The following is a 108,379-nucleotide window of genomic DNA, read 5'->3' as shown; positions in this document are numbered from 1 at the left end:
CTCAACTAGTGTATGAAATAGAACACCCCAAAAGAAACCCAACATGTGTTAAAAAGAACAACAAAAAAAAACCCCGAGTAGGAAGTGACTTGTCAAAAGGAATATAAAGCCGTTAAGACTACTTAGTTTCCAGGGGCACCTGGGTGGTTCAGTGGGTTAAAGCCTCCGCCTTTGGCTCAGGTCATGATCCCAGTGTCCTGGGATCGAGCTCCATGGATTAAGCCCCACATTGGGCTCTCTGCTCAGCAGGGAGACTGCTTCTCCCTCTCTCTCTGCCTGCCTCTCTGTCTAATAAATAAATAAAATCTTTAAAAAAAAAAAAAGAAAAAGACTGTTTAGTTTCCAAAACTCCTTGTGTCACGTGTAACCTTTCAAAAGAGTACTTTACACTGTAGTTTTTTAAGGCCATTCATTCTTGAGATAGAACTATAATAATACGGAAAGATCTCTAAGGAATATTAAGTGAAAAAAACAGATTGTAGAACAGTATTTTTAGTATGATCTGATTACATATATCACTTAGAACAACCTTACTAATTAGGTTGCTTAGATCTCCCATATCCTTATTTATTATTATCTGCTTGCTCTATTTTTTAAGATCTGTCAGTCAATTCATAGAAAGACTAAACTCATTTTACAGAAGGTAGAGAGGGGAGGAGTGTAGTCCACGTTACACAGGCTGGTACTGCCTCTTAATCTTTAAAGCCCTTTCCTTTCTTTTCACTTTGCTCAGATTTTTCATTTATAGCCTCTACTCTATATTCAGCAATGTCTGTTTTCCTTCATGTTCCTTCCAATATAGCTTAATTTCAATCCTAGGGGGGTTTTTGCTTTTTTATAAAATTCTGGGCTCTGTGCTTCTTGAAGATAGATGTTTGGCAGCTTTCTCTATTTCTTTTAATATAATTGGTCTATATTGATATTCTATCTTCCCTTAAAACTTACTTCATAATTTTTATTATACCTGCTCACATTTCAGCAACTTTTGTTATTACAATCTATCAACCTATCCTTTGTATCTCTGTTTTGGGCTTTTGCTTTGATTACTTTTGAAATTATTGCAAAGTATTTGACATCTTTTTTTTAAGATTTTATTTATTTGAGAGAGAGAGAGCAAGAGAGAAAGCATGAGCAGTGGGGGGAGGGGTGCAGAAAGGCAGAGGGAGAGAGAGAAGCAGATTCCTGACTGACCAGGGATCCCAATGTGGGGCTCGATCCCAGGACCCTGGGATCGTGACCTGGGCCAAAGGCGGACACTTAACTGACTGAGCCACCCAGGCGCCCCAATTTAGTCATATTTTTAAACTTTATTTTTTAAGGAATTTTTGTTCTGTTTTGTTTTGTTTCGTTTTAATACTTATTTATTTATTTGACAGACAGAGATCACAAGTAGGCAGAGAGGCAGGCAGAGAGGCAGGCAGAGAGAGAGGAGGAAGCAGGCTCCCTACTGAGCAGAGAGCCCAATGCGGGGCTCGATCCCAGGACCCCAGGAACATGACCCGTGGGTTTTTAAGTCCATAGCAAAATCAAGTGGAGAGTACAGAGCGTTCCACACACTTCCTCTCCCCCCGCCCCATGTTTGGCCTCCCCCACTATCAACATCCCACACCAGAACTGGTACATTTGTTACAACTGATGAACCTACACTGACATATCATTATCACCCAAACTCCATAGTTTAAACAGAGTTTACTCTTGACAGTGTACATTGTATGGGTTTTGACAAAGGAATGAGGACATATACCCACCATTATGGTATATAGAATAGTTTCATTGTCCTAAAAATCCTCTGTGCTTCACCTATTTATCCCTCCCACCCCACTAGCCTCTGGCAACCACTCATCTTTTTACTGTCCATAATTTTGCCTTTTCCAAAATGTCATATAGTTGGAGTCATACAGTATGTAGCCTGTTCAGATTAATGAATATAAATAATATGGATTTCAGGTTCTTCCAAGCCTTATAATGGCTTATAGTCTTTTTTTTTTTAAGATTTTATTTATTTGACAGAGAGAGAGACAGTATAAGTAGGCACAGTGGCAGAGAGAGAAGGAGAAGCAGGCTCCCCGCTGAGCAGAGAGTCCTACATGGGGCTCAATCCCAGGAACCTGAGATCATGACCTGAGCTGAAGGAACACGCTTAATAGACTGAGCCACCCACGCCCTAGTCCTTTTCTTTTTATCACTGAGTAATATTCCATTGTCAGGGTACACCATAGTTTATTTATCCATTCACCTACCGACAGCCATCTTGGTTCCTTCCAAGTTCTGGCAATTATGAATAAAGTTGCTATAAACATCTAGGTGTTTATAGCACTGTGTCTAGGTGTTTGTGTAGACATAAATTTTCAGCTTGTGTGGGTGAATAGCAAGGAGTGGGATTGCTGGATCATATGGTAAGAGTACATTTAGCTTTCTGAGAAACCACCAAACTGTCTCCCAAAATGGATGTACCATTTTGCATTCCCACCAGCAATAAATGAGAGTTCTTGTTGCTCCACACCCTCTCCAATATTTGGTGTTGTCAGTGTTTTGGATTTTGGGCATTCTAATAAGTGTAGTGTTGTTTTATTGTCATCATTTTTATGAGCAAGACTGCAACATTTGTTTTGGAGTGTGTACTTTGCTAGATCTTTTTACTTTTCCTTTCCTTTTTTTCTCTTATAACATCTTTGTATAGTACATCCTTTTTTATTACCTTTTATAGAAATAGGTGATATTTTCCTGTATCAGCTTTCTGCTTTCTTATTTATGTTACTTCCCTACCTAAGTCAACCATTTAAACTGAAAATGACAGCATAGAAGGAAAGGAAAAAATGAGCCCCCCAACGTTCCTCTTCTTCTCAGGCCCTCCTTACTCATCAGAAAGCCAAAGGTTGAGAGCATAGATAGAATGTGTACCTATCAAGAAGTAAAGTGTAAACAGCTAATTTAGCTGTGTGCAGCGCTTCTACTGTTCTGGTTAAAACAAAATAATATACGTGCATGTGCAAGCTAGAAAATGTGAACTGTATGATTTCAGTGATTGTGCCTGTAATTTCAATGCTCTCATAGTTAATAACTTATTTTTTTAAGATTTTATTTATTTGACAGAGACAGACACAGTGGGACAGAGAATACAAGCAAGGGGAGTAGGAGAGGGAGAGGGAAAAGCAGGCTTCCCACCGAGCAGGGAGCCTGATTTGGGGGTTGATCCCAGGATCCTGAGATCATGACCTGAGCCAAAGGCAGATGCTTAATGAGAGTCACTCAGGCGTCCCAATAATTTATAATTGACATTGCACAATATAAAGATGAATGGTAAAATTCATGCTAATAATATTAAATTTTAATTTTTCTTTACTTAGAATAACATTAAATAGTAATGAAAAAGATCACGACTGGTTGAGAGAACACAGGAAAAAGTTAGCACTTCATATTTTAGGACCTTGAAGAGTACTTTTCCCCTGATTTTTGAACAAGGGCCTTACATTTTCATTTGGCAGTGGGCCCAAAAATTTATGTAGCCAGCCCTGCTCAGGAACTTAGTGCTAAAAAAAGGCCTTAGAGATGATCTAGTGCAATCTCTTCATCAGACAAGGAAGATGAGGCCCACAGAAGTGAAGTAACATCTTGCTTAGGAAACTGAAAGGGGGGTAGAATGAGAGGAACTTCTTCCATCCTCAGACCTTGAGGAATGAACTGGGGCTTCACTGAAATGTGCTAAATCCCCAGGGACTCACCCCTCTCTCCCTGTGTAGGTTCTCTGGAACCCAACCCCACCCAAGATGATCCTGGCTTCCCCAGAGCCAGCCTTGTCTTCAGGGTTGGAGGACAGGGGAGCCAAATCCCACATTCCATGTGCTGCTGTATATTCTGGCCACATTCCCACCATCCTGGATTACTCCCTAAGCATCATCACTTACATTCAACAGCCAGACCAGACCTTATGCCACCCACTGAATGCCTCCTGCCTGCTCTGGACACCTGGGGACTTTCAGTGGACCAGTTTTCTATTCTCAAGAATATTTGGCTTGTGGACCTGTTTTCTATTCTCAAGAATATTTGGCTTCTAATAAGTCCACAAAACCTGTACAGTTTGCGAAATAAACTATTAGAGGTGGAGTTTAGGGGAGCATGGGGTGTGATGTAGTGTCCTGAACCTTCCTGCCTTAGACCAATTTCTTCCTTCCTGCAACATAGAGGGGAGAAAAAGAGAGCACTAGGAGAACGGAACTGGGAAAGATGTGATGTGTTTTCCTACTGCCTCAGTGACATTCTTGCTGTAAGGCTTGGAAATGTTGACTTTGAAAGAACAATTTCTTCCCAAGGCAACTGATTAAGTCATATAACATTAGTCTTTTTTCAGATGTCCTATCTTCTGATAGTCCAGCCAGCAGCCCCCCACCCCCACACACACACTTAATTTTCACTTCTTCAAGGAATAAGAAAATAGGCATTTTTTCTCAAATTACAGTGAGATAATTTCACCCTCCCTTACAGTCCTAGAGCCAAGGCACTCCCAAAACACAGCAGAGCAATGTTTGAAAGGACACCATGTACCAGTTCATTGTTTTGGGTGTAAACACGATTTTTGAACTCCACCCTGCCTGCCTTCCACCTAAATTAAAACCCTAGAAGGATATTTTCTTCGAATGTTGTGTTTCCTGGGACTTCTTCGTGCTCCCTGAAAAGTATTCCTCTCTAACCAAAACATTTCCGCACAGACCACTGCGAGTGGTCCGCGGCAGAAGCAGACTGGGCCCCTGGCTGCACAGCAGGAAAGAACGGCCTCCCACCCCAGGCCCAACATTCCCTCCACTCGCTTTCCAGCCCTTCGTGCTTTCTCAAGGATCTTCCTTCCCCTGCCACCAGCCACAAGGTTTCACAAAGAAAGACCACAGCCTCCACTCCTGGGCTGTTGGGAGGGGGGTGCTTCTGGCTCCACTTCCTGACCCTCTGGCCCTTTGGCGGCCCCATCTCTTCACTCATGGGCCCTCCTAACAGACCCTTTGCTTTGGTCTGATTGGGTCTTTCTCCACTGACTCCTGAGCGCTGCACTTCGTGTTTTCGCTCCTTGCTGAGCCTTCTCTCCGCTGGGAACTCAGTCCTCCCGCCCTGCCCGGTTCTCTGACTGCTGGTCAGAACCTGTGCCACACGGCTGGCCCCACACAGCTTTCTCTTTGCTCTGAGGAATGCTTTAGAGCATTTGAGCAAGGCCTGTATTCTAGCACATCACCTTCCTCTGCCGCTTGCTTCGTCCAGACTGGAACTCGGGATTAACCACTTGTCTCCTCCGCCACTTCCGCCCAAACGCCTTGTGTGGGACCTGCATGCAGGCCCTGGGGCTGGGACCGAGGTGGGGGGAGGAGGGGTGTTGCCGTGTCAGGGACAGCTTCCCACCGCCAGCCCAGCACTCTCTGTCAACACACCTGCACGAAGGCCCAGGACACACACGTGCTGGGAACTTGGATTTCAGTTCGGTGCCTGTCTTCCAGTGCGTTCCCAGCGCCCCTCCTCCATCCCTGGAAAGGCCACCAGGAGGCTGTCACACCCCAGTGAGATCTAAGAAGCCACGTGGGCCACTCTGCCCAGCTGCAGAGCACCAGGGTCTGCTGGGGAGCTTTGAACAAATCCTGGGATTATTTATAATTGAAAGTCGGACTTCAAGCGCCTGCTGAGCCACGAAAGGCTTTATTATTCTCCGTGCCCGTGTGCATCTTCGGGGTTGGGGGCGGGGGGGGGGGCGGAGCTGGAGAGGGGCCTAGCCCTCGCTCCCCTGTGGCGCTCACAGCCGCTTCCCATTGGCCTCAGAGCACGGGTGCCAGCGGGGGGAACCCGGGCTCAGGGACTGGAGAACCCCCTGCACCGCCCGGACACTCCTGATCTGGATGGGCATCTCAGAGCGGAAGGGCCGGCTGGACTGGCTTCCCCCTGGCTTATCTCAGCGGAGGCCTGAAGCCGTCTGTCCCCGCAGGGCTGGAGGCCACTGGGAGAGCCCTGGGGGTAGCCTGTGGTGGGGGTGGGGGTGTTCCTGTTTCCCTGTCCTATGCCCTTGACCTCTAACGCCACCCACAACTACCTGAGCTGCAGAGCCCTTTCTTCCAAAGACCTTACCAGAAAGCCAGCGAGGACAGCCCACCCTTGTGCCCTCAGGTTTCCCTCCCACAAGGCCATGGTGTTTCCATGTTAGTCTCCTCCCTCCGCTCCCTTCCACTCGGGACCAGCAGAGGTACCTGGCACCTCGGCGCCCAGCGTCAGGGAGCAAGCCAGCAGGCAGCCCACACTTGCCCAGGCAGGAATGGTGTTTATGGAAAGCGGGAGAAGACAGGCCCATGGATGGCGTGCGTTAGTCAGTCCTCGTCCCTGCCAGTGGTAGAAGCCCAGTGCAAACAAGCTTCATTAAAGGGGGCTTTACTGGAAGGCTCCTGGGGCGTCCGCACACGTATCCCCGGTCTCGGTGACAGAACTGGGCCTCACCGCCATGAGGACCCCTCCCTCTGTCTCTCCTTACCTCCACATGGCTTTTATTCTCTCCAGGGGACGTAAGTTTCCTCAGCGTGACTGAAAACACAGCCTCTGGAACCCTAGGCTCGCAGCCTCCGGATAAAGATGCTGCCACCCTTAGCTCTTCTCGGAAAACCATCCTCAAAAGGGCCTCTGATTGGCCCAAATTCTGTCATGTGCCCAGCCCTGAACCAATCACCATAGCCGGAGGGATGGACGCATGCTTACTTGGTAGCCAAGAGCGGGGAATGCTGGGATTGACAACCGCTAGGAACCCCAGGAGGGGGCACCCGGAGAGGTTTGCCCTAGAAAGAGGGGCACCTGTTAGGTTAAGGATGGTCAATAGCATAGGTTCTTTTTCTTCTTCTTCTTCTTCTTCTTCTTCTTCTTTTTTACACTTTTATGTTTTATTTACTTATTTATTTGACAGAGATCACAAGTAGGCCTAGAGGCAGGCAGAGAGAGAGGAAGGGAAGCAGGCTCCCTGGTGAGCAAAGAGCCTGACTCAGGGCTCAATCCCAGGACCCTGGGATCAGGACCAGAGCAGAAGGCAGAGGCTTTAACCCACTGAACTACCCAGTTGCCCCGAACAGCATAAGTTCTTAACATTTTGACAAAGACTTTTTTGGAAACAGTGCCTTAACCAAAAGAAATGTTCCGAATGAGTTCAACCTCAAGCAGTGGGCCCAAAAAATTAGAGATTGGGGCAAGCAGAGTCTTGCCGAGGCTCTCAGACCACCCACAGAAGGAGCCATCCACACTGGTCCCTACACAACCCGAGCTAAACCCAGGCATTAGCTGGGAGCATGTGTGTTGCTTTTCCTTTTAAATTTAATTCAACTTGAAAGGGCTCTTCATCTTATCTTGTGCAAGAGAGCAAGGGAGAGTGTGTTGGTTCAGTGGTGCAATAAATAACCTCTCATTATGAGAAATGTGATGCCTCAGTCCACTAAGCCATTTGGTAACCATAATCTGACATTACAGAAGCTTTTCTTGTGAGACCAGAGATATCTGAGCCACTTCCCTTTTCAAACAACCACAGCTAATGGCTTTGCGTGCTGTTAGTGGAATGAGTCCAAGCTATCTTTGATTTGTGGCCACTTGATTGGGTCCTGAAAGCAGAGGCTCAGCTCTGTGAGGAGGGATAATTGCCTGGGAACACTGCAGAAAGATACAATTCCTGTGGAGTCAGAGGGACCACAAATTTAGAGAAACTTAACTCCCCTGGAAAGATGAAAACATTTGTAAAGTTTTCTCACTCCCATGCTGACCCCTTCCTCACTCTGATAGCTCACTTCAGCCCTCTCTGCCTCTCCAATTTTCCTGACTGGGGGAATGTTTTCTTAGAAAGGAGGGGTTCTTCTTGGATCCTACTATACCAAGCCAGAAGGCATTTAGAAAATGAGCCAGCTGTCCAGTCTGGCGAAGGGGGTCAAACCTCCATATCCTTAGGCAAAATGTTAGCCCTCACGGTGCACCTAAGCCTCTGCCTATGCATTTCAAACTGACTCCAGCTGCTACAGGGCAGTTAAGAGTGGGAGGACAACAGTGTGTGTGGCCGCAAAGTAGAGCTTCTCTTACTAATAGGAAGAGAGTCGCCATTTTGCACAGCAAAGTTGCATGACTCCCCGCATGTGTCTGGGCTCACTTGCATACCCATTTTAGAAGCCTTGGTGCTCTGTGTTCTAGAAGAAAATAACAATAAAGCTCAACACTGTGCTAAGCATGCTTCCCAGGTTGAAAGAAGGACTACCAATGGGACAGCATTTGAGCTGGAAACCCAGCTTCATTTGCAGAACCAAAACAACCAAAGGTTATCTTGTGCTTAGAAGGGACTTTTTCTTTTGAATAAACTTTTGACTTTGGAATAATCTTAGATTTACAGAAAAGTTACAAATACAGCACAAGGAGTTGCCACATACCTTTCACCCACTTTCCAATAATATTAACATCTTCCATTATGCTTCATTTCTCAAAATTAAGAAACTAATGTACCATCAACTGAACTCCAGACATTATTCAGATTTTCACCAATTTTTCCACTAATATTCCAAGATATCACATTGCATTTAGTCATCATGTGTCCCTAGCCTGCCTGATCTGTGACAGTTTTTTGGTCTTCTTTTCCTTGTTTATTAAGACCTTGAAATTTTTGAGGAACACTGGCCAGATATTTCACAGAATTCACTCCATTTGGGTCGTCTGATACTGTCTCATGAGTAGAGTAAGGTTATGGGTTTTGAGGAACATTACTCAGACGTGAAATGTCCAGGAAACAGATTACTCAGAAGTTACAACCTGAGCTTCTGTCAAACCAAATCATAGATTGTTTGTTCTATCTGTATTTTTAAGAGATTGTGTGCCAATTTGTGCTGACTTTTTTCTTTTTTTTTTTTTTAAAGATTTTATTTATTTATTTGACAGACAGAGATCACAAGTAGGCAGAGAGGCAGGCCGAGAGAGAGAGAGAGAAAGAGGGAAACAGGCTTCCTGCGGAGCAGAGAGCCCGATGCGGGGCTCGATCCCAGGACCCTGAGATCATGACCCCAGCCGAAGGCAGCAGCCCAAACCACTGAGCCACCCAGGCGCCCCTGTGCTGACTTTTTTCAATTCAGATTTCTAGCTGCTCTTAAAAACTAGAAAGAGCTGATGACTGGGGGCTCCCACAGCATTCAGTGGGCACTGAGAAGCCATGACCCCTCCCATGGCATGTCTCCTTTTTGGGCCCTACCTGTCCCGTGGTCTCCCCAGCTCTACGGCCCAGTATCTGCTGCTGTTGGTTATCAAATCCCCAGTGTTGATCTTCTACACTAAAGAGGTGCTTTCTATATTTCTATAACAACAGAAGTGGACCCAGATGGCTCCACACTTCAAGAAAAAGAAAGCAGGGATGCCTGGGTGGATCAGTTGGTTGGGCCACTGCCTTCAGCTCAGGTCATGATCCTGGAGTTCTGGGATCGAGTCCCACATCAGGCTCCCAGCTTCTTGGGGAGTTTGCTTCTCTCTTCTCATGCTCTCTCTCCCTCTTTCAAATAAATAAATAAAAATCTTAAAAAAAAAAAAAAAAGAAAGCAAAAGCAAGAAATGTGGAAAGGGGAATCTCAAGGAAACCGCATTTTTCTGATAATGGAAAAGAGCATGAATGCACACTCTGAAAACTACATGTGATTTTTTTTTTAAGATTTTGTTTATTTATTTGACAGACAGAGATCACCAATAGGCAGAGAGGCAGGCAGAGAGAGAGGAGGAAGCAGGCTCCCCGTTGAGCAGAGAGCCCGATGCGGGATTTGATCCTAGGACCCTGAGATCATGACCTGAGCTGAAGGCAGAGGCTTTAACCCACTGAGCCACCCAGGTGTCCCTACATGTGATTTTTGATGAAAATTTTCTACCTGACATAGATCTCACCATTTCTTTGGCAACAGAAAGGAGTGTGGGTCAAGAAGGAAACCAATTATGAGGAAAGTGGATGAGTTAGGGGAAAGAATGTTGAAACCTCCCCCGTGCTCTGACTTACTCCCAAGACCCTTCTATAGACCAAATTCATATCATTACACAGGGAAGTCCCTGTCATCTAGCCACAGCCATCCAGTACAGTCTGAGCATACAGGTCTAGCCTGGACAGGGATTTCTAGTACCACCAATCCCACCCCAGGACCTGTGAGCAGAGAGAGGGTCTAACCATGTCTTCTCTATCCTTGCTAACATACGATTTGCTAGAGGCAGAGTCAAAGTCTGCCTGATTTTTCCTCTATTGCCCAACCCCGCTGTCCACAAGTCAGTCGTCCTTTACCATAAGAGCTAGAATTCTGAGCCCCAACCTCCCCACCCCAAGCAAAGTGACAACAGGTTCCTCAACTCCTCTTCCTGGTCCCCACCCCATCACCCCAGCCTCGCAGGCTGTAGGATCTGTAGAATGTGACCACACCAGGCATTGAGGTAGTGACCGAGCCAATCTCCAAGTCTCAAACACCCCACTCATGTAATGAGTTCTACCCAGTGTGTTGCCAGAGCAAGCATGAAAGGGGAGAACTCATGTGAAAGGAGTGAGCACTGGAGCAGAAGTCAGAAGATCTGGACCGGGTCTGGATTGCAATGCTGTGTGGTGTTGCAATCACCTGACCCCTCTCAGCCCTAGTTATCTTAGCTATCAAATGATATTTTAACTGCCTTGCCAACCTCCTGATTTCTGTGATGTGGAAAGATGATCGAGCCACAGAATTAGCTTCCTGACTTGCTCCCTTTACTCCCAAGAGCAAATTTTATCCTTCTGTACTGTTCACAGCAGCCCCACTTTCTCTACCAGTGCACTTCCATCACATTCCCAATTTGTTTATGTACCCCTACTCCTAATAGAACTGCCTTGAGAACAACATACACTTATTGGAACTTGGGGCCTGGTACTGTGGTCCCTACTCCTGTTCCTGGTACAGGCCATGTCAATGAATGTTGAGTGAATGAATAAAGCAAGCAAGCAAGCAAATTAACATAGCATATATAAAAAGAACTTTGTAAACTATTGGGCCTTATCTCAACGTGAAGAGCTAGCGATGGCACAGGGCTAGTTCCTGGGTAGCTGACCTGATCAACCAAGTCCCCTTCTTAGAGAACCTCTTCTGACTCCCAGCCAATGGTTATTACCCGACACTGCCTTCTGTTCAAAGCTGATTGGACCAATCTTTTGGCTGACCAGTCTGTCAATCTACTGGCTGAGAAGCTGCCATTCAGACTCTTCCAGTCTTTGAATTATCACAGAGATTTTTAAAATCTTGAAATGAAGGCAGGTGATTGAACAGAAGTGTTGTGTAGAGCCATGACTGGGGCAACCATGTTGGTCCAAGAAGCCATCAGAGGAGATGGAGAAATAGAGGTGAGAGAGAGCAGCTGAACCTTACAACTTACAGAGGGCAATCTCTGTTCCCAACATTCCAGTTGCATTTCCAGTCTGGTTGCAGTTTGTGTCTTATGCTTGAATGTTTAAGAGATTTTCCCTTGATGTTGTATAATAAGTCCCTCGTGAAAATTAGAATATCTGTTCCTTATACCCAAATAATCTTCCATGTAGACACTGAGCAAACAAGACACAGTCTCTTGTTAACAGGTACAGAATTCCCTACAGGGAGAAGGAAAAGGACACAAGGCTAAGAAACAAACAGTTACCTGAGGCATTTACCTCAGCTATTTCCTGTGGCCCAGGACAGACCCTGTATCCCAAAGTTGATAATGGGACCTCCTAAGAAGCCTCAGAGATACTTCTCTCTAATGGCGGGGGAGGCTGAGCCATAAGCCAGTCAAATATATAGAGAGATAGATTCCAAAGAATTAAGCATCAGCCTGGCATGTTATTGTTGGAGCTGAAGGCCAACAGTTAGCAGCCAGACCAGCAAGTCTCCAGGGACACTGTGTGGAGATTGGCTGGCTCTGAAGGGCTGGGAATCCACCAAATCAGGAGATGGTTATGTTCACAATAGGCAAAAGCGCAAACAAATCAGATGAGCAAAGCAACAATACCAGGAGGAGACATAGCCAACTCTGGGCCTGGCCGGTGGATCCTGGTAAGAAAAGATTCCTCATCCAGGAACTCTAAGTAACTCAGATGGTGTTTGTCAGAAGATTATGAAACACTGTGGAACTTTTGTTTCCTGTAATTTGTCTGCCTCAGAAGATTTTCTTCTGTAAGAGGCAGAATCATTGATTTGGTTTGCCTGGATTGAAAATTCTCGGGTTTCCAGAAGTTAAAACCAAAAGAATTGAAATAAGAGTCTCTATATTGGTTTTATTCTTATTCACTGAGAGCACTCTAATCTCACTCTTCACAAACAACCCAAATCTTATGCTTTTCCAAACACTCAGAAGTTGAAAATGTTAGGAAATGAGCATTTATTGAATACTGAACATGTGTCAGGCCCTGAGCTACGTATCTTTCATGAGTCAAGTGTAAATTTAATCCTCCCTGCAGGACCTCCAAAAGTTATTATACCCATTTCAGTATAAAGAGAAAACTAAAAAGTTTTCTTTAAATATTTTATTTATTTGACAGAGAGAGAGAGAGCAAGAGAGGGAACACAAGCAGGGGGAGTGGGAGGGGGGAAGCAGGCTTTTCCATGGAGCAGGGAGCCCCATGCAGGGCTCGATCCCAGTGAGCCAAAAGCAGACGCTTAACCAACTGACGCACCCAGTGCCGTGAGAAAACCGTAACTTAAAGAACCTAAATAGCTTGCCCAAGGTTCCACTTCTAATATGGAGCCAAACTGAAATTCTGACAACGTGTCTGTCTGTCTCAGCTTCCTGATCTTTCTGTGGCACAGACTGCCTCTCTGACTGGCCTCCCCAGGGCTTTAATAATCTAAGTGCTGTAAAGAGAATTTCTTTGGCTGATTATTGAGTCCTTGCTTCTGATCTAGTTTTTTTGGTTTTTTGTTTTGTTTTGTTTTTAAAATTAATTTATTTATTTTCAGAAAAACAGTATTCATTATTTTTTCACCACACCCAGTGCTCCATGCAATCCGTGCCCTCTATAATACCCACCACCTGGTACCCCAACCTCCCACCCCCCCGCCACTTCAAACCCCTCAGATTGTTTTTCAGAGTCCATAGTCTCTCATGATTCACCTCCCCTTCCAATTTACCCCAACTCCCTTCTCCTCTCTAACACCCCTTGTCCTCCATGATATTTGTTACGCTCCACAAATATGTGAAACCATATAATAGTTGACTCTCTCTGCTTGACTTATTTCACTCAGCATAATCTCTTCCAGTCCCGTCCATGTTGCTACAAAATTGGGTATTCGTCCTTTCTGATGGAGTCATAATACTCCATAGTGTATATGGACCACATCTTCCTTATCCATTCGTCCATTGAAGGGCATCTTGGTTCTTTCCATAGTTTGGCAACGGTGGCCATTGCTGCTATAAACATTGGGGTACAGATGGCCCTTCTTTTCACTACATCTGTATCTTTGGGGTAAATACCCAGGAGTGCAATGGCAGGGTCATAGGGAAGCTCTATTTTTAATTTCTTGAGGAATCTCCACACTATTCTCCAAAGAAGCTGCACCAACTTGCATTTCCACCAACAGTGTTAAGAGGGTTCCCCTTTCTCCACATCCTCTCCAACACATGTTGTTTCCTGTTTTGTTAATTTTGGCCTTTCTAACTGGTGTAAGGTGATATCTCAATGTGGTTTTAATTTGAATCTCCCGGAGGGTTAGTGACGATGAACATTTTTTTCATGTGTCTGATAGCCATTTGCATGTCTTGATTGGATAAGTGTCTGTTCATATCTTCTTCCCATTTTTTGATATGTTTGCCTGTTTCGTGTGTGTTGAGTTTGAGGAGTTCATTATAGAACCTGGATATCAACCTTTTGTCTGTACTATCATTTGCAAGTATCTTCTCCCATTCCGTGGGTTGCCTCATACCACCCTGAACGCACCCGATCTCGTCGGATCTAGTTTTTAATGACAATCTTGGGTCAAGAATGTAGGAAAATATCGAAACCCCAAACTTTTATTATCTTTTTTTCTAACATCATTTAAGATTGTGAATCCATCTGGAACTTATTTTTGAGTAAGGTGTGAATTAGAGGTATAGCTTTATTTTGTCTTAACTGACACCCACATACACCTGGTACAGTTGATTTTCTTTTCGAAGCTTCTTTTTCCCACTGAATTGAAATGGTCACCTTTAGCGTTCATTATGTTTCCATATTCACTGGTTCTACTCCTGACTCTCTTCGTCCCACTGATCTATTCCAGCACCATTTTCCAGCTGTCTAGGTCTCGTAGCTTTAAGTTGGACTACCTGGTAATGCAGGGCACCCTTCTTAAATTCCTCTCAGGTGTTTATTCTTCCATAGGAACATTAATATCTTTCTGTCTACATCCCTCCATGAAGGAGGGATTATTATTATTACATTATCTTGTGTCCCAAGATGATGATTTTTATTCCTTTAATTTTGAATTACACTTGTATATTAATATGCATCATTAATAAAGATTGGCATTGCAAATTAAATCATATATTGGTATGTTTCCCCATTTTTCAATCTTGCCTTATGTCCTTTGACATGACTTTATAGGTTTTTTTATTAAGATATGTCTTTTACCCATCTCATCAGATTCATTCCTAAGTATTTTGCCTTTTTTTTCTATCAAGAATGGGATTTAGGGGCGCCTGGGTGGCTCAGTGGGTTAAGCCGCTGCCTTCGGCTCAGGTCATGATCTCGGGGTCCTGGGATCGAGCCCCACATCAGGCTCTCTGCTCAGTGGGGAGCCTGCTTCCCTCTCTCTCTCTGCCTGCCTCTCTGCCTACTTGTGATCTCTACCTGTCAAATAAATAAATAAATAAAATCTTAAAAAAAAAAAAGAATGGGATTTATTTTTATTTCTAACTGGTTATGCTCATTAAGAGAAAAGCTATCGACCTTTTTACATGTTTATCATATCTATACGAAATTCTCTTCATTCTAGTAGGTTATTAACATCACTAAGTTCTGAATGTATGTTTATAGGTCTGCAGAAAAGGATCATTTGATTTTTCTCTAATACTTCACATATTTTATTGCTTTATTGCATCAGTTAAAAGTTTCAAAATAGCGCTAAGTAATGATAAAAGCGTTGGTGGTCTTCGTTCCTGATCTTAAAATGGCTTTACTATTTCAAAGTTTACTATTAATATTACTTGGGAACTACTTCTACCTTTTTTTCATGGCCTCGGATAGTTTAAAAATAACCCACCACGGTCTCATATATGCTGACACAAAACTCCTGGATCAGAGACAAGACAGTTTATTACAGCAATAGCAGCAGTGAGAGATCCCAGTGTTTGTGCCAATCTCTTAAGCCCCGATTCCCACAGGGCGACATGAAGAGGGGAAAAAGACACCTGCATATGAAGTGGTTGGATTAGCAAGGCAAAACCCTGAGTTTAAGGAAACTGATTATTTTACAGTGGGCATGAAGCACTCCTTCTCATGGAGTGGGACATACTCTCTGTTTTCCACTGTTATAAGATAACTGCCCTTTACTCTGAAGGGATCATTTTCCCTTTCATGGTTGTTTACAATACAAACATCTTTGAGAACATAGTCCAGAACAAGGAGCAGTCAGGAGCTCATTCACAGATGTTCAAAAAGGTGAGAGACCCATGGAAAGTTATTTCCCAGTGACGGATAGCTGAGGCAAAACGGACAACACCTTAGTGCTCCTTAATTCTTAGGCAGTGGGCATATGAATACCATTACATTGTTTCTAGCTTTTTTCTATATTTCTATAAACACCTGCTCCCACCCTCCAAAAAAAAAAAAAAAAAGAAAAGAAGCAAGAAGTGTCTAGTAATAGAATAGCTACATCAAAATATGGTGAATGTTCAAAAAATATGAGTGACTTCCCTTTAAGGACACTGTGGAACCCCAAATTGGATGAACAGGGCAGGGCAGGGCCCTTCTAATTCAAAGAATCTAGAATATTAAATGGCCAAGTCTGAAGGCATTTCAGAGTTTATTTACCTACTCCTACTTACAAACCTTCCATTTCCCATCATATTCATAGATAGGCTAGAAGACAGATGATTGGAAATCACACACACAAATTTTGAAAGAACTCATGGCTGGGATTATCCACGTTTCTTAATCTCTTTAGTCTTTCTTTAATGAGGTCAGTGGTGCATATGAAAAATGCCTTGGGCATAGGAAAGTCAATGTGAGCAAGATAAACATGATGCTGTTCCACAGCACTTACTACCTAGTGGGGAAGATTCCACAGAAGATGAGATGTGCCTGGCTCTCAGATCCACCGGAAATTGATTTACCTCCCTGCCCTTCCACATCTACTCACCCACTAGCTCTCTACAAAGCCATACCCAGAGAGAGGTGGTGCTGTTTTCTTGTGTTTGTCCCACCAAGCGTAATTGGAGGGCCAAGGAAACCATAGGTTAATAAAAGATCCAATAAGGCAGTAATTGGGGAGCAGGGGGAGGCTGTCTGCTCAGGTGATTCTAGTCTGACTCAGATTTTCCTTTTCAAAGCAAATTCTACTATCTTCATACCTCATATGAATACTAGTTGCTTTGAAGCACCCACCAAGTCTAACATAGCATTAATAGTCCAAAATTAGAATATTCTCTTGAGATCTTTGCTCAAGATTTAACACCCCACATCCCTAATCCTTTCTTTTCTGATACCTCTGATACCATTCTTGTGGCCGCTACAGTATGTAAAACACACATGCACACACACATTTGCTTTCTCTACATTTCTCAAATCTCCTCTTATTCCCTTTCAAAATCTGTGGATATAGACCTACTGTTGCCGAAATAAGAACAAGATTGGCTAATGGGCATCATGGTTTCTTTACCCACTCTCAATAACAATAAAAAAGCAACTACCGGGGCACCTGGGTGGCTCAGTGGGTTAAAGCCTCTGCCTTCAGCTCGGGTCATGATCCCAGGATCCTGGGATCGAGCCCTGCATCGGGCGGGCTCTCTGCTCATCGGGGAGCCTGCCTCCCCCTCTCTCTGTGCCTGCCTCTCTGCCTACTTGTGATTTCTGTCTGTCAAATAAATAAATAAAATCTTTAAAAAAAAATGCAACTACCGTTCCATTGAGCAAATACCTAAATGAAAATTCATAGAAAAATTAATATCAAATCCATCGAATAATCTTTGATTTTTTTAAAGCATTCAGAGTAGAATTCCTTTAAGTTTCTCTCACAGCTCTTCCAGAAAAATATTTGCTCTGAAAGGTAAAATGCTTGGCTTTTTCTCAAATTTGTTACCAGCGGTACCCCCAGTCAGATAAGCAATGAGCAAAACGCAAAACCAGATTCCAGTTTCCAAAGGTAAACTAAGTAACAATTCTGCTCTGCAATACCAGAAATGCTAGGCTGCCACAGATGATTCTGAAAGACGGACTTCATCTGCCCCCTGCTGTACTCTAAGTGAATGACAGGACTTCCTAACTCCAGGATGGGGCCAAACTAGGCAGGTCCTGGTGTCCCTTGTAGAATACAAAGGCTGTGGCAAAAGGGCCTGTGCCTGGACTTCACCACTGTGCTCCCAGCATGTAGTAGGGTTTGAAAATAGCAAGCACACAATAGATACGTGCCGAATGAGTAAACATACAGGTTAGGAAGATGGGCTTACATACTCTGCATAAGCCTCATACCAAGCACATATTGGCCCAAGGGGGAAAAAATAGTGCAAATGTTTTTGATTCTTTCCTCAGAAGTGTTTGAAATAAATTGGTAGCAATCAGCATGACTATTGTTCTCTAATAATTCCACTGGACTAAACAAGATAATAAAATTGGAATATTCAGGCTTTAAGGGTAAAGGCTTATCAAATCCATTGAACACTAGCTTTTCTAAGTGTTACTGCTAAGAAATGAATCTTTGAGAGCTTAGGATCTAAAAGCCATGAGGTAAGTATAAATATAAATATAAACATAAATATAAATAACTACATTTTTTTCTCCAAGATGGCAGAACAAGTTGAGAGATCATACAGTTCTCTCTTTATCTTTCACCCTTATCTCCAGAGACCCCTGTTTCTAGCAGCTCTCCAATGATCACCATGTATCTTTCCAGTAGGAAAGGCAAGGATGAGACAGTAGGCATCATTTTTAGTTGAAGATAGATTGGATATGAAAGAAGTCATGTTAGGGCTAAGATTTTGACATTCGCTATACCTTTGCATCTACCCTGGAGAAGCCTAGGTTTCACTGAGAAGTCAGCAAGTAAGTATATGCACAACACGTCTACAGGCAATTTAAGTAAGTGCCAATGATGGGACATAGAAAATGTCCATGAAAGAAATGTTTTCACCAGGGAATTATTTTTACCAGTTGAGAAAGGTACTTTACCAGTTCAGGTTCCTAATCTCATATCACTAAATAAGCAAATAAAACAGGGGCTAGGTGGAGGGTGGGGTGAGTGTTTTCAGTTTTAGCTGAGCTCATTGATCCTGGCTACTAAGGGAAAACAGGATTGGTGCTACATGAGACAGGAAGGAATGTTTGGAACCTAGGGGATCCTCCTTGCCCTACCTTGTTTAGGGGTGAAAGTTAATAGAGGCCTAGAGCAACTCTAGAGAAGTACAGGGCCACCAAGGGCGCAGATCTCTCAGAATAAAGGTTTGCGCTGCTCTACCAGGAAAAGCCAGACGAGATAGTGGCTGATGGCAAAAGAAACACAGATTGGACAAATATCAACTATGGCCATTTTTCTCCATCTTCGACGGGCTGTGTGCATACATATGTGTGCTAATTCTTTTCTCTCTCTCCCCAACTCTTCTATATAGTCTCCCCTGATTTATTTCACATTTTATCCACAGGTGATAGGGTATTAAGATGGGATTTTAAATTAAAGAATGAACATCAAACCAAAATCCTGAATTTAGAGTTTAGATGTAATAATTTAAAGTTTAATGCTTCCCCTTTTGAAAAACAAGTAGTACATTTTGTAAAAGAGACAGTTGCTTCGTGGGAAGTAGACTGGAGATTGATTTTTTCCCACAGCAGTTACTACATTCTAACAAACCTTACAACTCACTTCATTACACTTGTTATTGTCTGACTTCCCGACAAAAGCTGTCTCTTTTGTTCATTACTGTTTCCCTCATGCCTTTACCTGGGTCTGACATATAGTACCTGATAAAAATCTGTGGAGTGAATAATTCGAATTCTAGAATGAGTAAATGGGTTATCAAGCGAATGAACGAATATTGCTTCTACAGCTGATGTACTACAACTACTACTACTTCCACAGCCCTCCTTCTTGGCCCTTTCAAGTTCACTGTATTCACCTTGCAAAATTCTGCCTGAGCAAGAAGTGAGAGTAAGAGCAGGAAGTTACTGAGCCAACAGCATAACGTTTCCTTATCAAGTATAAAAGGCTATTAATTCTCAAATGTAATTTTTTGAGGGGGGATGGGAGAAAGGGAGGGTATAAAGAGGGTTCATTTGTTCGTATTCAAAATGCCCTGATCAATGGAACCCAGTGACTCGGCTGAGATGCACAATTCTTGAAGGATCAAGAGACAAGGTAAATGGATCCTTCACTTTTGAGGAATCTGTGAGGTCTATAGAGCCTGTACCAGACAGTGAGGGTAATGCCTATGAAACGTTAGCTCAACTTCCTGTAGCAGGTGGACAGCAGCTTTGGCTGTATGAAGCTGTTTATTCGAATGTTGACTGGATATTTGACACGGAGTAGTATGTTATTCTTTCAGAAAAAATAAAGAGTACTGTGGTTGCTAAAAATCAAAGTCTTAATGTTTTAGAGATTGAGGTATTTATGATTGAAAAATATAGTATCTGAGATGTCCTTCAAACTAACTAAGTCTGGGGGCACCTGGGTGGCTCAGTGGATTAAAGCCTCTGCCTTCAGCTCATGTCAGGTCAGAGTCCTGGGATTAAGCCCTGAGTCGGGCTCTCTGCTCAGCCCGGGGCCTGCTTCCCCCTCTCTTTCTGCCTGCCTCTCCACCTACTTGTGATCTCTATCAAATAAATAAAATCTCTAAAAAAAAACAAAAACAAAAACAAAAAAACGAACTAAGTCTGGGAATGGGGGAGTGGGAGTGCATAGATGGCATCAGACTGTGTGCTGGCAACTAAGCTGGGTGGTGGGTACACGGCAGTTCATTATACTGTTCTACTTTGTGTGTGAAAATCTTCATCATGATATCTTTAAACATCTCTTTATGGACTTTTACATTGACTTCTCATTTGCTCTCCTCCCCCTGGCACCACACCTCCTTAGTCAGGAGAAAGAGTCCATAGGTACACACATTGACACGACAAACAACCCAGAAATGATATCCTGACATTTACTCAACAACAGCTGTTTGCCAACACGCAAGGAGTCAACTTCCCTGGGAAATATTACTGAAGGCAAACCAGTGTGAAGCTTACCCAAATAACCTCCTTAATTTTTTTCTCCTCCCTGGAGCTGCTTCTCCACTATTCTACCTACATTGTTTTTGAAAGATTGAGGGGAGTTTTGCTTAATGTATGTATAGTCTCTTTTTAAGCATGCCAAATATTTTTAGTTAGGTATAGTTGACATAAGACTGTTCTTCTCAGTATTATCCATTTACTTCTCAAGACCCCTCCAAGTCTGTGGTATGAGGGTGTTTACATGACCACTTGCTGTGGCAGAGGGACCTGCAGTTGTTTCGTCTAAGAGCTCTGTTAAACAGCCTCACTCTAGGCTGCCTGGGTGGCTCAGTGGTTTCAAGCCCCTGCCTTCGGCTTGGGTCATGGTCCCAGGGTCCTGGAATTGAGCCCCACATTGGGCTCCCTGCTCAGCAGGGAGCCTGCTTCCTCTCTCTCTCTCTGCCTGCCTCTCCGCCTACTTGTAATTTCTGTCAAATAAATAAATAAAAGTCTTAAAAAAAAAAAAAAAAAACAAGGGGCGCCTGGGTGGCTCAGTGGATTAAGGCCTCTGCCTTCAGCTCGGGTCATGATCCCAGAGTCCTGGGATCGAGCCCCGCATCAGGCTCTCTGCTCAGCGGGGAGTCTGCTTCCTCCTTCTCTCTCTCTGCCTGCCTCTCAGCCTGCTTGTGATCTCTGCCTGTCAAATAAATAAATAAAATCTTTAAAAAAAAAAAAAAACAGCCTCACTCTGTATTTGAAAGGAGTGTTTACAGTTCTGACAATTCAAGTTGTTAATAATACTGTGTTCTGACTCTACCAGGAACACTTCTCAAGTTGACAGTTGGCAGCTGAACAAAGAGAACCTGTATCCTTTGGAAGCCAACATGCTAATATTGGAAGACGTATTATATGCAAACAAATACATTATGTTACTGAGAAGAAAATGCTAAAACAAGAGTGAAGCAATAGAGCTACTGGTATTAACAGTGGTTAGGAGACATCTCTGAGGAGGTAACTAATGTTTGGGTTGAGATATGGATGATAAGAAGGGAGACTGGACAAAAGAATGTTCCTCGTGGAACAAGTATCGAAGCCCCGAGATCGTCTTTGCATGTTTAGGGGAAAAGTCAGTGTGAGTGGAGCACAGCGAATGAGGAAAAGGGACGACGAGCTCACAGAGACATCCATGGGCCAGCTTCTCAGCTAAGGTAAGGACGTGAGCTTTATTTTGGCATTAAGGGGAAATCACTGGAGAATGAAACAGCACAGTATGACCTGATTGGCTTTTTAGAGAAGAGTGGTTCTGACCACTTTGGGGAGAATAGGATCTAACAGGGTGAGGAAACCAATTTGAGCTTATGACAGATGACTGTGTTATCACCGGAGTTGCAGCAGACAAACTGGAAAGAAATCAGATTCAGGGTATGTTCTGAAATAGGACCAAAAACTCAGGGTAGGCTGAATGTGGATATGAGAGAAAGAATAGAATCAAAAAGAGCTCTTAGACTAGTGACTGAACCAAAAATGCTTTAAGCAGACTCAGCTGGGGCTGAAGAGATAGTTATGGTCTTGGCATAAACTGAAACGGACATACAGATGGAGATATGATGTAGTTCAATAGAGTATGGTGGGGAATATAGATTTAATAGCAGAATCACCAGTGTAAAGATGGTGATTATGGGATCCAACAAAGGACAAGGAGTAGGAGAGAGATCAGTGAGGTGAAATAATCACAAATGTATTTGAATGAAGGTATAGTGAACTATGTCAAATGCCGCTAAGACACTGTACTTTAAGACTGACTGCTAGCTTTAAAGATGTCTTGTAACCTTAATCCGAACTGTTTCCATAAACTGGTGGAGGCAAGCCAGCTTGGAGTCAATTTAGATGAGAAAGCAGAGGCACTGTGTGTATATAAATCTTCCAGAAAAATTTGCTGTGAAAACTGAAAAAATAGAACTGTAGCTAGAAGGGACAAGACAGGCTAAGGGAAGGGGGGGAGGTTGTTTTTTGAAGTTGAGTGAGACTAAGGAATGTCTGACAGCCAAAAGAAATGATGCAGTAGCAAAGAATTTGATGATGCGAGACATGCAAAGAAAAAGGCTATTCGCAGGGTCTAAGTCCTCATGAAAATGGATTCCAGAGCGCACGTGAAGTGCAGACCTTTGAATAGAACAGGGACACCAGCCATTGTTTAACAGAGAGAAATACAGAATGATGTGGGTACATTCAGAGTCACACGCATAGGTCAATTGTGGCAAGATAAAAATAATTGTCTTCTTGCATGCATTCTTCTTTATGAGATGTAAGGTGAAGTCATCAGTGCAGAATTAGAGTAGGGAAAGGGTTTTAATAATCTGAAGAGCAAGAAGGTATATAATAGCCCCTCAACATACCAGAGACGTGTGGTCAGGTTATTTGGCCGGACTGAGCACCCATTTCAGAAACGCGGTCATGCCATTTAAGAAACTTTAGCCACCAGGCTTCTGTCATCTTCTGTAGTAACATTCAGCTGCTAGAGAAGAGGTATGAGGAGTACCACAATGGTACAGTACCACAAGAAAGTGTAAAAAGGAACGAGCATAGTGCTGGACCGATGCATCTAAAGAGAGTAAGAAGTAAGGGGGGGTGACATGCACAAAGCAGCAGTGGGGCCAGAGGAGGAGATAGATTTGAAAGAATTTGAGATGTCATGACAGGGAGTAATGGAATAAAGAGGCGGAAAGGATGATGGATGACTGCTGTCAAAAATCTAGCCAGGGCGTGGGGCAAACCAGACTTGAGTTGCACCAGAGACATTCAGGTGGGAAAGTAGGGAAAAAAAGGAAAACAGGTTTCAGTTCAGGAGAGAAAAAAAACCACAGAGATCAAGTTTTAGGAAAATTTGCTAACAACAGACAGTGGATTATTACAAAGCACCAAGAAAGGGGCAAGAGAGTAGGGAAGGGTTAAGGCTGGGGTAGGTGTAGGAATGGTCTGTCCTACCTGCAACAGAACCACCTGCAGAATGTTCAGGATACTGAGGCCTGGGCCCCGACCACCTCACAATCTCCCATGTTGTTGTGTCAATAAGGTATGATCCTGATACAAAATCGAAGTTGAGAACCACTGGCTCAAGTGGTATGTGAAGCAGTGTGGAGATACATTACTTCATTTTCTGAGATTGAAGCGGGGAGTAAGTACTGAGGCATGATGGTGTCGGTCCTAGAAGCACTGGTGACAGGACGGTGTTCTCAAGTACTGCTAGAGAAGCCAGAAGTTGGTACGAGACTCCCCAGAGGGCAGTGATTTTACCTCTGGGAGTTTGTTCCAATCTCCTGGTTATTAAGAGAGGTGCCTAAGATGCAGGTACAAGGTCATCCCTGCTGTATTAACACAGCAAAAATGAAAATGTCAAAAATGCAATGTTATGGAATATGAAAGTGTCACTGTAAACAGTAACAAAATAAAATGTAGCCATTGAAAAAACTTGCAATACGATTTACTGTCATGATAAGATTCAGGATATATTAAACAGAAAATGCTTATGTATATAGCAGGGTATCCAATCAAGAGACAGACTTTTACACACAAAGAGGTAACAAACTGGAAGACCTTTAAGAAAGGTTATCAGTCTTCATCTCTCACAAGTTCAAAGTACTAAGGATGATTTTTTTTTTAATATTTTGAAAATTTCTTGCACACAGTTTACATTGATAGAATATAGGGGTGTTATTTTAAAGGAATGGGTTTATAATCATAATAATACTATTTCCAAGGAGAATTTGGTCTATCTGGTGCAACCTGTTGCTTTTAAGTATTAAAAATTATCCCAGGAGTGCCTGGGTGGCTCAGTGGGTTAAGCCTCTGCCTTCAACTTGGGTCATGATCTCAGGGTCCTGGGATCAAGCCCCGAATCTGGCTCTCTGCTCAGCAGGGAGCCTGCTCTCCCCACCCTCCGCCCGCCTGACTTGCTTCTCTGCCTACTTGTGATCTCTGTCAAATAAATAAATAAAACCTTTTAAAGAGAGAAAAGAAAAATTATCCCAAACTTGGAAATGAAACAAAAGACAGTACACCTGGTCCTTTCAAACTCCTACCAGGGCACTGTTTAACATGCCTACCAATGGAATTTCTTACTCTAGGGCAGTGGTTCTTAAAAGGTAATCCTAGGAGTCCCCAGTAGGCTTTTGGCATTCTGGGAAGATCCTCCTTTTCCAACTGCATAACTGTGTGAGGCCAGATTTTCTTCATATACTTCAACCAAAACAACATATTGCAACATACGAATGTGGAAGCTGATATGAGAATCCAGCTGTCTTCTAAGCCAGTTAAGTGTTCTATTTGCAAACATGTAAAATAATGCCTTTTTTCCCAGAGAGACAGAGGTATAGATGTATTCTCTCCATTTTATAAATGAAGCAGTGGAGGCTAAGCTGTCACGTAGCATTTACCCAAGTTCAAAAGCACGAAGGGGTGGCACTGGGACCAAAGCTCAGTTTTAACTCTAAGGTCCATCTCCTTTTCCTGAAATTAAAATGTAAGTATGCTTCTAAGTTTTTAGGTAGTCTTCACATTTTGTGACTAGAAAGTCTAAACTAATGCTCAAACAGTCCTCATCCCACCCACCTTAGCAATGGTCAAGCTTCCAGAAGTCATTTACCAGACTACTGGCCAAATAAAGGCAGTACATGGAGCATTAAAACAAGATAGATTAGGGGCACCTGGGTGGCTCAGTGGGTTAGGCCTCTGCCTTCAGCTCAGGTCGTGGTCTCGGGGTCCTTGGATCGAGCCCTGTATCCCCTTCTCTGCCTGCCTCTCTGCCTACTTGTAATCTCTGTCAAATAAATAAAACCTTTTTTAAAAATGTAAATAATAGTAATAAAACAAGAAAGATTAAGAGCGTACATTTTCTATTCCTGCTTCCCAAACACCCTTCACATTTTATTATCTGACTCTCTCACCAATACTGTGGTAGGGGAAAACTCAGAAAAAATAATAAAAACTATTAGCAGCAATCCAAGGTCTAATGTTCTCTTCTCAATACCCCATCTACCCTCAGAAGAATCAATGCAATCACATGAGCATGAAGAATTACTGAGCAGCTTAGGAAAATTCCGTTACATGGAGAGAAAAACTTACAGGGTAATTGTTTTTGTATAAAATGAAAATCAGGAGTATGTTTTATGCACATATAGACATGTCAGTAAGCTTAGGAGTCATTTCAATAGCACACCAAATGGTTACCGCTGAGGTGCACTCAAGAACAGGACAATTTCACTTCTTGTTTCATATGAGTAATATAATGGGTGATTTTCACCTTGTTTCTGTATTAATAAAACCGTGTTTCCTCAACCTTTCGGTGCTTTATAGAACGCCATCAAGACAGAGCTTTTGGGGCGCCTGGGTGGCTCAGTGGATTAAAGCCTCTGCCTTCAGCTCAGGTCATGATCTCAGGGTCCTGGGATCGAGCCCCGCATCAGGCTCTCTGCTCAAGTGGGGAGCTTGCTTCCTCCTCTCTACCTACTTGTGATCTCTGTCAAATAAATAAAATCTTTAAAAAAAAAAAAAAAAAAGACAAGACAGAGCTTTCATCTTGAGTTAGGAAGGTTACTCATCTGTGTCTGAAACGTCATACTGACTGAAACGCCCCCCCCCCCAGGTGTGTAGTAGCATCCTCATTTGCAAGCCTGAGCTACACCTGATACTTTCTTTGATAACGTGCTTTCCTGCCAACGTCACAGGGAGGGCTGTCATATGGAACGTTAAGTGGAAGCGCTTTCCTGGGCTATACAAAGGCTGCAATCCCCTCTTCTCAACCTTTCTGTACATACCTTGAGGTACTTCTGACCTGGTCAACTTTGGCTCTGAAGAGCCCAGAAAGTCACGAATCTGAAAGAACAAACAGGAGTTGCACTGCACAGAAGAATGTCAAGAGTTGATCAATTCCTCAACCTAAACTCCAGCAAACCCCAAATCTGAAGGAGAAATCCCTAGGATCTAAGGCTTTTGTAGAGAAAAGTAGCAACCGTTCTCTGTGGAAATACCCTAATTCAGCTTTGGCCAGGAGGCCTATTGGAAGATCCCCCAAAGTTAAGTTCCATGACTGAAGCTCCAAACTGAATCCAAGAAAGTCATTTGGTTAGCAAACCCTGTGAGATCAGTAAACAGTGGCCATGAGAAGATGACTGCCAGAAGCACAACCCACTGCTCTCCAGGCAGATTTTTTATCATCCCACAACTATGTCAGGAAAGGGAAATCAAGTACACAGGCTGACTCTGATCGAGGTTTGGGAATTCAACCACCAATAAAGGCTAACAGTGTTGAGAAGAGACCCAAGCAACCTCCACTAGCAGGTAAGCAGCTAATCAAAAAGCCAATTCCCTAGTTAGTTAAAAGACTAAGCAAGTGCTTACAAAGACTTTGTGAAAGGCCATTTTGAGTATTTATATAGTGCACCACTAACAGCAACAGCCACACCGTTTACTGAAATTTTGTGGTATATATTTTTAATAGGTTCTTAACCAAGTTAAGACCAAACTTTTTAAAATCCCAAATAATGAAACAACGTAACTGATATCAACAGCACTTATATCTTCAGCAAGGATGAAGCCCCTAGACTGTCCAATTCTGGAAATAACTACAGCCAAGTCCAAGTTAGAGTTCTCTGAAAATAAAACCCTCACAAGTGAAATACTGCTGTTCAATTCTACAAGTAGAGTAAGTTCAGTGAAGTGAGGACTAGCTGTCTTCATGAGAAATATATGACAGGAGTGCCTGGGTGGCTAAGCTGATTAAGTGTCCCACATTTTTTTTTTGAGATTTAAAAAAATCTTAAAAAAAAAAAAAGATTAGCGAGAGAGAACACGAGCAGTGAGGGAGGGAGAGGGAGAAGCAGGCTTCCTGCTTGGGGAGCCTGATGCAGGGTCCATCCAAGAACCCCGAAATCATGACCTGAGCTGAAGGCAGATGTTTAACTGACTGAGCCACCCAGGCACCCAAGTGTCCCACTCTTGATTTCGGTTGAGATCATGATCTTGGGGTCGTCAGATCAAGCTCCACACTGGTCTCACTGGGCACAGAGCCTGCTTGGGACTCTCCCTTTCCCCCACCTTCCACCTCCACCCCCCAACCTGCTCATGTACTCACTCACTCCCTCGCAAAATAAATTTCATATATATATATATATATATATATATATCAATTCCTCAACCTAAACTCCAGCAAACCCCAAATCTGAAGGAGAAATCCCTAGGATCTAAGGCTTTTGTAGAGAAAAGTAGCAACATATATATATATATATGACAAACTCAGTAGCAGGGTTGTGAATGACTGTCCCTTCCATAAAAGTAAATTATTTGTGTCTTAATTAGGAAGATAAATCACTTGTCATTAAGTATTTCTTTTAAAAACCTTCCATATTAAAAAAACAAAAACCTTCAATATTATATGGGTTACTACAAAACTGTTCCACAGAGAATATACTAACACCAAAGTTTCATCAGTCAACAGTTTTGAATATGTCTTTAATCCCTTTTATTGCCTCTTACTTAACCATTACTTTCAGAGTCTTCCAGCTGAAACCCAAATGTTTCTCGGAATTCTTTATAGAATTTTATCTTCTTTGCGGAAAACACATTCTCCAACAAGAAATACTAACAAATCCATGGCTGAGATTTCACAACTCTTGTTTTTTACAAAAGGTAAGCTCTGTGTTTTTAACTGCAGAAGAATTGCTATTATACAACAAACTTTTTATTTTTTCATTCATAAAAACAGTCCACAGCATTCATAAAACAGGGTGTTAGAAGAAATAAAAAGACCTTTCAAGTGGATTCTTTATGTTTTAAGAACAGATGAGTTGGTAGCAATTTAATACAGATGGAAACAAATACAATCCATATAAAAACAGGATTTGAAAGGAGGAGGGGAGGAGATTATACCAACCGAAGCAAATTTAGAGCTTTCAGGCATGCAACTCAACATCTGAATTTTCTTCACTTAAAAACCAAACTAGGTGCTTTAGTAATAGGTGTTTATAAAGGCGGCTACAAAAATATTACAAAAATGTTAGCTTTACATATACCACCAAAAAAAAAAAAAAAAAAGAAGAAGAAGAAGAAGAAAGAAAAAGGAAAGGAAAGAGAGAGAGGGACAAAAGAAATTAACAAATCCCCTGCTATACCTAGCCTAATCACAAGTTTTCCCTAACAGAGACAAAGAAAAATAATTTTTACAAGCTTAGCTTTGGGTACAATACCTTAGAGCTCTCACTTGGGTGTTTCCTGCTCATGCTCTTTTCAGTATGAACAAACATGGTTTATGTAATGGAATACATACTTGAAGGATTCCTTAAAAAAGAATCACAAGTTTCATTTTATATATACAACAAATTTTTAATTATGTACTGAAAATAAATTACAGGAAATAACTTTAAAATGCAACAGAGGACAAAGTCACGATAAACATTCCCACTGAATTCCCTTGGGGGTGGGGGTGAGATTGCAGTGCTCAAGGAAGATAAATATCACAAATATATCAAAAACTTCAAATTGTCTATGCATTCACACACTGACATGAGCCACAAACATTCCTTCACAGGGACTGTACTTAGCCTACCACAGAACCAGATTTTGCCATAAACTACAAAACTTTTAATACAAAATCGTATTTATATATTTATAATTCATATACATGCCCTATCTGTGATTTTAGAAAATAAAAGCTACGCACTGTACAGACACTCTTAACTCATAGCTGTAGGCAACATTTTTGGATGGAATTTCTCCCCCAATAAAATTAATGGCATATTTTATGTACATGAAGGCTAAACTGCATAAAGACAGTTCAGTTTCCCAGATATGCATCTCCTTTTAGGGCAGGTTTATAAATTTAAAAAGGCAAGACAAATGTACACCTCAGAATCACTTTCTTAGCTACAAGAGTTGTCATGTAATTTCTGTGAAATTTCTGATACATGCACTTATGTAATACTGGTATTGAAGGCAATAAAGCAATATATACTTTTAATGTAGTGGCTCAATAAAGGCTTCATTGTCATTCTGATCTGATTCTTGATACAGTGATTCATAACTTCACTAAAATTAAAATTTCAATGGGATACTGGTGTTAGACTCTAAATAGATTTCTTAAAATATTTCCCTGAAATATCCTTTTACACAAGACAAATTTCACTAACATTAGATTAAAAGGAAGAAAAAAAATAAAAGAAACATGGCACAAATGTGCATGATAAACTAACGCTCCTCAGCCAATCTCCGTGTCTTAGGAGCCAAGAACAGAATGCTTAAAACCAACAAACAATTTTCACACTCTGTGGCAGCCATCTGTGAAGCCAGTTATACTAAACTACTTCTACAGTTGATTGTAAACTTTGGTTTATTTTTATTTGAGTTCTCATTGTACAGCAAGCATGAAAGAAAGGGAGAGTGGAGTCCATGAGGAGATGAACTGTCAGTCTGTCTTTAATCTGGCATGATGAGACACCTGGTCAGTCAGGCCTGCTTTGATAGAGTTTGTTACAGACTGCCTTATGTTTTCCTCCATCAAATTATCACCCAGGGGCTTCAATACCTGTGGTATGAGAAATGTGCAAAACAAATAAAAACATGAGGTAAAAAAAGAGTTACATATAAAAATAGATATAAAAATTCAATTCAAAGCAATGATGAAAATAACCAGGAATGTGGGAAATAAAAAGATGCTTCTCCCAAAAAAAGTTATGATGCTACAAATAATGCAGTTAGACATTTGATAATGCAACACAAACTACTTTCCTCCTAATCAAACCATTTACAATTCCTAGGAGACGGATGTGCAATTCCATACCCTATATGCAGCATCAAATCTGGTAAGTATACAGCATTTATGCAGACCGGCCCAGACGGTCCTGCTTATTGTCCTACATGTATAAGTGGGAACACTTCAGATAGAGAAAAAAGTTAAAAATACTGTCTAATTTTTCTTCTTGTTATTGTTGGATGACAGTCTCTGTCGCTGTGCTGATGAAAGAGCACGATGGACCATTCGACGTCTAGTAACTTCAAACAGTTTGGAAAACACCTAAAACATGGAGTGATTCGTTAGGACAATGACTGAGAGTGCCTGAAGTTAAAGAGTTTAAGACTACAAGAATCTGAGACTTTGTGGGTTTCTCACCTTCCTGGGACTCCTCTGAAGCAAAAGAAAAGAGAAATGCAAGAAAATTTAGGCAAGGTTTGTTGACACAGCACAGATCTTTTCTGACCAGTGATGAACTTACCGTAACTACATTGAAAATAATTTTACACACTTTACATTCTTCTATTTAATTGTTTTGTAATAATGGAACCTCTAAAGTCCTAGAATCAATGCTATATAGAAGGGGGACTGGCTTTCAAAATAATACACTGTAAAATGATTAAAATTCATGCTGCAAAAAATCAGTAATGGTCAAAAATTTTAAAGTAGGTAATTTTTTTAAAAAGTGAGGTTGTTGATAGCTTTTAATCCATCTTCTAGCAGAAGGTATCAAAAGGATATGAAGAGAGAGATTTTTTTAGATAAAAGGTTAAAGTTAACAAATATCCAAACACAAGCTTCCAAATCAGATCCGAATAAATTGAGCATTTCTCTGACGAAGAATAAATACAAAATCCAAATTAATATAGTGGGTCACTTTATAATAATGACATTATTATAAGAAAGTCAATACCCAATCAACCTTCCTCAAAAAATGATTTTCTTCTTCAGTCTTTACATTTAAAGTCAAACCAACATGAACCTCCATTTCCTAGATCTTCAAATAAGCCCAATACCGCACTTGCCCAGAAATGATATCTGAAAATGCCTATTATACTGTCCATCAAAATATCTGCAGCTTTCATCCGGATCCTCAACATGATGCTCAAGTATTTCACAAATATCATTTTAATGACATCCCTGAATGGAATTTTCTGAACACAGGCAATTCCAGCACACAGTTGGCCAATATGCAACATGGCTTTCCTTAGTAGATTCTTGTCAGGCCCGACTCTGAATTCTCAGAGTTTGAGGTAAAAGATTATGATTAAGAGAAGATGGCTGGGTGCCTTTGGCTCAGGTCATGATCTCAGGGTCATGGGATCGAGTCGCACATCGGGTTCTCTACTCAGTGGAGAGCCTGCTTCCTCCTCTCTCTCTCTGCCTGCCTCTCTGCCTACTTGTGATCTCTGTCAAATAAAACAAATAAAATCTTAAAAAAAAAAAAAGAGAGAGAGAGAGAGAGAGAGAGAAGCTGGTTCTCTCTGTGGCACTTCGCTTTTTGTTCATTAATGTTTCCATAGTAGAGACATCAAAATTCCTTTGGTAAAAGAAATCCCTGAAGGAGTGTTACTTGCGCATCAGTAAATCACCAATATTTTCATGGAAGGCAATAAACACCTCAATGCCATCCACTATCTTGCCAGTATTACTACGAAACTTCTTTTGCTTTCCTAAAGCACTACACTTCCAAATTTCTTTTCCTTACACTGACTAGATTTTCTTTCCTCTAAGAAAATAACCCTTAGATACTCTGGCCCTGCCCATGGTCTGGCGTCATCAGGCCTATGACTAAGAATCTACCCAAAGGATATTACAGATTTCAGCCAATCAAAGCACACTATAATTATGACTTGAAGAAAAAAATTCTCTGGTTCATACTTTATATTCAGATTATACAACCAAACAAAACAGAAAACATCCTTTTGACATTCCTCATGTAAAGAAAAAGTAGGTGTGCAAATACTGCAGGAGAAGGGTGGGAAAGTGTCACGGGGATGATTTAAGTCACTGAAAAACCAAAAGATAGATACCAACCTGTTCCCATAGTGTTTCAGCAATCTGATCAATCATTGTTCCAATTTCTCTGAACTCCCCAGAGTATTTTACATATGCCCAAGTACAAAGAGATGTCAGTGCTAACCCCATGATAAGGTTACACAAGACGGCTATAGAGTTTAGGCCAATGAAGCCAGTCAGTCCTGAGATTATATACATAGCAAACATGACTGCAAACAGTGTGGCAGGAGTACGAGCAGCATAGAAGATATTTTTGCCATCATTGTGCTTTATAAAATTTGCATAGGTTTCTTCAATTTCAGCTTCAAGCTGGTCCTGATAACGATGGCAGAATTCATCTCCACCCATTTTCTTCACTGAACGAAACTGTTTAATCGCCACTTCCTTGAGATCCAGGTGTTTTCGCTCCAGATCTGAAGGTGCAATGTAAGGCTTGTCCCCACCACATACCTGTCCAGACAAGATTACAGAAGGACACATTACAGGCTAGAAATAATTCACACATGAGAGAAGCTCGCTGCTCACAGTTTTTAGTCTCAAAAGTCAAGCCACCTATATAGTTGAGTTTTTAACTTTTTCATAATACCTCACACATAATCATAACTTATTTCTTTTATGTTTAACTGACTCAGGCAAAATAAGCCTTCCAAGTATGACTAATACCAGTAAAGACAAAAACAATTACACTGCAATCTGCAGCTGACTTCACTTGACCCACCAACACACCATGAGAATACAAGAAAGACTGCTGGCAGAGAGCGGGTAAAAGAGAACACAGAAAAAAGGTACTTTAATTTCAAGCTAGCAAGGTTAGCACAGAAGATGCTATTGGCCTTAAACTAGTATTACATGAGAAGCTACTAATAAGAGTGCTCTGAATCATGTGTCAAACTATTTTAGTACAATTTATGTAATAACTTGCCACCTGTACCCTGCACTCTAACCATGTGAATTATTTTCTTAGTTTATTTCCAGCAGAGATGATAAAAGGGGAATCAGTGAATGATGTAACGTGACAATGCATAAGGAACACAAATTAGCTCAATTATTTTAAAAGTAAAGATCCTCTATCTCACTCTAGTGTCAAATTTAAATGTTGGTTACAAACCTGCTCCATACTTTTGCAATAGATCTCTCTTGCTCCTGCTACCGCAGCAAGATTATTAGCTTCAGCTGTTGCCTTAAAAAAAAAAAAAGTGCCAATTTTATGCAAAAGATACTCAAAGGCTCTATAAATTCTGATTAACACAATAAATTATATACGATGAACAAGCCTAAAAATGAACCAGAGAAAACATTATCAACTTCCAGTTTTCCTTTCCAATGGAAGAAACACAAGTATAAAAGATAAACCAATTGCTTCTAACAGGACTTCTAATAGGACTATTTGTTTCACTTAGGTTTATTAAAATGGGTATGCAGGGGCGTCTGGGTGGCTCAGCTGGTTAGGTGTCTGACTCTTGGTTTTCAGCTCAGATTACGATCTCAGTGAGGGTCATTAGATGGAGGCCCACGCTGGGCTCTGGCTCAGCGCAGAGTCTGAGATTCTCTCTCCCTCTCCCCGCCCCTCCGGCTTGTGCTCTCTCTAGAAAAAATGAATCTTTAAAGAAGAAAAAAAAAGAGTTTGTAACAAACACCACACATGCTCAATAAGTAATAGAGAAATAGACACAACCTTAAAATGTGTCAAGCCTCCGGATGCATAAAACCAAGAATTACTGATAAGCTTGACGTCTCGTATCAGTATTACACAAGGACTTTTTAAATCCACAAAACTGCTTACTGCAGGACTTTTAGAAGAAAATACTGTTTAATCTACTATAAAAACGAGAAATTACCTAAAATGGCCAATCTTTAAAAATAGGAACTAAATATGTGTTTGAAAAGGATTAAACATAAATTTGGGTGAAACATTAACAGTATGAACACATTGGTATAAAATTTACTAAGAACAGATCGACATGAATGTAACACTAATTATTCTTGATTTCTTAAATTAAGCTGTTTTATCTTTTTTCAAAAAATGAACTAGGTTGGAGTACCTGGGTGGCTTAGTCAGTTTAAGCATCTGCCTTCAGCTCAGGTCATGATCCCAGGGTGCTAGGATCAAGTCTCACATCTGCCTCCCTGCTCAACGAGGAGCCTGCTTCTCCCTCTCCCTCTGCCACTCCCCCTGCTTGTGCTCTCTTGTTCTCCTTGCCAAGTAAATAAATAATTCTTTAAAAAAAATAAACAAATTTAACTAGGTTAAAATAACACTGTCCCAAAAGAACACCTTAAAAAAAAAAAGATTTATTTGCTTACTTGACATAGAGAGAGAAATAGAGAAAGCACACACATGTGCACACAAGCAGGGGGAGCAGTAGAGGGAAAAGGAAAGGCAGGCTCCTCACTAAACAGGGAGCCCACGTGGGGCTCAATCCCAGGATCCAGGATCCCAAAATGAGCTGAAGGCAGATGCTTAACCAACTGAGTCACCCAGGAGTCTCCAAAAGACACCTTTTAAAAAAGAGGAAGGAAAAAAAAGGGGAAAAAACCTATATGCACTACAAGCAGCTCTAAATCATTAATATCAAGAGGAAAAATAAGCCTTATTTCAAACATTCATTGTCAAAGTCTCCAAAAACTGAATAAGTTTGGTTTAGACAGGCCCATTTTTAGCCATCTCCTGTAAAAGAAATTTTTCTACACTCTTCCAACAACTAAAGAGAAGATACTGAAAACTCTGATTTCTGATAGCCTATATGTATGCAAAGTCTGCAGTCATATAACAACTTCAGGACCCAAGACGTGCATTGCCTTAAATATTTGAAATTTATCTGCATGCAAAGAAGCATGATGCCATTTCCAGTATTTATCTCTAAACCAAAGACTTTTCTCCTTCATTAATAAATTTATGTACAACACACATACTACCTGAAGCATGGACTTTGGATGTGGAAGTTCCTCTCCTTGATAAATTTTAATGTAAGCCTAAAATACAAAAGACATTATGTTGGCAGGGCAAACAAATTGGCTCTACAGAAGGAAAGCCATTAAATATAAAAGTAATTCATACTTTGAAAAGTCTAGGGAAAAAATCCTAAATAAAAAAATAAACTGAAAAATATAAAAGGAAAATGAAGACTTGAAAATCATATGCTCTCATTTCCACAGTTAACCCTATTCTCAACATTATTAAAAACACATGTTGCAGCACCCTGAAATAAGTAATACATTTTATGTTAATAAAAAAATGTTGCAAAAAAATTGCTAAATTATAATGTTTCTAAATGTAATTCTAACAACATTCAAGTTGTCTCCTAGTTAAAAGCTATATATACAATGCCATCTACCTTATGAAAAGAAATCCTTAATTCTCCCCTCCTGCACTGTTTTAATTAGAAAACATTTTTACTCAGTATTTCAGTTTGACCAAGTTATTCAGTTCAAGAAGAAAAATTACCTAATTAATGCTTTAAATGTAAGAAGATTAAAGTTTTTAAATAGTTCATAATAGGAATTGTTCATCTCAACTTTTTACTGCCTCTAAATTAATTCATAACTAAAGAAAACCAGTATGAAAGTTACCATCAACTGTCCAATAAATTAACAAAAACACACTCTTACATCAACTGTTCCCTTCCACCTTCTGTAACTACTATGAGTAAGAACGCTGACAATGGTCTTGCTCTGGTAAGCAAGCAATGATGACTAGAGAAGAGCACAGAGAAAGAAAAAAAAATCTATGTGTAATTTACTTGAACTCAAAAACCAGTTTTGTACTTTCAACTGCTCTTATCAAATCCTCAAGAACTCAAGAGAGAAGGCTTTTAGAGAACTCAAGATACAAAATTGTACTCCCAATATCTATCATCATTCACAAATGATAGAATGATATTACAATTATATGGTGAATGATCTTCTTCTCTCTGTATCAGAGCTGGAGAAAAAGTAGGATAATTCCACAGATTCAAAATCGCTAGGAAATACAAGTTGTCTGCTTTAATTTTAAATATCCTTAAAAGGTGATACAGCCAATTCAAAGCAGAAAAACGAACTATAAATTTCACTTTTTTGCTTTATAAAGATAAATACATATATGAACATACATATGAGTTTTAAGTCAGCTGTATTTCAAAATGAGACAAAGTCATTTAGTGAGAGTTTTCCTACCTTAAAGTATTCTACAAGATCTCTACAAGTGACTTTAGATCCACTTATCTCTTTTTCTACCAAATTCTCAGGGGCAAGCAGCAATGGAACCAGATTTCGAAGCTCTCGTTTAAAGTCTTCATCAATATCTAGCAGACATGAGATAAAAGTCAACATGTTAGTCAAAAAAACGAGGAATTAAAGGAGTCCCTATTGGTACGAGTACATAAAATTCTATTTCATGAAATGAAAATATACAGTTATCTATTACTTAAGTAGATTCATTTAGAGAATCTCATCCAAAAACATCATATCTCATAGAAAAAAAATACACTCTGCTATTCCATTTTCCTCATACCCTAATAATTCTTTAATCTCAAATAAGAAATAGTGGACTACCAAAATAAATTTCATCTCCTTTTCAAAAGGCAAACAATTCAAGAAATTGTACTAAATTTTAATACTAGAGTTTGTTTTTCCAGCTATACTGTAAAACTTTCATTATTCCTCCAGCCTTTTGCCATCACACTCCAATCCTAAAACATATTTAAAAAACTGTATCATCCCTAAAACAGAAATCTGATTACATGAATATGATATACTGGTAAAACATTTTACAGACTGCAAACAGATGAAATACTGAAATACTCTCAGTCTTTGGAATTTTTAGAACAACAGTGCTGAGCAATAAACCACATAATAATAAAATACACTAATCCATACACTAGATGTCTGGGACAAATCAATAGAAAGCGAGACAGACCACACAAAGCATTAAAATCACCTCCTTAACAATGCATCAAAATGTCTTCCAGTAAAAAACGGAAAATTTAAGGAACCATGTACTTCTTTTTTTAAACTCTCAGCCTCTAATATATAAGTTTTGACTTTAGCAAGAATGGGAATTCCCACCTTTCAATCTCCCATCAAAACTAGGATTAGTTGCAACTTTAAGACCAGGATGTGGCAAAAGGAAGCAACCAAGATTTGAGAAACAATTGTGAATGTGCTTCCTTACATTCTGTAGCTCTTCATGTTGATTTTGCTTTACCTGAGGGTAGAAAGAGACAAGGTGAAGGTGCAAACAGGAAAAAGAAGTTTTAAAGAAAATATACACACGCTCACAAGTGGGCACACTTACCTCAGATGCTATTCCAGATTGGAGTTTTTTGACAACAAAAAATTTTACTTAAGACCTATTTCTGACCTCTTAAGTAAGACTCCATTTTGTCTTAAAACTAGAAAAGATGTTTTCCCCAGGTAAGCTCCCAACGAATGAAATAATACAAATAGTAATTAATCATAATACCCAACACCAGACTAACAAGTAGTGGTTGTGGTTAACAAACCATAAATAAATAAAGAATTTGCCTTCCAAGTACTTATAATGGCAAAAAGAAAAACAAAGTACTAATATGCCTACAAATAAAAAGGTTAGCCCCTGAGCAAAGTAACAGCCAAAATGAAAAAGCTCCAGTGCAGTCCAAAGGACTTTGAAACTTGTTGGGATTTCAGTACTTACCCCCAAATAATTATTTTTGATTTACACTAGTTATCAGTGTTTTGGGAAGAGAGACTGCTATGTATTTTCTGGAAGAAAATCTTAAACTTAGATTTTTTTTTAATAACTACTTATCCTAGTGTAACTCACATACCTTCTCAAAGACTCTTCTCAAACACCATTTTAAAAAAACATGTACCATTTATAATCAACAAAACCTGGAAACTACCTAAATCTCCATCAAGAACAGAATGAAGAAACTGTGGTCTACAGCTGAATATGTATACAGTAGAATACGACATAGCAATGAGAATAAATGAATTAAACTACATGCAACAATATCGCAGAAACATAATATTGAGCAAGAAGCTAGACACAAAAGAATACATGTTGTATGAGATTCCTTTCATAAAAAGCACACACAAAGCCTGTTGGCTGTCAGGAGAGAATTGAAGGGTTTAGGAGGTCGTGGATGAAGGTTGGGTACTTCTGGGTGCTATTACATGGCTTTGTTCATTTGCATAAATTCATCAAGCTGCACACTTATGACTTGAGCACTTTGCTGTATCACTTACAATAAAATCTTATCTTTGAAGTATATAATTCTGAGTATGCCTGATATGCTGTGTGTTCATTTCTTCTGAACAAACCAGAGGAAACTGATGACTGAAATTATCTCTGACAAAAGGGTCTGGAAATGCCTTTCAAATATCCAAAAATGAAGAACTGGTTTTAATCTTCTTTTAGTAATAAGAAAATTATATTATACCCTATGTTTCTGAATGTGGTTGAAAAACTACATGCATCATCCTATAGGCAAATAAAATTTTCTTTACCAAAAGAGAAGACCCTACTACTTATGAATTAAGGGATTTTTGCATTAACTTTGGTGTATGTGAGTAGATGGGTATATCTTACCTGAGGGCTTCCCCAAGTACTTCTACAGGAGGATATGTTTAGGAACAAAGGGTCACGCTGGTGAGGTTATTTTCTAGGAATGCTTTAGTGTAGCATGTTGCATGGGCCAGGAGTCTGGGTATTTGGGTCCTAGTCCCAGTTACCAACAATTAGTTAAGAGATCAAAGGCAAGTCACTTTTCTAGGTTCAGTGACATTATATATCTTAAAAAGAAAGCTGAATTAGATGATGTTTAAGATCCCTCTTCTAGCTCTATATGCTGTCACTCTAGAAGACAGTATTTTTTGGAAAAAGGACCTCACGTTGTCTGTGTTCAATGTATGCACATGACATTATCCAGTCTGTCCCAAATGTTCAGAAGGTCAGCTGGGCCAGAAAGACACACGAATGGAAGCAGATCAAAAAAGTTAAGTGTCCTTCAAACATTTTTCCTTTGAATATTGATTTATAGTTGGTTCTAAGGAGAAATACTTGTTCCTTAATTTCTATTCAAAGGCACTGGCCTCTTTGGCAGGATACCAATTTACTGCTCATCAATTCTGTATGGAGCCACCTGGACTAACTTAGGATATGCAATTTATGGTGGTGGCACTTAGAAACTGGAAGTGTAAGAGCACCCCAGACGGCCCACTCCTTTATCTGGCTTGGTGCTTATGCTCTCTTCACTAGGAAATGGGGGCTTACCTGCAATCTCTTTTCAAGGAATTGTTTTCCACCTTCCAAACCATATGAATGTTCATAAGGATAACTCCAATCCCGAATTAAAAACATTAATGTCTACAGATAGAAAAAGGTAGAAATCATTTATTACAAAGTTTGATTTAAAAAAAAATCATTATTTTAACAATTTAATAATCATGCACTCCCCTAAATAATCCTTTACCAGAAATTATAATGACCAAATGGTTAATGCTGCTCACAGTTCTAGCAAGGGCCTTCTTAAGCCTGTAACACTCCCACCCCTACACCAAGCAATTGCTTCCATCTGAGAACTTCATGGTATATGAAAAAGAGTCACCACAGGAAATAATACAGGTTCTTTAAAAAATGAACAAAAGCATACAGATCATAATTTTAAGTCAAGGCTGTATAACTGAAAGACCAAATAATCTATTTCTAGACCAACTGATTCTCTTCACAGAAATTTTTACTCATATATGCTTATGTTTCTCAATCTCAGCGCTACTGATTTTCTGAACCAGATAATTCTTAGATGTGCATGGCTGGATGGTAAATACCATTTCTGGCCTCTATGCACTAATGCCAGTATCATTAACCTCCCTCCAAAACTGTGACAACCAAAATGTCTCTAGATATTGGCAAATGTCCCCTGGGTGACAAAATTAACTCAGTTCAGAAAAACTGACATAAGACAAAGAGAGTTTATTTCATCCATATATACAAATAAAGCCATAACCTGCCCAATATCTCATAAAAGTGATCACTTAAGGGGGACAGGAGGGTAAGGTGGCTGGGTAATGGACACCAGGGAGGGTATGTGTTGTGGCGAGCACTGTAAATTGTGTAAGACTGATGAATCGCAGACCTGTACCCCTGAAACAAATAATACATTATGTTAATTTTTTTAAAAAAGTGATCACTTGAGCCACGTAAGACTGAAGCAGGATCGATGTAAACCCACCAACACTAAGAATCACTAACAATGCTGTCACCCAGAAAGGACTTCACATACTGAGAAGTAAATAGGGCGGAGTCATTCTCACAGACTATAACACATCTGAGTAAATAGTACTAATGCCAACTTATAAATTACACTTACTTCAACAAAGAAACTATCTGAAATTAGCTCTGCTTTTTTTTAATTTAAATCTCTGTCACAACAGGACTCCACAGAAGCAAGCAGAGCATATGTTTCTCACATAACTCTACCCAGGTTTATTTTTGACTTAGTATTCTGTACCTGGCATTTAAAAGGAATAAAAACATACAGGGATTGAGGGGGTAATAGGGGAAAGATATAATAAATTGTGAAACCTCTCTGTATGAAACCAAATAAAGAATAACGGGACTAACCTCAACTTGTAATATACCACACACATACACACACAAAAAAACTAATATTTTGTGATAGTTCCCCATGTAAAAAAGAAATTTACATGACTGTCTCAAGTTTAGGAATTGAGTAAAATCTAATTAAGAGTAACATTAACCTCTCAATCTAAGTATTAGCAATCTAACTATATTCATTTGTTCTATCTCCTACTGTTAGCCTACTAATAATAAGGTGGTAATAGCACTAGTTTCAACTCTACTGAATCTGTTGCTAAACAATGAGTTTATTGTAATATCCTCTTATCTTCAGATAAGATAAGGTGGCTTGGAAGCTTTTTACATGTAAGTTTCTAAAAAACGAGAAAATACTTCTTTACCTGAAATGGTTTCTGGTAGATTTCCTCCATTGCAAGTCTGCCGTACTCTGTAAATAACTATTAAAGCAAGTTATTTAAATTAATGCCCCCAAAGAGACTGAAAGAATTGTAAAGCCATTCTATGTCAGAACAGATAGACAACAGAGCCTTTAAAATCATCTGAAAGTCAAGTATTTAATTTTCTAACAGAATGGATATACCTTAAAATTTCTTCTAGTTAAGAAGTTCTGTATCAGTTTAAAACCATATTAATATTGAATTTTCTTACACTGTAATAGGCTTCTAGATGCAAAGTCACAATTAAGTAAGAATTTTATTTTCCATTCTTTGGCACACATTCTTTGAGAAATACATACTTGCAAGTGTTGAAGGTCATCTTCTTGAATGTTCTGAGACAGATTATATACCTGTTAAAACAAAATTGTGTTTTTATTCATTTTTTTAATACCCACCTGTGTATAACTTTACTTGCAGATATGAAGATTATTTTATATGTCAGCACAAATTAATCACTTAGTCATTAGCTTAACCAGTGGCACAAGAAAAAGGATTTTCTCTTTCTTCCTAATGGGATAAAACATTAACGGGAAAGCAGTGGTAGTAAATTATGTAAAAACTATGAACATGTAACACTGTGGTCTAGAAAGTGGGAGACATTTTTACACTTGATCTTAGCCAAAAGACCCAGAAGCAATAAAGCGGGAGACATTTTTAAAAAGTATATTATGTAGTAAGGTTTTTTTTTCTCCTTCTCAAAGTTTCTTTAATGTTATGACATGACCATTTTGAGTGAAAATTGTTTCCACAATTATTTTTCTAAGTTAACGAATGTGAGGGGCATAATTCTACAAAGATATATTCCTCTCTGGTATAATTAATTGTGTGTGTGTGTCTGGATGGATGAATGGATGGATCAACAGATACAGTTTCTAGTTATTTGAGAGGTGCCTTGTCTACCATCAAGTCTACATGGCTCATCTATCTTAGTAATTTAAATTGAAAATTTTAGGACAGCTGAAAAAAAAAACAGTAGGTGGCACTCTTGCCCTTTCTATACAATGTTTTAGGAGGCTTGCCAGGGCAGAGGGCAGAGCCCAGAGCTGAAGGTCTACGTGCTGTCAAGGAAGGGAAACCAGAGAAAAGACTGAATTGCAGAAAAGGTCCAATCCTTCTGAATCAGGTTAAAAAGTGAAACAGGCAGCTGCAAGAGAAAAGTGGGTGTCCACAGATGTCACTTCTGCTGAGAAATAACTTATGTTTAAGAAAACAGGGTTATTCCAAAGATAGAACAATTTGTTCTAACGGCAAGTAAGTGATAATCTAACTGAACCACTTGGAGGTCAAGAATATAGACAGCCAAAATAGGACAGCAAACCTAAAATGACATTCTCAGCTGACTATTTCCAAACATGGTACTTAAAAAGTAATTAATGACTGAGGTGATTATACTAGAGCTAAACTTAAAATCTGAAAGCATGACTACCTATTCTTACCCACGGGGGCCTTAGCTTTTAGAAAACAGGTCGAGATACTTTCATTTTCAGGGCCAGGTTGCAAATGGCAAAAAGAGAAGATTTACTTAATAGATGTTCAACAATTATTTGTTGAAAGAATAAATGACAAGTGATCTATCAACCAGATAATGTATGTAAGGAAGAGAAATGTAGACTCAAAGATGAGGGGGAAAAAATGAAAATTATTTTCACCTTTGTTATTTATGGTTTACAAGGTGTTTTCTTATCCATACCTCATTTAGATCTTATTTCAACCTCCACACAACCATCGCATGCAAAATGGGTAAAAATCCTCATTTTACAGATTATTAAGTGGCAGAGTGGTTTTAAGTAGTTGTCCAAAACCAGGCCTCCTATACTATTGTAAAGTTGAATAAATAAACAAGAGAACACCAAGGTACAAATTTCAGGACAGAGAATTCCCTCAGTATAATTTAAGGCAAGCCACAGAGGCAGCTAATCTGAAACGCACAATGACTGGCTTCTGCTTGCCTCAGGAAAGCAAATGCGCCACCCTGCAAGATCAGAGGAAAATGGCAGAACAAAAAGGAGAAAAGATACTGTAGGGGTCCCCAAAGCATCACTTAACTGGTAGCACCAGAGCTCCCCAACTCTATAAGAAAACAGAAGTCAAGCTGAAAAGTACTCTTTTTTTTTTATCTCATAGTAATATCCAAAATTTGCTTTCCATTCTGACAGCTAGATACTTCAAATTGAGAAAGGAAGGAAATGGAACTTATACAGACTGGACATAAACTCCAGATATGACCAGAAAGTCATACAAAAATTCCAAGACACTGTGACAGTTTCACCTATGATCTATCATCAATAGGAAACATCATATCAGGAGGAGCACATACTTCTATTATTATTCATGTATATACTTCTGGGCTCATCATCACCAGTTAGAGCTAACCATCATACTCAATAAATTCAACCACAGATGATCTCAGGAAAAAGAAAGTAAAGAGATACAAAATGACATGTGGTAACTTAATTCAGTCTGTCAGCCTCAATTATACAGAGAAGAGATGGACTAGCTTCAAAAAGACTAGAACTTGATATAATACCAAATACAATTAAAAGTACAGACTTAAGGGAAAACAGAAGGGATTTTACTAAATTAAACAGTTCCTATAAGTCCTTAGTGTATTACAGAAACAGCACATACACTTCCTAAGTTAGATATGAATTAATTCTTCCACCCTTACCACCATTAGTTCAAATAATCAAGTATTAGTTGTCATACATACCAAGTAGAAAACTAAGTTAGTAAACTTGAGTTTTTTTCTTTATTGGTTTAGCGAAAACATAAAAGATACAGATATACTCTACACCTTAATGTATCTGGGAACCATACGACTGTATTCAATTAAAGACAGCATGCAGTATCTTTTCCTTTAAAAATAAAAAAAATTTTTAAAAGCATAGGAGTGCTTGGATGGCTCAGTAGGGTTAAGCCTCCAACTCTTGGTATCGGCTCGGATCATGGATTTCGGGGCTGTGAGATCGAGCCCCATGTCAGGCTCTGCGCTCAGTGCAGACTGCTTGAGGTTCTGTCTCTACCTCTACCCTACCCCCTTTTCATTTGCTCGTTCTCAAATAAATGAACAAATCTTAAAAAAAAAAAAAAATATATATATATATATATATATATATATATATATATATATATATATCCAGGAACTGGCTATTACTTCCAAACCAGTCAAAAAGTATGAAATTTCACACTGTGAACCAGAAAAGCATGGAATATAAATGACCAATAAGAAATATAAATAACTCTAATTTTAATCCTTTCTTTAATCAAAAACTTTTCTTTCAATGTGGATTTTTTTCAAATTTTTAAATTCTAGTTAGTTAACATATAGTGTAATACTGATTTCAAGAGCAGAAATTTAGTGATTCATCACTTATATGTAACACCCAGTGCTCAAAAAAACAAGTGCACTCCTTAATCTCCATCACCCATTTAGCCCATCCCCCACCCTCCCCTCTAGCAACCCTCAGTTCTCTCTAGTTGAGTCTTCTACAGTTCAGTTTGCTTCCCTCTCTTCCCGCCCCCCCTTGACCTATGTTCATCTGTTTTGTTTTCAAAAAACATTTTAAGAAAGAGCAAAGGTATTAGGATTATCTGAACTGATCATACCACAGCATTTCATGTCTCACCTGGACAGAGCTAGTCATGGTGCTCAGAGCGAACACCGTTGCACAGTCTTTGATAGTTGACTGGCTATCAAAGGCACCCTGGGTATCCATTAGCAGCACAGCCACCTAGGAATTTAAAAGTTTAAAACACTAAGTAAAATACTCACCAATAGTGACTATTAAAACCAAATTTAAAATGATAAATCCCAAAATCAGTAAGTAAGAAAAGTAAGCTAAATATCTCACACATTTTGACATAATAATCCATATATGTTATGTTAAAGTTATCAGACATTAATAGTTCTGTGTTGTTTTGATCTTTAATACCATGAAAAAGCTCAAAAAAATAATATTAAAGAAAAAAAAAAGCAAGAAATATGAACAGTATTTTACTTTTGTTCCATTAGGTCTGTCGATCACAAATACTTCATTCCAAACTTGTATGCCTGTTGTTTCTCTCTCACAACCACCTCGCCATGTAAAGCCAGTCAATGGTTCATTGTTTCCACCAATCCAACTTTGGGAATCCTGTCAAAGTCAAGCATAAGTGTAAAATAAAACACAAAAAATTAAGAACTAAGGAGAAGTATAAGAAATCACCCATTCTTTATTTTACAGATGAGGCATGTAAGTACATCAAGATAAAATACACCATAACATTACACATGTAGTTACAAAAGTGATCACAAATCTCATCTGAGGCTTTTTGTCCTAAAGTTGTAGTCTCCTACAAACTGAACCTTCTCAAATCTCGTATTTTTCACTCTTTACTTTTCTAGGTTCAGTGAGGTCATACCCACTTTTCCCCATTTTGAAGATTTGCTATGTTTAAAAATCATAAAAAGTAGCTACCAGCTATTGTGACATCTCCTCATACATAGAAGCAAAACTAAGTTCCAGAAAGAATAGCTGTCAGAAAAGCACTGCTCTCTTAGAATAGCTTATACTAAAATGTTTTCACACTGCCTTAATTTTCTCTTTAAAATATATCAAGTTTAAAAATAACCACAATACTTGCTTGGAACCTGATTCAAACAATCCAATTGGTTTTGGGGTTTTTTTGTTGTTGTTTTGTTTTTTTTTAAAAAAAGGAAAGAAAGAAAGAAAGATAAGCCTTTTTCAAAACCAAAAGGAAAATCTGATCCCAGACATGGTGTTTTACTAGGCAGTACTTGATTGCTTGGTGTGGTAACAGTATTGTAAGTAATACTAACAATAGCAAAGTTCAAAAAAATATACCTGGCATTTGCTTTAAAATATTCCAGCAAAAACTGAAAGGGCAGGGAAGTATACAGATGAAGTAAGACCAACAAAATGTTGACACATATACTGCGGTTCATTATACTTTCCTATCTTTGGGTTAAGTTTAAAATTTCCCACAATAAAATGTCCTAACTAAAACCACAGGGTCAACAGCTATAATTAAACACTGTGAAATAATATAAAAGTTCATATACTCTAAGATAATTATCTGGAAAATTAATTCTGGAACATAATAAATGAGTAAGTTCACCAAGTATCAAGACCCCTATACTTTAGCCCACATACCCTTTACTCAAAGAACCCCACAGGAAAAATTCCTATTTCAGAAATACTTCTAATAAGCTTAGATACATAGTCCAAAACAGATAACGAAGCTCACATTATCAGTAAAGATGTTTAGGGCAGGCTCAATGAGGGATGAAGCAATTTGTGAAAAGCAGATTTAAGGTGGAAAAAAAAAGTAGACACCTAAATGTGAAGATCAGCCTTAAACTTCAAACAATCTCTAATGATTATTATTCCACAAAACTCCCATCCCCAGTAGGTTACCAATCTTATCAATTATAAAATTCTCTTGGACTCTTCTTCACTTTTCAGTATCTTAAGGCCCCCTCGGCTCTCTATTGATGACAAAGCTGCCACATGACACAACTCCATTCACATTATATACTTAGGACTTATGCTTCTGTAGGGACCCTTCACAGGATTAGAGGAATAATGGTACCCCCTAAATAAGCACAATGGTGGTCTTGCCCCTGGACTATATTTTAGATGCTCTAAATAGGTCTTCCTGCACCTCCATGCTATGCTCTCCAACCCATTCCCCCAAAGTCACTTAATTTTCTCAACAAGAATTAGAATCATGCTACTGTCCTAAAAAGTCCCTCTTCGGGGGTGCCGAGATGGCTCAGTCAGTTAAGCACCTGACTCTTGGTTTCAACTCAGGTCCTGATCTCACATGGTGAAATCAGCCCTGAATCAGGCTCTGCACTCAGCAGGTAGTCTGCCTGAAGATTCTCCCCCTCTGCCCCCCCACTCCACTCTCTCTCAAATAAAATCTTTAAAAAAAAAACAAAAAAAAAAGTCATCTGCAGTTCCCCCATTTACCTATAGAACCACTGAGAGATCTGTTGCATACAATCCACCTTCAATTTACTTTTCCAACCTCTGCTCCTATATACCCTATAGTCCACTAACACACAACACAAATTTCTACCATACCAAAATGACCACTATTCCAAATATGTATGTAGTTTAGCATATCTATACCTTTGTTCCACCTGTTCTCTGCCTGGCCTAAGCCAGCATTCAAGAAACTCCAACTCTTCTGAACTCCTAAAAAATACTGCTGACACTACAGGTGGTTATCTTTACAACATTGCATTGCGCTACATTTCTTGTGTTAAGTCTTAAGAGCACACACTATAAATTCCAACTGTTTACCGAACAGCTCCTACCAAAGTGTCTTACACCATTTTTGGCTCTCACATGTGGCTTCTCATTCCCTACTCAACAAATTGATTACTTTTAAAAGGTCCAACCTATATGCATAATTTAAAAGAATCCACCCTTTAGATAAATCAGTTTTTATTCTGCATTTCACTTATCTGTCTTATTTCTCTATCTCCTCTATGAGAATGTAAGTTCCGTAAGGAAGGAAGTTTCGCCTGTTTTCTCCCCCCTCAAAACACAGAACAGTATACCCAGGACACAGAATAATGCCTGGCTATAGCAGGCACTCAAAATATATGTTCAACAAATGAACACGTAAAAAAATTTTAATTACTAAGCTTAACAGTGTGTTTCCTTTGGAGCACGGGTAAGAGATATGGAAGAAATATGTCCCTTTTATTATTCCTAAAAACAATTACACAGATAGCAAATATCAATTTTAAAAAGTAGATTGCCCTAAATCACAGGCTAACATGTTTGTTAATTTTACCCTCTCAAAAACTTTAAAAAGAATTGAGGTCTCAAAAGAAAAAAATTCTATTGTCTATATATCACCTTTTCTTAGTCAACCCTGTAATAGAATGTTTAAAAACCACCGATTAGTCAATAAAATGATGAAGGAGTGCCTTGGTGGCTCAGTCAGTTGGGCCTCTGACTCCTGGTTTCAGCTCAAGTCATGATCTCATGGGTCATGAGATCTAGCCCCAAGTCAGGCTCCTAAAGGGAACCTGCTTAAGATCCTCTCCCTCTGCCCCTCCCCCCAACTAATGTGCATTCTCTTTCTAAAATAAATATTTTTAAAGAAAAAAAAAAAAGAACGACAGGTTTAAAACTTGAAGTTAAGAAGCCTATCACTGTATCATAAAGAATACTGGTACCTTCCATAAAATACATTTATACATTCACTCAGCAAGTACTCACTGAATGTCTACCACATTCCAGCTACTGTTCAGGTTCGAGGACTACAGCACTGCACAAGAACATACATTCCTGCCCTGCAGGAGCATTCCAGTGAATTCTAGAAGCAGCCTCACTGAAAATAGATACTGTTTGTCATAAGGTACTAAAAATAAATCTAAGAAATGAAAAACAGTAAACTGTTGCCATTTACTACTGTGGAGACCAAAAAAAAAAAAAAAAAAGCCTTAAAATTCAAAATTCCAAAAATAATCTTAGCCCTCCAGTAAAATAAAAGTTCTTTAAAAATGAATCTTAATGGTAATAGGTAATCTGAAAACACCTGAATTTTAAATATAGTCCAATACTATAGTAAATAAACATAAGGTCTTGCCAAAAGACTTACCAATGTAATGTAATTGTCAACAATAAAGAACCCCTACCTACTCTAAATAATAAGAAACAAATTCTTATTTTACCATAGGAAAGATAACATTCCCTAGCAACAAAGTAAAACAACAGCTAGGTGAACTTTAAAAAACACAAGAGCTGGTAGTCCAGCCAGGTCTGCATGTGTCAGAACACATACAACTCCTGTTTGCAGACCCACATGCTTCAAAGGATGGACTGGAAGAATAAAGGCCATAATAACTTATCATAGCTGTGAGGAAAAATAACAAAAGGGATGAAATTAAAGATTTAAGTAACACTACAATAAAAGAAAGAAATCCTTCTTAGTTGAGAGACATTCTCCACAAATGCACCATGGATGAAAATCTTAATCTTGTAAATCTACCTAATTTAGGAGGTAGGTTATAAACGATCAACACCCAAGTTGTGGATACAATATACACATTCTAACCACCAAGCATCATTTACTATTTTCGTATCAATATGTAAGAATACCCTGCAAGTCCTAGAACAAATTAAGAAACATTAGAGTCTTAGAACAGTTTAAAATTGTCTAACATCTTACCTAAGCCCATGTCTAAGTCCTCCTCTCTTCTGAGGCTAGACAAATAGGTAACATTATGACTGACCCAAATCCCAAGCTCAGACAAAGGATAACTCTATCTACTTAGGTACACACTCAACAAGAATTAAAATAGAAAATCTACGGTTAAAAAGATATCCTTAACTTTGAAGACATTTTAAAATGTCCAATTACCAACAGACTTCTAGCTAACCTCCCATAGAAAATGACAGGCTAAGTCTAAAATTCATATGGAATTGCAAGGGACTTAGAATAGATCACCTTCCTTTATTATTTTTTAGAACAGACAACCTAAAAAAAAACAAAATAAGAGGACTCTCACTTCTTCATTTGAAAACTTACTAAAGACCAACAGTAATCGACAGTCAGGTCCTGGCATTAAGAACAGATATATAGACCAATGAAATAAAACTGAGAGTCCAGAAATAAACTCACATGTCTATTATCAACTAATTTTCAACAAAAAGTGCCAAGACATTCAATGGAAGAAAGAATAGCCTTTCTAATAAATGGTGCTTAGACAACTGGATAGGCACATACAAAAGAACTGAAGCTAGATCCTTACCTATTTCTATTATTATTATAATATACTCATATAATTAGTGAAAGATTGTATTACTATTCATATAATCACAGCATTAGTTATAACCCAATGCCATATGGGTTATTAGTTATAACCCATATGTCCATTAACTGATAAAATGGATAAATAAAATCTATGTCTATACAATTAAGTATTAATCAGTCTTAAAAAGTAATGAAGCACCATAATGCTACAACATAAATGAACCTTTGAAACATTACGCTGGGGGCACAAGGGTGGCTCAGTTGGTTAAGCATTTGCCTTGGGCTCTGTCTTGATCTCAGGGTCCTGGGATCAAGTTGAGAGTCAGGCTGCCTGCTCAGTGGAGAGTCTGCTTCTCCCTCTTCTTCTGCCCCTCAATCCCCACTCATCCTCTCTCTTAAATAAATCTTTAAAAAAAAAAATTATGCTAAGTGAAAGAAATCAGTCACCAAGACCATGTATGGTATGATTCCATTTATGTGTATGTCCAGAACAGGCAAATGTATAGAGACAGAAAACAAATTGATAGTCCCTTAGGGCCAGAGATTTGGGGTTGGGGAAGAAGTTATAGTTAAAGGGTATAGGACTTCATTTTTCTCATTCTGAGGTGATAAAAATGTTCAAAAATTGATTGGGATGATAGTTGTACAACTCTAACATACTAAAGACTATGAACCTGTGCAGTTTAAATGCATGTATTATATGGTATGTGAATTATATCTCAATAAAGCTGTTAAAAGAAAAACCAAAAATCAAATACACTTAGAATACAAAAGCTTAACAAAGACTCCCTGTCAAACAAAATCCATCAATATACTACAGAAGTCTAGGAAGAAAAGGAATGTCCACTGGAGGAGCTGCTGTATCTCTCCATGTACTAATGCAGTATGTCATAAAGCCTATGGCTAGAACATTTTTTAAAATATTTTTAATTAATCTCTATACCCAATATGGGACTCAAACTTTCAACCTCAAGATCAAAGAGTCTCACGTTCTACTAAGCCAGCCAGATAACCCTAATCTTGCCTTTTTTTTTTTTTTTTTTGAAGATTTCTTTCCTTAAGAGAGCTAGCCAGTGTGTAAGAGCGCAGGAGGGGAAGAGAAAGGGAGAGAGAAAATCCTCAAGCAGATGCTCCACTGAGCACAGAGAAGAACACCGGGCTCAATCCCAGGACCCTGAGACCATGACCCCCAGCCAAAATCAAGAGCGGCTGTTTAACCAACTGAACCATTCGGGTGCCCCTAAACTTGCTTTCTTATTAAAGGATTACGGTGAGCATTACTGAAGTGTCTATACAAAATGCATCCTATTGGTTACTTTAAAATATGTGTAAGAAAGTAATGTTTCACAGTGAGAACAAAACATTGCCTAAGTTCAACACAAAATTGTTTGGGAAAATGAGGGAAAGCAGCAGGGAGTTAATGACTTCTAAAAAGTATTCTTAAAAAGTATTCTTCAGGGGCACCTGGGTGGCTCAGTGAGTTAACCCTCTGCCTTTGGCTCGGGACATGATCTCAGGGTCCTGGGATCAAGACCCTCATCAGTGTCTCTGCTCAGCCGGGAGCCTGCTTTCTCCTCTGTCTCTGCCTGATGCTCTGCCTATTTGTGGTCTCTGTCAAATAAATAATCTTTTTTTTTTTTTTTTTAAAAAAAAAAAGGGTATTCTTCAGGGGCTCAGTGGGTTAAAGCCTCTACCTTCAGCTCAGGTCATGATCTCAGGGTCCTGGGATCAAGCCCCACATCAGGCTCTCTGCTTGGCGGGGAACCTGCTTCCTCCTCTCTCTCTGCCTGCTTCTCTGCCTACCTGTGACCTCTCCCTTTGTGTCAAATAAATAAAATCTTTAAAAAAAAGTATTCTTCAAAAAGTTAATATTAATATAAAAGGAACTTAAATTACACAAGACTGTTTAACTCCCTAAATATCTTAAAGCTGTGTTTGAGTAATCAGTATTTACATTAACAGTCTATTACTTCAGATATCCTTCAATAAATGACCTAAATGAAATCAAGCACTTTAGATACAGTAAATTTTAAAGATTTTTTTTATTTTTATTTATTTGACAGAACACAAGTAGGCAGAGAGGCAGGCAGAGAGAGAGGAGGAAGCAGGCTCCCCGCTGAGCAGAGAGCCCGATGCGGGACTCGATCCCAGGACCCTGAGATCATGACCCGAGCCGAAGGCAGCGGCTTAACCCACTGAGCCACCCAGGCGCCCGAAACAGTAAATTTTAACTTAAAAGGAACACAGACTTCAAAATGGAAAAATATCTGTTGGAACAAATAATTTATGTTCTCCCAAGTCCAAATATATGATGATACAGGTACCCTAATTTTGATGATAATACACACAGCAGGCAGTACATACATTCAAGGCTTAAAGTTAGAGAGGTGTTTTCGAAGACTACAAATGACAGCACATTTTTTAGGGAACAGATTCAGGAATGCAACCAAGAAAGTCTCTCCCAAAACACTGCTATAAGTACTTTGAACAATATATTGTAGACTCCTCCATCGCCTCTGCTTCCGATTCCTCTAGCTTTGGCAACATTTGGTGAAGTTTTTCTAACTGCAATTACTCATACTAATTTTAAACCTGCACATGAGAGAACGGAAGATTAGTTTCAACCCAGAAATCAAAATCTAGGAGGATAAAAAAGTCAGTGTGCAAATGAAAAAAAATAGTTCACAGATCACATAACCTCTATACCCAACCCCTCAGCTTATATTCAGGGATAAAAATAAGCCCACCAATGCTTATTTTCCTTTTTGAAATTCTGATCAAATTTTGCTGGCTTCTTGCATATACTGCTTCACTTGCATTAAGTGAAATATATAAAAGCTTCTTCAGTTAAAGTAGTAATTAAATGGATGGGCTAAATTTCTACATTAAATGTGGCAACAGTTTTATAAGCATGAACCTATAAAGAGTAAGATGATGGCTAAAAACTTAGAAAATGCATACCTATCAGAACAGCTAAAATTAAGAAGACTGACAATACTGTTCCTCAGATGTATTAAGAGGGGAGCCTGCTTCCTCCTCTCTCTGCCTGCCTCTCTGCCTGCTTGTGATCTCTCCCTGTCAAATAAATAAATAAAATCTTAAAAAAAAAAAAAAAAAGAATGTAAAACTCTTACATTGCTCATGGAAGTACAAATTGGTAAAGCCAATTTGGAAAAATTTTGGCAGTCCCTACTACAGTTAAATGGGCATTATGGACCTAGCATTTCTACTCCTGGGAATATATCCAACAGAAGTAAGTATTTATGTTGCCAAGACTTGTACAAGAAAGTTCATGGTAGCTTTATTCGTAACAGACAAAAATTATAAATAATCCGTATGTCTATCAAAAGGAGTGAATTGTGGTATCTTCATCCAATGCAACACCACTCAGCAGTAACAAACAATTACTGATGCATTAATAACATGGAAAAATCTCTTGGATTCAATGTTGAATGAATGAAACCAGACACAAGAGTGCATACTTTATGATTACATTTATATGAAGTTCAAGAGTCGATAAAACTAATCTACGGTGATGTAAGTCAAGATGGTGGTCGGACTCTCAATGTTAAAGATAGGAATACCTGGCAAAATGAGACAGCATTCTAGAATGCTGGTCGTGTTCTCTTTCTTGATCCAAATGGCAGTGGTTACATAAGTACAGGTACATAAAAACTCACTGGCTATACTAAGGTTTATGCACTCTGTTGTATATAAGTTACACCACACACAAAAATAATAATAATAATAATAATAAAATAACCCTAGGAAGAAATTTTTTAAAATATTGTTCTTCCTCTAAATGCATTTTATTTTGAAGATTTTATTTGACAGAGAGACAGTGAGAGAGGGAATACAAGCCAGGGGGAGTGGGAGAGAGAGGAGCAGGCTTCCTGCAGAGCAGGGAGCCTGACACAGGGCTCAATCCCAGGACCCTGGGATCATGACCTGAGCCAAATGCAGTCACTTAACGACTGAGCCACCCAGGTGCCCCTCTAAATACATTTCCTTCTTAGAAAAGAACAGGAAACAAACCACATTTTTCTCCATGCATTCAAACATCTCCCACAAATCTCACATCTCAGACATTGTTAGCTTTAGGAAAAAAAGATGAAATCAAGTTCAACATCTGATATGGCCAAGTTAGAGATATCTGTGCTTTTGGCAAATTATATGCAGCAGCACATATGATCCTTAAAGATAGTTCTTATTAATGATCTCTGGAAGCCATTCAGGGAACAACTCTTTAAAAAGTAAAAAATAAAAACTACATACAGTTTCCCTTAAAATGTCTTTAGTAATTATGCTATAAATGGAGTCAAAACTCTACTCATTAAGCATAGATACCAGTGGGGAGCAAAACAAGTTAGCAGGCATGCACTCTGTCAGTCTGTCTCAACTACGGAAGTAAACATTGAAAAGTGACCATTTATAAAAGAACAGTTCAGTGTAGGTATGGAAAGGGACCCAACATCATTTTATATAGCGGTTTTAAAAATAAAGACTTTGGAATCGAACTGCCTGGTTTGGATCTTACCCTTGCCAGGTATGTCCTTTGTGCCTCGTTTCTACAACCATCAAGCTGAAATACTAAAAGACCGCATAGGGTTAATGTGAATACTGAGTGAGATAGTACCTATTAAATACTCAGTAATCAAAATACCTAGAAATCGGTAATGATTCAAAAACTGGTATCTTAAAAGATAATCTATACCTCCTCTTGGAAGAATACATCATCTATGAGCTGCTCTTACCAAAAAGTCAAACCTGAGTCTGATCAAGTCCTCAGCATTAACACGCATAGGACAAAGGAACATGTAAAGTATACCAATGGAATAAAAATCAGTAAATCCAGACTAGGGAAGACCAACAACCAGGTTCTTCAACAAATTAACTGCCAAGAATAAAGAGATGGAGGGAAGCCTTAAAAAGAGTTTAAAAATGCTTTAAAGGCCACCAATCACAATGTGGACCTCATTTGGTTCAATCTTGACTCAAAACAAACTGTTAAAAATTTAAAAATTAAAACATCTGAGTCAACTGGAAAGCAGATCCCTTGTATTACCTAACAAGGAATTTGCTTTTATGTATGGTATTACTGTAATGTCCAAAAGGCCCCTTATCTTTAAAGAGAGATATATACTGAAATACTGACAAATGAAATTATGTATCTGGACATACTTCAAAACAACACATAAGGTATGGAATGAGTTGGGGTTTAAATAAAATGAGATTGAGTTGATAACTAAATACATGAGCACTCATTATACTATTATCTACTTTTACCTGTGTTAAAAATTCTTCATAATGTTTCTTAAAAAACAGAGAATGATATAAAACTGCAAGCAACCCTATACACAATTAAGATTCTATCCAGAAGAGTTCAGTAACAGCTCTCACTATTGCTTAATGTTTAATAAGTCCCAAGTATTAAGTTTTACAGACATAAAGATTAAAGATTTTCATCTTTAATTATTAAGTTTTACAGACATAACTTAATTCTAAATTAAGTTGTGACCTTCCTAAACTGATTCCTGAAACTGAAATTACTTTTACATGATAACTTTTGATCAGAAATAACGAAACACAAACTTTTATGGGATGATTTCATTCATGTAAAGTTCAAAAACAGGCAAAACCAGTCTGTGGTATGACAGTTTAGTGTAGCAGTTATCTTTTGGGGTAGTTATGAGCTGGGGGGTAAATATTAAATGGAAGCGATATAACAAGTGGAGGGTAAGGTTCTATATCCTCGTCTGGGTAGTGGTAATATGGATATATATATATAAAAATATATATATATGTAAAATTTCAGCAAGCCATACACTTACGATCTGGGTACTTCCCTGTATATAAATTATACTTCAGGAAAAAAAAGAAAAAATATATTTACCTGAACTATTCCCCTAACAACCAAATCAGCATTAGAAAGGGAAAAGTATAAAATACTTGAGTGTATATACATTTAATTAGCAAGGAAAAGTCATCCTCTCTCCCACCATTACCACCTATTTTGTCTCTCATTACAGATTTTCATCTTCTCTTGTGTAACTCCCTACTTCTATAAACGAAATCATGGTTTTTTAAATACTGACATACTAGGGGGGCCTGGGTGGCTCAGTGGGTTAAGCCTCTGCCTTCGGGTCGGGTCATGATCTCGGGAGGCCTGGGTTCGAGACCCAAGTCAGGCTCTCTGCTCAGCGGGGAGCCTGCCGCCTGCCTCTCTGTCTACTTGCGATCTCTATCAAATAAATAAAATTTTTTAAATAAATAAATACTGACATACTAAACCTGATCGTTCTCACATAAATTTTTTGTAATTATTTCATCTGTAGCTTTTTGAGAATGACTTTTACAAGTGATAAATATTCTACTTACAAATTATTAGGTTCACCAACAATAACTGAATTTCTGTGGTATTCCTCATATATGGCATTCATAGCAAATGTTAAGTGATATCCTTCTAAGTTCAAAATGTTTTCCCACATTATGAATTCAAGAATTAGTAATTTTAGTGACCCTCTCATATCTTGTATTTCATGGTAAAAGTTTAACTATAGTAACTGATCAATTCCAATACACAAGGAGATTTTATTCTAGAAAAATGTTTAGTTCACCTCTTAAGTTTACAAAAAGATGGTTAACTTCTTTCCTCCTATACTTCTGAAAATCTATTTTCAATATACAAGTGGCAGCTCAAAAAAACAAACACATGCACACTAAGAAGCTATTTACTTCACAAGAATGAGACCTACAAATCAGAATTTCCCCTATAATTTGGAAATGTTTGATAAACACCTCAGAATATTCTTAGTTTTAAGAACTTAAATACTGAAGTTTTCATTTTTGTCCAACAGAAACGAGCTCACATTTAAACTTGTATTATTACTTTATTAATTACTCAGAATGAGAACAGTCATCTATTTCTAAATCATGAAGTAAAATATTTATATTTAGCTCCTTTAGTGAACTGCACCCTTACATAAATTGACTCAGGTTAATAAAGAGGACATACAAAGTCAGTGTAAGCCACTACTCATCTCCTACCTTCTTCAGCTGGCATTCCACCTCTGCAGGCAGATATGGTTCATGAAATAAATTCAGAACTAATCACTGTGACTTCTCCTTCTTTACTTTCATTCTCGAGGAAAAGCATGACCCACCACTGAATCAGTGTAAGTAGAGGCATGCTATCCCCAAAATCAGACAATGTTTAATGTCATTTTTAATTAACAGAATAATATTATTTATACCAGAAATTCTATATGGAAACCTTATCAATGAAAATTAGTAAAAACATTTCAGCTTAGAGGCCACTAACTAGGTATATAACTTCACTCAGGCCCTCATAACCTTCCTGTGGCTCCAGTGTCTCCCTCAGGAAAAGGGAAAGCATTATTTCAGAGACTGCAAAAACATGACCCTGTGTGGGCTGCTACTCCCCCTCTGAACAACCACTACTAATAGATCAGACATGTATTCAGAAATGGCACCTGAGGTGAAATTTATCTGTCACTGCTAGGCAAGTGATCTATGCTTTCTTCCCCTTTGAACATTTGTCTGTGACCCACTTGGAATTAAATACATTTGCACTACACAGATCAGACATACGTATATATATACAATATACACAAGCTAATTTAAGGAGTTAGAACCTCAATTATCATCTTTAAATGGACACTCCATCTTTAAATAGACATTCTTTTTTTAGAGTATGTCACTATTTATTCATTTTTCTATTTCAGATGTAAAACTATGAGAAATAATCAAGTCTAAATGGATGAAATACTGAATCTTTCTCAATTTGCTAAACATGCACAACAGTGTTATTTAATTTGAACTACATTCTTGATACTGAGGCATACCTGACCGTGTCTGAGGCAAATCCTATGACAACAATTTACTGAAAAGCTTCCTGGAAAATCAACTAGGAATGTTTACCGTGTTACTTATCTTAGGGCAGATGCACACGCAGTTACAGACTGATATAGAACTCGTAAAGGTGAGCACCCTGACATGTGTTTAAACAATTACATAATTCTGTCAAAGTGTTATTTCTAGCATCTTCATGTAGTTTCTGAATGTCAAACGCCCCCTGTAGAAAGTTCTTCCGCCTAAGTACTCCATTCCAAATTTCCAATTCCTCCTTCTTTGTCCCTATCAAATTCTCACCCCCTCAACCCAACTCTCAACTGTTAGAAGAACACTCTGATTCAAGTGATATTATTTTGTGCTTTTTTTTTCAAGGGAGAAAGCCAAAATCAGGGAGGGAGAGGGAAATAACAATTGCTTAGTACCATTAAAAAGTGAAAAAACTGTGGAGAAAGGGAGAGTCATTGGTCAAAACAGAAAACAAATGCTTACTATGGGCCAATTAATGTGTTAGGTGAGGTAGATGTAGTAATTAAGGTAAGACACTCTCCTGGCAGAGATTAAACTGGCCAGGAATAATAAGTAACTAAAGCAGTATCAATGAAACAAATAACTTGTGTCATGAAAGTTGGATATAACATAGTCTTAAAAATCAGAGAAGGCCTCAGGGCAACCTGCTGACTCAGTCCTAGAACATGCAACTCTTGATCTCAGGGTTGTGAGTTCAAGCCCCATGTTGGGCACAGAGTCTACTTTAAAAAAAAAAAAATTTTTTTTTAAGGGTAGGCCTGCTATGCAAAGCTTAGCCAAGAATACACCAACATTTGAGAAATGACATGAAACACTTGAGGAACTGCAAAAACTATAGTATACCTGATACAGCTCAGACATTATGAAAAGCTCTGGAAGCCACACTAAGGAACTGGACTTGATTTCAAAATGTAATATGACTGAAGCTGACTTACTTGAAGAGCACAGGTGTACTTTTACAAAAGTTTCTATCAGCCTACTTCACACATTGTTAGAAAGGTGATCAAGAAGGTGAAGGTGTGAAGAAATCACAAAAAGGGAGAAATGAGCAGTACATCAGAGACTTTGGGGTATACTTAAGACACTGCAGGTCAGAGCGACAATGTCTCTACACTAGATGCTCAGTCATATGCATCATCGTGTACTATAGCAAAAAGCAATTATGGAGATGAGGAAGAATCAAACCTCAAACAAACTTAGATTACTGTCTTAATGAGAAGTCTTAGCAAGAACCGGATTTTTGTAAAATTAAAGACACAGCTCTCACTGTTTTTTGTCTATGATTTTTAAACAAGGTTAGTTGTTTTTAACTGGGTTCAATTTAAAAGACACTATTCACCTTGTTATACATATATCTAAGCATGAAGTCCAGTAGAAATGATTTCCCTTTACGAAAAGCTCCTGCCACGGATACCACTACTATGTTAAGATCTCGTATGTGCTCCTGTAGCAATATCTGCTCCAAAGCTTCTTCATCGAGCTCAAAGTTATGGTCATCTTCATGAGCAAGAACAATCTGCACTGGACATGGTTTCTTCATAACCTCATCAGAGTTTACTAGGTCATCATCTTCATAATTCTCACCTAGAATTAAAACAAGAGAAAGAGGTTACTTGAATTCCTGCATTACAAACTTCTCCTAAAGCATCAAAACTAAACAAAATTTCAAATAACTTCCCCTTTATTCCAGATCATCTAAAAATAGTTATAAGAAGTGATGGCCAAGTCATACTGGATTTCTCATTCCCTCTGTAACAGGATCAAGAATATTGCTAAAAGGGGCGCCTGGCTGGCTCAGTGGGTTAAGCCTCTGTCTTCAGCTCAGGTCATGGATCTCAGGGACATGGGATCAAACCCCGCATGGGGCTCTCTGCTCAGCAGGGAGCCTGCTTTCCCCCCACTCTCTCTGCCTACTTGTGATCTCTCTCTCTGCCAAATAAATAAATAAAATCTTAAAAAAAAAAAAAAAGAATATTGCTAAGATTTCCCACTATATATACAGATAAGCAGCAATACTGAATACAACCTCTACTATTAAGTCTTAACAGCTAAACATGAACAGTAGCTATTTCTGGAGCACACACTATTCCATAAACAACTTCTGCTACTATATGCACACAGAAACTGCTGTGTAAAAGGAGGTTGGGGGGATCGATTTTACCTGATAACTCAGAACCCAATTTTCCCTGTGGGCACCACCTGGAAATTACTCTAAATTACAAAGCTTAAAACAGGAAATGTAAATATTGTTTGCTGTGAAACTTAAATGGCTAAGCTAAGGTCCTAAGAAGTTTCTAAAACTCACACATCCAGTAAAGCTAACAAGTAATATAACAGCACACTTCCCTTATTAAAGCAAAGCCCAGGATTAATATTTTAATGGAAAACACAAGAAGAAAAGTCAGTGAGGTATAGAGTTATATCCTACAGTTTCATCAGCTTCTGGGCTCTTTTTCACCAAAGACCACAGCTACCACTTCAAAAATCACGTAACTCCCCAAAACAGCTATATAAACTCTTCCTTTGTTTACCTAGGACACTAAAAGAAGGTAACCTTTGCAGAAGAACTTTACTCAATAGTAATTAAGAAATAACTATAAAACATGAAACGACAGACACAAGTTCCTCAAGTGTAGGTTTCTGCTCTTTTAAAAACAAAACAAACAAAAAGACCTAATAGCTGGTTTCAGAGTCTATACCCCTTATCTGGCTTTCTTCCCTATCAATGGCCTGATCCCACACAGTAACAACTTACTCCTGGGGACCTTATTTATTACCCTTTCCCGTTTTTAGAAGACTCTACCCTTGAACCTGTCTACTAAATGCCCCTTTCCAATCTATGGAGACATACGGTATCTATTGTTTTCAATGCAATGCAAAGAGTCCCTTCTGTTCCAGGTAACAGTCTACTGAGGAGGGGAACATTATTAGCCAACAATCCAAGAACACCTTATCCAACTAACCACTATTCTTAAAGATTATTTTTCTACATTAATTGATTTTTTTTCTCCTTACAGAAAGAAATACCTAGTTTACTTGATTTGCAAAAGCTAAGAGCCTTTACTTCCAGGTCACAAGGCCACTTTCACTGTACAAAGCAAAAGAAGCAACACTATTTCAAAATGTGCTGCAAACAGTGATGATATAAAGAGCAAGGGATTTCAAAGGAGAATCTTTGAAAGTAAAAGCAATCAATTATTTAATTAAAGAATAGTATCACTTCCAGTTTCAACAGCACACAAATACAGAGCAGTACGTAACTGGACTCCCTTTTTGCCACCTCCTCTAATCCAGTCTAAATTCCACAAAGTAGCAACTAAATAATACAGGTAAATATGAGTGTGATTAAATTACTCTCCTTAAAATCACTGTTACAGAGGATTAACAACCAAAATCCTACACATGTCTTATAAAATCCTATACTCACTGCCAAATCTCTCCTGCCTCATTTGGTGCTACTCTCACCTCAGTAAGCTACAAAAACAGACACGCTAGCCTTTTTTCAGATCCTTATGCTATTAAAGCTCTTTCTAGACTCGAATTTCACTCACGATATTCCTCTGTCTAGAATATTCTTTTCCACATCACTGCCCTAATCAATTCATGCTTATTCTTTAGGTCTCAGTTTAAACATCATTTCCTCAGGAATATCTTTCCTGAGGCTCCTAACCAAGTTTAGTCCTCCTATCCTCCCCCAATCTTTATCTACCCATCACTTGAATATTTATATAAGTACTTAATTATTGTATGTTTCCTCCTCTAGACTATCAATCCTCTGTTCAAAACCTTCAATTAGCTTCCCACTGTAACCAGAAAATAGAAAACAAAACAAAACAAAACAAACTCTAAGTTCCTTACCATCACCTCCACAGTCCTGTGTGATCTGGCTCCTACAGTCTAGTCTAGTCTCGCTGTTCCTTGAACAGGCCAAACCTGTTTCCCTCTTTAGAATCTTTGTTCTGTTTTCTCCTGTCTAGAACGCTCTCTCCCTAGAAATTCAGGGGGGTTAATTCTCCATCATCGAGGTCTCAGCTCAAGTATTATCCCTTTTTTTTAAGATTTTATTTATTTATTTGACAGAGAGAGAGGTCACAAGCAGGCAGAGAAGCAGGCGGGTGTGGGGGGGGGAAGCTGGCTACCCAATGAGCAGAGAGCTCAATGTGGGGCTCAATCCTAGGACCCTGAGATCATGACCTGAGCCGAAGGCAGAGGCTTAACCCACTGAGCCTCCTAGGAACCCTCAAGTATTATCTCTTAAATGTGGTCTTCCTTGACTACTCAGTCTAAATTAGACCCCTCCACATCACTTTAACAAAACAGGGTTCCCCCCCAAGTCCTTCTCAGTATCTAAAATAACCCTTTTTCATTCGTTTACATGTGTACCTTGTATCTCTCCCTCCATAATATATATGTACCACAAAAAAAAGTATCCCAAGTACCCTGCTGACCACTCTCTCTCCCAGCACCCCGAACAGTGCTTGGCACCTAGCAGGTGCTTAATAAATACTTCTTGATTGGATGAAATTTACACATTTTACTCAGGAGTTTTATACCTGCCCCTATGTATTTTATGGGCAAATGTGACAATCACATAACTAGTTTGGGAAAATACTTCCGGTAACTCAAAAGTAGTATATTTATTACAAAATTAAAATTAGAAGTATGAAGTTCTGCCAAGTAATACACTAATTTAAAAGAACCTAAAATGAATGAAGTATGCTAAAATGTCATGACCAAATTTGGATTGCAGATTTTGTTAAAAATGAACAAATAGTTCTGCTCCTATATAAAAGCACTAGTCTCTGAAAAATAAAACAGACAAACCACTTGGCAGGAAATTTTTATTAACTTGAAATTTCACCTAGATTAGTTGACTATAGTTACCATGTAGCCAGTTTTGATTCGCATGGATAAAGATAGGTACCTAAGATATATAGGCAGCAGATGTCTACATATCATCACCATTTCTAGTCTACAGACTTCTGAACTGAAGTGCCGCAAACCCATTTCAAAGGTATAATGAAGCACAATGACATGGTTCACTAAGTTTACTCCCCCATCATGATTTCTCTACCAAATTTGTACTAACCACAGATAAAGTATACTTCATTCATCACTGATACAAGCAACTGAATAACTGTAATGTACATTTCATTAGACTACTTGTAAACCTTAATATACAGTGATTACCTAAACTGGAAATCTTTTTAAATTTACCATTACTCTGAGATTTTAAACTGAAGTTAAATGTTATACAGAGAATAGTGATTTTAATTCTATTTCCATTTTTTAGTGTCCAAAAATGACTGAAGGTGACTTCAGACCTCCAATAAACTTTCCTGATTCACTGTTCCAAGTCAGTTCTTCCCCCACTCCAACTCCCAAATGGATCTTTCAAGGTCAAAGCTGAAAGATACCCACCTAGAGAAAATCAAATGTTCCTCAAATATTTCCCCATGCCTTAATGCTAAGCATACTTAACCTATATGTCACAAGGGCTACAAAAAGACATTTACTTTAGTAAAAAAAAAGATCAGTAGTTGTCACTGGTTGAGGGGGAAGGAGACATGACCAGGTGGAGCTTCAGGATTTTTAGGGCAGTTAAACTATTCTCTCTAATGCTATAGACATATGGCATTATACATTTGTCAAAACCCACAGAATATGCAACCCCAACAGTGAAGCCTAATGTAAACTGTGGGCTTTGAGTAATAATGAGGAGCCAATGAAGATTCATAAACTGTAACAAAATGTACCACTTTGGTCTGGAGCAGGGAGCCTGTTGATGTGTGGGGATGAGGGAACATGCATACTCTGTGTTTTCCACTCAGTTTTGCTGCGAACCTAAAACTGCTCTAAAAAAGGAAATCTACAAAAAAAGACACTTGTCTTTTTGATCGCTCTTTAAACATACTTTATCTTAAATCTGCCAAATTCATACATTCAGCATATACTCCAATGGCAAAATTTACACTTCAGGACTGACCTAGATCCATCTGCCAGCTTCCAACATAATTATAAGCTAAGGCAATAAAAAGATGCTACAAATCTGCATTACAATAAAATGTTACTAATGTTAGATATTTCAACCCCAAACTAAACTTGTAGAAAGAGAACCAAGTAAAGGGTAATTCACTTTTCAAATGAAATGAAATGCAATGAAAAGTATATTTTAAGTTATTATTCACATTCCAACTAAAAATGTAAAACAACCTGCATGGAAAGTAGCATGGTTCAGTCTACTCACTATTTACAAAAAATAGCAGTCTGACAAAAGATTTTTGTGTATGGTACTTGGCCCTCAATATTTATACTCTATAACCAAATAAAAACAGTATCTAAGTATTCAGAAGTTTATTCTAGCATATTTTTTTAAAAGCCTTAAAGAGATTATACCATAGCAAACCTCTTTGTAGGAATTTTATAAGAAAATAAAAGATGCTAACAAAGATGAACAAGTTTGTTGAGCAGCATTATTTGTGGCAGTGAAAACTAATGTTGAGGGGGTGCCTGGGTGGCTCAGTGGGTTGAGGCCTCTGCCTTCAGCTCAGGTCATGATCCCAGGGTTCTGGGATCGAACCCCACATCAGGCTCTCTGCTCTACAGGGAGCCTGCTTCCTTCTCTCTCTCTCTCTCTCTGCCTTCTCTCTGCCTACTTGTGATCTGTCAAATAAATAAATAAAATCTTTAAAAAAAAAAAAACACAAAAAACTAATGTTGGAACTCCACTGGAAATAGACCAAACAGTTCTTTTAAATCACGTGGACATATGATATGTCCTTAATAAGATATTAAGGATATTTAAGACATCAGTATAAAATAAGTGGGAAAAAGGCAGATCACAAACTATTACAACTCACCCCCAATTCTGTTTTGCTTTGTTTTTAAAAAACATCAGATAACTTACAGAGAAAAAAACAAAAACAAAATAACACTTGGGACTTTCTCTTCCAGTCATTAGAGTAACTGTTGGCCCTCTGCCACAAACTGTAAAACTAAGCAAAATACATGAGGCATCTTTTTTCAAGGATGGACAATAATCATAGGAGAGTAATCCTTAATAGAAGAAAACTCACAAGATGAGCCCCATGATCACCACGCCCATCTCTCACTTAACCCTCCCACTCTCCACCTAGAAGCAATTGCCTAAACATAGCGTGGGGAACCACAGCACAGTATCTGAGCTCAGGGCTGCTAAAGCAGTTGGAACCTGTCACACACAAAAGAGAGTTAAAGAAGCTGTGCAGAGGTACAGCCCAGAAGATTCACAGGTACAGAGGAACACAACACTATGCAAAGCTTACCAGAAAGCTGTTACTACAGGGTTGAAAGACGAACAAGAGACACCAAAAATGACAGTACTGGGATACTTTGGCATTCTGGTCCAGCTGTGATGGAAAGATCTTATGAACACCTCAGGCACCACAAAGGCATGAAAGAATCTGATGGGGAGGCGGGCTACAGAATAGATAAAACACGACAGCCATTAGGCTGATAGTCTCTGAATCTGGGAGATGTATATACCCAAGTTCCTTATGTCATTCTCATCATTTCCACACATATTTGAAAATGTCCACAGTAGAAAGTTTCTTTTAAAAAGTAGTAGGGCTAGAGGCACCGGGGTGGCTCGACTGGTTAAGTGCCCAACTCTTACTCAGGTCATGATCTCAGAGTCATGGGACTGAGGCCTGTGCAGGGCTCCAAGTGCAGCAGGGAGTCTGCTTGAGATTCTCTCCCTTCCTCCCCCCTCTCATGAGCACACTCTCTCTCTCATAAATATGTCGGGGGGGGGGGGCAAAAAAGGTAGTGAGGCTAATAAAGGTTTTATCAAGAGATGAAACAGATCCAAATACAAAAGACAGAGATGCAGGTCAGTGCTATTAGAAATACAAAAGAAGTCTGAAAGATTCTATAAGACAGCTTTCTCAACCTTTCTTCTACTTCCACAGCCCTTTAATGATTGGGAGAGCCAAAGGAGTGCCATGGAGGTTTTTTTTTTTTAAGTTTTCAAAAATACACAAGTTCAAGCAATTGTAAAGTTCTATGTCTACTCTACCACTCTCATCAACCCAACTCCCCATAAAAAAAGTTCATCTAAACACATAAATCCTTGCCTCATAAAATCTGAAAGCAAAAACCCTAAAAAACTCATTATCAATTGTCTAACTAAAAGCAGGTACTCTTTACTAGGGAAAACTGAAAAAAAATGAGATTTAAAATCAAATCCATTAAAAGCCTAAAAAGAGAATTTTAGGACCAGATGGCTACACTGGTGAATTCTACCAAACATTTAAGGAAGGGAAAAAAAAATTTTTAAAGGAAGAAACTATACCAATTCTACAAAGGCTCTTACAGGGGGAGAAAAAAAAAAAGAGTATTTCCCAACACATTTTATTAAGACAGTACTATTACCCTAATACCAAAACCAGACAAAAACGTTACAAGAAAAAACTACGAGGGTGCCTGGGTGGCTCAGTGGGTTAAGCCGCTGCCTTCGGCTCAGGTCATGATCTCAGGGTCCTGGGATCGAGTCCCGCATCGGGCTCTCTGCTCAGCAGGGAGCCTGGTTCCTCCTCTCTCTCTCTGCCTGCTTCTCTGCCTGCCTCTCTGCCTACTTGTGATCTCTCTCTGTCGAATAAATAAATAAAATCTTAAAAAAAAAAAACAAAAAACTACGAACCAATAGCCCTCATGAACAGACATAAAATCCTCAATCAAAATCCTGTATTCAAAATACACAAAAAAATTCTTAGTTGTTTGGTAAGAGCAATTCCACTTTTTTTCAAAGACTTTATTAGAGACAGAGAGAGAGAACATGCATGCACACATGCATGGGGAGCGGCAAAGGGACGAGCAAACTCCCTGCTGAGCAGACTCCTGACACAGGGGCCTAGATCCCAGGATCTGAGCCCAAGTCAGATGCTTAACCAGCTGAGCTACCCAGGCACCCCTAGAAATTCCACCTTAAAGTGGATGAAAGATTTTAATAAACACTTCAAAGAAGACATATGAATGGTCATTAAGCACATGAAAATATGCTCAATACCATTAGATGTTAGGGAAATAAGAATTAGTACCACAATCAGATACCACTACACACTCTTAACAGCTAAAATTTACAAGACTGACAAAATAGCTGGTGGGGAGCAAATGGCACTCACATATATTTCTGTTTAGAGTACAAAATGATACAATCACTGGGAAAAAAAAAGTTTTGGTAATACCTTCTAGAAAATTAAACATAGTTTAAATAATCTCTATGCCCAAGGTGGGGCCTGAATTCATGACCCCAAGATCAAGAGTCCCATGCTCTCCTGACCTAGACAGGAGCCCCAATTAAACATGTATTTACCATACAACCTGCAATCACACATCTAGGTACTTAAAAGAGAAATCAAAACATATGACAACAAAAGACTTGAAAATGAATATTCATTATAACGGCCATAAACGAAAAAAAAAAAACCAAAGGTCCATTCACTGGAAAATGCATAAATTGTGTTAAACCCAAACAACGAACTATTACTTGGAAATGAAAATGAATTACTGAAATACACACTAATACAGATAAATCTAAAAAGCTATATACTGGAGAGGAGGAGTCAAGATGGCGGAGAAGTAGCAGGCTGAGACTACTTCAGCTAGCAGGAGATCAGCTAAATAGCTTATCTAAAGATTGCGAACACCTGCAAATCCATAGGCAGATCGAAGAGAAGAAGAACAGCAATTCTGGAAACAGAAAAACAACCACTTTCTCAAAGTTTATCTAATATATATATTTTTTCTTTTTTATATTTTTCTTTATTCGTTTTCTTTTTTAATTCTTTTTTTTCTTTTTTTTTCTTTCTTTTTGAACCTCTTTTTTTTTTTTTTTTTAAAGATTTTATTTATTTTTCAGAGACAGAGGGAGAGAGCGCGAGCAAGCACCCCCCCTCACGATTTGGGATCGTTTCTGATTTGGTTAAAGCATATTTTCCTGGGGTTGTTGCCACCCTTTTAGTATTTTACTTGCTCCTTCATACACTTTTATCTGGACAAAATGGCAAGGCGGAAAAATTCACCACAAAAAAAAGAAGAAGAGGCAGTACCGAAGGCTAGGGACCTAATCAATACAGACATTGGTAATATGTCAGATCTAGAGTTCAGAATGACAATTCTCAAGGTTCTAACCGGGCTCGAAAAAGGCATGGGAGATATTAGAGAAATCCTCTCGGGAGATGTAAAAAGCTATATACTAAGTGAAAGGAGCCACACATATGAAATTCTAGAAAAAGTAAAACTACAGTAACAGAAAGCATATCATTGGCTCCTGGGAGCTGAAGACAGGGGAGGAGAATTGACTACTACTACAAACTCAATGTGCATGTGTCCCCAAATTCGTATACTGAAGCCCTCCGTAATCCTGGATGTGATGGCATTTGGAGGTGGGGCCTGTGGGGTGATAATATAAGGTCATGAGGGTAGAGCCCTCATGTATGGAATTAGTAAGGGACTTGAGAGAAATGATCTTTCTCCATCCACCCTGTGAGGACACAGCAAGCCAGCCATATACAAACAAGAAGAGAACTGAAACCAAATCTTCTGGCACCTTGATCCTAGGCTTTCTAATCTCCATTAACTGAAAAATAAATGTCTGTTTAAGCTATCCAGTCTATAGTAATCTGTTAAAGCAGCCCAAGCTAAGGTAATTATAAAAGGATACAATGAGTTTTTTGAGATGATAGAACTGCTCTGTACCATGATGGTGGCAGTGGTGGGGGCTACACAACTACAAATTCATCAAAACTCATTAAATTGTACTCAAAAATCAGTGAATTTTATGTAAATTATCGCAGTAAGGCAGATTTTGAAAAAAATCAATGCAGCCTATTCCCCTTAGCACTTTCGTTTTTTTTTTTCATTCATTCATGAGAATAAATGAGGCTGGGGTGAGGGAGGAGCAGACTCCCAGCTGAGCAGGGAGCCCAACCCCCAATATCATGACCTGGATCAACGCAGATGCTTAACTGATTGAGCCACCCAGGTGCCAAACCACATAAATGAGAGGATAAAGCAATACAACCAATTTATTCATCATTTTCCAGAACAAAAATATTGTAAATAGTATTGTCCTCTTCAAGGAGTATTGCCCATGAAGGTTATACTCCAATGGGATGAAAAACTAGAGCTGTCAATTCTGACACTGCTCAAATTCAATTTAAAATGTTTTCTCGGGGCGCCTGGGTGGCTCAGTGGGTTAAGCCGCTGCCTTCGGCTCAGGTCATGATCTCGGGGTCCTGGGATCGAGTCCCGCATCGGGCTCTCTGCTCAGCGGGGAGCCTGCTTCCCTCTCTCTCTCTCTGCCTGCCTCTCTACTTGTGATCTCTGTCTGTCAAATGAACAAATAAAATCTTTTAAAAAAATAAATAAATAAATAAATAAAATAAAATGTTTTCTCTTGGGTGCCTGGGTAGGTCAATGGGTTAATAAGCCTCTGACTTCGGCTCAGGTCAGGATCCCAGGGTCCTGGGATTAAGGACCACATAGGGAACCTGCTCAGCAGGGAGCCTGTTTCCCCCCCCACACCCGCCTGCTTCTCTGCCTACGTGTCATATCTCTCTCTCTCTCTCTCTCTCTCTCTCTCTCTCTGTCAAATAAATAAATAAATAAATAGGGGCACCTGGGTGGCTCAGTGGGTTAAAGCCTCTGCCTTCCGCATCGGGCTCTCTGCTCAGTGGGGAGCTTGCTTCCCCCTCTCTCTTTCTACCTGCCTCTCTGCCTAATTGTGATCTCTGTCTATCAAATAAATAAATAAATAAATAAAATCTTTTATGAATGAATAAATAAATAAATAAATAAAAATCTTTTGACCTGAAATTAGGAACTAGAAAATATAATTCTGAGTGTCTCTAATGGTGACAAATATACTCCTCTGTGAATGAATTCCTGTGAATCCACTACCTCACCATGCCAAAATATTTTGGTTAGGAAATACAAAGGTTATTAGGAAGTTACTAATACTTATTTTCTTAAAGAATTCAAAACAGCTTTTTATATTGGGGAGGTAGGACGTTTTATTATTATTGTTATTCCTATAAATCCCACAATCTGTTAAGGCATCAAGAGATTATGCATATGCCTCCCAGAATATCTATGTCAAGACCCATGAGGACATTTAAGTTCTAACATGTATCCTTAAAAATTAGCCTCAATACTCAAAATTATATCTAATATATCACTCACAGGGGCTTTAGAGATCAGGCAGCCAAATTCACTAATTTTACAGGAAAGGAAAACACAGGACTAGACTTCCGTTTGCAGCAAGAACTGGGCTAGGTCTTCTTATTAATTTTGTGATTTTTCTCTACAGCAGTGCTTCTCAAACTTTTAACATGCATATGAATCACTTGGGGACCTTGTTAAAATGCATATTCTGATTCAGTAAATCTGGAGGGGAGCCTAAAACTGCGCATTTCTAACTTCAAAATTGATGCCAGCACTATTGGTTTCTGAACCTAATGGAGAACCATGGATCACCATATTTTATAGAGTGTTTAGTAAGTAAACCAATTTTATTTTGTAGTTTCTTATGTTTTTACAGAAGGAAAAAGTTTTCAAGCTAAACTATAATCCTGTATTCTTCCTGAGAGACTGCTGATACTCTGATGTAACTAACCACTCCAACCTAGCCACTGAGGATTCTGGATAAGGTGAAAAAAGGCAGTGAACAAAGACATCCCTACTTTAAAAATGTAAGTGTAGAAAATGTTTTTTAATATGTTGACATGATATATAGCTGGAGTTGAAAATTATTGGTCTGTTGGTCGGGAGTCACCATCAGTTCACCTGAGGGAACTTTCATAACAACGCTGGGCTTCCCTCACCCCTCCCCCAGCCAGATGCAGCCCAGAAGAAGAATACTGACCGACACACACGTGGATTCGATAATACAGTTTTTTTTGAAAAAGAGAAGTAGAATCAGGGACTTCAAGTTTTAACTATTTGTTCCTATAAGATAGTGTTATTAAGAACTCACAAGGTTAGGGGTACCTGGGTGGCCCAGTGGGTTAGGCCTCTGCCTTCAGCTCAGGTCACGATCTCAGGGTCCTGGGATGGAGCCCCGCATTGGGCTCTCTGCTCAGGGGGAGCCTGCTTCCCCCTCTCTCTCTGCCTGCCTCTCTGCCTACTTGTGATCTCTGTCAAATAAATAAGTAAAATCTTAAAAAAAAAAAAAAAAAAAAAAACCTCTCAAGTTAAACCTCTCTCATATAAAACAGAAACTACAACGCAAATTGCAAAAATAACTTCAAAGATTTCAGACCTATTAATGATGTCAGATATCAGATACTTTCCCACATTAGCTTTTCCCCTTTTGCTAATCATTTTGCTAAAAATGTTTTTAAAGAGTATCTAATGTAATTCATCTCCTTCCTTCATTACTGTCAAATTAAGAGATACACAAAAATTGTTTTCTTAAAAGATTCACATATTACTTTCCACTTGAAAACTACTGTTTCCATAGTAACCAGCACTGATGTCACGGAATTTTTGCTGTTCCCATTTTAATATGAGGCATAAAAATGTTTTTATGAATTTATCTAAACAGATTAAGAAAAATGTAGAATAGATTACAAATGTACAAGCACAAGGTATTTTCCCCCAAGCTTATCTCCAAATATCAAGCAGTTCTTAAAGCATACCCTTTGGAAAATGTAAGTGTACTCTGAAGAAAAAAAATTTCAACTGAGGTTAATTTAAATTAGATAGCTTAAATGAGGATGCAGTTTATGAAGTCAATTTTGTTAGCTAGTTAAGAGATGCTGGAATAATGGCTCAGGGGACTCTTAAGCAACAACACAGAAATTTATAAAAATTCTACTTAGGATCAGCAACAAAGGTTTTTCTCAATTTCTTTCTAAAGTTAAGTCCTGTAGAAAATCTCACCCAAGTTACCCCAGGGGTCTTGCATCTGTTCTTAAAAACTTTTTTTTGAGGGGGGAGGTGGGGAAGATACACTTTTGTTCTGCAGTCCTAGTTTTAAAGAATCAGAGTACACAATACTGGAAAAATTAATTTTTAGGGAAGTTATTTATATGCTAAAGGAATTTTTACATACATATGAACAGGAAAAAAAAAGTTTCCTTGTCCATGAAGTACTATTAAGAAATGGGGCAGGGTGGGGGAGGATCTGAAACAATCTAAATATTCATGGATAAATTAACCATGAAATAGAAAGCCAAAATTAACAAACAAGATATAAGTGTGTCCACGTGGATAAACTTCAAAACCAATGTCGAATGAAAAAAACAAATCACAAGTACATCCTCTGGGCCACTTACTAGAAATTGTTAAATAAAGCACAATACTGTGTATCATTTATTTTAAAAATACATGTAAGGGGGTGCTTCGGTGGCTCAGTTGGTTAAGCATTCAACTCTTGATCTTAGCTCAGGTTTTGATCTCAGGGGTGTGAATTCAAGCCCCACACTCGGGCTCCATACTGGGTGTGGAGTCTACTTAAAAAAAAAAAAAAAAACAGATACATATGCCAACTTCAAGAGTGTGTGTGTGTAGGAAGGGAAGTTGCGAGAACCCTTCAACTTGTGAAGTGACATTTTATTTCTCGTTAAAAATGATTCAAAACAATTAGGGTAAATACTATGCATTAGATCTAGGCAATGGGAGCTTAGACATCTATAATATTTTCCTTTCATTTTTGTAAGTTTCAAATATGTTACAATTGTTTTTAATAAAGACTTTTAGATTACTTCAGAATTTACTTCACAGAAAAAAGTCACTTCTAAGTATTGAATGACTCCATGACTTTGGGCCAGGTCCCATGAGAGGAACAACAACCCTACAATTTAGCAATTAGCCCCAATTCAGAGATTAGAAATACGGACAAAATTTTTTTAAAAAGAAAAAGCAGTATATGCATCAAGATTTCTATCTTGAGGGGTGCACCTGGATGGCTCAGTGGGTTAAGCCTCTACCTCCAGCTCAGGTCATGAACTTATTAGGGTCCTGGGATGGAGCAGGGAGCCTGCTTTTCCCTCTCTCTTTGCCAGCCTCTCTGCCTAATAGTGATCTCTGTCATACATAAATAAAATCTTTAAAAAAAAAAAAAAAAAGATTTCTATCTGGGGTTTTATAACAAGTCCATGCTGTTTCCTCTATACCAAACTTACAATGTTACAGGATAATTCTTATAAAAAATCACTGTTCCCCAGTAGCATAGCCACAGGAAAGGAGACACAAATCAGTCCATTATTTCTGAAAAGATGTTTATCACTTAAAACAAATCCTTGATATCAGTTCATCTATCCTTATAAAGCAAAAAATGACAAGTACAGATTATGTGTGGGCTTAACAAGTTTGATTTTGTGTCATTGGGAGAGGTAAACTGATAAACATCTAAAATTTGAGATTTTTAGATCCTTAAAAGTCCTGGATTAAACTGGAGTCCTGGACAAAAATAAATAGAGTAACCAAAATAATTAAAACTACAGATACACATGTCTTCCTTGATAGATCAATAGGAATTTTTTAAAAAATACGTCTGCTATAGCACAGTCTAGCTGTAATTTAATTATACATGGATCTGAGTTATACTGACAATATTTAATTAGCCAACACCACACCATAAAACAGTGAGTCCCATGTACACTAAAGCTTAAGAACCAGCTGGGTAGCTTGTTTGGAATCCACTCTTGGATCTCAACTCCAGAGCTGATTCAGCTGATCAGGAGCGAGTCCAGGAACCTGCATCTGTAAAAGCACCCCACTAACCACCACCACCGTCATTCCAACGCAAGGGGGTTAAAGGACTAGAAGTAGGAGTGCGTTAAGTCTATTCCTTCAACACTCACTCACTAAACACCCACAACAAGGTTCTAAGAATTGCAAGATTCACTAGTGAACAAATTTTTTTAAAAAGTCCTGCCCTTAGGAGTTTATTACATCCTAAAGATGAGAAAATAGAAAACAAGAAAACAAATAAATGACATTGGCTAGTGTTAAGTATAGTACAGAGAAAAATAAAGCAGGTTAAAGGAAATGGAACAGGGGCTTGCTATTCCATGAAAGAATGATCAGGCAAAGATTCTCTAATAAGGAAACAGTTGAGCAGAAAACTGAAAGAAGTGATAGTATCTGGGAGAATGGGTAAAAACATCATTAATAACTTTCTCACTCTTCCAAATAATGTATGAAATAATTTTAGGTGTACCTTCTACTATAGAAGAGGGAAAAACACTGTCTATTCTGGGTTAATAGCTACATAATACCTCTTTAATCCTCAAAGTCATTTTGTTTGGTAAACTGTAAGTTTCCCTGTTTGCATAAAGGAGGACTATGAGGTCCAGATTAAGCAATCTGCAAGGACATATATTTCCTAAGTAATCAAATTTGTATGCACACTCAGGTCCTTGTCAAATCCATCATCTTCCAACTATGCCAAATGAGCATGTTTGTTGAATAAACTCAAGAGCTGAATTGTTACCTGCTCAAGATATCTCGAAAGCTAAAAAAAAGTTACCAAAACCACAATTTGTTTAAAAAAAAAAAAGAAGAGGGATTTATTTATTTCCTTTAAAACAATTCTTAGCATACAGCTACTTTTCCCTCTTTCCAAAAGTTTCTTTGTCAAAATTTATTTATATAGTCAGCAAAGCATTTATACCATCCCCCAACATGTGGGAAATAATCTTTTTTCTCTTCATTAGCTTTCTAGAAGGGCAAATTTTAAATTGGAGACTTTTAAAATGTAAGATGCAATAAAATTATATTTGCCCATCTTTGGTAAGATATGTATATTTACGTGTAAATAAATGTGTAATTCATTGTTTCATATGGTACACCTATACAAAGTGTCATCAATAACTGAGGAAGGTCCCCCACCCCATCTACTTCAAGCTAGTAGTAACTAGAGAGCAAGGCACTATACTTGATACCAGAGAAATGCAATTTGCTGATAACAGTCCTTACTCTCAAGGGTCCAACACAAACAAGTATAAAAGAACAGTAAAGAAAGCACTACATTAAATTATTTAGCTAGTGTTATCAATGAAGACATCCTCTGGAGAAGGCTGCATCTCTCTGAGCCCTGAAAATCAAATTAAGGCTAACCTTCAAAGTTTAGGCTAAGAATACTAGGCATTATCCTGAGAGACAAGGAAAATTTTGAGGCAGACGAGTGACAGGATCACAGCTGTGCTGCAGAGATAAACCAAAAGTGATGAGTGTTTAAGATGTATAATGAGAATCTAAAAACAGAGAAATCAGATATTAATTAACTAGAGAACCTAAGTATAAGGTGAGAAGCCCAAAGTCAGGACATGACAGTAAAAATGAAAAGCAATGCATGTAAGAGCTAGCCAGTTCCTCTTCAACATCCCCCTCTGAACTATGCAACAGCATACACTAAATTATTCCATATTTCTATAAGGAATATATTCTTATAAACCTTTATAAAACAACAATACACTAAATTTCCATTTCCAAAAGTAATTTTGGCAGTTACTCTAAGGTTTTCTAACACAGGGTTCAGGTATCTATCAAAACCAGAGTAGGTTTCCTTGACTCAGGCAAACCACTGAATCATTCCCTTTTGGCCCCCAAATTAACTCAGTAGTGAGTTAAAGATATTAAATCCACAGAAAAGCTACTGAAATTTGGGATAATCAGTTAGCAAAAGAGTCATTAATACACAGATCCAGGCTTAAATTTAGAATAAGGCTTTTATGATAAATCTCAAATAGGTTATCTGCCAAGACTCTAGAAATAAGATGCTACATTCCATTTTGCCACAACTCTCTACCTTAGATGGCTCATTATAGCAGCACTTTATTTATTTAAGAAAGAAAGAGAGAGAGAGAGAAAGGAGGGAAGGAGGGAGGAAGAAAGAAAGAAGACTGATTATCTGAGAGTGTGTGTGTGCACAAGGCGGGGGAGGGCAGGGAGAGAGGAACAAGCAGACTCCCCACTGAATTTGGAGCCCAACAAGGGAAGGGCTCAATCCCAGGACCTCGGTATCATGACATGCGCTAAAGTCAGATGCCTAACCAACTGAGCCACCCAGATGCCCCTATAGCAGCACTTTAAAAAAACAAAGTATACACTCAAACCAGGCAAAATTCCTACTAACAAAAGAGCTGTAAGAAGAAAGGAATAGTGCAAAACAGACAAACCTCCTTCCAAGTAGATATATGTGACTAATCTAAAATAACTTGAAAAACAAAAGGGAAACAAAGTCAGAGATTCTCATTATACTCTTCCTTTTATCCTTTCTCTAGTTTGGCAACTTTATAGAGTACATACACATCAGGATTCTTTGTAGCAGATAAAAGAGATGCTCAAAAACAGGTAGGGGAACACATCTCTATAGTTTTTAAGAAGTCACATTTAGGGCTATTCAGACAGTTTTTCCAGGAATCATCAGTTATTTAAATCAGTTCTTTGCTCGACTTGGCTACAAAAACAGCCCATATTCTCTTTTTATTACACATGCTCTACCACCTTCAGTTACGTCTACCTAACTGCTTTTAAATATCTTTTAAGTATCCCTTCTGGAAAAATTCTTAGAAAGGAGAGACAAATCCTTAAACTATTTTGTAAAAAACCTTACCATATACTGCCTTTTTATCTTCACACAAGAGGTATATCCTACTCTCTGCCTTCTAAAACCCACCCATTCTTCAAGGTCTGACAAAGACCACCCTCCTCCCTAAGTCTTCCTCAGTAACACTAGCACACAGTAATTCCTACTTCTGAAATTATAAACTTAATGATACACTTTACTAACAAATATGCATAAGATCTATCTGATTTCCCAACTACATGAAAGCTTAGAACAGGGCTCTGTTCCTACACTTTTCTACAGAGGTACTCATTACAAGCAACTGAAAAGCCCTTTCATAAGGGAGGTGGCTCAATATATCAACTGATAACATCAAGGGAAAAAAGCCAGTTCTTTGTCTAAAAATGGTCTTCTATCAGCCTGCCCTCCTCCACCTCTTCACTCCCGAAGAAAACTAGTGTCTTTACCCTGAAGGAGTGGTAACTCTGTACACTCAAAACAAGGCAAGTGTTTTTTTGGGGGGGTTTTTTGTGTTGTTTTTTTTTTTTAAAGATTTTATTTATTTATTTGACAGACAGAGATCACAAGAGAGGCAGAGAGGCAGGCAGAGAGAGAGGAGGAAGCAGGCTCCCCGCCGAGCAGAGAGCCCGATGCGGGGCTCGATCCCAGGACCCTGGGATCATGACCCAAGCTTAAGGCAGCTGCCTAACCACTGAGCCACCCAGGCGCCCCAAGGCAAGTGTTTTTAAGACATTATCTTTTCATCTTAAACTTCCAAAGTAGGGTCTTTTTTTTTAGTTAAAGAAGCTGAAGCTTGGTGGTGGTTAACAATCCATACCAAGCTCCTGGGCACCAAAACAGATGCCCATACCGTCTGCCATTGAAGAGTCGGGAATAAAAAATTCTTCAGGAAGAATTTGAAACAGTTAAAAAAAAAAAAAAAATCCTCTGGCAGCATACCTAAAAATTCAGAAGAGACTAGCACCAGTAAGTTGAAAAGTTGCCAATTTATTTAAGAAAACATGGAACCATTTAAATTTTTTTTCAGAAACACAATATACCCACAAAATTAAAAAGTCAAACATGAAAAAATCCCTTATGTACAAAAGGGCTTTTACAAAACAGTAAGGAAAACACTGAGAGATGGTCCAAGAAGATGAAAATGCAATTAATAAAAAGAATACACATTCAGGGCACCTGGGTGGCTCAGTTGGTTAAGTGTCTGCCTTCGGCTCAGGTCATGATCCCAGCGTCCTGGGATGGAGCCCTACATTGGGCTCCCTGCTTCTCCCTCTCCCTCTGCCTGCCACTCTGCCTACTTGCGCTCTGCCAAATAAATAAACAAATCTTCTTAAAAATGCATATTCAGTTGACATTAAAATTTAAACATCAACTGTAATCAAAGAAATACAAATGCAACAGTAAGATCCTCTACCTATGTGTTAGCATTCATTTTTAAATAACAACACCCACTTGTAAACAAAGTATTTGCAAACAAGTGCAAACCTAACCCAAACACAAGATAAATCAGAATTTTCTGAATGGACTGGCTGATGTGTCTTCAATATTGAAACGTACAGATGGTACAAAAAATACTTTTAAGACTTTATCCTAAAGGTCAAGACTTATCTACAGAAAGGCTTAGCCAGCATTATTCACAAAAAATAACCCTGTATCTAGATGAAGGATTAGTTTAGTATGACAATGCCATTTTAAAAATCATGTTGAAGAGATTATTTAATCACAAAGGGAAATACAATGAATGGAAAAATAAATTACAAAATTACAGTAAGATCCCAATTTAGAAAACATTAAATTATGCATTAAAAAAGGATATATACTACAAGATGTATACCCTAATGCTAGCAGTGCTTACCACTAGTAGATTATTTTTACTTTCTTCTTTATTTGTATTTTCCAAAATGTCTACAAAGATTTACTGCTTTTGAAATTTAAAAAAAAATAAATTTAAAACTCTCACTAGGTATAAATTACCTATGACTTGTAATAGATTAAGAGCCATGATCACAAGCTCTGGTCAATCACAAGTTTAGCTGTAATTTAAAGGCAGTAAGTTTCTATCTTAATATCGAATTGTTAGACTTCTGGCAACAACAACATTGTTAACCTTTCTGAGAACTTTCAGCCTACCCTTCTGAATTTGCGAAACAATACCCAAGGCCACTGCCATTCTCCTTCAATAAAACTCCTCTCAACTCTAAACAAACTCCGCAGATCATATTGTATTATCTATTTTAAAATTAAAGTGCTGATGAAGAGAGTGATTTCTGAAGATGTGATTAAAAACTAAGTTCGAAAAAATCTTAAGAATAAGGGTGATTCATGTCAAAGTTTCTCTACAACTTACTTCAAAAACAACTCCCCCCCCCATAAAAGTAAACTTAATCCAAGTTTTAATATCTCATAGGGGCGCCTGGGTGGCTCAGTGGGTTAAAGCCTCTGCCTTCGGCTCTAGTAGTGGTCCCGGTCCTGGGATGGAGCCCCGCATTGCACAGGGCTCTCTGCTCGGCAGGGAGCCTGCTTCCTCCTCTCTCTCTGCCTGCTTTCGGCCTACTTGTGATCTCTGTCAAATAAATAAATGAAATCTTTAAAAAAAAAAAAATTGAAAAAAATTAGTATCTCATAAAACCATTCATTCAAATATGAAATGAGAAGCTCATTTAGCATGCCAATTCCACCCCCCTTTAAAAGACAGTTTCCTTGGGGCACCTGGGTGGCTCAGCGGGTTAAAGCTTCTGCCTTTGGCTCTAGTCATGATCCCAGGGTTCTGGGATCACACCCCGCCAACCGGCTCTCTGCTCAGCAGGGAGCCTGCTTTCTTCTCTCTCTGCCTACTTGTGATCTCTGTCTCTGTCAATAAATAAATAAATAAATAAAATCTTTAAAAGACAGTTTCCTTACAGAAGGCTTTAAAGTTCTTTCTTTCTTTCTTTCTTTTAAAGATTTTATTTATTTATTTGACAGAGATCACAAGTAGGCAGAGAGGCAGACAGAGAGAGGAAGGGAAGCAGGCTCCCCGCCGCGCAGAGAGTCCGATGCGGGACTTGATCCCAGAATCCCGGGATCATGACCCAAGCCGAAGGCAGATGCTCTAACCCACTGAGCCACCCAGGCGCCCGGCTTTAAAGTTTCTACTGTGCCTTCACAGATTAGCTATTTAATAAAAATAAAAACAAAAAACCTTTAAGTTTGCTAGGGCAGATTATTAGCTACCAGGAAGGAAAAAATGTTATTACAGAGCTAATATTAAAATCCAGCCCTCCATTCTAAATCCATTCTGAAGATCAAAATAAGTTCACAGAATTCAAAAGTTAAAATATATCCTAATCCCTATTCATGACACTAAATGATTACATGTAAGGGGAAAAAAGCTTTTAATGGGGTTCACAATTTGTGTACTTTCAAGTCAGTCATTCTTTAGGCATTTTTGTACAAAACAGACTCCAGTTAGATTCTGCGCATTTACTACCTGAAAGGTAAATGCACTCTATTTGAAAACTGCCATGACCTTAAGAATTACTTCATACTGAATCCTATACTGGAAATAAACAATTTCAGAAGACTATTTTACTATGACTGATTCTCTAAAGTGCAAGTTTATTGAAATAAAGACAGCTGAGAAGTATGAATGTATATTTTTATCTTATAAAAACCAAACAAAGGTTTTTCAGGTCACATATTTTGAAATTTAACTTTTCGTTCAAAACAACAAACATTATAGGAATACTACCATCAACAGAATGTCTGCCACTGGGTTAATAAGCACTTTTATCACATTTAATACTTGCAATACCCCTAATCAGGAACACATTATCAGCATTCTACAGGTCAAGTTAAAAATTTACCCGCCACCCTTGCCCAAACTAAGCCTCTGTCTACACTGCAGGGAAAAACATTAGAAGAAACTGACAGGAAATAAGCACATATATACATATAATAGCATAAGTAGTCATATAGGCACATTCTTACGTAAGCATTACAGTCTCTTACACACAGACAGCTTTACAATTTATAAAACATCTGTACCTATCTCATTTCTTCCCCACAACAGTCCTATTACAGAATACTATCACTGCTATGTGTGAGGGGCTTCAAGGCTCAGAGAGTTTATTCACTCAGCTTTTGATTCCTTTCCTCATTCTTTTCCACTGCACTATCTTGACTTCTCTATAATTAAAAAAAACACTGCACCCACAATAAAAAGAGTGAATGTACTCTTGTACATTTAAGTAAATGATCCTTAACAAGATCCTTTATGATCCTTTCATAAATTTACACAGCTCACCAAGCTATTAGAATTACTGGTTATTCTGACTTAGAGCATAAACAAAAATATAATTTGTATGAATAATTTTCATTAAGCTGGTTCATTAACAAGGAATCCCCTAAATCCTACTTGTACTGGCCAGAAAACTAAACCCCAAGTCAAAAGTGCATACTATCTCCTTGGGAAAACAAAGTACATGTATGCTAGTCTTTTGTGACTTAACAGTTGCTTCTAATAGGTATCATCTGCCCATAAAATCAACTACCGACAGCCATCTGTCCCACAGTAGAAAGTGAGGATGGCTACTTAATTAAATGCGTATTTTTAAAAATCTACCTAAGTTTAGCAAATATGTGTACACCTAAACACACGGAGATATGATTACCAATAACTTAAAAAATCATTTTTAAGTTACCTTGGCTTTGTACTTCGTACTTCTCAATGTTCTTAACAAGCAGAATTTTTCTACTTCATGAATTCTTCTTTCTACAACTACCTTTTCCCTTCTTTAAATTTCCCACTCCACTTAGTAACTCGCTCTAGCTTTACTTATTAACTGTCCCAGCTTCTCATTAGTATGGTTTCAGACATCACTCATTCAACAGTTTTACCAAGACATTTCTAATTATGTATGTGATAAGAAAGCACTCATCCATTCTTTCTATAGGATGGGTAGTGAGTGATAAAGAGAAGAACATTAATTAGGGTTCAAAGCCAGATGCCCAAGAAGAAATTCTTGAGACATCTTTGGTGCAAAATGGTGATTTTATTAAAGCACAAGGACACGGGGCGCCTGGGTGGCTCAGTGGGTTAAAGCCTCTGCCTTCAGCTCAGGTCATGATTCCAGGGAGCCTGCTTTTCCCTTTCCCTCTCTGCCTGCCTCCCTGCCTACTTGTGATCTCTGTCAAATAAATAAATACCTTTTATTTAAAAAATAAAATAAAATAAATCACAAGGACAGAACCCATGGCAGAAACAGCTGCACTGGGGAATAGAGGAGTATAGCCCATTACATACTTTCAAGTTGGGAGGGAGTTAGGGATAGTGTAAGTCTCTAAGGAATTTTGGAAGCAAGGTTTCCAGGACCTTGAGGGAGCTAGCTATTGTTGGGAAAAGATCATTTATTACTGTCCAATAAAACCTGAGTCATGAGACCCTTCAGATGTATACTGGTGGGTCATATGCTTGGAGGATGATTGCCAACACGTATCTTGGGGAGCTTTCGCTTACAACTGTGTGTCAAACAGGTCTTCCTACTGAGCATAAACAAATTTTTAAAATGCATCTTGCTAAAAAGTATCAAAACTGTAAAAATATGCCTTGAACCACAGCATGGAATGAGGTGACAGGTACTCTTTAACTGCTTAATATCAGACAGATGGAAAAAGCACAATTTTGGAAAACTTTCTAAACAATTTCAAGAAAGTTACTTTCATCTATGGATATTTAAAAACTTTATCCTCAAGTTAAAACACAATGGCAAACTAAAATCGAATCCCAAAATAGGTGCACTCAACTTAAAGCCAGAATCTCGTTTTAAATCACCGTTTATTTTCCCTACAATAAATACCTCTTTACTGTATGTAAAACAGCTCCTTCTTCCCCAAATAAATAATTTCCAAGAGATTTAATCCTACAAAGCCATTGAAGTACAGGATTACATAATGCTTTATAAAGACCCTACATTCCTAATCCTAAAGAAAGTAAGCATTTCCCTTAAGAGACACAAAGCACCTTCCTAAGACTAAACCACTATGGCACCCGACTGACCCCAACTCAATTCTTCAAGTTTACTTATTCAGAAAGCAGAGGGAGACAAAGAGTTTCTTATACAAACTCCAATATAGCTGAGTTCCTACTCATTCACAGCCTGTTTGCTCTGACTAAACACAAATCTTAAGTTTTATTGGGATTTTAATGCTGTACTGAGTGACTACAGAGCAAATGAAAAGGTTTTAGGCAGTCATTTGATAGGTATGGTTATCAAGGAAAGGGCTACCTCCAAGAGTGGGGGAAAACATAACACACAAAAATCTGAGTAGCAGACAGAATGTTTAATAAATGGTGGGCCCTATTTATCAACTCTTAAGAATCACATCTCTTCTCAATGTACCACAAAATAAAAATGATGTTCATAACCATGACCAAATCATGAAGTTACGCTTCTCCTAATAAGGCAAGTATATAAAACACTTTGAGGGGTGCCTGGGTGGCTCAGTGGGTTAAGCCTCTGCCTTCAGCTCCGGTCATGAGCTGAGGGTCCTGGGATGGAGCAGGGAGCCTGCTTCCCCCCACCCCACCTCTGCCTGCCTGTCTGTCTACTTTCCATCTCAGTCAAATAAACAAATAAAATCTTAAAAAAACAAAACAAAACCACTTTGAAACTACATCTAAAATGATTACGTTAAAATATATCTAAGTAAGTTCAAGAGCAAACACACACACAACACACACACCCCTAGGGTCCAAAAGATCCAAATCAATCCATCAGCATTCCAAAACTAATTACTTGAGAATTCCAACCAGAAGAGATCTAAGGCAAAACCTCTCTTCTCTGGTGTTGTGTTGTGTTGGGGGGGGTGGGGTGTTTCTATGCAAACAGTTCTGTCAAGTGCTTTTGTTGGCAGGCAATAATAAAATAAGCTTTATTTCCTGTTCTTTATCCTGTATCAAAACTCTAGTCTGTCATCACCTCTGACATATGTTCAGCACATCCAAAGGTTACCATGAATGATGAAATATATTTCACATAAACTTTTCTAACTGAAGTTAGTCTTCACGGACTAACTTATCAACATGTTTCACATTTCATTTCACAAAACCTTTATCAGACTGTGGATAGAGGAATCTGAAGACCACAAATTCCCATTTAGTGTCGTTTATAAACTCTTACGTATTCCATGGCCGTACTTACCTAACCGTAAGCTTTTACTATTTATAAGCCTTTGTAAAACTTTACGCTTTAAGTACTATCAAAATTCTCAATCAGGATTACATGCGTTCAGTTCACACCAGCGCGAAAGATCAAATGCTGAACTCCTAAAAATAGGGGTGTTATGAGAGGGACACACAACACTCCGCTGCCAAAGCAAACGCGTCTTGGAGAGGACAGGGGCGCTCCTTGTACACGTACAGTAGCAGCTCACATTCCGCAAAACCGGGGAGCGAAGGATCAGGTGACTTCACACCCCAGACACTTGGGAGTCTGATCGGGCCTTACTATACCGTCTAAGTGACTAGAAAACTGCTCGCAACCCTAGTTTAACAACTAAATCTGGACTTGCATCCTAGACACGCGAAACCCGCGCCAATAGGTTTGCGGGCCGAGGAGCCCCAGAACCCGAGCCCCGGGTCACAGCACTGGCCTGCGGACTGCGGTTCCCTCCTGGGAGGGAGTCTGGAGAGCTTTCCGACCTGGCAGCGAGGTGTCTGCTCCCCCCGCGCGCTCCGCGTCCTCCTCCTCCGTGGGGTTCATTAAGCCCCGGCCACCCTTGCCTCCCTTTCTGACAGAAGGACAGAGAGCACTGCCCGCCAGGAGACATCGCCCTGCAGCGTCCGGAACTCTCCAACACCCAGACGCGGCGCCACCGACCTCCCTGCGCCCCAGGTCTGCGGCCCCAGCTCAAGGCCGCCCCCTCAGGTCGGGGCGGACGCGACGGCAGCCACGCGGCGGGAGGGCAGGGGGCCGGGCCGGGCGCAGACGCGCTCGCAGCCCGTTCACCCGACAGCAGCGGGAGCCGCTGCCCCAGGGCCGCCCTTTCAGGCCGCGCGCCGCAGAAGCTCGGGGCGCGGCGGGAGCTAGGCCCGGCGGCCGTCAGACGAGGCGGTAGGAGGAGAGCTGAACCAGCCGGGGCCGACGACCCCGCCGCCTGCGGCCGGTGCCCGCGGGTCCGAGCGGCCCGCGCCTTGTCCCCACCCGGGCCCTGCTGCCTCCACCCCGCCGGCGCGTACCTAGGAAGGTCGTGGACGAGACGTGGTTAACCCCGGTGCTTGGGTCGCTGGTCCCCCGCCGCCGCCGCAGCCCCTGGTGCGGCTGCTGCCTCCGCGCTGCCTCGTCCCCCTCCGCCATCTTGTACCGATTTAAAATTAACTCCCCACTGACGTCAAACGCCGCCGCCGCTTTATCAACCTCCCGGGAGCCGGCGGGGCGCCCGCGGGTCCTAGCGCCGCCTTTAGCCAGCGTCTCCTTGTCCTCCCCACGCCCTCCCCCGACCCGCCCATCGGCGCCCTCGCTCCGCCTCCGCCCTGCCCGCCTGCCTGCCAGTCGCTAGGTTTCCCTGATTTTCCACTGCTAGAAGGGATTGGGCGGCGCCCCTACCGCGATCGCCTCGCTCCACACGGCTCTGAGCTCAGTACCACACCCCCTTCGCGCTGGGCTGGTCCGTGTAAACGCAGAAGGGATCTCCAGAGAACCAAGTCCCTCCTTCCCTGTTCAGTAACCCAATTCTTTTTACTGCTCTTCTTCGTAATCGTTAACTCGTGCCCTGCACATGCGGTTGCTTTCGCACGCCTTTCTTTCTCTTTTTTATCCTCCACTGCTGTTCTCCCTCTCCCTCTCTGTCCCCTCTCCCAAGCTATTGCTCTGCTTTTCCTTTTGATCTTTCCTCATCCAAGTCCCTAATGTTGCTTCCCCTCTGGAGACCATCCTATGGTTGGTTTGCAATAGTTCCCATCTGCTTAGGAGACCCTCCACCTATCTTCCCGGCTGTGCATACCCTTTCCTCCTCCCAGTACCTGCAGGGACAAGTCAGAAAGCACTGTCATCAGATAATGAATTGTAGCAGGTCCTTTACTATGATGAACCCTCTTGTGAGAATCCAATGATATCCTGTAGAAAGTTAAGTCACTTTTTAAAATTAATACCAGCCTGTGGAAGCTTTTGCGAAATGCGGTCTCTTTTCTTTTGGATTTTTTTACCACATCACCAATGCATTAAAAAGTCCTTTTCTTGGTAAAGATAGGTGTCCAGTTGTCCAAACTGCTGTCTTGGCCAGGTCTTCTCACAAGTCTAAAAATCAGGGTCTTTCCTTCTGCATAATCTCTAGAAAAGCACTGTTGTCCTAGAAGCTTCAACATGCCATTTTATCAGGGTTTCCACTGGGCTGTTAGTTTATTCATCTGTTTTCTGTCTTTATGAAAAGGGATTTGGAGCTCCTCCTGGACTTCCTACTCCCTGCCTCCTGGTTCAGTGCCCCTAAGCTCCCAGCCATAAGCCTGGCTTGATGATGGATTTCCTTTCATAATCTCCCTATGTGGCATCTATTTAATGTTGCCCACAATCTGCTTTATGCAAGGTATCATCTTGAGCAAGAAGATGCAAAAATGAGTATTTTTGCCGTCAAAGAATAACGTTTCAGTGAGAACTAGCAGTTAACTTAGTACTCAGTGCACCCCATCATGGACCCCCAGGGACCTAAGGCTACACCCCTCCTCTTCTATTGACCTAACTGCTTTCTTTTACACTATTAGACACTATTGTTTCCTAGGCTGCTACTACAGTGCCCTGAACAGGGCCACACAGCTCCTGAATTTAAGGGGCATAGAGAAGCCAAATGCAAGTATAGTCAAGAGATTGAGCATTATCCCACAGTTGCCCCAAATCTATGTGTGTCGAAAAGTCCTTTCTTCATTTTTCCCAGTCAGCTATCCCTCTTCAGTTACTCAGTGCAGTGAAGCCTCAGTGTTACCTCAGACCTTTCCCTCCTCTCTCCTGCACTCTGCACCAAACAAGTCTGTGCTAAGCTGGTTCTGATTTCTTTTAAAGATTTTATTTATTTGACAGACAGAGATCACAAGTAGGCAGAGAAACAGGCTGAGAGAGGGGGAAGCAAGCTCTAAGCTCAGCAGAGAGCCCGATGTGGGGCTCCATCCCAGGACTCTGAGATCATGACCTGAGCCAAAGGCAGAGGCTTTAGCCCACTAAGCCACCCAGACGCCTCGAGCTGGTTCTGATTTCTGAATCTCTCTGCAAGTCACCTCCTCTCCATCCTCTCAGCCTCCCTCTTGATTCGGCACCATCATTTCCCACTACACTGAGGTAATATTGTGTGGGCCCTTCTCCTGCGGGTCCTTAAGTTTTCTTCAATGCAGATCGGTTAATGTGATTTCTCTGCTCAGGATCAAGTCTAAACCCTTCTGAGTGGTTGACAAGGCCTTTCACCTATGTATCGAGCTTCATTTTTCACTACTCTGTCCCTTATTCCTCTTTTTTTTTTTTTTTCATTTAACAAATGAATTTTGGCACTGTCATGTGTGCTGAACAACAAATAATGAACATGACAGACAAAACTGGTTTACTTAGTTGTTTGTTTTTTTCCTTTCTACAGCCCACACAGAACCCCTCCAGCACAAGAAGGTGAGCTTCAGGGGCTCAAGGATCCATCTTATTCAGAGGCACCTGACTGGCTCAGTGGCAGAGCATGTGACTCTTAACCTTGGGTCTTGAGTTCAAGCCCCATGTTGAGTGTGGGGATTAGTTTAAAAAAGTTCTGGTTCTACCACTGATGCACCTAATGTTTCTAAACTTCCAGGTCCTCATTTTTAATAACTATACATAACAATATTCTTATGGGATCAAATCAGTGTATTTCAGAGCCTTGATTGTTAAATAACATTTACGAAAGGTACTTTACGTATATGTTAAGTCATTTAATCCATAAAACAAACCTAAGAGGTAAATGCTGTTAATATTCTCACCTTACAGTTAGAAACACTAAAGCGCCAAGTGGTTTAAAACATGCCTATATGGGGGCACCTGGGTGGCTCAGCTAGATAAACATCTGCCTTGGGCTCAGATCACGATCCCTGGATCCTGGGATCAAGCCCCACATCCGCTCCCTGCTCAGTGGGGAGCCTGCTTCTCTCTCTTTCCCTCTGCTGCTTTCCCTCTCTCTCAAATAAATAAATAAAATCTTAAAACTCACACACACACACACACACACACACACACACGCCCAAGTGGCAGGACTGGCGTTTGAAGGCAGGCAATCTGGTTCCAGAGTCTATGTTTGGACCCACTATGACAGTGCTTGGTATATACATTGTGAGTTCCTAGAGGGCAGAAGCCGTAGTTTATCCACAGCAGGTACTTTGGGATTCTACCTTCGATTAGTGTAAACTGTATTATAGTAAAACAATTTTTCCAACTAAACAACTTTAACACGTTTAAATCCTATTAATAAATGGGCAAAAGATGTCCAGAGACAATTCAAAAAAAGAAAAGTGTAATAAAAATTAACCTTAAACATATGAGAAAATATTCAGTTTCACTCATAATAAAAAAAAAAAAGGCAAATTAAAATAACATTGAGACACCATTTCTCACCCATCAGTTTGGCAAAAATTCAAAAGCTTATGATGGCACTGTTTGGCAAGGACATGAGAGAATACAGGCACTCACACATTGCTTTCTCACTGAGAATGCAAAATCGTGTAACCCCTATAGAGAGGAATTTGGCATTGTCCACAAACTTCATCCGAATTTACACTTTGACCTGCCAATCACACTTCTGGGTATTAACTCTGAAGGCGCAACTCCAATAATACCAAAAAAACAAAAACAAAAGCAAAACAAAAAAAAAAAAAACAAAAACAAAACATTTGCACAAGGTTATTCATGCAGCATTATTTGCAGTTGCTTAAAATATTAGAAACGAGATATCCAAGCATAGGTGATCAGTTAAATAAACTATGGTAAATACTCATGATGGGGCAATTTGCATCTGTAAAGAGAGAAGAGAAAGATCTCTTTGAATTGGTATGGAGTAATTCCCAAAAGATATTCTTTTTTTTTTTTTAAGATCTTATTTATTAATTTGACAGACAGAAATCACAAGTAGGCAGAGAGGCAGGCAGAGAGAGGAGGAAGCAGGCTCTCCGCTGAGCAGAGAGGCCGATGCGGGGCTAGATCCCAGGACCCCAAGATCACGACCCGAGCCGAAGGCAGAGGCTTTAACCCACTGAGCCACCCAGGCACCCTCCAAGAGATATTCTTTTTTTTTTTTTTTAAGGTTTTATTTGACAGACAGAGATCACAAGCAGGCAGAGAAGCAGGCAGAGAGTGAGGAAGAAGCAGGCTCTCCGCTGAGCAGAGCGCCCCATGTGGGCCTCCATCCCAGGACCCTGGGACCATGACCTGAGCCGACAGCAGAGGCCCCAACCTACTGAGCCACCCAGGCGCCCCTCCAAGAGATATTCTTAAGTGGAAAAATCAAACTGTAGAATAGCATCTGTAGTATGCTAACTTTTGCGTAAGAGGGAGAAATAAGAAAACATGCCTAAAGCCACTTACCTGTCCAAAAGGAAACTCAGAAAGGTTAAACAGAAAACAACAGCTCTCTCTAAGAGAGGGTGGCAGAGGGAGTAAGAAGGAATTCAGAATGGAGTGACACTTTTCTGAATCCTGTTTTATATAGTGTTGACTTTTGAAAACGTGGTCTACATGATCAAAACATAAAATTAAATCAAGGACAGGAAGGAGTTACTAAAACTAAAAGCAAACCAAATAAATGATTATAACAGTATCTAAATGAAGAACATAGCCACACTGAAGAGGGGGGAAAAAGCCAACTAATCCAAGTAATTTACAAACATAGAATTGGACTATAAATAATTCTCAGTCTTGGTTGGGATGGGGGAAAACAGCAAACGAATCCTGAACCTTTTCTAGTAGGCTTGTTTTTGTAGAGGTATGGGCAAAGCAATTCTGAATTTATTTTAGATATATTATAGGTTGGGTAAGTACATGTATATATATTTATATGATATATATAATATTGTTATATATTATATATGGACAATCTATATAAATATATTTGCATTATATATATATTAGATATGAGTAAATAAATATAATTTATATGAGTTATAGATGAGTAAATGTGTTGATACTGTTGAGAGCTAGGGTTCTCAATGGGGAAGTAGGAACATACAAATAATGAAAAGGGAAAAGCAAGGTGGATCCTATGAGATGTATTAAATTGGAGTTACTGATATGGACTGAAGATTTATAAAACATGCACAAATATACATGTGTTTGCAAGTGTACGTATGCTTGCATAAGTATATATGTATATATATGCATATATTTCCTTTTCCTATCCACGTAAAAGGCCTATAAGCAAAGATACCCAAGTAGCAACGATCATACCTAGTGCCCAATCTTGGCCTCAAATACCATTCCCTACTAAAAGGAAGCAGAAGTCCATGGAGAAACCACTGGTTTCAGAGCTGGAGCAGAGAGGAGGACAAGATGAGCCATGAGCATGATTTTTATGTCAGAAGATCGAGGTACTCAAAAAAAAAAAAAAAAAAAGATGGGCCATGTCAAAAAGACACCTAAGGGGCTCCCACTAGCCAAATTGGAAACAATTTGAGCACTAAAACAATTAAGGACAACACTGAATTATAGAAAATCGGGAAAATAAGAATCTATGCGTCTATACCAATGATAGATTAGATGGGTAAATAGAGAGATGATAGATGGATGGATGAACGGAGGACTCTTGCTGACAGCAGGATGCTGGGGGTTGACTGGCAAATGTGGAGACAGTGCTAGAGTTGAAGAGTCATCAACTGGCAACGATGGTAGCAAAGAGTGGGTCAGACAAGAATCATCCATGCGTGCCAAGTCTAGGGGCAAAGATTTGATGACGAGTCAAATATTTGCATGTCTTAAAGTTTCTCTTCACGTTTGCCTATTAATTGCAAGAGAAAAATAGAAACCAAAATTAGACAACACTTGGAGTAGGTGATTAAAATTAGCATCGCCAGAGGTGCCTGACTGGCTCAGCTGGTAGAGCATGTGACTTTTGATCCCCGGGTCATTCGAGCCCTACATTGGGTATAGAGCTTACTTTAAAAAGAAAAAAACAAAATTTAATATCACCAATGAGGACACAGATGGACATCCTGTGCCTCCAGGTGTAATGCCCCAAAAGAAACACAGTATCACTTACGCAGTATGCCAGTCTGGAATGGACCTAACCATGAGGGAATCTAAGACAAACCTAGAACAAAAAAAATTCTATTAAAAAAAAAAAAAGAGAGAGAGGACATATTCTTCAAAAGCATCCATGTCACAAAAGTCAAAAAATGACTACAAAACTATTCTAGATTATTAACTATTATAAAATAGTCTAGACTATTAATGGAGGCTAAAGAGACTTGAAACTAACTAGATCAGATATTGATCTGATCTTAGGACCCTGTACTGGAGGAGGAAATGCAATAAAGGACACTAGTGAGTCCATTACAAAATAGGAATATGGATGGTAGATAGAAGTATCACATCAATATTAAATTTGTAAAAGCACATTTGTATTTATACAAAATACATAGGAGTATCTTAGAGTAAAGGGCCAGTGTGTATAAAACTTCCCCTCCCATGGTTTAGAAAATATTAGAGAGAGAGAAGGCAAAAAGAAGAAAGCAATGACAGGGGCGCCTGGGTGGCTCAGTGGGTTAAGCTGCTGCCTTCGGCTCAGGTCATGATCTCAGGGTCCTGGAATCGAGTCCCGCATCAGGCTCTCTGCTCAGCAGGGAGCCTGCTTCCTTCTCTCTCCCTCTCTGCCTGCCTCTCAGTGTACTTGTAATTTCTCTCTGTCAAATAAATAAATAAAATCTTTAAAAAAAAAAAAAAGAAAAAAAAAGAAGAAAGCAATGACAAAGCAGATGGGGCAAAATATTAATAATAGTGAGTCTGGATACAGAATATATAGGTGGTCAATGCTTATTCTTATTCTTGAAACCTTTCTGTAATTTTGAAATTATTTCCAAAATGTATTTGTTTGGGTTTTATAATTTAAAAAATGTAAAATAAAAATTTAAATTGTTTCTTTTAAAGGACAAAACATCATGTCTCTTTAATTGGATCAAACACCGATAACAACTTAGAGTTCATGAGATGCCTGGGTGCTCAGTCCATTAAGCACCTGCCTTCAGCTCAGGTCATGATCCCCGGGTCCTGTGATCAAGTCCTGCATGGGGCTCCTTGCTCAGCAGGGAGACTGCTTCTCCCTCTACCCACTGCTCCTCCTGTTTGTGCTCTCTCTCTTCCTGACAATAAATAAAATCTTTTTAAAAATGTTTTTTAAAAACTTACATTTCATGTATCACTATGCAATTATTAAAAATGATCGGCACCGACAACTCAGCAGTAGAAGAAAATTTTTATGTCAAGCAGGAAAAAATTACATTACAACTACGTAAAGACATGTGTGGACATAGAAAAAACTGGAAGGAGGTATGTTAAAAACTGATAGGATGATACGGGGTTTATATTTATTCTCTCACAAATTTTCAGTAGTCCTACAAAATAGCCCATAATATTTTAAAAATTACTTTGCAAGAGGCTCATTTGGGTTTCTAAAACATTTCTGTGATAGAGGATCGAAGAGACCTTAATTTCAGGAGGAAGGATTTTAGTTGGACATTCTAATGTCTATGACTTCCTTCCTGGAAGAAATCTTGGAAAATATTGGCACAAGTCAGCAATAATAGAAAAATTTTAACAAAATAACAAAATGACCCGAAGTCTCTCCAAGTCCATTTCTGATACATAGTTTGTTCCTTTTATATAGAATACTGCTAAAATACCTTGCGATATTCTTCACAGTTTATTCTTTATCTCTAGAAGAGAAGGAAAACTCTCAGCATATTCTCCAACCATACAGCCTGGATTTTCCAGCTGATTCTGCTTTCATGCATAATTACCTATTCTGTATGAAATCGTGCATTCAGATGTTTAGTTGTGAATATGTCATCACTATCCTTTTAGGGGAATTGAAGAACTTGCTTCCCCGTTTCTTCTACTCCTCTTAATAATTACTCCCTTTTCCTTTCTTCTCACAGAACCTCTAGAAATTGCTTGATTTCCCTGAAAAGTCAGAAAGGAAGAATAAAGCTGATTTACAGAAAAGCCACAGACTCAACCCAAATATTTAACCTGAATCAAGAGTTTGTTCCATTTGTCACACAGAACTAAGGGAATAACCATTTCCATGTTCTTGGCAATATTCTTTGAGCAATTTGAGGTTGTCTGAAGGTTCTAATTCCAGTTCTGGGACTTGAACCACCACCACAATTCAAAGAATGATAACGCTTCCCTCCACTTTCACAGTAATGGCAGGATCTTTATGAACTTGTCAGTTGCATTCTCCTTAGGTCTGAGTGACACGCAGTTCAGAAAGTCCGCTTTGTCAGGACATCACCTATTTTATTATTGGCCTGAAGAATGTAATATTTATAAAGGAGGATGAAAAGAAAAGAAAAAAGAAAAAAAGCTCTAAAAGGATTATTCCACAAAGATTTATACGCTTTCATTTACTCACTAAAAAAATTGCCAAGACACACAGAAATAAACAGTTTATAAGTAGGACAGCATAGGGGCGCCTGGGTGGCTCAGTGATTAAACCTCAGGGTTAAACCTCTGCCTTCGGCTCAGGTCATGATCTCAGGGTCCTGGGATCGAGCCCCGCATCAGGCTCTCTGCTCGGCAGGGAGTCTGCTTCCCCACCCCCTTGGCCTGCCTCTCTGCCTACTTGTGCACTCTCTCTCTCTGTCAAATAAATAAATAATCTTTAAAAAAATAGTAAGTAGGACAGCATAGACTATTTGCTAAATTGAAATTAATATAGTCAACCAAAAAGCTACTGACGTCCTTACTGACCTGTAAATTAACCTGAGAAGTCATTTCACCCTCTACTAGTTAGTGTAGGAGTTTTTCCAGAAATATCACCTAATAGGGCCCTTACGGTTTTCTCTCACTTCAGTGCCAAGGAATCCATTCCTATCAGTCTGGTCTCCCACGTGTTTTCCTTTCCTTTCTTTCAATAGACTTTTCTCTTTTTGGTGTTCTGTGTATGTTGCCCCCTTCCTCTAGACTCCCTCCCCAATCTGTGCTTACTATACCTGAATCAAGATGGGCCAATTCCTTACTTTACAAAAAAGAAAGCAAAAAGAGAAAAAACAAAACAAAACAAAAGAAAAAAACAGTGATTCCTAGAGAAAACGTTCCCTCTCCTATCTCAGGGATTCTAGCTGAGTTTTCCCTGAAAGGAAAGCACAACGTACCAAGTCAGTGAGAACTGACTGAAATGGACCCTATGATCTTTTAAATCTTCGTGGACATGGTATAAGATGGAAAGAATGCTCCTCCCAGTAAGAGGTAGAGATTTGGCTGTCCACTATGGGAAACTCTTCCCTTGGTTTAGGAGACACCAGATGGTTGGAGCAAGGTTAGGGGACCAGGTAAAGAAATATAAAGTAGTGACTACACTAGAAAAGGTGTTGGACCTGGCTGAGACTAAAATGGAGATGATTTAGTCTCTGAGAATAAAAAAGTCTGCGTTAGGGGCAAACTGCATCTCTGGAGACCTTGTTGTGTTTTCTAGAAGTATAGTTTAAACTACGCCATGCTTACGCGCTTTGCTCCTTCATGCACGTTCGCTTTCTTGTACATGGGTCTCTGACAGAAGATGAATGCACCATTTCCCCGAGACCGTGGCAAGTTCTGCCTCCCCACAGAGTTGCTTCAGGGCCCAGCTGACAGGAGAGCTGGCTTGGGATCTGGCAGCGTCAGGGGCATTAGGAACCAGTGAACTTGACCCAATCGCTGACATCCCTTGGTGGGCTCCGCAGGCTGGGCGGTAGTTCGTGGCCACCAATTCATGACAGTAGTTGCACGGTGACTGTGGCTGGCAAGCTGCTTTGCCACCCAGGAAGCTTTCTTTGAGGTTAAACATCCTGAGGGAGAGGCCAGAGACTTTTTTTTTGCAGGAAAAGAGAGAAACCTGAGTAGATGTGGACAAGAATAGGGACTCTTGGTTACTGATTGGCAGGAAGATTTTACTTATATCCAAAGCTGATGAGCCAGAGTGGTTTGGTTATAGTCCCTGAGGGAGATCAAACCAAAACATCAAGGTTCCTTGAGACTGGTACTTGCAAGGGCCTGGACATCTGTGCGTGCTTCTCCAACACAACCGTGTTGGTCTCCTATTGAGAATTGCTGGCATCTAAAAAGGTTTGAAGAACTAGGGAACCCAGTGGATGGATGAGTCTCCCCAGACCCCAGCCCCGGGCTTGCTGCTTAATTGTAGGTGTCTATTTTTCTCTAGAACAATAGGGAAATAATGACTCTTCTGACCAATGTTGATGCTGAGAGAGAATGACTTGAACTGGGATACGTTAGCATCACTGTGGCTTAGTGAAAAAGAACACCCAACTTTGGAGTTCAGACCCCAGCTCTGCCGCTTGGTGTGGTGACCTTGGGAAAGTTAATTAACCTCTCTGACCCTCAGTTTCCTCTGCTGTACCGTAAAGCTCTCTTCCTCACATGTTTGTCATGATGAGTACGGGTAATACAGATCAAGTGGCTGGCACAAGTGATAGCCAACTTGATTATTGTTCCCTGAAGCAGCTCTTTTGAGTCTGAGACTGAAAGGCAAAAATACAATTAATAATAATAATACCTATTCATAATTTCATCTAATCTACAAAATACCTCAATGAGACAAGAATTATTGGCATCATCAGCTTTTGACAAAAGAAACCCAGGTTTTCAAAGATCACATCAGGGCGCCTGGGTGGCTCAGTGGGTTAAACCCTCTGCCTTCGGCTCAGGTCATGATCTCAGGGTCCTGGGATCGAGTCCCAAATCGGACTTTCTGCTCAGCAGGGACCCTGCTTCTCCATCTCTCTCTGCCTGCCTCTCTGCCTACTTGTGATCTCTGTCTGTCAAATAAATAAATAAAATCTTTAAAAAAAATAAAAGGACACATCATTTGTTCAACGCCAGACGATGAGTTGAAGAGCTGAGGTTTAAGTGCAGTTCTCTTTGCTTCCAGAGCCTGTGTTCTCAACCATGTATCTCCAGATTACACACTGGTCTTAAGGCCAGGCGCCGAAAACTCTATCATCATAAGCCATTTCTACAGACCACTAAGTAGCTAGAAGCAGCTTCTGGATGTTTCAGGTCCTGGAGTGGAGGTAGACAACCCTCAAAGTCCAGGACGGGGGTATCCATGAGCATTCTGACAAGCACTCTCCTAAATGTACCGAGGGCAGCTCCTGGAATGACCAATTTCTACAGAATTGTTAAGGTGTCTTGCAGTCATTACGATAGGTTAGCAGGAGAAGCAACAAAAATTCAAATCCATGAACTGAACTTGCTTGAGAATACTTGGAAAAGTAGACAGAGCCCGGTTTTTAAATGAAGATCAGCATACGAAAGACAGGAACACTGTCAGGAACACTTTAGGGATGATTATCATATTCTATCACACTTTAAAAAAAAAAATAATAACAACGAAGTGGATGTAGCCATCATGGTACAGAAGATGTGCTTGTGGCTTGAAGGAAACACCACCGTGTGCTTTCCATTCCTCTGAGTACAGGGCAGACAATGGGCTTCTCCCCAAACAGCCTTCTGAATACACCTGACATCCTCCCCATCGCCCCTCAGACTTCAGGAATGCCTTTGAAGTCAGTGGGAAATCCAGGCGTCCCAGAAGGAATTGCATATTTTAGCTTCTTATTTGTAACTGGAAAGCAGCCAAATCGTTTCTATCTCACATCCAAGCTTAATTCCAAGCTCCCCAAATCCGACTGGCTAGTTGGTAGCCAGAACACTCCACCTTGACAATGCCCTTAGAATTGATTGTCCTTGTTATGACCTATTTAATCCTCCTAGAGTAGTTTTATCATTATATTTTGACAGATCTGCACCTCACCTCAAACATCTCCCCAACACCCCCACCCACCCCGCTACTTCTCCCCTCCCTCATACTCTCAGGGTCTGTCTTCCCATAGGAGGGCTCAAAATTGAGCTCCTTCGATTTTCCACAACCGTGCTTTGTTCGAGCTGAGATGTCGGCAGTTCCTGCCACTGCCCTCTGATCACTCTGGCAAATATTTATCTTTCAAGCTTGTCCTGATCACCTCCCAGAAGGTGAGCTATCTAAAAACAATGAAACGATTGTTGCTGTAAGGCATTATGTTTGGGGGCAATTTGTTACACCACAACAGATAACCAGAATGCTTATTCATGGTATGATAACAATGCACAAAAATACATACGTGCCAAAACAATAAACAAGTAAGTAGCAACCATAAACAATGAATTAAAGATGGTGGTAATCACTCCCATAAAGCCCCTTGTTTGCCTCTGCTATAGAACAGTGGATCTTAACTGTTTGTTGTTGTCATTTTGTTTTATTTGACAATAATAAAAACCGTTAAATGGCACCGCTTACAGGACATGTACCCACAGGCGAGCCCACATATCCATCGGTGGTCACTGTAAATTAGACTACTGGCCATGCTGTAGCCATCAGGAGCAGAACCAGGGTTTGCGGGGCCTAAAGCATCCACAAATTGGGGGAACCTCTTTCAAAAAAATTTCTGCAATGAGATGTAAAAGTAAATATTTATCAAATATATATATAAAAGTAAATAAATATATTTAGAATGAGAAATCACAAATTTGGTAAAGCTAACACATACCACCAACATACAGAAAAGTAATATTTTTATTAATGCCCTTTATGGCATATCTTTCTCAAACTATTTTTCTCAAGTTTTGGCTATTCAGTCTTTGATTGGCTCTTCACAGTATACCAGTATAGGGGACTGCATTTTCTGAAAAGAAAATGGAAAGACAATTTAGTTTTTTCTTCCAGCATAGTTAATAAAGTTCTTATTTATTTATTGAAAGTTTTAAAAAGTCTCCATCAGCTTTTAACTTTTCTTATTGATGTCATGTGAATTTTGAGGATGATTGTCCAATTTGGGAAGATCTCTATTTGGCCTTTTGTGCAGGACTGTCAGATTCTAGGGCATATCAAGTTATCTTTCCTGTGACTAATCTTAAATTCTCTGACTTGAAAATGTATGCGGCATTTATAGTTGCATATGCCACATTTTGCAGTAGATTCTTGACAGGAGAGAAATTCTATTTCCTTTCTTTTTTTTTTTTTTTTCTTTTTGAGGGGGGTAGGGACAGAGGGAGAGAGACTCTCAAGCAGGCTCCATGCCCAGCACGGATCCTGACGTGGGGCTCCATCTCACGACCCTGAAGTCATGACCTGAGCAGATACCAAGAGTCTGAAGCCCAACTGACTGAGGCACCCAAGTGCCCTGAGAGAATTTCCAGTTCTAATTGTTATTGGTGGGGTCAAAATCTTCTTTTTACAATTGTACCCATCTAGTGATTGGACGGATTTACCCCAGACTACGTTTTTTTCCGTACTTCCCAAACATTATTTTCCTTCTACTCTCCATGTACTATTGAAGACTTTTTTTGGTTTTGTTTTTTCTCCCCACGTTCCTATCACCTCTGAGTCTAAGAACACAGGACCAGACAGACAAAGGGTACCTACGTTCTGGTTTGCTCCTACAGGGCTTGAATCCCGGCAGCTGAAGTGTAAGAGACTGAAGGGATTACAGGAAGCAGAGGAGGTTTGGGACCCTCCCCCGTTTGGAACTTGGGGAGGAAAGGGCTCCACAGAGTGGGCTTGCTCCTTTACGAAATGCTCACACAGGAGCGCCTGGGTGGCTCAGTGGGTTAAAGCCTCTGCCTTGAGCTCAGGTCATGATCCCAGGATCCTGGGATCGAGCCCCACATTGGGCTCTTTGCTCAGTGGGGAGCCTACTTCCCTTCCTCTCTTTCTGCCTGCTTGTGATCTCTCTCTATCAAATAAATAATAAATAAAATCTTTTTTTAAAAAATGCTTACTGCAGATTAAAAACAAAGGTGCATGGGTGTTACGTGGCAATGGGCCTTGGTCATCCCTCTGAGTTTCCCTTGGTTGAGACCTGGTTGTCACTGTATATCCCCTGAAGGACTGGGAAGGTAGCTGAGTTGGGAACCAGAGGGCATGCCTGGGAGCACAGTGCTCAACCTAAACCAGGAATCAGATGAAGGTTGTAGGTAACTTAGGCAAGTCAGACAGATATACCACACCAAGGTGACCTGAATCAGCAAAAAAGAGCACTGGGTGCTGAACACACCAAGAACAAAGTACAGGCAGGTCAACTCCAATGGCATGGATGAGTGGAAGGTGTCCAGGGACCAGACTAGCCAAGCGGCCTCATACTAAAGCCCAGCGACACCCCACACAAGAGCCCTGGGACAGGGCAGGCCCCCACCCCTTGCCAGATGGTCACCCCCTCTGTCCACAGCCCTGTTCCTTTAGCTATTGTTCTGGGAGGGAGTAGAAAACAATGGAGCCTAAGATATCAGACTCAGATTTACAAATCACAGGGAAAGATCCCTGAAATCTTCTACCAAGACTTATTAACGGTATCTATCAGGTTCTTATATATACCAACACTTATTAACGATATCTATTAGGTTCTTATATATGTCTGGTAATTCATGTTACCATAAAAATATTTTTAAATCACTTTTTTTTCAGTTAAGCTTCATAATATCTCCAAAACAGAGTACTAGTCCTATACCCATTCTACACTAAGAAGCATGAAGCCAAGAGTAATTAAATAATTTGCCCAAAGCTACCCAGTTTATAAGATAGTGGAACTGGGCTTTGAACTCAGAAGTAGAACTCGGGAGTGCACACTTAGAACTACTAAGCTGATTACCTGCAGCAGCTTGAGGACTCTAGGTGTACAATACCAATAGCTCCTTGCGGTTGGCCTGACCATCCCCCAGCACGAGTCCCTTCCTTGTTACCACGTGACATCAGCGGCAGCTCTCAGAAGATAACGTGATTGCTGCTCCGGTATATGCCGTGTGGCCAGTTTCTCAAATGCAGACCTCACAGTGCTTCAAGGGAGAGTCCCCTGTTGCTGGAGAAGAGCTGTGTGTTCACCATTGCTATTCTGTGGCTACTACACCAGGCCAAGGATGCCCTAATCTCATACCCATTCTCTGCTCCATTCTAGAAGCCTCTGGAGCATCTTAAAGATATGCTCACTCCCAGCACAACATGTGGTGCATATTTTATATCCATGGAAATTCATCCTTAGAAATAATTACACTTGCTGCAGATAGCCCAGAAACTGGAGCAGTTATGGGCTCCAGATTGCAACTCTAACTCTGTGACAGGATCACTTGAAAATGTATTTATCCATCATGCACCTTCATTTCCACAAAACTGAAGGGGGTGCAACACACCGCTATCACTTATAGGCTGGTTGGTTGGTTGGTTTCCTCTTGAGCAAGTATTCCTGTTCAACTGTACTTCTCTGTCTAGCTGCACCGTCTCCTCTGGCACCCCTCCCATCAGCATCTGCTTTCCTCCGAGTTCTTACAGACAAAGCCATCTCCTTGCTGGTGCTGACAGTGCCCATGGAGAGAGCTAGGATCTGTGCCAAGCAGGCAGACTGCTGATGCTCCTGGAGCCTCTGGTCCAGTGGGCACCACAGCTGAGGAGATTCCATACCAAGGCAGTGAGATCAATCTCCAAGCAGAACTGCCAAGCTTTATTCCAAGCAGCTCTGCTTGTGCCTAAAGATTCTTAAAGACGTTGCAATTTCTTCCTCTCACCTCTTGCTGGAAATGCTTCAAAGTTTCATGAAGCCAGTTCCTCTGTTTTTGGTCTCTCTCTTCTAACCGAAGGTCCTCAGCACCTTCCAGATGTTGAGCCTCTCCTCTGCCACTCACTTCTCACCCGACGCCTCACCAGTCTTACTTGTCCTCCCTGCAAGGGCACTGGATATTTGACCAACCCAGCACAAAACAACGCACACTGGTGATAAACATGGGTGCAAAGTCAAAAGGGACTTGAAGGAGAAATATTGTCTTCACTAACTATATTTTGGCCCTCACTCAGGAAAGCAGAATTGCCCTATAACAGATGTTAAAAAATACTTAGGAATTTCAGCATGGGTTCAATATTTTCTTCCTGTTCTTATTTTAAGTATGTATAACCAAAAACGTGCCTGTCCATCTGGAAAAGAGCATTTTTAGATTTTTAGCCATGGGTATATTTAAATCTGAAGGTGAAGACCAACAACACCCTACATTCCAAATTGGAACTCTGTCCTCACATACATTCATGTTTTCTTTTAGTTCATCCTGAATGACGGTGACAGGATTTGTCAAATGCAATGAAGAAAAACTAGGGGAATTATCATGATGGTAGGTGGGGACTTGCTCTTGACAAGATAAGCACAAGTCTACCAGATCCCTGCCCCCCCAACAGATCCTACACTCATCTTAGGGTGTTTCCCCAACAGCATTCCCAAGTCTCTCCTCTACTGAGATACTTGATCCTGCTATCCTTTCTATTTCCCTCCCACATTTGTTGTCTTACTGGAAGCATTGCTATTATAGAGAAGAACACACAATCTTTCAGTCTAATACTTTAAGAAGGAAAACTATTTTCAGAGCAATTTTAACATTTTTCATTATGCTTATATGAGAACCGAGGGGCTGGTGGCCATTCTGGGAGTGAGGTTAAACACTATGCACAGACTAAGACATGGCAACTTCCCAAAATTAAGACAGGAGAGCTCCAGGAAACCGCTGAAATTCCACGGGTACACATAGATGCTCCAGGAAGGTTGGAAGGAAAATAACAGGTCTCTGGTGAAAATAAGAAACAAAATAAAACAAAAACAGGAAAAGAGATATTTGGAGATAAAGGAACTAGTTGTGAACAGTTGAGAATGGGCAGAAGAAGCCAAGAAGAAGTTCAATTTAGGATGGTAAGAAAAGGCTGACAAGCAAAGAAGTAAGTACCCTTTGTGGGTCAGAAAGGAAGAAAGAGAAATTCAGCATCAAAAATTCAGGAACCCCAGAAAAGAGAGTAAATGGAATGTATTTAAGTCACATATGATCCTGGGGAATCTGCATCTGCTCACCAAAAGATCGTGCTCCCAAATCCCACAGCAAGAAAATGAAGAATAAAATGACCTTGGTTTCCCTTCTATTTTTTCCCAGCATCTGTGAAAGCAATCTGGCCCTCTATTCCCTCTTGGGTTGCAGGGAAGGGGAGAAGCATACAGACAACAAATGTGGGAGGGAAATAGAAAGGATAGCAGGATCAAGTATCTCAGTAGAGGAGAGACTTGGGAGTGCTGTTGGGGAAACACCCTAAGATGAGTGTGGGATCTGTTGCGGGGGGGGGGGCAGGGATCTGATAGACTTGTGCCTTAGGGGGTCTACACTGGGCTTGTAGATAGTGATCACAGCCCAGAGACAACTTTGTAGGCTCAATAGATCCTTGGAAAATTAGATCTTTTGCTGTTCAATGAGTATGAATATTTTAAATCTAAGACTGTGCCTGGTTCCCCAGATAGCGTACATGGGGTATACGGAGTATTAGGATATGGTACTGGGCACAAGTTACCAATCTACCACAGTTTCCAAGATAGCTCTTCTCTCCTACCACTGAGGTCTCTGATCACATCTGCAAGTCTTCAGCAGTTTCCTCCAACATAGACTGGAACATAAAGGGCAACATTTGAATTTAAACTCATAGGCAGCTTCTTGAAAACCCTTTTTGGAGGACACAATCTAATCTTGAAGGGAAAACTAGTCTATTTTATTATTCAAAGTGGAATAATAATTGATAATACATTAGGATGCTTTTAGCTGAAAATAACAGAAAACCCAACCAGGAACATCTGCAACAAAAACAAGGAGGTAGTATCTCCTGTAACAGTACGTTCAAGGGTAAAATGGTTTCAGGGTGGATAAGCTCACTGTTCAATGACATCATTAAGATAACTGGTTACACTGTGTTTTCCAATTTTCTGTTTCTTCCTCTGCTCTTCCTTCCTCCAACCAGAAGGTTGACCTTTGTCCACACATTTATCCTGTACAGTTGCAAACCCGCCACCAAAGTTGTAAGTGCTCCTTAGAGATGCAACAGTGTGAACAAAACATGGTCTATTTCCTGCTTTGGATCTCTTTTCTTCAGAGGCAATTTTAATTTAGTTTCTTTTTATTTTAATTTAAGTTTTCTTTAAACTTTCTTGCAATCTCTCTGCTCAAAATTGCTACTCATGCCAATTCCTCAACTAATTTTTGACAAGGAAAATGGCCTTGCTATGATTGGTTCAATGTAATCAAGATCCACCCTGCTTTGGGCTGAAACCAGCTTTCTCAGAAGCACATAAGTTGTGTTTATAGCTTACCAGATATAAGCATAACTTATATCTTAACATCTGAACAAAGTTGAGATATTATTAGTTAGAAAGAAGGGAGGAATGGCTGATGGAGAGGCAGCCATATTGTTTGTCTTAGAGAAGAACAGCTGTTCCTCCTGCTCCAACAATCCATTTGCCACAAGGATAACAACTGTTCCACCCTCCACCCCTAAATTTGGGTGTAACACTGAAGTAAGGAAGGCTAGGAGCAAGTTTGGATGCCCTGAGACCCAGTCAAGAATTCTACAAGTGCCAGAAAAATTAATGTTGAGTCGTAGCAGCTTATGTGGAAACATACCATCAATGGAGAAGCAGAAGTTGTACCACTGATGGTGAGAAAGGACCTTCCCAAACCCAGTAAGTACCAGTTAGATGTTGCTCCTGTTCATCCTTTGGCCTGGTTGTTTAATAGAAGTCCTGGTTTCTATGAGGCCTTATATGAGGCAGAAAATCCAGTTAATCTTATTATCTCACATATCCTTATAATATAGTCTCCCATAACTTAAAGTAACTTTAATGAGTTGGATTTTTCTCTGTGGAAAGTTAATTTAACCTGGAGCCCCAGGGTTGGGAACCAAATGACACCTACAGATTTATTTTATCCTCACATAGTTAGCCTATAAATTTCCAAATTACAAACATTTAAAAATCAAGATATTACGTACTTTAAAATCTGGATTTCTGGATTTTTCTCAAAAAATCAGATCTGACCATGGGATCACATCATTGTCTGAAGCTGACTAGTGATTTCCCTCTGCTCCCCCACCCCCACGCTCCTGGCTTTGGTAGAGAAGTAGATTCTCCAGCTTGCTACAGACTCCATTTCATATTCATCCGCCTGCTTGATTCATCCTAAGTTTATGGCCCCTGGTTACCTACTCAAAACTACACATAGACTTGCCCAATGTGCCTGAATTTGATAAATCCAAGAGCCATAGCCAGCTCAATCTGAGATTGAAAAGCAAATGCATACATAAAGGTAGAGACATATGTGTGTAACGTGCGACAGGAGACATACGATCTCCAAGAAGGGCTGAGACATGAGGCCCATCCCCTGAGGAAAAACATTCTGAAACTCATAGCCAGGGTGCCTGGGTGGCTGAGTGGGTTAAGCCTCTGCCTTCAGCTCAGGTCATGATCTCAGGGTCCTGGGATCGAGTCCCACATCAGGCTCTCTGCTCAGCAGGGAGCCTGCTTCCCCTTTTCTCTCTCTCTGCCTGCCTCTCTGCCTACTTGTGATCTTTCTCTCTGTCAAATAAATAAATCAAATCTTTAAAAAAACAAAACAAAACTCATAGCCCTCCTCCCTCTCCCCACAAATCTTGGGAAGCTGGCCAGTCCTGACAGAAGAGAAAGAGGAAAGAATCAAACATGCTATTGTGTTCTGGTCTAGTCTACAACAATCACCATGTCAGGGGAGGCTGGAGAGCACTAGATCTGATTACCTACTGATGGTGATTTCAACTTGCAGAACAAGCCTGTTCCATTAGTGACTGTATACAATTACTAACTGATATGCTTTTGGGATCTTACCACAATATTCTTCTCAGGGATTTCTCACATCAGGCGCCATCTCCTACACACAGACACACAGACATATACACAGGTACACATGCACATACACATACACAAATACCATGCTCTTATCTTGATAAGTCTGCTAGCAGGTGGCCCAAATGGACTCTGAAACCTGGCTCTCTTTGTCAGCATTCTATACATGTTTCTCAAGGTCCTTTTTTTTTTTTCTTTAATCCCCACTTAATGCCCACATCACTTAAAACCTATCTTCCTTACTGAATGAATGTCAGTGTCCAAAACTGAAAAGCCAGCAATAGGAGTGGAGGGATGGTTCTACCAATTATTTTCAGTAAGTGCCTAAATCCAAACTAAATCAGAACTGTAAAAATGTACTAACTTAACATTGCAGGGTCTCAGTCCAGAAATAGCCAACATTCAATATGAACAAAAATGTGCATAGCATGATACAAGGCTACATGTTGAAATGGACGATTGAGTACAGATCGTTTAGCTGATGAGATGACAGAAATAGTTCTTAAAAATTAGGACAGATAAAAAAAAAAATCAGCAAAACAGGAAACTAAGTATCATAGAGATTACTGTTGGCCTTTGGAGAAATTGCTATCAAACTGGTTGTAGCCATAGGGAAATTAGTCTGGTATAATAAGATCAGACATTTGGAGTGCAAAACCCCTCTTCGAGTGTGGTAGGACACAAAAACAATGCTTCCTCCTGATAATGCAGGGTAAGAAAGTCTTCTGTCTGTTCTACTTTCTGGTGGCCTAAGGTACGTGCCTCAGGAAAATCCTGTTGAAAACAGAAGGGCTCATTCTACCTAAAGAGTTTCGGCACCTGGAATGTAGGCTCTGGGAGAACATCAAGGAATTGGACATTTTCTAGAATTCCTCTCTGATCCTTTCATCATCCTAGGAAGTGCCTGAAAACAGTAATTAGTCAAGGAACTGGGAACAGAGAAATACTGCATAGACCTTGGTGGGTTTGTCTCCATTATCCAGTTCAACCAAATTCAATCAAAACTACTCTGTGCCCGGCACTGCACTAAGGGCTCCAACAAATGTGAAAGAAGTTTATGACAAAGCTCTTGACTTGAAGAAGCTTGCCATCTTTTTGGGTAGGCTGAAGCTATACATACGAAGGAATCAGAGAACAACATAAGACTATAACTGAGCATCAAAACGGATCTATCTTTGCCTAATCTCGGGTTTCTTAGGTACCATTCCACAAATACATTTGTTAAATTATAACTAATTTAATTTGGTATAATTTAATAAATTAAAATCTATCATTGGTCACAGTCCAGCACAGCTAAAACAAGTAGATAGATAATGTCAAGGGTTAAAAAGAATGTGGACCAACTGGGCCTCTCATACATCAATGATGGAAGAAGAAATGCTAAAACCACTTGGGGAAATTCTTGGGCAGTGTCTGTAAATATAAATATACCCTAGGATCCAGAAATTCCACTCCTGGATTTATACCAAACTCACATATATTTTCACCAAAAGACATATATAAAAATGGTCATAGCTGCCCTATTCATAATATTCCCCAAACTGGAAACCACCCAACAGCCATCAGTAGCAGAACAGATCTGTAGGATATTCAGGCTATAAGCTACTGAAAAGCCATGGGAATAAACAAACCACAGCTATACCCAACAATATGGATGAGTCTTACCAACATAATGTGGAGCAGAAAAAGACAGACCAAAAAAAAAAAAAAAGAGAGAGAGAGAGAGATAGAGAGAAAGAAAGAACTACATACAATATAATTGTATTTGTATAAAGTTCAAAAGCAGATAAAACTGATTATGGTAAAACTCCAGATAGTGATTACCTTTGTTCAGGAAGGGTAGTTATTGAAATGACAGGCAAAAGGAGGACTCTGGGGGTTGATCATGATTTATTTCTTGATCTGGGAGGTGATCATATGAGCAAATTCACTGAGATCTTTGTGATTTGCACACATTTCTATATAATTTGTCAATAAAAAAAATCCATACAAGGGTCACACTGAGTATCTTAAACACATCAACATTTCCTAAAGATCTCTACTAATGGGGAACTGGAGCCCAGAAGAGTTGTAGAAATTGACTCCCAGCAGTCTTTGACTGGTACCAGGAATTGCAAGTTTCTGAACTCCCTGTTCTGTTACTGATTCTCTAGACAATTTTAGAAAAACATTACTTGTCATACCTCTATTTTTAAAAATAGCAAGTTTGGCTTTCATTCTTCAATCACCAGCTAATAGGTTTGCCTTTAAGGGTAAAATATGTGAAATTGCCCAACAGTTGATGCTTTCGACATTAAATCAAAATGAAAATTCAAGTCCCTTTCAATTTTCATGATGGGTAACAAAATTCTGCTGCACAGAGGGAATGGGTTGTTATTGTCCAAAGGAAATCATTATCATTCTCATGCTCTGCTCAGCCCACAGGTGAAGGTTAGACTGCCTGCCATAAATCTTTACGTAGAAGCCAAGCTTCCTTTCCTCTCAGAGGGACAGGGACAGGTGCTTTCTCAATCCTTACGTGGATGGATTCCCTAGCTCTGAGGAACAGGAGAAGAAACAAGTCTTAGCAAAATATGAGCCAAAATGTAAAGAGAGTTGGTCTGGTTGGAAGGGGACCTGGGGCTGTCATTTACTAGCTGGAAAATTTTAACAAGTCATTCCACCCATCTAAATTTCAATTACCTCACGTTTAAGATGAGATAACAATCCCTTTCCTATTTACGTCATAGGGTTGCTTTGAGGTAAAAGTGAGACTACGGTATGTAAAAGTTTTTTGGAAACTAGAAAATGCTACCCAAATGCAAAGGATTATAATTGTGTTAAGAATGCTCAGTAGACTCTCTTGTTTTAAACTCAAGTGTCCAGGGGCTGAGGATATAGCACAGTGAGTAAGACAGACACGGTGCCAGCACTCAAGCAGCTTATGTGGTGGGGAGATATCTTCACAGACAGTAAAAGGCCAAACAAAAAATAAGACGACTTCAACGGTCAATAACATTGTCATAACATGATGTGGTGACAGATGGTGACTACACTTATCATGGTGAGCACTGAGTAATGTGGCATTGAGAATTGTGCAATCGCTATGTTGCACACCTGAAACTAATAATAAATAAATAAATAAATAAATAAATAAATAGGATGAGTTGGGTTAGTTAAAAAGTGCTATGAAGAAAAGAAAGCAAAGCAGTGCCATAGAGTGACTAGAACGTTTCATGAGGTTGGACGACCGCAGAGAGCCTCCCTGAGAGGGGGCCATTGAGGCTGTGTCCTGAAAGTGAAGAAGAAGTGTGAGGGGCCCCAGATGGGCAGAGGCAAAGGTGCTGAGATGGGAGGGAGCTTCACACATTTGAGTACCAGAGAACCCCTGTATCTAGAGCAGGGAGAGAGAGAGGTGGCCTGAACAGCAGGGAGGGGCCAGAGCACAGAAGACAGCATGGATTGTGCTAGAAGCTGGTCACTTAGGGAAAGGGTGCAGGTAGAAAAGAGGGCACAGGACCAAGACTTGTGGATAGCAAAGGAAGACCTGACAGCAAAAGACTTTTCTCCCAGGGAAATAGCTTCGCAGCTATTTAAAAATCATAAAATCAAATAAAAATCAAATCATTTAATAAATCATAAAATCAGGCCTTACTTCTGACCTGCAGGATTTCAGATAAACACCACTCAGTTTCCAGAGATGGATTCACTTTGAACTGGTGAAGGGTGAGCTTCGGAGTGCCCCTTGTGCAAGGCTCTTCCAAGGCCCTGGGAGGGTACTCCAGCATTCTTGCAATCCAATTTGGTATTCTTTTTCTTTAAAAGGTCTCCCCAGACCTGTCCCTCCCCCGGAATGTGTCCAAATGCTATTGCAAATTTCTACAATCAGAGCTTAAGCAACAAGCCAGAACCCAGAGCTTTATAAATAAGCCTCCTTTTGACTACTCAGGTCCTTTTCAACCAGCTCAGGAAGCCTGAAATCAACATTTCTGTGGGCTCCTCCACTTACTACTTCTCTTTCTTACTTGACCCTGGGGCTAGGCTTTCTATAAC

The 108,379-nt window shown here is 39.6% G+C and overlaps 1 protein-coding gene across 4 annotated transcripts; it reads right to left on the bottom strand.

The window, feature by feature from the left end:
• Positions 1 to 28,076: 28,076 nt before the first annotated feature.
• Positions 28,077 to 84,807, bottom strand: ATL2 (atlastin GTPase 2). Of its 4 annotated transcripts, none has more exons than XM_032352936.1 (14): positions 84,635 to 84,807; positions 59,179 to 59,423; positions 45,158 to 45,292; positions 44,786 to 44,890; positions 41,459 to 41,509; positions 41,103 to 41,159; positions 39,397 to 39,489; positions 37,206 to 37,344; positions 36,315 to 36,442; positions 35,076 to 35,132; positions 33,268 to 33,339; positions 32,178 to 32,609; positions 30,519 to 30,533; positions 29,817 to 30,422 (listed from the first exon to the last, which is right to left on the bottom strand). In XM_032352936.1, exons 1-14 carry the CDS (start codon positions 84,750 to 84,752, stop codon positions 30,315 to 30,317), a joined length of 1,755 nt encoding a protein of 584 aa, XP_032208827.1. In that variant the 5' UTR covers positions 84,753 to 84,807; the 3' UTR covers positions 29,817 to 30,314. The 4 variants fall into 4 exon arrangements, with proteins under 4 accessions (XP_032208828.1, XP_032208827.1, XP_032208829.1 ...); XM_032352938.1 differs by lacking the exon at positions 84,635 to 84,807 and adding an exon at positions 84,098 to 84,614; XM_032352937.1 differs by lacking the exon at positions 30,519 to 30,533 and having other exon boundaries at positions 28,077 to 29,933; positions 84,635 to 84,800.
• Positions 84,808 to 108,379: the final 23,572 nt, after the last annotated feature.

This window comes from Mustela erminea, chromosome 7 (assembly GCF_009829155.1).
Source record: "Mustela erminea isolate mMusErm1 chromosome 7, mMusErm1.Pri, whole genome shotgun sequence".
NCBI lineage: Eukaryota > Metazoa > Chordata > Mammalia > Carnivora > Mustelidae > Mustela > Mustela erminea.
Note: the sequence above shows the minus strand (reverse complement) of the source record. Positions and strands in the feature narration are given on the sequence as shown.

Coding starts and splice junctions, on each gene's coding strand:
- ATL2 (XM_032352936.1), bottom strand. CDS start 84,752: ATGGCGGAGGGGGACGAGGCAGCGCGGAGGCAGCAGCCGCACCAGGGG. Junction 41,510..44,785: donor CCATGACTAGCTCTGTCCAG/GTGAGACATGAA, acceptor TTGTTTTAACAG/GTATATAATCTGTCTCAGAA. Junction 41,160..41,458: donor ATGACCTTCAACACTTGCAA/GTATGTATTTCT, acceptor TTGCTTTAATAG/TTATTTACAGAGTACGGCAG.